This window comes from Corvus moneduloides, chromosome 6, assembly GCF_009650955.1.
Source record: "Corvus moneduloides isolate bCorMon1 chromosome 6, bCorMon1.pri, whole genome shotgun sequence".
NCBI classification, from domain to species: Eukaryota; Metazoa; Chordata; class Aves; order Passeriformes; family Corvidae; genus Corvus; species Corvus moneduloides.
This window is the reverse complement of record NC_045481.1, coordinates 26,038,260-26,173,479: the sequence shown is the minus strand read 5'-3', so window position 1 is coordinate 26,173,479 and position 135,220 is coordinate 26,038,260. Positions and strand designations below refer to the sequence as shown.

Here is a 135,220-nt window from a genome sequence, read left to right as displayed (position 1 = left end):
GCACAGGGCACAAATAAAGGCATGAAGGTAATGTTGCACAGGGCACAAATCAGGCAATTCACAATGTCACCTGCACTTTTGGACATGCATAAAGTTTGTTTACAGTGCTGTGTATCACAGGCATGAAAGGTGTCACCACATTTTAATTAAAAATCCTACACCATTCAGTTATATATGAGCAATCCCTCTGCCATGTAAAGCCCTGTTTATCCTTACAATGTAGAAAATTTTATTTTTGCTTCTAAGACTAATTCCGTGTTTTCTTATTTTCCATTTCATCTAATTTTCAAAACTTTTGAGTCCTGCGTATCTGCTGCTTTCACAGCCAGTATGGCACATATTAGAGTTCAATAGACTAAAACAGGACATTAGTATGCTGGCAGGATGATTTTAAGGAGATTTGTTTTAGAGGATTAGAATAATTGGTGTCAGTCAAGCCTGGGTATTTGTTATATGCTAATGCTTTTTTTTTTTTTTTTTTTTTTTTACAAAAGAATTTACAGATGAACTGCTTCACACGTTTTTAGAGCAGAGTGTTTTAAACATTTTGAGTCTTCTTTTCAGATTTTTCCTGCTGGAAAGCCAGACTAGTTCAGTGCCAAGGGCTGAATTGCAAAGGCCCCAGCAAGAGAAAGGGAAGAAGGGAAGAATATTCTTTATATCAGTGAGAAACTGAAAAATAGTACTTTTAATACCTCACAGCATGATTTGTAGAGCTGATGTCTCATGATCTAGTAAGAAAATAATTGAAGTTCTGCCTACAGAAGGTACTTTTCTGACAATGTTGATATGGTTATACAACCCCCCTGGCCAAGGGGCAGATAGTGTTTGTACAGCGATGACACACCAATGCTAGCACACCTTGCCATGATGTCTTAAGAGGTCATTAACCCCACCTGCCCTTCCCATCCCTCTGCTGCAGGTTTCAACCTCTCCTCTGCAGTGCTGGCAGAAGAGAATGTGAGTTTCTGCCTCATCCTCTTCAAAAGTGCTAAGTCCAGAGCCTTACATCCACCTTCACTAGTTTTACACAGAAATAGCTGAGACATCAGCAGCTGTACTGTTCCTTTGCCTGCTGTGTAGATATCAACTCCTGGCAGAGCAGCCGTGTTTTGGTGTGGTGTCTCCTCTGACTGCAGCCACGAGACTTGACAGAGCTCCTTTGTCAGCACCCTTAATATTATGTCATACTGAAAGCAGGCATGAGGGAAAAGGTAAATGCCATGGCTTGAGCTGATACAACAACTCGTTCAGCACCTTTTCCCCCCACACCTCTCTTTGCACTTGCTTTGGCACACTTTGGACTCCTTGATGGCTGAGCTCCTTTGCTAAGGTGGCAGAAAAGCAATCCTGAGCAAAAAAATAAAGAGTCATTTGGGGAGTTAAATTATCTTAGGTCCAGTGAGATGCGCTGGAAGGATGGGAACCATTGGGACTGACCCCTTTGGGCAGGAATGAACAATTTGATAAACAAGAAGGAACACCAGCTGTCTGGCTGAGGTACTTAACCAGTTCTTTGCCAAAATCTTCACTGGCAGCCAGACTTCCCCCATCTCTCAGTCCCTGAGCCTCTAGCTGGGGGTTGGGGAGCAAAGTCCCTCCCACTATAAGTGAAGAGCAGGTTTGAGCCCCCATGATGACCCTGAATAGGCACAAGTCTATGGGGCTTGATGAGATGCATCCAGGAGTCCTGAGGGAACTGGTGGGGCTTGTTGCGAAACTACTCCCCATATTTGAAAAGTTATGACTGTCAGATGAAGTCCCTGTTGACCGGAAAAAGGGAAATACTACTTCTATTTTTAAAATATGGAGAAAGGAATACTCAGGGTACTACAGACAGGTGAGTTTCACCTCTGTGCCTGGTAAAATCATGGAGTAGATCCTCATGGCAGCAATGTTAAGGCACATGCAAGACAAGGAGGTGATCCAAGACAGCTTCACTAAGGGCAAATCATGCCTGACTAACATGGTGACCTGTGGTTGAATGACTGTAACAGTTGACATGGGAAGACCAACCAATGTAATTTACCCAGGCTTCTGTAAGGCCCGCAAAAGGGTCCCACACAACATCCTTATCTTTAAATTGGAGATATACAGATCTGAAGGGTGGACAATTCAGTGGATAAAGAAATGGATGGATGGATGGATGGATGGATGGATGGATGGATGGATGGATGGATGGAGAGATGTAGTCAATGGCTGTATGTCCAGGTGGAAGCCAGTAATGAGTGATGTCCCTCAGGGCTGTGCCTTGGGACCAGTGTTCTTTCATGTCTTTAATGATGACATAGACAGTGGGATGGAGTGCACCCTCAGCATGTTTGCAGATGACACAAAACAGTGCAGTTGACACAACAGAAGGAAGGAGTACCACCCAGGGAAATCTGGACAAACTTGAGAAGCGGTCCATGAGAACTTCATGAGAATATCAAGTCCAGGTGCAAGGTACTGTACCTAGGTCAGGGCAATCCCAAATGTGAGTACAGACTGTGAGAAGAACTCATTGAGAGCAGCTTTGCGGAGAGGGACTTGGGGTTTTGTTGTGGTTAAAAAGCTGGACATGAGCCAACAGTGTACACTAACAGCCTTTAAGGCCAACCATATCCTGGGCTGCATCAAAAGAGGAGTGGCCAGCAGTTGAGGGAGGTGACTCTGCCCCTCAACTCCACCCTCATGAGACCCCACAAGCAGTGCTGGGTCCAGATCTGGAGTCTTCAGCACAAGATGTACATGGACTTCTTAGAGCAGGCCCAGAGGAGGGGCACGAAGATGATCAGGGGGCTGGAGCACCTCTCTTATGAAGACAGGCTGAGAGAGCTGGGAGAAGGCTCTAGGGAGACCTCACTGTGGCTTTCCAGTACTTAACAAGGGCTTTTAAAAGAGAGGAACTTTTTAAATGGGCAGACAGTGATAGAACAAGGGGGAATGACTGAAACTAAAAGAGAAGAGATTTAGATTGGATGTTAGGAGGAAATTCTTTACTGTGAGGGTGGTGAGGCACTGGAACAGGTTGCTCAGAGAAGTTGTGGATGGCCCATTCCTGGAAGTGTTCAAGGCTAGGTTGGATGGGGCACTGAGCAAGCTGCTTTAGTGGGTGGCATCCTTGCCCAGGACAGGGTGTTTGGAACTTGACAATATTTAAGGTGCCTTTCAACCCACGGCATTCTATCATATATGATAGCTCAGCTGTCATTGCTATCTTCCCTTCCTTTCCAGCCATCCAGCCTGCACGAGATTCCAGAGTTAATGTGTGATAAAACTCCCAGGTAGGCTTTGACTAGTCTAAACATCTGCCAAAGATTGCCTTGTTTGTAGTGGGCTGAGTATCTGATGCACCAGTATCTTCCAAATCCTTGTCTTGGAAAAAAACAACACTATAAGTGTTGTTATGGTTAAGGGAGCTCAGCTAGCTGTCAGCCACAATCAAGTGTTTTATCAAAGTTTTCCTAAAGCAGTCTAGGTGTAAAAATGGCTCTTTGGGAAGTGAGATTTCCAGGTTCCTGATAGGATTAAGTGCTCCTATCTTGTTCCAGCAGCTCCTGAGGAATGCCAAATCTTAAACTTGCAGCTTTTACTGGCCTGTGGTGCATGTCTTGTAGAGCAATGGATGCTTGTGGCATGTTGTTAGCCGCTTGAGGCGCCGTGGGGTGTTCCAAACTGTCCTGAAGGGAGTTAGCAAGTGAGCAGAATGCAAGGAGAGCGAAGTTGTTTAGTAAATGCAATTAATGCACAGTCTGACAATATTGCACTAGACAGTTAATTTTATGGCTATCAAGTATCATACTATCAAGAACTTGGAATTAAGTATGGCTATGAGGGGAAAAAAGGCAACTATTGAGACTTTTATTATGTAAACAAGTAACGTGGTAAGTAAATAGCACAAAGAAGGGAAAACAAATTTTGAGAGTATATTTTTGTAAAACAACATTTCAATTAATTTTAAATTGTTAACATCTTTGTAGGAATCTGAGTGTGCAGATATCCATATGTATATTTCCATGTTTAGAGAGGTTTATCTTACCTTTCTGATTTGGAGTGATCAGTTAAGAACTATATCCAATGCAAGTATTTATGTTTGAAATAAAATAGAAAATTACCATAGATAGCAAGATGATTAACTTAAAAGTTACTTGCTTTTTAAGTAGATGTTCCTCTTCAGAAACCATACTCCTTCCTCCCAAGTGAATCTTAGTGTTTCTGGAATTAAACAGTAAATCCCAGTGACAGAGAAATAAGTCTGCCCCAAACAGTGCATTGTAAAAAAATAGAGAATCTGTCCAGGAAAACAATAATCCACAATCCTTTGATCAGAAGAGTGGAGCCATAGATGTGTTAACTGCATTGCCAAGGATTTCAAGCCAGAGAAATATAACAGTGAGAAACATAAATTTTGACAGACCAGAAATCAAAGTTCTCAATATTAAAGAGATTTCTACTGATAAAACCAGATCTCAAAATCTTTTTTATGTCTTTTCTTTCTCGAAGACATTAACTGATCATTAATGTAGATGAAGGCCAGAAATAAAGTGTTAAAATTATCTTCCCTGCTGGTTTGCAGTTGTTGAGTTTTCACATTTCTAGTTTTCCCACAGCTTCCAAGGAGAACAAGAAATAAGTATGTGATGTAAACAAAAATCAAAACAAGAGGATATTTGAAGATGGAAAATTTTAGGGATCAGGCTTTCCACTTTTCCTGTTCTATTAGTTAATGAATGAGTAGTCATTTATTATCTGGGTTTTATAATTAAAGTCTCCACTGTGCAACTGTCAGTACGGGCAAGTTGAATTTCTAAGAACTCTCTGGCAAGAAAAATTACGGTTGACTTTCAGCAGTTACTGAAATGTCAGTAAGATAGTAGAGCTGTTTGGGTTGGGCTGTTGTTGACTTTTCTCTTTCGATGTTTTGTGTGTGTGTGGTTTGGGGGGTTTTTTTATTTTTTTAAATTGCTGAATCAGAGACAACAAAAAACCTTATAAGGAAAGAAAATCAGAATTCTGATTCTTCTTACCTGTTTCAGATCAATATGAACACAAAAATAGTCTTCAATGTGGGGGAGTGTGATTTTGCTTCATCTTATTTCATCTTCTTGCCTTTTTATTTAGGAAGTCCTTACCTACTAGTGGAAAATTTTGAAGCAGCTTAGTCAGCGTACATTTTAACTCTCATGCCTTATCTCTCAAGAATTATGGTCCTCCACTTTGTCTTTAGATCAAGATGTGATACAAGTTAAACAAACAAACAGAAACCAAGATTTTTTTAAAGTGCCTGAGTGAGAAGTTAAAATGTTTCTAGACTACTTAAGATAATTAAAGCAGTGTGTTTCTACCCTTTTATTCCTATCTTACAAGTATAGGTGCTTTATATTAATATATAGACTTTTTTTGCATCAGAAAGAGAATAAACCCCATAAAATAAAAGGCATAATCATTCTATTAAAAATAGAATTAGTATTTTTACATAAAGATTACAATAAAATATTTTGGATTTGAGTTTCTGTCATACAAAATTAATAAAAATGTAAGCTTTTTCTATATAGTAAGTTTGATGATTAGGAGCAGATGTTCAAGGACTTGGACATCTTACCCTATATATAATTACTAGAGCTGTCTTCCTAATCATAGCATGCAAAATTGATCACTTACCATACCTAATTAAAGCAATTTTTCCTCCTAATACAGAACCATGAAAATACTGTTCCATAAATTCTCTTTTGAATGGCTTGCTAATAAAATTTACCCAAAAGATTTGTTTTCCTCTCTTAAATTAATTTTTCTAATAAAACTCATCTATTTTGTAGGACATTTGCCAGATGTTACTCTGAGCATTAGTGACTAAGTTTTACTTTGTCTGCATAAAATGTAAAATACACATTCATATAAAGTTATAAAATTGATAATTTATACATATAAATAGTTGCAGTGCCTGCCTTATAACAAAACTGCAGTTAGTTTGTCCTGTACACAGTTCTAAATGCCCTCATGGCACGGCATAGGCTTTGATCTATTTAAAATATGAGTTTCTTTTTTTTTGTAAATAAAATTGAACTAAAATCTTGACATTCATGCATTTCTGAGGATCTTGTGGGTGGCTACCTCTTGTTCACACATTTGATTTTCTGATAAGCAATTTTTTCTTATTATAATTTTTTTCTGCCTCAAGCGCTGATAGCAAACTACCCAGCCCCGTAATAGCAACAAAAATCAGTGCTATTGGGTGATTTTCATAAATTAAGAGTTAACAGCAGAAGTCTGCGTAGTTATTGATCACAGTTGCACAGCTTTCAGCTCATGTTAGCCAAATGCTATGCTTTTCCTCTTAAACCTGAAAGTCCTTGTCCTGGTGTTTGAACAGTATGCACAAGGCTTTACCATCTCTGACATGGGGCTCCAGCTCTCTTTGCTGGCCAAATGACATCACTTTCACAAATCACTTGCAACTCAGTGAAAAAACCAATACTTGTAATTAAAACCTGCCTTTTCAAACATACCTTGCTGTTTCCAACTAGACAGTAGTATTTCCCCTCAGCAAAACTTTCTAAAGGCAATGCAGAAAAGAAAATTCAAGCCTTCATGTAGTGCATAAAAAAGACTCTTAAAGGAATTAGAAGTATTGTGGAAAAAATACTGTCCATATCTTTTTTCATAAGAGTTGAAATTATTTTTGTGTCCTATAGGAAAACTTAAAAGGAATTTGTCTTACAAGCACAAGATGGTGACTTAAGTGATAGATTAGGGGGTTTAATGGAGAAAGGCCTTGTGTAATGACTATCTTGCTTAATTCATTATAAAAGCAAAAGGAGTGAAAAATATCATAACTAAAGGAGTTGACCATTTATTTCATTCATATATATCTAAAGCATTGATTTTGTAGACAAGCCAGTGTTCCAACAACTCAAAGCAAGGATCCAGTTACTCCTAATTTATTGTCAGAGTAGATTAATTGACTTTAATTCATGTTTTTCATCATTCCTCCATAGAAGTTGATGTTAATGGTTTTTTCACTGTCTGTTTGACTATGAAATGTTAGCATGTCAGGATGCTAGGAGGTTCAAATAGAACCCTTGGATATTGCGACCATAATCTCTCCTTCGAAGAGGAACATTTTGTCACCAAAATCTTTTTTTCATGAGGGATTTTTTGAGCTGCCTTTCCTGAACAGACATTGCAGTAATTAGACTCAGTTCAAAATGTCATTCTTACTTAATAAACAGATCAATCTCACTTTGCAGTTCCTTCATTGCCTTTCTGGGGATTTCCAAGTCAGAGGGTAAGTAGCTATTTACTGCCAAAAACCTAATGGAGGTCCAATATCAACCTCAAGGAAGTCAAGCCAGGACATCACAGAGCAACACCACCTTTGGGAATGCAGGTGCTCAAGCCAGAGAGGAGCAGATAGTATCTTCAGTGGAGATTTACCTAGATTAAAATAATTTGAGCAGATACAGGTAGTTGCCATATCCAGAGCATGAAGCAGCCAGGCACTAGTTCAAGGCTTTATGTCTATGGTAAATAAGCCTTTACATGATTCATTCTTTAGCAATTTTCTGAGAAAAATATATATTTTTCTGGATGTATGGAAGAAATATAAACAGAGAATACCCATGACTAAACTTGTCTCCCCATTGTGTGGTTGTGAATGGAAACTTCATCTGGGATCTTATCTGCACTGCTGTTCTCTGAATGATCAGATAGTGTGATCTGAAGAAAAAATCCCATCTTTAAAATTGTTCCCTTTTCTCCCTTCCCTAAGGAAGAAAGAGGTTTTATGTTTTGCAAAGAAAGGTTTTTGGCAAATGACTGCACCCATACTTAACTAGGAATTACTGAGGATGCCCTCTAGCTCGGGGGTGAGGAATCACCTGAAGAGATATGTGCTACATTGCATTTTAATTTTAGAGGTTGATTACACTATTTGCTTAGGCTTGATCTAGGCATGAGTCTATCCTGCGGTCCCAGGAGAGTGTTCTTAAGGTCCTGTTATATCCCAGGAGCTACTCTGCCTTTATAAGTAAGAACAAACTGCCTGATGAAAAGTCCATTGAAATCTTGCCTGTGACCTCAGTCAAGTCTTGGGGGAAAAAAAAGATTTTTTCTAGCAGATTTATTGCTTTTATAGAGGCCAGATTATCAATAGGTTATAGTGTATTGATCCTAGAGTGGATTGATTCATGGTCATCTTTTTTCTTGGCATTTTTGTTATAAACTTCTGCCTTTCCCATGAAATACAGAAAAGATAAATCAACATTTTAAAGATAGTCTTTAAAGTAAGCTGCTGTTTCATCAACAAGCTGAGTGTATGTGTATTATTAAATATGTGACCAGGAGTAGATACACCATCTGTGATAAGGATAGGTTGATTTTAGAGAGAAAACTGGATCGTCCCATTAATCTGTCTAGTATCACCAACACATATTTTAGTGCAAATGAACTATGCACTAAGAAGCAAAGAACAGAGATAAGATCTAGGCCTCTGTGTGCATGTATATTTAGATGTATAATAGCTAAACTGTATACTATTTATGCTCTGGGATCCACAGTGATTTTCAAAAGGCCTTAAAGGTCAGGGAAAATAAGTTTGCTTTGCAGGGTCGTGGCCAAGAAAGTGATGCAATCACAATAGAATTGTTCATCTGAGCACAGAAATTATGCTATGAGAATTTACTTCACTCTAGTAGAAATGTGTGTGCATCCTGCCCATATCTACCTGGCACTGACACATCCTACTGACACTTTGGCACACTCTTTTCTGGTCATGCAAACCCCTCCCAGTGGGCCACATCAGAGCAGTGGAAATGGTGACTGACACTGATAAAGCCATCTCAGGTCAGGTCTTCTCACATCCCACAGTCAAGTGTCTGGTAAATGTTTTGCATGCTGCTATCCATAATTCAAAGACAAAGTGATATTAAAAGACTTTTTATATTATGAGATGCTACATTCCCATTTCTATTCCCTGTCAATGAACATGAACTACATGGTCAATAAGGTGCAGAGAGGAAGTCATGGATTGTCTTGGACAGAAAGGCAAAGTACAATAAATTGACTGAAAGCCCAGCACTGGTCAATGTCCAGCCCTAACACAGAGACAGAGCCCAAAATCTCACTCAGATGCCTGAACTTTTATTACTCCACAAGAAACAAAACTCAGCTAAACATTTGGTACTCATACTCTCTGTCAAATTCCTGAAGAATAACTTTGAATTCAAAGTAATGTTTACTGCACTGGAATTTTGAGTAAGCATCTCTGTCCCTACCTTCCCAGCTGATGAAAACAGGTATGAGTGAAAATGTGGGAATCCTATCTTTCTTCCATCTCATTCACATGCTTTCAAATTATCTTCCATTTCCTCTCTGGCGATTTTTTTTTCTGATTCTCCACTATCCAAAACAAATAAACAACCTCCAAAACCTCAAAGATTTTCATGAAAATAGATCATAAGTTTCCTCAAACTCACTAAAATAGTCTTTTATAGTAGTTCAGTAATTTCCAATGAGTGGTCTCCTCTACCCTCACATAACACCTAAAGGCAGCTAATTATTGCCAAAAGCTGAATGTAAGAGCAAAAGGCAGTGCTTGGGGAGGGCAGGATTTTCACCTCAGTGATATAGTACACAATAATTTGTTGATCTTTTTAAAAGCATGTGATTCAATCAATTAATGAAAAATATTTAAATCACATGACGTGTATTATATAGTATTTTTACGACAAAACTAATTTTCTATAATGCCATCATATAGAAAAGTAGAGGAATAAATTATATGATAGATGCATACAAACCACACTTACTATGTTACATGTGGTGTGAAATGTGGTGCACACATTTAAGCAGATAAGGGAGAAAACATCTAAGAGAGCTTACAGAAATTCCCTTACATTATTTCCCAGATAATATACATGGTTTTTAAGTAGAACAGGATTTTTTTTTCTGCTATAAACTCAGCCACAGATAAGTAAACTTGTCTTGTGTGTGCATCAGAAACCCCCCCTGTTTTGCTCAGACACAGACTTAGTAGTGGATTGTGCCATGCATGTTTCAGGTCACACTCTGTCTGTCTTAGCACACGATAGAAGTACTGCAAAGGCAGTATTTATGTAGGGCATGGGAAGTAGTGGCATCATCTACTGGATAATGTTACAGTGCTCTAAGGAGCTTCTCAGCCACTGGGGGTCTGCTCTGATCCCCCAGTGCAGACACAGGGTGATGAACCACACTACTGGAGAGGGAGAGGGGAGGGAGCTACAGAAGCCACTTGGCAGAAGCCTCTAACAACTCACTGAAGGTAGCCACACTCAGCCCTGTAATTTATAGCTATGGAAACCTGTTAGCACTCATGTAAAGGCACTATTTCATCAGACACTTAACATTTTGTCAGCACTGCACACAGGAGGAAACTGAATGTGGCAAGAAAGGAAGATGTTCCTTGTATTATTCCATCAGCTCTTCTCAGATGGCGGTAAAATATATTGGGTTAATATTTTCCCAGCTTGTGTCTTGCCACTTAGGGATTTTCTTGAAAGATATTCCCTCAAGGATTCTGTCTGGAATAGTTTAACATCCTTCACTAAATACTTCTGCTTACCCTTCCCTGTCCCCTTAGATCTGTGTTCCCAGGAGTTTTACAATATGCTGATCTTGCACAGTAAATAAAAAAATACTCAACACCCAAGGCCTTAAATGGAGTGTTTGCTTCAAGACTCTAATAAAGGTTTAAATACATGTTCTTAAGTGGGAAAATAAAACAACTAGGAACAATTATCTGTTCTTTGTTTTTCCAGTTCACCCATGACCTCAAGAAGTAAATTTCTGCAATCTCTTACTACCCCTCTGAAAAATTTCTGGTCAAGAAATTGACCAGAATTGGAACCACAGGAGAGGGGGGAAAAAAGAGTGGTGAGCATATGTTTTGTAATCTTATGTCCAGAGGCCAACAAAACACCAACAGAAGTGGTAAATCCTACAGTATCTAGTGCTTCACAAGGACAGTGGTAAGTAACTGGATTTCTTCTCCAATCTAGTATGGCCATCCAGCTGGAATGGCAAAAAAATACTGAAAGACATGCATCTGGATGCAATCTGGACAAGGAAACACAAGACAGAACTACTGAAATCTACAGTAGGGAATACGCTGGCAACAGCAGGAAATATAAGCCCAGACCTGTAAGAGCCAGACATGCAAGTCACTGCCAACAGCAAATACATACATCACACTCTATCAAGTCACCTCCTCCTACTTCTGTGGAACTCTCGATTGACTTCATCATCTTACAACAATGTCTTGTTAATAAAGTTCAAGTGTTTTGTAAATCAATGCCCTTTTATTGTAGGTGATAACCATAACAATAGATAGGAGATGAACAATAGAGTAGAGATAAGCACCAGGGTGCAGCCTTACAATCACTTTTATATCATGATGACCTACTCCCAAATTAGTGCTGCATTCCCCATCACCACCCAAAATGGCAGTACACCCACATGCCGAAAGTGAACTTCACAAATTTTACGTACCAAAAACTAAACAGGGGAGGTAGTCTCGTGTATTTTCCTTGTTGAACTTAAGCCATATTACAAGCCATATCCACTTGCCTGTTGACTTTTTGCAGAGCAGCTCCACACCCTCTGTGATCACCTGCTACTTGTCTCCCTTAGCAGGAAGAGAGCACTGCATTTCATCAGACTGGAAGAGAGACAAGCAGGGACAGCTATATCTTGATTAGTATCATGAATATCAACTAGGTGATTAGGGGAGGGAAAAGTCCTTACTAATAGCTCTGTCAAATGCTTCCTGAATTGCCTAATGCTCTTTTCCACCCCAGGCTGATGGTACTGAGGCATTCCCAGTAACCTGCTAACTAGCTCCTGGTTATCTCCCTGGCAGGTGGGTGAGGATGTCTGAAAATAGCACCCACAATCAATGGGGAACTTGGAATGAGTGCTTGTGGGAACTCTGGTCTCCCCTTACATTTTCTTGCTGAAAATCTACAGCTCCAAGGACATGATGCACCCGGCGTTTTTCATTTTATTGCGTTTCATTCATATAATAACCAGATTCACCAAATTGTTCATCTGCCTTGAAAACACAGCACTCACAAGTAATTATGCTTTATTCCTCTCAGGCACGTTCTCCACACTTGGCCATAAAAACTTCCAGAGTCCTTCCCATTACAGCAGCATGTATGCTGATCTAACAATAGGAAAGTACTTACCTATTCAGCCTTCATCCATGCAGGTGGTGATTGGCTCAGGAATGAGACAAATAAATTAATAGCTTAAACAAAGCAAAAGCCAGTGTTTGAACCTCACCTCCCCCTATTATGAGGAGAGCTGGTATACTGACAGGGCCTTAAGACCATCCCTGCTCCCAGAGGACTGGCTGCAGGGTGCAGGGTCCCTTTGGCGGCTGTGGGGCCAGGCAGCACTCCTGGGAACTTCAGCAAGGGCTGACCTCCCTTTCCGTGGGAGTTGCTTTGAGCCAAGTCTCTACCATTTGCTTCCCACCTGAGCCTGACCATACCAGGGCTGTCTGATCCTGGTTTGTAAGAGCTTTGGGTTCAGTCTGGACCGGGCGTAGACGAAGACAGACGGTCGGTGACGAGAGATCTCTATAGGCAGATCTTGGAACATGCGGTTTATTGCAAAGGGCGTGGGTATAGGGGTACTGCTTAGAGCTGCAGCTGGCAGCTCTGAGCAGGCCCAAGAGAGCAAGAGAGTAAGCGAGTAAGTAAGGAGAGAGAGAGAGAGAGTAAGAGTAAGAGTAAGACAGAGAGAGTGTAAGAGTGTGCGAAGAGTAAGAGAGGAGTGAGAGTGAAGAAGAAGTAGTAAGAATGTGTAAGAGTGGAATACTGAAGTCCTGGTTACAATACAATAAATCATCTTCTGTACTGAATATTCTAATTGTCACTAACCAATCTAATACAAGATACAAATCCTATAGCATTTACATACAGCCTATAAGAGTTCTTATATTACCATAGAGTGTTACATCTTAACTTCTAAAAACTACTCTTTGGACTCCTTCTGCTGAGCTAGTAGGGTCTGCTCTGACCCTTGGACCTGTTTGCAAGCAGAGGGTATTGTTCAATCAAGAGGGGATTACCTTCAGTCGGCCATACCATTGTTTTCCAGTTGTTCAGTAACTAAGATTTGGTATTTCAAAAGTGGCTTTCATTTCGATGTCGCTTATATTTTTCATATTCCCAAAATCTTTTGTCAGGCAATCATATTTATAAGGCTTTCCTGTTTCATCTTCCCCAACACTGGTTCCCCTCACTAGGCTTAATCCTGGCCCCCATCCACAGGGTGACATCTCAGCCTGGCCACAGCCCTGTCCCCTTTGCTTCCCAGCCTGTCCCAGACCCTGGCTGGGGACAGTGGGATGGCCCTGTCTGGGGTGTCCTGCCCTGCCTGCTCCCAGCTGCTCCCAGGACCCTGATGCCCAGAGTGGCCACACTGCTGACCTCTCTAATGGACACAGCTGCAGCAAGATCAAGGACATTAGTTATTCACATGTGGTGAACTTCCACACTGCCATGTAGAGAGCAGACCTGGGACATAACAGGGCTCAGAGTCAGCCACTCCACCGTTAACACTTTTTGGGTGAGCAAAATCAACCACCTTGTGCCTCAATAGTTGCATTTTTAGCTAACTTATGTGCAAATTCTGAAAGACGCATTAATATCTGGCTTGTACTAATACAGGTGTATCTGATGCCACCACACACCACAGCAGACAGACCATGACTGGAATTGTACAGTCCAGTGTCCTATTCCTATTTAGGTCATTCCTAAAGAAAATGTAAAAGAAAAATGGAAAGGTTCCTAAAGAGAATCATAGGAATGGAAAAAACACCTGCTTTATATGGAGCCCAAGGAGACTGTATTACTTCACAGGGAGACAAGTCTTTACTTTGGTATACAAACATAGAGAACAATCCAATGGCTAGAAGCCAAAGCTTCAATTTCAGATTACCAGTAAGGGGCACAGCAAAGGGAATAACTTACTCAATGCAGAAACAAAATTTTCACCATTTGAAGCGACCATCAGAAACATTCCAACATCCTCTATCTTGACCCAAACTAGGGATTAAACTAGGAAGGACCACTGTGAAAGTTCAATGGTTTCTGCTATGCCTATGGGCAGATGATACTTCCCAAGGGCTACTCCAGTTATAATCTACAGTTATTAAATTTTTTATTTCCCCAGGAGTTTGAAAAGAAGTTTTATAAGTATCTTTTATCTATTTTGGGTAAGATGTTGGAAAGTACTTTGCCCTTGATCCTAGTCTGAGAAAGAAAACAGAAGAGAAAGGCAATGGGAGGTGATCCTTCCCCTCTACTCAGGACTGATGAGGCACCTGGAATACTGGATCCAGTTTTGGACTGCCCGGTATCAGAGAGACATGAACATACTGGAGACAGTCCAGTGAAGGGCCACAAAGATGATGAAGGAACTGGAGCATCTCTCCAGAGGAAATGCTGAGAGAGCTGTGGCTGTTAGGCCTGAAGAAGATAAGGCTTGGGTGCATCTCATCAATGTGCACAAATACCTGGAGGGATGGTGTAAAGAGGACAGAGCCAGACTCCTTTCAGTGGTGCCAAGTGACAGAAGCAGATGCAATGGGCACAAAATGAAACACAGGAGGTCCATCTGAACATAAGGGAACTTTTTATACTGTGATGGTGATTGAGCACTGGCACAGGTTACCCAGAGAGGTTGCAGAGTCTCCATCCTTGGAGATATTCAAACCCTGACTGGACATGGTCTGGGGCAACCAGCACTAGGTGGCCCTGCTTGAGCAGAGGGTTGGGCCACATGACCTTCAGAGGTCCATTTCATCCTCAGCCCTTCTGCTGTTCAGCGTTTCTGAGAACAGACAAGACTGGCTGGGTAGCCATCAGAATTGCTTGCATATTCTTTTGAAAATGACATTCCATTACTATTTTTTACTTGTATCAAAGGTATTTTTTTCTCTATGGTCTGTGGAGCTAGACTTCCCTCTGCATTTTATCAGTACAGACTGAAGCCAGATTACTCCAAAGAACCTCTGATATGTTGTCCTTCTGCTAATCAAAAATTAATCTTTATGGTACAGTGCCATTTATACCTGGGAACATAATGAAAGGAAGCATATGTGAATTGCCCAGTTAGTCTGTGCCAAAACTCTTTCCAGGGTAAACGCACTAGCACCTTTAAATGGATGAAAATATTTCATATAAAACACCATATCCTGCCCCTCTTCTAACACTAAAAGGGTTAAGCCTTCTATTCTGTTAAATTAACAAAAGCACTGTTACTATTTCCTCCTTGCTTGCCAGCATGGTTTCCTCTGCAGTAACATCTGTGACACCACAGAATTTTTTCAAGACCTAATTAGTGATGTTAGAAGAAAATGTTAGTTCACCAGATAGTTTGGGGAATAATTTAATTTACATATATATATATATATATATATATATATATATATGTTTGTCTAGCATCTTGAATCTTCCTCACATCCCCATGAACCTTGTGTGGCAGCAGCCCTGGAATGCAAAAATAATCTAGGGAATTTCTGATCACTAAGTTTAGAGCTAAAGAGCCAATGGTTTCAGTATGCTGCATTGCATAGATGTGAGGTTAAATTCAGAGATCAGACTAAGTTGCTTTTCTGGAAAACCAGTCTAAATAGAGTTAGGGTGTGGAAGTTCCATTTTTACTGCCTGCCACTGGACTGTGAAGGCCACTGGAAAATGCAGACCAGTTTATTTAGGAGAGCAGTAGCTTCGCTAGGAAAGAAAAAGACATTAAGTCAGTTTTTCATTTCTAATTCTCCAATCATTAAAATATTTTCTGTCACCAGAAGGAGAAGTGTTAAAAAAGATCACTGGCTTTAAGGAAAATACATTGATTGAATTCATCAGAAAAACAGAGCTTATGCGTAAATTTAATTCCCACATCTTCAAAGGAGTCAGTTTATACAAACTGTCTTATACAAATTAAAATGTTCAAAGGATCTAGTTCACTGCAGTTCCCTAAAATCAAATGTATCCCACTTCAGTTTTATAAATTATTATATCTAGAATTTTCTTTTCAACCCATGTCAATATCTTTCTTGTTCACCCCTTTTTAATCTCCTGACCTATTTTCAATGGAAAAGAAATTGACTTTTAGTCATATTCCTACATCACTGAAGGGATCTTAAAGGTCTTTTCCAGCCAAACTACTTGTATGATTTCTTGATGCTATGACTGCTGAGTTTGGCCAGAATTCCATGCCTTTAAAATACAAGGGCAGAAATCTGCTGTTAATGGCTGTAGCTATGCTTATAAAGACTGTTAAGTAAAACCAGAGCTGTGCAATCTGCTAGACTTAAAATAAAAATAAATTCATTACTGTCACCGGAAATAGCAGCCCACCACTGGGAGACGGAATTTAAAAAGAATTGATTTTAGTTGTATTTACATAACCAGGGCAAAAGACAAGTAAATTAATAATAAATAAAAAAGATTACTCAAATACATTCTTCTATGACCTGTGCCAGATTCCAATTATGAGAACAGTTTAACAACAAATATTGTGACATGAGCAACCCACATCTTCACCTGCTTTCTTTTACCCAGTCTTTGTAATCACGCAGAATAATCAAGTATGATGATATGAAGGCAATCTGGGAGTTATAGAAAGTGGTTCCCATAACACAGCAGTACCAATTACTCCACACCTTTTTCAGACCAGCCAGTATTTTAGATGGCTTCTCTTGGGTAACCTGAGAAGGTTCACAAACCTATAGAATACTGTTTCCTGATCTTTCATGCAAAGCCTCGTGATGCCTTATACTTACCTAGCAGAACCTTTGAATGTAATTCAGTAGCAGATCATAAGTTTTCCACAAGCAATTTTTAAAGGCCTGTGTTTATGAAGCTGGTGGCATGTTTATAAAATTGTGTAGCATGGATTTAATATTATACATAGAACTGATAAATCAGTGTATATGAGAAAGACAAGTTTTCCTACCAATGCTATTTAATTTGTGCTGAGAACAGTTACAGTTAAGTAAGGAAAAGCAGAAGAAAATAATGTAGCTTTTCCAATGCAATACACCTGACTTATCATTCCTTTCTCTAAGCAGATTTAGATAGACATGGTGCAGAATGTGAACTCCTATTGACAGTAAGCAGAAGTATAAAATGGCAGTGAAACTGGTGACTTAAGCATTTCCAAAGAGATTGCCTCCTGTTTAAGGCAGGATACTTTCAACAATCAAAGAAAAATCTATGCAAGTTCATTTTGTTAAAGATACTGTCATTTTCTACTAGCAAGATGTACTGCATTTTGCTATTTTATGGCCACTGGTGCTATTCCACCGTCCTGTAGAAAAAATCTTCTACAGAATTGTCCATTTCTTTTTGTGGTAAGGACAAAATAAGCTTTCCACATAAATTAAACTAGATTGAGATTGTATATTTAAAAAACCCAAAACATTCCCTTCTGATGCTATCTGAAAACAGCAGCAGGCTGCATCCACTATTACCACTTTTTTTACATTGAAAATATTGTATGTATAGCAAAGGTAGTTGACAATAGTAAATCAGTTATGTTATATACTGAAATGGTAAGTCAGATTTACATAAAGAAACAGAAAACAAACAAAAATTCCATAAACTGCATTTCAATATGACAAGAAAAGATTAGGCTTATGGTGACAAAGACCAAGCAGAATATGAATAATAGAAACTTTTTAGTAAATGTGCACTAGGGCATAATGTGAAAGTTGCTTTGTAATGACAAAATTTCTTTCACCCAACGGTGAATTTGATGCTGAAAGACATTTCTTTGAAGAATATTGTTTTCTTGAAAAAAATGAGATAATCATAATGACTCTTTAATTATTAGCTGAGACTTAAGACAAAATATGTCTGCACCCAGAGTTGCTAGTAGCACCTGGTTGATGTAGGTCTTTGTTCGTTCCACATAGCTCAAGTCACATGAGGATAACATTGACCTTATTCCAAGGAAGAATTATTCATGTCATTTCTTTTATAAGTTATAGAGGTTGTTCACCCAGTCACACCTGACTGAAATAAAAAGGATGAATTTACAAATTCTGTGCCAGACATACTGGGTCAACAAAGTACTTCATTTAATATGTAAAATTAGTTCCAGAGCTATGAAAGGCAGAGGAAGAGACAGATCCAGCATGCTCACTGAACTCTATGATATGAACTCTACTATCATTTAGGACCTCAAGCAGTCAGCTGTCAAATTCTATAGTCTCTTCTCTGTAGACTTTTTATCTCTATCCTTAATACAGTTCATCTAGCCACACTGCTCCATTAGTCATTTGTTTTCTTTCCACTTCCACTATCATCTCTGCACTACCATCTTTCTCACAACAGAACCTCCAAAAATCTGGCATTCTTGAAGATGCCTTTAGAGGATTGCTCTCTGAAAAGTAGATTTATTCCCCACCCCCAGTCACCAATCCTTCTTTTTTCTTTAAAATCCAGGGAAAGAAAACAGAAACTCCGATATGCCAAGGTGACAAAGGGAAGCTATGTTAAGCAGAGAATTAAATTCAAGATATCTACAGTCTTCACAAGAGGGCATCCTTCATGTCTTCCAAGTCCCCTTTCCCTCTTCCTTAAGTTCACCTTTACGGCTAATTGGAATTTTGCCAGGGCAACTACTTGTAAAACAAATGGCTAAAATTACGAGGAGTCCAAACCTTTTTTGTCCTACATGTGAAATGAAAGATATCTCGGCCTAGCAAGTAATGCTCCTTACACTCGGGTCACAGATCTTGGGATAACTCAGGCTACTCCTAAACCCCTACTTGAATCTGGCCCTAAGAGAAGAAATTGTATTAACTTACTTTCATTCTGAGTAGAGACTCCATGCAGTAGGATAAATAATGTTCAACCACTACACCTGGGAGTCTTGTTCAGAGTAGAAAAATATTCCTATACACAGAAGTTTTAATGGATTTTCCATGCAGGTACTAGTCCAGTCAAGCCCTGTTCAGCATTAGAGGTGTGCCTTATATTCATAAGACACCTTATTTTGCAGATATATGTTCTGTGTTGTCCACTTTTGGTAAGATATGCTATGGGGCATAGCACTGGGTGCCAGCTGTCTTAATATTTATTGACGCATAAAAGTCAGCAAATGACAAGAATTCCTTGTTCTGTCATACACCATTACTCGAATGGGCATTATAGCAACCAGCATTTCTACTCACATTTTAGTCCAACGTGACTGCTGTTTTCCACAATGATACAAGAGCAGTAACAGGTAATAACTACTTCATCACAAGCTTATTTTGTGGAACTTGAGAGCCCAAGCAGTGAAGGGATTAGTAGTGCTGCTTTTATAGGTCATTTTGATACTGGTATGGAAAGCAGCTAAACTAACAAGATGGCAGTTTTTCATTTCAGTATCTTTCTATTTCATATCTTTTATGTAAGTGCATCCATTTCTGTGTTTATTCCATCATCTCACTAACACAGCAAATAATTGTGAGACTTTCAAATACAGCTCTGCATCATTGACTCTATTTTATCTTTGGTGTAGTTATGCTAATAAAAACAAGTATATGAGCTATGAATGGTCTTGTCACAGCCATTATCTTTCTCCTGATGGCTTTTTGAGTTCAGCATGAACTATTTACATGTAGCTTTTGGAATCACAGAAACAAGGGCAGGGAAGGACCTCAGGAGATCACCCATTGCTTCTCCCTGCTGCAGGGCAGAGCCAAAGAGCTAAACCATGGCTAAACAGATCCAAGCTCTCCCTAGCTGTTACCATCTGACCCACGTCCAACCAATAGCTGCTGGTGGCTGTTTACCTTAGCTTCAAGATCTGATCTGTTTATAGCTGCTTTAACCTGAATAGATTATGTGATCCATACTGTGCATTGTCTGTACAGCTCTTTTCATTCCGTGCTCTTACAGTCTCCTTTCACAATGCCCTGTGTCCTCTGCAGGTCTGGAAATCTACACATTGCAGTGGAAAGAAGGACATTTCCACTGTCCCTATAACCACCCTATGATCAACAAATAGTTTCATCAGTCTCTGTGTTCTCAGATAAATCCTCTGCTTTCACAAGCCAGAGCAGTTATAAATAGCAAGACATGGTATCATGTCTTTAAAAAATCACAAAACTTCCCAAGAAACTGATTGCCCAACAGAAAATGAAGGAAAAAGGGCAAAACTGACTGTAATGTAACAGGTAAGCAAAGTGAGTGAGACTCAGTTTTCTGCTCGCTTTCATTTGCAAACCGCTCAGTCACAAGTGTCATTTTGAAAATGAAGCTTGCTGAGGCTGCACAGAGCTTTCCTTGAAAATCATTTTGTACAGCGGTAATTCCACTGGGAGAATGTGACTTGGATAATGAAGTGATCTCAGTGCTGGTGGTCTCTTTTCTAGCAATACACTACTTATCCATATGCTGGTTTTGTTCCTGAGGAATGCATCATCTTCATACTGCCAGGTATTGGTAACATTGCTATGGCAAGGCATGCATGTAATTGTAGGAACATGTGTGCAACTCTAAGAATTTATCCACTGCAAAACCAGAGCAGGGGAGCAAAACTCTACTCACTGAGCAGGAATTTTGCCAGCAAGTCTCAGATTTCATCCTTGAGATTGCCCCTCTCTTAGGGTTATGGATGAGGTAGAAAAGTATTACTGTCTTTGCTTCAGAAAGGGGACATCTGACAATGAGTAAACTGCTCTATCACCGTTGCTCAGAGGGTCTCAGAAATAATCCCAGCACACCACCTGAGAAATCTTGTCCTTGTGCTTTTTTCTGATGGGATAGCATTAGCAAGATTTACAGTTTAAAACCTTGTGAAGGTTTTGTAGGGTTTTTTATCCCCCTTTGGGTGGAACTAACCTGCTGCAATGTGCTCACATGATACAACCAACAGTGAACTAAGGGCAATCCCAGGGAGACAAGCCTGATAGTGTGGAACAGATTTAGAATAACCAGAAGGGGCACAGATCTGAAGTGTAATGGCACATTTCAAGGTAAATATACAGGGTCTTTTAGAAATTTTGATCTTCAACCCACTGTGTAGCAAGGAAAAAAACCTACGAGTATGCAATTTGGCTGAGGATATACAGTGTGATGGACCAAGATTACACTTCTTTCCTTGGCTGTACCTGTCTCACAGGTTTCAGATATCTCCAACACCAGGGCTTCTAGCCTTGCTCTGAGCAGGTCTCATCAATAAGGATTTGAAGCTGCCTATGGTATCCAGTGATTCATCTTATATAATGATTCAGTGTTGCAAGCTCAGGGAGCTTAGCCAGGCTGAACAACAGTGGAAAGTTTTCAATTTTTTTTCTTTTCTCAGACAAGATTTTTGAGGCCACCATCTACTTCTCTGCTCACAGATCCCAGTTCAGACCCCACTGACCATCCATTTCACAGATCTCACTGCAGGGTGCTTCAGTTTTGAAAATTTCTCAGTTCCCACAGTTATTCTATTCCTAGCATATGAACAAAATAGTTACAGCATTCTTCTGAGGGACATCCCTCAGAGCACGTGATCTTTTAAAGGAGAGCCCTAAGATCCACAATCAAATTATCAGATATGAACTTACAAGATTGTCCTTCTGAGGAAGTACTATTCAGGAGAGCAGTTTGCTGATTTTAGAACCATAAAGTTTATGTAGGATATTTGTGTTGCAAGGCAAAGCTCCGTATAAGCGGACGTTGGCTAACGAAGGTTCAGTGGAAGCTGTACTACCCATGTCTAACATTTACCTCCCTACTACACTGCAATAATCATGTTATGCAGGGACGGACCTCCTGGAAGTACAGGCAGGCTTTGTGTGATAGATTGCTGATATTCATGCAGAAAAGCAAGACCACCAAACCTTTGCACTTGTCAATATTTGTCCTCTAGCAGTTGGTGGCTAATGGCTTAACACACTGATTCTTGTTGCCACCCTCCCCCCTGTATTCCAGGAAAAATAAGATTCAGTTTCCCAACTCAGGGATTTGAAAAAAATCGAAAATGCAACCCAGGCCCAGCCGCCAAAATAAATATCCTACTTGTAAAGGTAATTATGACAGTGACACAAGTATAAGCCAAAAAGTATACTTACTTTTTTAAATGAAAACTTTTCAATTAAAAAAACCTGGGTTTTGATAGAGAAAAGATTTGTGATTTTTGCTGGAAACATTTCTTTCCAAGTGTAGGTGCAATAAATTTACAAATCAGTATTTTGGCTCAAGACTTACTCAAATCTGATATTTTTTGGAGGATTCTTTTACAGAAAACTACCTGAATACATGGGATTGTAGGTTCATTCCTTTTCTTATTACTTTTATATGTTTTTTCACAGAAATCACTTACGGATATGCCAGAAAGATAATGCCTGTGAGTATAGGAGCCACATTCCTCAGGGTACCACAAAAACATATTCCTAATCCAGGGTGTTAGAACCAGATGATCTCTGCGATCCCTTCCAAGCCAAACCATCCTATGACTCTACTGCTAGGTTTCTGGCTTTTAAGACAGACATCTTAAACCAGAAACAGCAACATTCAGCTAAAAGTCCTCTGCATTATTTACAAAAGATGGTCAGGTAGCAGAGTGAAACAGGTAAATTATATAAAGTGGCAGAAAGCTCTGGGTGAGGCTCCAAGATTATAGGATGCTTCAGTTAAAAAATAAAATACCTGACCACTTGAGCTGCTACAATATATTGCCAAAACAAACTACAATTATTTATTGAGATGATGCTCCTTGACTTTCCTTTCAGGAACACTGCCAGAAAATAAATTAAGTATTCACGGAGTCAACAACACAGAAAAGACACTTAAAGAAAGCTCTGAAGTCAGAAAATGCAACATACTTCATTTAACTAAGCAATATACTTAGATAAAGACCAGTTCTTCTTTAGCTTACTAGGATTGTTTTTTATCATTTAAAATTTAATGGGTTTATTTAGAATGAAAATGATTAACCAGTGGAGTGAATTATGCCACCAACAAGAAAAGGCACACAAAATAATAATTTTATTTCCATTTATGAGAAATATTTTTCCTCTCCAAATTTTCTCATTCTTATCAGCACTACTTGGTCAGTTTAGCCTTTAGTGATTTTGTGACATGATTTATTATACACAGAGGACAATAAAGTCAATCCTTACCTTCTAGTTGTCTGGGGATTTTTCACTAAACATGTACCTAAGAGTCTGGTTTATGGATGCAATAAATATGGATAGGAGGCTGTGGTCTGGGGTTCATCAGCCATCATCAATGTGGAAACACACACTGTCAAAAGCCGGGCAGCTTGAGGTGTGCGTTCTGGATGCTAACAACTGCTGCCTTGCACAGGAAATGTGTGGGAATGCTCTGACTTGCCTTGGGCCACTTTCTGGGAGATGGGCACCAGTGGAAAGTCAGTCTCTTGTTCTTTGCTGCCAGGATCCATCAGCTTCAGGAATGGTGGAATGGTGGTGGTGACAACCACGGAGAGCCAAGCGCAGTGGGTCACCTAAAGAAAGGCACACAGGACGTCAGGATGTAAGACCTGAGAGCTCATGGCATGCCTGCTTCTGACTGCCATCTGCGTGCCACTGTATGCTTGAAGTAAAAGAGGCACTGGAACAGAAAGATAGTATACCCACTTGCTGTAAGTCTAACTCCTGTAATGTTAAAATTCTTCCTGGGTAAAATCACTTAACTGATACATCTGATAGGGCAACCTGTTCCGTAATGCCTAAAGCCTGACTAAGGCAAACAATATGAAGACAAACTAGATTAAAATGTACTGTGTCTACAGTTCATATGTTTGTTAAGTAGATTAGCTCGTACCTACAGAAATAGTGACATAATTCTTTCCCCTTACCTTTTTCCTGAGAAGATCTCTGCCTTTGGAACAACTGATGTAACCCTGTTCATGTTTTTCACTGTCTGGCAGCAAATGAAACTCCCAAAATTGTCTCATTAAACCTGACTAACATTTGGGTCTAAAGCACTCCAAATGAAGACTGAGTCAATTTCTCTGTAAAAGACCTATCAACAATGCAAGAAAACATGAATAGAGAAGTTTTGAAGAACCCTAACTTGCATTCTGTTGCCAAGGGATACACTTCCTTGGTATACATACTCCCATGCTCTCAGCAAGTCTGACTCACAAGAAGTCTGGTTTTCAGTAAATAATGAAAGCCCTACACTAATGAAAACAATATAAGGGTCAAAAATGAAGTAAAATAAAATAGCATGCAAATTAAATATTACTTTACACTCCAGACAGTATGTAGGGTGCTCTACCATAAGAGTGCTCTCTATAGGCTGCATAATGTACCTGGAAAATTTATGTTGAGACAGGCTGGATTTTGTTCCATTTGCAAAATGATGTTTTTACTGCTCTGCTCCCCTTCTATTGAGCCCAAACAGCTCCTTGCTATTTGTGTCCCTTTTTCTTTTCCTTTTTTTTTTCTCTGCAGCAAATGCCACTGCCAAATATCTTTCTCCCACGATATCTCCCTATCCCTCTCACTTTTCATAACCTCTACTTGTCACACGGAATGGTTTTAGAGACACAGGGGTTAAGGCCAGAACTTACCCAAGTTTTGTTCCCATGAATTTCAGAGAAAGCTACTGGTAGTCATAACTTCTAAAATTAGGAATTATTTCTGAAAATTTTCACTAATCTTCTTTACCCCAAAGGTCACTGTGTGAGGCAAATCCCAAGTCCTAATGCTGGTCTTGGCATTTGTTGGGTGAATTACAGAGGAAAGCCATAACCTCCTTGTTCCTCCATAATTGCAAGACCCTCTCCCTCATTCTGTTATGCTTCCAGCAGCATGACCACTGGAATGACTGGCTCTGGATTTCCTACGGTATTTCTCTGAAACTACTCACATGAGTGAAGATAAGGATGAGCTTAGAGATTGACCTTAACCAACTAATTCAAAATATCTTCAATTATGGAAGCTACATGCTCCAAAATGCACAAAATACCTGCATTTTAAAACCAACATAGAATGTATAACTATTTTATCACCTATACTATTATCTGTTTAACTCTGTAGATTAGTAATCAAAATATACAACTTGAAAATCTAAGACAATTATAAAAGAGAAGAAATCTATTGCAATAAATGTGGAGAAAATACAGAGTAGGAATTTTACATTTTGTTCACCTGAAAACTAGGTTAAGGGAAATTTTTTCCTATTTTCAAAAGGTCATATGCACAGCTATTAATCCTGTGACTCACAAGTCACTAAAAGGTCAGTGGTTTTTTCATGTACACACGCTAACTATTATAATATAACAAAGTTAAAAGAAAATCCCCATTGGGGCAGGATAATAAAAACCGGAAAAGAAATGTGAGTAATGGGGGAAGAAAAAAAATTTAAAGGAGCTAACTTTAAAATGCAACATTGTTTTTGATTTTTACAACACAGGTGTTACAAGAGGGAAAAAAAAAAAAACATTTAAAAGTATCTGAGATAATTTTTTATGCATACACAGGAACTTTCTTACAAATCCCTTATCCCAAGCTTTTTCCCCTTTTTCTGTCATTGCACTTACTACTAAACTTCCCACTAAAATAAATAGTTTGTATGAAATCCTGTGTACTAAATCCTGCAGTTCTTGTTCAAGCAAAAATTCCTGCTGACTTAAGTGGAAATTGCATTTGAGCAAGGCTTTGATCAAACATTTTATATTCTAGACTGCTGTAAGTGGAGCAGCGGGAAACTATATCAAGCAGGTGAAATTTTGCATTTAACAGCCGTCCTTCTGTAATCTGCTCCTCCTAATGCACTTCACATCTGGAGGGATACCATGCTAACCAGCATTTTGTTAAAACATCTCTGAAGTCAGGAGTCTTCATATGTCTCCTTCTTTGCTTCTGTATACAGTTGAATAGAGAGGGATGTGGGTTTAGAGAACATTTTACATTATGTGTTGTTAATTTAGCCATGTTTGTTATCAAGTTTACAAATGCTAAACACTGGAGTCTTTAATATAAAAAGACTTTAATGTAAAAAGAGTGCCCGTAGCTCTATGAAAATGATGTGTGTGAGGTTTCTGTTTATTGAATTCCAACCAAAACTACAGCAACATACCAGCGTTGTTGGACTGGATCCTGCTTTGGCTGGAACAGAATACACTGAAGTGCTCTTCTTTTTAAAGGTCTCAGGTCTAATATTGTCTTACATTTCATACCTAGACAAAGTAAATTGGTACCTTCCATGCTAAAACAAGAAAAGCAGTATTATAAGAAACAGAAATAAGTCCTAATGACTTAACATGAAAAAAAAATTGACCCCTGGATTAAATGCTGTTGACTGAGGTTAACCAATACTTTGCTTTTGGCTTAAGTGGGGTCAACAGTTGACCTAGAAGCATTTGCTCCAGTTTCAAAAAGCAAATTGATGGTTTCTTGTCTGTAGATGAAGCTTGTAGAGTTCTGTTGCATTAGTGAGTAGACACCAGAGACAGTCAGGAGTAACCTGTTCCCTATTTTGAGGTAAATGATTCCCACACTCAAAAGGTGTGACTACAATAGCACATAAAGGCAGGGAAAACTTAAGAAATTCACATCTCCTTGGTGAGATATGCTACTAAGTTTAAAAACTCTGCTTTGTGCCAAAGAGATATGTTGAACTATATGCATACCACTAAGAAAAAGCTAAGACATATACAAGATTTCGTCCTTTCTGAGTGACTCCCATGTATGTGAAGGTCTATCTTTAGATCTTAGATGTTGCATAAATCAAATGGAGGATCATTAATCACTGATACTGTCTTTTTCAAGAAGCATCATGAGCAGCTCCTTCCATCCTGAAACAGAGAGTCTGAGTAAGCAACCATTGTACTGTTTAGTTCTAGAGTAAGGGAGGCTCCTGAAGCTTTCCATCCTACACACACTGAACCTCAGCGGCTGACTTTATACCTTGAAGATTTTGCTCACAATGCACTGGGATGAAAGGCTCCATATAATTGCACAATGACATCTTATTACCATGACACGCAGCTGGGAAAAGATTCACACGGAGAAAGCATTCACCTGGACTCCTGATACAACCAGTAAAGAGCCCAATGGTATCCAGTTTCTAAATACTCAAAATAAGGTTATTTACTACCATTCAGAGAGCACTGTAGCTCTGTTGTCACAGTAACAAGTAGCAGCAATACCGTTACTGAACCAAATCACATTTGCAGTCTCCCAGCATTGTTTTCAACAGAATATATCTGAATGCTTTTTATTTGTTAGCAAAAAGTAGGATGCTAGCCTAAATGAGAAGGGATGCAGGATTATGCTCTTATTTCATCTGTTATTTCAAATGAAAACAACATAGCAAGAAAATCATGAATGCATTTTAAAAAATATAATACACAGCATATTCTCTAATGTTCTGCTGCAACTCAAGGCAATTCAACCTTAATAAAACTTCAGAACTCCAGTCATTCATTTGCAAATGTTAAAGTTTTGGATTGTTCCTTTTTGGGTTTTGGGGGTTTTTTTTAAGAAATCTATGACCATTGATATAATTAAGAACTATTCAGCAGGTTGCCATAGGAAACCTATTTTTTCAGCTAACCCAATACCTCTACAGATATTTGAGTTACTTAATGCTTCACTGGAAGTAGAAGATGACTCTTATATTTAAGAATCAGCATGACTGGCCTTTTTAATATAGACAAAATATTTGTCCTCGTTAAAAACAAAAACAACTTTAAAGTGTCTTCTATCCTAGTTTTGCAGGGAAAAAAAAGTTAACATCCTCTTATATTATCAGGTACTTGAAGGGGAAAAAAATGTAATAAAAATACTAGAGGAAGAATCCAAATCTGTATGAAGTGAGAGCTCGATCAGTTTCTTCTCTTTGCTTGTCTCATTTCATTTTAATTGCTTCTTAGAAACACTCACCTTGCGTGGTGATCTGTTTACCCATTGTTTTTCCTATCCCATATTGTTCCCACCCCCCCCCCACCCCACCCCACCCCACCCCACCCCACCCCACCCCACCCCACCGCTTTCCCCTGCCCCTCGCCCTGGCCACTCCCTCGAGTTCTCCCTATTGGTTCCTGTACCCCAACTCCGCCCATGTACAGCCCCTGAGCCCACGACAAAACCCCCTTGCACTGGGATCTCTCTGCCTCTGGGGGTCATCAGGACAAGATGTAAGATTAAAGATCCTCTAAAACCCTCGGGGAGGGACCCTTCTCGCCTCCTTCGCCTCACTGTGCTGTAGAGCTGATAGCTGACCAGAGCAAGAATGCAGAGCCATCCAAAAAGGACTGCGGGAGGACAGAATGGCTGCCCTGCCCTAAGCAGCTCCGCTGAGCTCTCAGGGAAAGCTGCAGCTTGCTGAACTAAACCTAGCAGTACAACAATCTTGGAGGAGGAATGTTCACTGTCTGTGACTGGTTTTCATGCCGAGTCATTACACCATCTAATTTGGAGATCTTAAAAACAACCATGTTCACTTTGTAGTCTGGTCTACAGGAAACAATGGAACTGAGTTTGAACATATGTTTTCCCAAACAGGTATGGAAAGTGGCTCAAGGATGCAGAAAAACCTCTGAAATGCTTTCCACGCAGTTTCAGAATGAGCTTCAGGAACTTTCTATACTTTAGAGAAATGTATCTTTTTTACAAACATTCCTTCTAATATGTTGATAAAATACTGTGCATGTGCTCATTAAACACTGTTTAGATAAGACTTGCTCCAGTCAACCACACTGATTTAATGTAAATGTTGTTGAATGTCACTGAGAGAGCACCAGCTAAGCCCTATCCCTGCTGTTCCTATCCATGAAATCTCCCCAAGACCTGGCTATCCAAAGTGAAAACTCTCTCTCAAGGTAACAGAAATCTCTAGAGCCACCTCAGGTAGACAGGGATTTAACAATCCAAAAAGAAAGCAATAAGAGCTAGTGTGGCCATAGCTACTGGTGACCGGCACAGCCTAAATCCCACTGCAGTTCCCACATCGGAACTGAAGTTCCCTCTTGGCTGGAGCTAAGTATGAATGCACTTTCCAGGCTATTCACACCTAGATTAATTATTCTTAGTGGTCAAATCTGAAAGGAGAAAATACCACACTGATCGTCCCCCATGTGAACTGCCTGCTTGTTTTAATCAACTGTATTTCAGTCAGGTCCTTTGAATGTTAATTAATCACAATAACCCAGAACACGTTACAGAACATATTTAAGATTAATTGTCATGTTTGGGGCCATGTGGATCTGATTACTTTTATTATTATTACCCTGCCTAAATACCCATCTTTATAGGGTATTTAACCTCTTTGATTTCTACATACTCCAGCACTGGACTTCATCAAGAATATAATTCCCCTTTTCATCCTCGCAATCCCAGCTCACCTATTTGGTGTTGAAAACACCCCAAATCAGTTGGTAGGGAAGAATATGCACCACTGTACAGCCATCTCAGCAATACTGAAGCTGCATCCACTGCTGCAGTAACAACAGCTGCTCCTATTGCAAACAAGTTTGGCATGATTTGGGCAAAGAAGATTCAACAAATTTTCCATTTGGCATGGATATAAAGGAGAGAAAAGTTTTGCACAGTATGATTTCACATCACTTAAAATTAGCCTTAGATTTCAGTCGTGCCTATAATTTCAAGGCCAGTCTTAGTTAATGCTCTCAAATAGCATTCTTGAAGAGGTGCCTTGGAAAGATAATCACGTTCAGTACTTGCTAAGTAGTTCAGTCCAACTATGCAAGAGTTAAAAAAGTCCTAATCATACAGAAAAAAAAAAAAATCCGAAGTCCATTGTTAGTAGGGAGAGGCAAGCACAAACAGCAGTTAGCAAATGCTAAATAGGACATGCAAAAAGACTTCCATTACATAAATAGAGATAATTATAGGGTTACAGAAAATTCCCACAGAGTAAATTTGAGAAGTCATATGGCTAACAAGGACAACTATGAGAGAAGATCTTTTCTGGTGCAACAACAGAAAGGTGGGTAAGAACAGAAAGGAGATGTCAACTGACTTTTAAGAACAGCACAATAAACATGCAGCAGTATTGCAAGGATGAGATGGAGCTAAACAAATTGTAGTCTGCGTTTAAAAACAGGATGTCATTAGAACCAGTAAAAGCAATATTTCTATCCTTGTTTTCTAAGGCGCCATGACAGTAACGGTGAGGACTGACTTTTAGACATTTCAGTATTAACCCCAACACACCTACCAGGCTTATCAGGTAGTACTTACTCTTGCTTCTGTTCACTCCTTTCTTCTGTTTCTTTTTTTATTATAAGGCTTTTTAACTCTCCACCATTAACTGTTGATCTTGCAATAAGACAGAGAAGAGTTCAAAGTCAAGTGGCAGAATGCAAACAGACAGGGCAAAGGCACAACTGCAAAGACAGATGAAGATGCTACAAAGTTGATTTAAAAAGAAGAAAAAGAGCAAAAAAAAGAGAATAAGAAAGAATTTATTGCTTTGGAGCTCCTGCATAAGTGGGAAAGGAAATGCTGTATATTGATATGTATTTTGATAGGTTTAATCTCTGTATAGCTATGTAATGTTGTAACTCTTAATACAGCAATACAGAAAAGGGAAGTATGGGATGTAATTGCTCAGGCAGAGTTACGAGGTATGCAGGCATACGTGAGCTCTTGCACACAGACCAGAACAAACACAAACACTTATTGTTGATTTGATAAGGAAATACAGCATATTTTGTGGTGTGCACCAGCCAGCTGCCAACTCACTGCTAAATTGAATGTGCCTACAGTCTGGACTGAGTGGTCTTGCTGCCCCACATAGCGTCTGAACTGCTCATTACTGGCTTTCCCAGAGAATAGAGGAGATCATTGGGAGTAGTCAACAGTAAATGATCTTGCTATTAAGCATTCCTAGTTCACCCCTAATGAGAACATCTAGGTGCCCAGGATATGATTAAGGGTCACATACCAATAAGCTGCTCGAGCCTCCGCCTTCTCTCCCTTGACTTTAGGAACCCTCACTTGATTATTAGTGGCACTTTCTAATTCATGCGAAGAACTCACAGTTTTGGAAGAAGGCCAGAAGTACCGATCATAACACTTGCATGGGCAACTTCTTCAAGCTCTCTTTTGCCACTCCTTCACTATGGAATCTTTTTCTAAAAAGGACTTTAGGAAAATAGGATCACTAGGGCAGCTGGTATAAAGCAGCAGTGCTTATTTTTAGCAGACCTACAGACTTGTACCAGCTGTTTAATGCCAATATTAAGCATGGAATATTGCTATTTGTCTACTCTTCTTGGAAAATATGGGCATATCCACAGATCAGCAGGTAATGGCAACGTCCCAGAAGCAGCCAATCTTGTACCTGGAGGCCTGTGTTGTGAAGGATCCTAGGCCAATTCAGGGGTGGTCTGATAGCTCCAGTTGTGTTTGTCCTCTGAAAATAGTGGTTTGTTCTCACAGAGAGCGTTGGACTGAAACTCAGACCTGTGCATCTGCCCTTGCTGAGAGAAAGTAGGAGGGAAAATCCCAAAGGGAACTTTTGCAAGCAAAGCCTCTGCATTTCCCAGTGCTGTGCAAACATGCGCCTTCTTCAGCTTCTGGCATCACACCATTTCAATTTCCTGCTGCACTCAGGCAAGAATATTTCTGTCTAACACATTTCAAAGAGGAACATCATTAGCATTAGTGCTTAAGGTCTTTGAAACTGCAAAGAAAAGGCAGGTGTGTCAATATGGAAGGCATTATGAGAGGGCAGCAAGGTTAAAATATTTCTATTTAAAGTTGACCTGCTTTAATGAGGAGATTAGATCACACGACAGACACAGATTTTGTGAGATTTTATAAATTCTGTCTTCAAACCAGTTTGTCTCAATTCTCAACTGTTCAGGTTTATTAGAATAAAAAGGAAGGAAAATGTATTAAACAGCAGAATGATCCTATAAATATGTTTGTCATCCTCTTCTAGTAAGTAAGAGAATATTTTAATTTATTAGCTAAGTACAACTCTTTGTACCTCAGCAGAATAAATGGTTTAGGATAATTTAAAAGCATTTCTCCATGGACCAGGATATAGCTAGCAACCTAGACTCCAAAAGTAATTTGTAAAAACCTTCCATGCTGTCTCTCAAAAATTGTGCCAACCCTTTTCACAGACGGAATACAAAAGACTGTGAGGTGTCTGGCAGCTAAGAGTAAAACATATGTACATTGAGCATGTTTTACCTCAATAAGTTAACACAAGACAGGAGGAACAGAAAACCCCTAAAGGGACAAATTGAATTAATGAAAAAGTCTAAAGCCCCCAGAAAACCAATGTCCTTTGGCCACTAGACCAAAATGTATCCCCTTCTGCAGCAAGCCCCTTGGACAATTACCTGCTTTTGTCCTTTGTGAATCACCTTGACTTTTTTTTCAAGTTTTCATAATCATATTAAACAAACTGTGTAAGTTGTGCGAGTCTTTTATTGTTTTGGCTAATTTCTGGACAGAGTCCAGAAACTTATCTCTCTGCCTCTGAAGTATGAGTCTCATCACATAGCACAGTAAAAATAAATCGTGATTTGCATTTCTCAATAGCCTTCAAATAACTACGTGGAGTAAAGCCAAACCCAGCCTCTTCATTGAAACAAACAGTTTGCTTTCTCACATACCAAGATTGTTTCTCGTTCATGTAAAGAATAATTTCTGCCTCCATGTGGAAACTACCAGCCACATTTCTCCCTGGTAGCTCACGTAGTGAGTGCTTTGAGTCAGCACGTCCAACCACAACAGCAAACTTTGATAGGATTTACTTGTACCATTGAAACATTCTGGCACGTATTCAGGTCATGACTCAGGGTGCTTATCTGTGAAGCGAAACTCCCTCTGGGATGTGAAGCACCATCATCTCAACCACTTCTTTTCCTCCAAAAAAACAAACAAACATTCAGCACACTTCTCAGTCTAGGTCCTTCCTTCTTTCTCATCCCTCACCCAACCCTAGCCAGCGGCAAGCTCAGGAAAATGTGAAGAACACAGGCACAATTGTTCTCAGTTTCTACCCTATGCTCATTATATTGGCAAAGTTCAAAACCATTTGCTTCTGCCACTGTACTTTTAAACATTTGTAGTTCTAGAATATCATCAAAATCCCAGCACCATTCTTTGAAATAGGTTCCTGCCTTCTATTTGTCACACTTTCATTCAACAAATGTATCACCATGTTCTCATGTTTATCTGGAAGATTATTAGACATTCAGTCCTTAAAAATAACATGTGTCTTCAAAAGGGAAAGTTTTCCCCACACCCTGACTTTATGTTTTGACTGTATGCTCGATTTTTTTATATGTAGAGGAGTCCTTCCAAAAGTTGTGTGAAGTAGACAGAAAGAAAACAGGTGCTAGAGACACTTAAAAAAAGCTGCCCATGGTGGTTAAGTTACAGAATTTAACATGAAAGAGGAATAAAGAATGGATGAATTTGTGTCTGAAGAATGACATATGTCCTTTACTTTTGTTTTTCTTTTCTGACAAACAACCCAGGTTAAGGACACCCTTACTCATTCTTAAGGTAAGTAGACATAAGAGAGGTCATGTGCACACAAATGTTAAATTAAAAACCAATTCTAATATAGTTAAAACAACATCCCAACATAGCTACTCCCATGCAGGCAGCAGAACAAAACAAAAGTGGAGCAGGACATGTAAAATCACAGTCACTTTTAGTGGCTTAGTAGTTTTGATGAAAACCTCAATGGTTCAGCTGAAATAGTTACTCTGGTATGAAGACATGAAGTCCATAGCTGCAGTTCAAGATTTGGGAGAAGTAGGAATCCTGAACCATTGTAGTTCCATGACTGTATAATCTTCAACAACCTCTCCCACCCATGTTCTTTCCTTTGCAAAAGCCTACACACCAAATGCAATTCCAGAGGAATTCCAGATTTTGCAGGCAGGCTGTATTTGCTAAAACACAGAATAAACACTTCTTGTAAAGAATTAGCCTTACTACTCCACACACTGACTTGGCTATTTTCTCTAACACTGCTGTCCAAAGAGAAGAAAGAAATGAAAGAAGCTGTCAGGAAGAAAGCCTGGGCACATAGCAGGGACAGGCAGGGGCAGAGACAGAGATGAAGAGAAATGTAGTGTGGGTAAGGAAGTAGAGAAGTTTGAACTTCAGAGGAAGCCAAGAACAACCCTTGAGAGAGGAGTAAGAAAGGAAGTTTCTATACGTGCTTAGAATTGCACCTGCTAATCTACACAATGCAAACCTACAGGAAGTGACTCAGTGGTCAGAGCCCAACACACAAAGGGAAGCATCCTATATTCCAGGAAAAGGTATTTGGCTTATGCATGGACATAATGTTTTTGTTCAGGTCTTGAACCACAACTGCTTTTGGTTCTGTTTCTCATATGCAGCAGTTGCCCTTTCTAACTCACTGTTTTTAACTCAAGCCCATCAAAGAGGAAGAGCAATTTTTGAGGAAGATTTCAGTACTTTATCCACATTATATGAAGGATGGACTAGAGTCATAGTGCTCTGACCACCTAACCTACCCCAGTTTCTCTGTGCATCTTCATCCATAATGTGGCAGTACATAAAAATTAACAAAAACTCACTTATTTGATGTTCCAGGCCAGGCCCTCACACTGAAAATATTTTGTGTCATATCTTTTTTTATCCTGATCCAACAAGATCACAATATAGTGCTGTCATACCAGATATACAAATCCTGAGGACAAAGAAAAGGTAGGGCATCATGGCTACTGAATCCTGCTAACTCACAGAGCAAACCAAAGGGATTTTAGTGTCTAATTCCCTTTGCTTCCCCTACCTACAGTGGCTTTAAAGGAGAAGAGACAGAATGAACGAGCTAAAGTAGCTCCTGGTTAACAAAATTACTGCAGAGCTGTATAGGCTGCCATCATCTTTTGCAGACAAGGATGCCCATAGATGGAATTTTCCTCCAGCCAACAGCTACCCTATTACCTTAGAACCCCTGAATGCACCACCTGGGAAGTCCTTTTCCGGGACTCTGGAAGGACCAATGTCCTATGGGCCCACAGCATGCGAGGAGCAGCAGTTAGGAGAAGGCCACCTTCATGCTACCCTGCAGACCTGCTCCATGTCCCACTTGGCAGAACCATAGCATGCAATCCTCAAGGTTTGTAGTAAAAGGCAGAAAAGGTTTCCTGCTCCTTTTTGACTCACATAGCACAACTTTAAAATCTTTAAAGTCAAAACATACCAATCACATCTTATCCAATCACATTTTCTCTCTGGAAAGAGTAAATGCAGCCTCTGTGAAGCCCAGCATACTGTGCATAGACAATGAGAGGTTCCAGTAAAGGCTCACTGAACTGTATTTAACGGGTGCTCAGCCTGGGGATGATAACTACTCACTGTACTTGTGAGACGTGCAAAATGTCAGGGGAATATAGAGAAGTGTTGTGCTCAGGAAGTGTATGATGTGACTAATAAGAGTATGACAAGGGGTGTGGTTATCATGAGATATTTACCTCCCTTCAGTGCCTTCATGAGACGTGAGAAAATAAGTATCTCCCTCCTCTCCCTGTCTCTCAGGAACATGTTTATTCACTTAGAACTAAACTTCCAAAATTTATCATACTGCTCTTATTACTGGGCAGTTTCTCAGGAAGGAAGTTGATTCCAAGATTCTATATTCCTGTTCCAGCTGAGTAATGCTGGATACAGAATTCAGTTTACTTCACAGCAAATAGTTTATGAAAAAGCTAAGTTCTTGACCAAAACAATGTATTTCAAGCAAGTGTAAAATTTCTTTGGCATTTGAATAGGAGATCCACACATAGGATGGGCTACTCCCATCTCTGATTCTCTCGGGAGACCACACAGCTCCCTGTGTCTGTCTTGGTGTGAAACCTCAAGGCAGGTAGGAAGGAGTGAGTGGCCAAGACGCCAATTGGCATCTGCCTGTATTTTTTTTTTTTTCCTAGATGCAAAGGTAAGAGAAAAAGAACATGCTGCTCTGAAGAAAACAGAGATGTAAGAAAGAATGGGGGAATCAGGGAGAAGAGCACTGGAGGGCTGTTAGAGCAAGGGCATGAAACGTAAGTGTTGGAATTTTAATCAAAAGATGGAATAGTAGTAAATGAGAGAGAAAGGTAGAAAGAGAGTAGAATGAAATGGACTTTCAGGATGAAAGAAAGGGAGGCCAGAGCCTGGAAAAGGACATGCTACTGTGAGGGGATTGACATGTAACTTCAGTTTAAAAAAAGGAAAATCAGTCAAAGGAAATGTTAATGGAAATTAACAAACTGGGCCTCACAAGAAAAAGAAGGGCAAGAGGAAAGAAGCAGAAAAAAAGATAATAAACATTAGGAAGAAAAAAAGAATGAGAAGTAGATAAAATATTTTACCCATTACTTTTTTTTTTGGTCATGTTTGTCTCCCAGAATATCTCATGGTGAAATAAATGGAATTTTATTTCCCAAGGAAAACAGCCATTTAAAATAGAAAGAGTGTTGTGTACATAACCCAAATTTTACCCTTCAACTCCAACCTCCAATCCATGTGTGACCCTTCATTTCCACTAAATATTCACCATGCAGACTCTGGTCTAGATCGATTTACACCTGTAGGCATCTCAGGCCACAAAATACAGCTCAATTCCTCACAACAATAAAGCCAGCAAATAAACTCATTCATTCATTCATGTGTTCATTCATTCATTCATTCACAGATTTTCCTGTAGATTTTGCATAATGATTCTGCAGAACTGAATATCAGGTTGGTTTGGGGTTTTTTCCCTTTTTTACTCATTGCAACATCAGGAGACACAATGTGTGACAAAACCAGGAAGTAACAGACAACTCTATCTGCATCTCTCTCCCCCTCACACCTCATGACAGAACAATTCTCATCACTATCAATAGCACCCATATCCATCCAAACCCAGATGCATCTATATAACATATCCAACAGTTGCTAAATACCAAGACACAACAGCCAAAGAGTTGGACTTCAGGACCTCAAGCTCATGAACATGAGAACCAGCTGCAAGATTAAAACATATAAATTGTGCTGAGGCAAATAGCCATGACTTCAGAACTCTGACAATTGTTGCCTTTTTGGGTTAGACTGTACTTGTGGGGGAGAGTGTGGGAAGTTCCAGAACAATGGAAGACCCTGGCAGGCAGGCAGGCAGCTTCACAGTTACACAGAGCCTATCCCTGCTTTCTTCCTGCAAAAGCAGATGAGGCTTTGGGGATGTCTCTGCTAGTTGTAGCAAGAACATCCCTTAAAACATGGTATGTATTTTGAGCAGTCCTGAGGTCTAATTAAGGTAAAAGGGTTAATTTAGTATCAGAATTATTGTGCTAAAATCTGTAACAGCAAGACTGCTTACAGTCAGTAGCATTCCAGCACTTTCTTCCATAGAGTATCAGCAAACCACTCCAGGAAAGTTTGAATAACTGCAGATTGAGGCTACTCCCATATGAATAATTTCTTGAAATAAAGACTGGTCTTTCTTCACTGGAGCAGAAACCAGATAGAAACAATCCTAGAACTATATCCATCACAGGAGATTAACTACTAGTGTGAGGCATCATGAGATTTCTGAATGTTCCTCAGTCTGGGACCAGACCCAAGCCATGGAAGCGAGTAGAGGCTGATACAAGGAAATCAGATGATCAAAAAGCCATGAGAAAACACATGCTAAATATTTAAGAGACATTCACATTTATGCTGAAAGCACAAAGAATTTAACTTGCAACAGCAAAGTAAAAAACAAAAGACGCACCTTTTAAAAAACAATCGAATGAGAAATCATTCTGGTTTTTCTTTTATTAAATACTTGCATACAACAAGACATTTTCATTAAATTGTTTCTTGAAAACTGTACCTAAAGCACTCAGAAATAAATAATGAAAACACTGGTTATTAAGGAGAATTAATGCAATAGCAGAACCAAATGGTTTAGTGATAGAAACCCTTATAACAGAACTACCCTGCACAACACTAATTGATTCCATATTCAGCTACCCAAATAAAATATGATAATATTGCATTATCTGAAACTTTCACTGGCTCAATAGACTCCTTAGACAGGGCCTAGTTACCTGGTTAGATTGTAACCCTTCAATAAGGAATGGCAAGACAGAGCTATGTATGTGTGTAGAGACCCATCGATTCAGAAATTTTTTATGGGATGGGACCTGAGTGCAAATTTAATGACTGTGGTGTGTGCTCAGCTTGAAATACAGTTTTTTTAAACTCTTCTTTAACCAAGCAGTTCACTTACCAGGAAATGAAATGGTCTGGTAATGAGGAGACATAACACATAAGTGACACACAAGCTTCCTATCATATTTACTCATTACATGTGTAATGACAAGGAGCTCTACAAGCTGCACAAAAGGTGGGGTTTGGATTCCTGTGATGCAGACGCTCCTGACTCAAGTTCATCGTGTCTAATATTTGCCTTCAGATTTTGCCCTGAGTACTCATCAAATCCTCCATATCAGTGAATTCTTTGGTGTAGAATACTGTTAAACTGATACTACAGTCTTTTCTCCTGAAGGGGTATCAGTAAGACTCACTTGGACTCTAATAATCTTAAAAGTTCTACACTTCTCCATTCAAAGTGGCTAGCCAGTTCAAAATCTACTGAGTATTCTCATGTTAGAAAACTAGGCTAATTCTACTAAAAAAAAAAAAAAAAAAGTCAAACAAAGTTGTTAATTCCTGAAGGGATTGCTGTCTGTAGATTCTAAGACACAATTAGAGATAGCTATTTCCTTGCACATTATATGTTGTAGTGCTGGGGCCCTGGTAATCCATATTATCTACATTCCCATCTAAATAATCCAGTCCTCTTGAGAGGATTGGAAATGTTTTGTAAAGAGGACCTAATCTTCAACAGGATCGGGATGACTTCTACTGGCCATCATGAGACAAGGCATAATGTATTTTTCTTTAAATTGCCAAAAAACATTAGGCATGGATCGAAATGAAAGTTATGTATCTTTTCCACAGCTTAGAGTTGATAGAGAAGTGAAACAGAATGGAGAGAGAGAGCAAGAGAGCATGTGATCTGTGGTTTCAGATAGACACTGAGGGTGCACTCAGCTGCGCTGAAGCTGCCAGGAATTTCTGACCCTATGTATCTCCAGTTCCTGGAAAGTCCCACCAACAAACATCAAGAACACATTCCCTCTGATAAGATTCTGTAATTTAGCAAATATTTCTCTGTGTGTCCAACAGTTTCTGCTGTTTGTTTAATGATGTTATAGAATACTTGGCTCTGCACCTGAACTGGGGCAAGGTGAGCAGGCTCATTGCCCAAGTACAAATGTGCTCTCATTGCATCACATACCCCACAGTTTCTCTGAGTTGAGATCCTGCTTAAGCTGCTGCCAAAGCACATGGAGGGGCTGTCAGCAGTGCAGGGGGCAAAGGCTGAAGATATCTTTCACAATATCACCGGTTTGTTCATTGAGACTAATGCAGGGAAAAGGCTGTTACTCAGGGTACCTTTTGTAAGAGCTTCACTTGTTAAAGTGTTCATTAGGACAGTACTCTGAACTTCAGTACCGTGGTGGGAAGCTCTGGAAGAAATCCACCATAATGAGGACTGAAAAAAATACTCAGAACTGAATACTTTTTTTTCTTCAACAGAAAAAGCTTTTGACTAAGTGAACAAACTGTAGATAGATCTTTTGATGTCAAAAGGTCTTGAGAAATAGATTGACTCTGTAGAACCTCTTTCTCACATATAGTACAGCAATATAGTATGGTATACTATAGTACACATATAGTACTGCCTGCACACCCAGTTGCAAGGCACAGCAGTAGACTATTATCAGGGTGAGGAGGTATTTACACAATTTGAGACACTGTAATCTCTACAGTGAGTGAAAGAGTTCACTAACAGGGATAACAAACTATAAATTTATTAATTCAACATTTTTTTAGGAATGTTCTTCCATGCACGCCTTTTTCTTAGCTAGGTAAAGATGCAAGAAGCAGAAGCCTGAGGTAAGGTCATATATATATATGAACAGGCTAAATGTCCACCATGAAGTCACAGCCATGATTCTCATTTAAGTTATGCAGTTCCATGCATACCTTAAAGCTTTGGCTAAGTTGGTGTTAAAATATTACATTTCTTCAGGCTAAATTGTGCAGAGAAAACCAGCTTCAATCAATACTTACATTACTTTGATTGGGTCAATAAAACAAAGGGTTGATTGATCCACCTTCCCTTTACTCATGTAACAGTGAATGAAATTAAGAACATCCCTTAAAATAAGTGATATCTGGTGACTCTATTCACCTCAAGCCTTGGTATCTCTCATTTCTGGACTAAAATCACTGAATCATTTAGGTTGGAAAAGACCTCCAAGCTTTGACTTTGACCTTGTCAACTAAACCATAGCAGTAAGTGCCACATCCAGTTGTTTCTTGAACTGGCTGGTGACTCCACCACCTCCTTAGACAGCCCATTCCAATGTCTGACCACCCTTTCAGTGAAGAAATTCTTCCTGATGTCCAACCTGAACCTCCCCTGGCACAGCTTGAGGCCATTTCCTCTTGTCCTGTCACTTCCTGGGAGAAGAGACTGACCCCCACCTGTTTACAGCCTCCTTTCAGGTGATTGTAGAGAGTGATAAGGTCACCCCCTGAGCCTCCTTTTCTCCAAGCTGAACACTCCCAGCTCCCTCAGCCTCTCTTTACAGCACATGTGCTCCAGAGCCTTCGCCAGCTTTGTTGCTCTTCTCTGGACTCACTCTAACAACTCGAAGAATAAATTAATCCAATCTGAAGAGGCCAGATGGAAGGTATTCCCCCATAATTGTATCTCTGCTTCTCCTTCAAGGACTTTTCTCTGTGTTATTGGGGTCATTCCTTTCAGGCTGGATCTCTTTGACAAAATCTCTGATGTAATAATGCACAGTCAGTCAAGAGAACATCATAACATTACCATGAAGAGCATATGATCTTTATGAAAGAACACACCAAAACTCTCCTTTTTCACTGTTCAAAATGATCACCATTTCATCTTTAAAATTCTCACCCATTTCCTTAGTTTAGATAAACTGTAATTCACTTGATTACAAAATATCAAGACTGAAAGGTAAATTTCACTGGTCCACTATGCTTTCCTAGTACAGTAATAATTACAAATTATTTTAAAACTCATTTTCTGCAACACCTATTATGCAAGCACCCTATAAACGTAGGGAAGATTAACATTCAAAATGACATTGTCATAAAAAAGAAATCCCAAATGATGCAAAACTAATCCAAATTTGCTACAAATTTAGGAGCGTAGACCAAATTTGCCCAAACCCTTGAGATCCAGCTTTCCTTTTAATCCTAAAACTTATGTATGACCTCACATTATAGTAGAAGTAACAAAGTGAGGGAGGGATGGATGCACATTTTGGACTCAGAAATCACCTAACAGTTTGGGTACTTCTACAAATTTTCCACTTATTTGTCATCCCCAGTTCCCTCAGCAGAGAGCATTTGAGGTCAGTCATGACCCATGATTGAATAAACACCATTCCTGTCAGCTATTTTGCCCAGGTTAATGTTTGGCATCAGAATGAGTCTCATTCTAAGTTGTTTATCACAATGACTGCGATAACATTACTTTGGCAGTACCTATGGGTTATCATTTGCTGTTCCAATGCACACAAATAGCCTGCATACAGTTTGTTGAAGGGAAGGTATGTGGGTTCAGTTTTAAAATTCAAGAGCTTTGCTTTAGCAAAAAGTAATAAAAAGTTCAGTGTAATGAGCACAAGTAGGTCTATCTGCTTATCTGATTGTGCACAAACAAATTTCTCTTTCAAATACTCTCCAGCATACACTGTAATCAAACCAGTCCACAAAAATTAATGTTGTCCTTGATTATTTTTGTCCTTCCTGCTACCAGATACGTGCCTTTCACAGGGACCTGAGAGTGATATGGCCACTGATTTCAGTGGGGCCCAGATTTCAATCTTCATCTTCTCTAGTCCAAAGAAAAGAGCTGCCAGTGTCTTCAGGGACCCAGGTACTCTCAGAGAAATTCAAAACACTTAAAGATACCGTGGCAACACACAGGGTTGTCAAAGTAGCAAAGGTCCTTCCATATTGATTAGTTCCATGTTTAATATATACATACTCTTGCAGTGTTTGCAAATAACCTTTTTTGTATGAATACAGCACTGGCTTAGTCAAAGCCAGATCAAAGAGGCACGCATGATTCACATCCACTAAATAAACACTGATGCCTGATGGCAGTAATTCAGCTATTTATATTCATTGCTTGATTTAACCAGTGGCATTCCTTTAATATGATAATAAGCAGAGACTGTTTGCTATGAAAAAACAACAAGAGACTTGAGTGCTAAACTTGCTCTTAACACCAAATGAAAGTGATATTAGTGGGCAAGTTGAGATTTGCTAATTAACTTCCCCTACAGACAAAATCAGAAGTTTAATTTTAGATTATGCTCTGGAATTTTGTAAGAACAAATAAACAGACAACTTCAGTGGGAGTTAAGCACTTGAATACATTGGAGGGTCTGTAACCAGGTCCCACCCGTGACCTCTGTGTTTCACAGGAATCACAGTCCTGCAAATCTGTCACTTCATCTCCTTTGTAACACTTGGTATTAGAAAAATGAGGGCAGAGGACTATTTTAAATAGCATTATCACCAGTTACTACAGCTCTCACACTTAAAAAAAATAACACTAAACTGGTCTGAAAACCAGCAAATAGATCTCAGGAGCAACACTTAGGTGATGACAGACAATCCCCTCTACTGAAATGGAACCAGAGTTGGCCTTGTGCTACAGACACTCGCGGATGACCTGCACTCAGCCAAAGGGCCTTCCAGATCCTGCTGTTCCACAGCCTCTGCAGGTTACTGCCATTTTGCAGGCAGTCCTGTGCCCTGTGTTCATCATCCATATTACTTGAGCAAAAGAAGGAAGAATGTATGAGTATGAAAACCTTTTAGAATGCTGGGAAAGGATACTTTGTTGGAAGGACCGTCACCCATCCTGCAGGAGTATGAATGCTTACCCGGTTTGTAGTAATAGCTATCTGATTTGCAGTGGTCAGTGGTGCCTGCAAGCAACATGAAAGTGGTGGTGAAATCATTAAAACCACATGCACAATGAGATGATATCAGAGGAATCACAGAACCTTTGAATTTGAGCATGAGATTGATAAATAAAGCAGATTCTATTTGAAAACCAAGAACGGAAAATGTCCCAGAATGCAAAATTGGAGGGATGTTGCAACCAGAATGGTACGCAAGTATTTTGAGAAAGTCTAGGACTCTATGGATCTCTCTCTTATTCTTTGGGAACTAACCCAATGTAAACAAAGTGGACAGACCCTTTAAAGCTACTAATGTCATCACAGGAAAAAAGGGCATAAATGTAATTAAAAAAAAAAAAAAAGGCAAAACCATTCCACATAGACAAGGATTCAGAGTTTTTTGAAGAACATAGTTTATCCTTGTTTTCTTTCATTATTCAACTTTAGTAGGAAGAACACTTTCTCCCCTATGAATACCTGAAGATTTGTAAATACCGTTTCCATTTGGGTTGTAGAGCAATGTGGTAGATTTGTTTTCATTCAGTTCTTCTGGCAAACTTTTTTTTCAGATTGGAACATGTTACAGCAGAAGCACGTTAGATTTGAAATCTGGGACTTCTTCCTCTACTTTCATGTATATTTACCTTTGTCCATAATTTACTATTACTTGAGCTATTGGTAAAACTTGCCTGATTTGGATGAAGGTTGATTTTGGATGGCCCCGTGTGCCATAAAATAGCAGCAGCATTCTATTTCCTGCATTGCAGACAAGGCTGCTTCAGTTTTAGAGTTGTACTTTGACTTATTTGCTGATATGCTTGATAAACATGATGGCTTACAGTCTTGGAGAGAGATAATTACATGTGCCAGAATAACACAGGAACAACAGGGCTGCTAGTACTTCAAAGACAGCTTGTACTTCCTTATTAAAGAGCTGCAAGAGAAGTTAATTTGTTATTTCTCCAATAATTAATAAAGAAAGTAGCTATTACTGTAACCAGCAATTTTGAAAGAGATTTCAAATCCTTATGTATCCAACATACTGATGAAAACCAATATTAATTGCAACTTGAAGGATACACTGATCTCTTAGGAGATTTTTGCTTGATAATCGAGAGGGCTCAAACTAAAATGCTCCTTACAACTCATATCCTCAGCAACATGTAATGACTCAGACCTGCTTCTTCAGAGGTCGATTTCACACTGTCCCACAGTCCCAAAGACACAGATGTATTGGTGCACTTGCTGACCAGAAAATGTTGCCCTGACTCATAACTGTATTATCTCTTGAAATGATACCTTGAAACTGCATCTGTTTCTACAGCTGCCAGCTGGTTAACACTAGGGAGATCCCCCACTGTCTCAGTCAGCTGCGTTCCCCATCCATTAGGAAACCATTGCTAGTTTCAGGTAACTACTTTCATCCATTTAGAATCAATCACAGATTCTTTACAAAGCCAATGTTGAGCTGGACTGCAAATTAATTTTAGGCTACTTAACATTTAAAGAATTTTGGCGGTAGGTCATGTAAATTAATTTCATGTAGTCATTCCCCCAATCTGTGGAGATTGCATACTGGTTTTTCTCTATAAATGTCTGAATATTGTTCTCATGGCCTTTATGAAATCATTCAAATTGAAAATTATCTGTAAGCAGTAAATTCCCTTCAGCGTAACTTTGAAAATACATTGTATTCTCCAGGAGCCTGGTTTTACGTCCTTTGTAGCATTTGTGTGCTGTTTTCCAATTTCTATCTAGTTCTACTTTAAGATGGATGATTGTTTTACTGCAGATAGTATTCCCACCCTTTCCAACAAACCTCTGTAAAAGTGATCCTAATTTTGTTAATGTAGACTCAAGATTCCCCCCAATATGAGGAGACTAAGGCTGAACGTTGGCTGCATTGTTTGCTTTGATGGGAATACAGAATTTCTTAGAAGTGATTGGAAATGCAAAGCTTTCCATGAATGACAACTGCTTGGGAGTCTGCACCAGGTTCTCTCCGTCTATGAAAAAGTGTTGCATCACAAGTGTTGCTGGTGCAGTCTGATTCCTGTTCTCACCAAAGAAACCTGGAGACCAACTGCCTTAAACTGTTATGACAAAATAAAAAGCAGAAACCTGATTTTCCTAGCAACACTCAGCATACTACGCTTGAGTCAGAGAGGAGTAACACCTACAGACGCTTGAACATTCAGAGCTAAACAAAAGTGAACATTGCAAACCTACTTCTTCTTGAAGAAATGTTACACACGGAACTGAACAAAAAAAAGCAATCCATTACAGGCTGCAGCTGTTTGGCATGCTTGGGGAAAACGCTGCCCGTCTACAGGATGGCAGTTCTAGACTAGTCTCATGGATATTATTCAGTTTTTATTGCTTAACTATGTAAAGTCACAGATACGACTGTTCACAATTTACAGCTTAGGAAATTCAGGATGAAGGAAGGTGAGGCAATTAGCCCAAGGTAGTTGTGCTGACTGGGCTGAATGACAAGAGTTGTGAAGAGACCTTCATTATCCCTATTCTTATTCTAGTCACTAATCAGCACAGCCTCCAGTCCTAAAGAAAGAAGGTATTTTGGGGGGAGCAGCCTAGCCCTCCATCATACAGATGTATGGAGGGATGAGAACACAGAACGTGGGTGAGCACCTTATTTCTCTTGTGGCACTCTTCCATCTACCAAAAATGTCCTACAACCCCTGTTTCCTGTCAAGGCAAGTCTTGCTATAGACAGCTCTGGAGAAAGTCCTAAGGCTACTTGCTGAGGACCCTCCCTACGTCTCCAGTTTTGGTTCTCAATACAAATAGTCTTTCACTCTCCCACAGGCCTGCCTGGGGAAGAGTCTGTCTGGAACAGAGCCAAACCATGGAAATCATGAGGAAAATTTAGACTGCATCTCTGACTGCTTTACTTAAGAGTGACCTCATTTGTCTGTACCAAGTGTTTTTATCTCTTTACAGAGAACAGCTATCAGATTATGGAGCCGCAAAAAAAATATATCCTTAAAAATGTATTCTAAGGAAATCAACACTTTTCTTAATAATTCCCCACATGCACAAGTTTTAGCAGTTTATTTGTACTGCACAACATACTCAACAGTAAACAGGCAAGTAATAAGTTCTAATAATGGCTCCTGCAATAAATTTGTCTTCTGCAATTTTGTAGCACAGTGTGAAGGCAAGAAAAAGTCTATGACACATGAATACTGAGGACTCACTGCACACCGGCACTGGACTGAGAACTCTGTTTTTTAACTTGGCTGCAGCTGTTTCTCTGCTGCATTTTACCTCCCTCCAAGATAAAACACAGAAGGGAAATGGTAAGAATTCTTTCAGATGTCACAGGCAAAGACCCAACACTGAAATGCCTTGTGTGTGTGCACCCTCTGAATGGATAATCATCAACACTATGCTGCTTTCTAGATCAAAACAGTTTTCTACCTGTAGGCCAGAAATGGGGATCACTTGGATTCTGCTGGCATCCAAATACAGCAGCCAGATGAATGCCCACCTGAAGAGACCGTCCCAGGACAGGGTGGCACTCTCTTCTCAAGGTACTATTTCCATAACACCAAGTTCCTATAACCACAAATTTTCTTCCTGTAAGATACAAGATTTCTTTAGTCTGCCAGACTCAAAACCAAAGAAAAGCGTTGGGAAGCTTTGAAAACTGAGGGCATATGTTATCTATCAAACACGGGCTGTTTGGGATGGGTGCACATTCACAACAGCTACAAACAGCTGCTTCCTAGACAGGATGCTTTGCTTCAACAGTTTTTTCTCAGCATGAGCTTGAGCCAAAACCTCAGTGTTCTGCTTTTCAGTAAATTCACACAAGAATGGGATTGTGGTTTAGACATTCCTACCAGTTTCAGAGGCACATAGTAAAACTGACCAAGCAGGCAATTCTGTAGACCAGGGGACTGGCACCTCCCAGCTCTCAGTTCTAGAGTTATGTGGTGAGCTGGGGTCATCACCTTCTCAGATTCCTAGCGTGCCATGACAGACATCCAGCTCTTTCACAATTCCCTTTGATTCACACAAAGCACAGCGAACCAGAAGGCTCTAAACCAAATGCTTCCTGCTTAATTCTTTATTAGGAAAAACTTTTGGCCTACTTATCCAGTCTCCTTTAAGAGCTCTGCACCTTCCACTCCAACCCCCCCCCCGTGGGATGCACAGTGTTGGGCGTAGAAATAGCAAGGTGCCTATGGCAGCCCATTGTCCTTAGCCAGATGATAGTTCATGCTATTGCTTTTCTTCAGCTTATTGCCAATGCAGGGAGGGGAAGGAGGTGACAAAAGGCCTGTTATTGCTCTGTGCAGCCTGTGAGCCAGAAGTGAACCTCGTTGTGTTCCTCTGATGTCACCATGGCTGGATCGTGCCCCAGGCACTCCAGGTAGAAGCTGCAGTGGGGACAATGAGGGCCTAGCTTTCCTGAGCTGGTCAATGAAACAGAGAAACCTGCAAAGTTATTAAGAGTGGGACCTAGAGGAGCCATGCCAGACTACTTTTTATTTTCTGATTTCCTTTTTCAATTAAATTTGACATTTTTGAGAGCAAGCTTGCTTACAGGCTATTAATCTGTGTCTGGGGGCCAAGGCAGGAAAACACTTCAGTGAGAACTGAACACTGAAAAGCTTTGTCTGCAGTACAGCATGCTAAGATAATTCTAGTGAGTTTTGAGAAACAGACAGTGGCAGTTCATGCCTGCCTGACACAAACATGTTCATACAGTGCTTTCAGAAGAGGAAAGAGTGAAATTTTAATGCCTATTTTCTTCCTGTCATTTACATTCAAGAGGCATATCATCTAGGGAAAAGCAGGCACTAATTGATATTTGCCACCAGCTGAGCAAAATGGTCATAATCAACCTACAGTGAAAGGCTTGCAACACTTGCAACAGACTGAGAACATCTAACTGGACCTTTGGAAGGAGCTGAATTTTGAATTTTAAGCATATGAAGATCAGATGACAGATTCACAGGATAAGAATGAGAAGTGCCATGATTTTTATCCGAAGCCTGATTATCTACAACAGCTAGAAGAGATTTGCATTTGAGAACCAGTTCATACCTGCTTATTTGAGATATAATGCTAAAAAATGAAAGAAAGGAAAAAAATTATAATGAAGTAAAACTACCACTTAGTTGTACGGCATACTTTTGAAGCTATCGATTTGATATCTATTTCTTAGGGCCCTTATTCACATGTTACTCAGGAAAACAGTATTGTGTTTCAGCAATGGAATAAAGCAAAACATTGAGCTGCAATTTCTGGAAAGATCCAGTATCGGATTTGAGCATTATGTCTTGGATATATCCCTTAAAACAAGTTAAACTAAAGGAAACTAAAACCACATGTGGTGGAAGTTAAACAGGCACCTGTAGTCTGAAAATGAACAAGTGTTAAATGAATGCTTCCTCTGGAAGTTTTGGGAGCTGTTTTTTCTATCGCATCTCTCACATGCAAGAAGAAACCCTGGAAAATATTGCCAGTCAAATAGAAAATGGAAAGTGTTCAGGGGCAGATGGAGGGAATCTTTGCACAAAATTTTCACTGCATGCTAAGGTTTTGACCAGACTCAGGCAGTAATCAAATACAAATTGCTATTAAAACAACTCATCATTGTGGGAACTGTAGAGCAAAATGAAGGCAAAAAAGTGACTTCACTGGTAAAGATTATAATCCCCCTTCCATGCCAGTCCCTTAATAATAGTTGCTGCATCTTTGGACAACAGTGTCTTACTCCTTAGTTTAATCTGTAATTGCTCATTCTTGCTGGAAGTCATTCATGTGTGGTGAGGAAGGACTGAAGGACTCCTTTTAGCCAGTTTGTAGAAGGCTTCTGTTCATTTCCTGCTCAGTGAATCATGATTGTATACATTAAGGTAATTATGGATGGTTTGTTTAACAAAACAAGAAATAGACAGGTTTTAAGCATTTAACCACTGCAAGCCATATGCAGAGAGGAACAATTTTAAACCTACAGGCAATCTTTTCAGACTGTTCTGAAAGATTTCAGACAATTCTAAGATTTCAGATTTTTCTAACTTTTTTATTTTGTATAGTTTTGTGAGTTTTCTACCCAGACTCAGGAAGCTGAAGGAGAAAGAAAAGTGATGTAGGGTTGTATAGGTGTAGCAATTTGAAGATTCAGAATGCTATAATAGTCAGAAAATATACATACACTCTGAATTACTCTGGTGTTTGTAATTTTAAGTAATATTTTGCTCAAATATTATATTTAGGAGCATGTAGGGAGACTGGGTAAAGCCTCAAAGAGGAATCAAAATCTGCAGTGACTGCTCATCAGCTATAGATTAGATCATTTTCAGGATGTGAAGAGAACACTGTGTCTGCGCTCTTCAAAGCAGAGTGAACTGACTTAGATGACCACAATCCTCCCGTGAATTGCTTCCATGGATGTTTATCTGGGCTGATACAAACATTGCCTCCATCTCACTACTCTCCCTTGCACAGCACCCAGTGCCAGGCTCCCCACCCCAACCTGCTGCCATATAAAGTAGGCATCAGGAGTTGTGATCAGGACAGGCCTGGAAGAAGGAAAAAGGCAGGAAGGAAGACAAAAGGAGGGGAGAAGCAAAGCAAACCTGAGTTGAAAAGGACCAGCACTATTCTGCGGTGACATGGGAAGGAGGGAGGCCCTGGACTGAAGGCAGGAAGAGGTTTTTGGCAGTACAGGCAGCATTTGCAGCACCAAGTATTTCATGGATTGGATTTCATGGAGACATGGCACTGAGTCACTGAAAAAAATAATTACAATAAATGTGCTTAGATGGAGGGCTTTTCCATTAAAAGCTATAGGAATCAACAAAGGCCTCTGATTGCTTGCTTTTTTCTTTAATTGAAAAGTTTCTCACTTTGCTGTAATTCCCAACAGGTTTTCATTGTGTTCATAGGACAATTAGAGGCTCCCTCCTCTGGCTATGTTTAATACCTGTATTTATAGGTATTAATATGGGAATTTTCCCATCAAAATCTTTTCAGGAGAGGGACAAAAGAAAAAAGACTGCTTTATAGTATTAAGTGGGGACTTGAAATTCTGCAGAAATTGTATTTTTATGTGACATTATTAATATTTTTTTCTTTCTGTGTCAAATCAATGAGTACATTTTCAGCACCTAATTGAATGTCACAGTTTTAACTCAAAGCCAAGCAAGATAAAGTGTATCAAGAAGAGGAAGCAAAGGAATTCTAATTCTCTTCACTTTTTTCTTGAAAGATCAAAAACTACAATAAGATAGGCCTGAATTTCATGAAATTTGGGATCCTTATAAGCTAGGAAAATAATTTTGTTTGAACTATATGGCTCTTATGTTCAGTTTTAGAATAACATATTTCTAAGTCCCTTACAACATTAAATACAGGCTTCTGTAATGGGAGCTTCTGTCTGACTGATACTTCCATGACATCGTGTCCAAATCCTGATTACATTTCATTTAAATTGTTAATAGCTTTTACCACAGATCAGAGTCTTTTCATGTGAGTTTCTGAACCTAGATGAGTCTTAGTGCTATATCACTCTGAGGTCAGGAAACTACACCAAATTCTGATGGCTAAACTACACAAATTACATTTATAGGGCTGAATTGACCCAATTTTATTTCAAATATACAGTACCTGTCTGAATGCTATATTCAGATAAGCATGCCTAGGATGGTCACACAAGCAGGATCAATGTCCCTCACAGCCCTGAGGGCACTAATGAGCCTGACTGTCCCTGCCCAGCTCCTGGGGCTCCCCACACCCCATCCATGGCTCAGAACCCCGTATCAGCCCCTTGGGGCTGCCAGAATCTGCTGATCTCCAGCTCCTCTCAGCCTTGCCAGGCCAGGGCCCTACCAAGCCCAGCTCACATCCCAGTCAGGCCTCTGCCCATCCCCAGGGATGTACCCAGTGTCCAGGGCTGGGCAGTGGGACAGATCCTGGCTGCCTGTCCCTGCTCTGTCACCCCGTCGTGGTGAGCCCCGCTACTGCTGGCCCCACAGCACCTTGGCACGTTTATATCATTTTGGGAAAACTCAGCTCAAAAAACTGACATTCATTTCACCAGCTATTTGACTGATTGTTATTGATGTAAATTAAAATCTGCCCTTTTGCAGAAAGCTTTTGTGGTAATTTATGCACCTCTCCAACATGTGTGTCTGTATATCTGTCTCAAAACTGCATTTAAACACATTACTCAAGATTTCTTCCCTCAATCATTCCTGAGGTCTTTGGGTAAGGATTTCTTCCTTCTCCTCCTGTGTCTTCACAGGTCCCTCTGGACTGTGCCAAGGGCTGACATGTTCTAACCCCAGCTGGCAGCTGAGCACTATAAAGCCGCTCCCCCACTGGGATGGGGGGAAGAGAATTGGAAGGGTTAAAGTGAAAAATCTCATGCATTGTGATTAAGAACAGTTTAATAATTGAAATAAAATTTTAAAAAGTAATAACTCAAAATTGTCACAAAAAAGAAAATAACAAAGAGAGAAATAAAACCCAAGACAGACAAGTAATGCAAATGAAAACAACTGCTCACCACCAACCAATGTGCACCCAGTCCCTGAGCAGTGGCCTCCAGACAACCTTCCCCCCACAGTTCTATTGCCAAGCATGAGGCCATATGGTATGGAATATCCCTGAGGCCAGTTGAGGTCAGCTGTCCCGGCTGCATCACCTCCCAACCTTTTGTGCACCCCACTCTTCTCACTGCTGGGTGGTGTGAGAAGCAGAAAAGGCCTTGACTTTGTGTAAGCACTGTTGAGCAATAACAAAAACATCCCTGAACTACCAACATTAGTTCGAGCACAAATCCAAAGCACAGCCCCACACCGGTACCGTGAAGAAAATTAACTCAACCTCAACCAAAACCAGCATATGTTCTTAGGTAATAGACATAAAACAAGGAACCGTAGCCTCAACATTAACTCAGGGTCAATTCTGAGGCTTGGATAGGGGTGCAAATAACTGGAACTGAGCAGAAAATTTTCTTATCCTGGGAAAACTTTGCCATTTCATAGCCTTCAAAGTCCCAAACTGGAGCAAGATGGATTGAGACCAAGTAAAAGCTTTTGTTCCCAAACTGTTCAAGTAGCCTTACGACTGTCATGCCTTTCTTCCTCCTGTTCTCTCCATCTCAGACAATGACTAATGTGTCAATCTTGCTTTAGCTGTGATTTAAGAAAAAAATCATGCTCTTAATTTTTCTCCTTTGCTTAGTTGGTTTTGCATTAAAAATAAGGATACAGTTACCTGGAAAATCATTTGAATATATAGTGAACCAGAATAAATATAGCAAAAATCTACCAACAAAGTTGACTAATTTTTTCTTCCTTATTGTTTAAAGATTTGTGATTTGTGCCACAATTGATACTAGGCAAAGAAACACACATGCCCCCCCCCCCTCCCCCCCCCCCCAAAAAAAAAAATCCTGTTTATTACATTTTCTTCCTCTCTATCCCTTTACCAAAATGCTGGAGAACACTCTGAAAATATCTATGAGCTGTGCAAAGAATTCTCCAAAAGTTCAGGGAAGGGAAGAGAAACACTCAACATATTACCACTTCCAACACAACATCCAAGAAGATAAAACTCAGCAATCTGATGTGGTATCTTTTTGACCAGAAACAAACAAGTGCTGTTTTGATGCCATGTTCTTTCTTTTGACAGGCATTTTAAGAGGTAAAATCTGAAAATTACTGATGACAAAACCTTATGGGAATAATTTTGCTAGCAATTTTATTGGAAGTCAAACAGAATTAGACCATGCAGAGACATTCCAAAAGGCAGCAATGAAATGCTCAAGAATATTAATAAAAGTAAAGTAGAGATGGGAACTGAAATTGTGGTGGAATAGGATAGATATTAAAGACAACTACAGTTTAGACCAAAACCCAAGTGCTTTTATGTCAGTTAACTCAAGTATATTGGAAATGCTGAGTGGGGATGTACAGGAAGAATGGCTAAACAGAACAAAAATAAGAACCACAAGTACTGTGTTAGAGCAGGAGGAGGCTGAAGGCCTCCATACATTCCAACTTGCAAAAGTCTGGGTTACTTTCAAGCCTCAAAAAGAAATAGCTTCTGAAGTTGCAAGTCTGCTCCATAGAATTCATTGTCAAATCTTCCAAGAGGTCATATAGCCAGAGAACAGCAAAGAGGAAGAAACATAACAGAGGATCATTAGTCTGACCACAACTGGACACAATTTTTTACAACAAACTTTGATGGAAAGAATAATTAAAGACATGGAAGGAAGTGGAAAGAAATGCTGCACAGGTTTACTAAAAGTAGAACAAGCAAGACTAAACATGAAAGTAAATAATTATTAAGACTGAGGAGAGGCAGCTGATTCAATCTACTGGGACATTGGTAAAAATACTTAATGATGTGGCATGAGAGAGGATTCATTAAGTCAGAAACTAAAGATTAATATAATATTAGATTATAAATTAGGAGAAGAACTAGCTAAACAGGAGATTACAGCAAAATTAGAAGCCTAGAGATGAAGGGTAATTAATAGGTAATGTCTCATTACTTTTTCTTAGAATAAGTTTGATTCATATTTTTTTTAATGAATATGGTGCAAAAATGTGTTTGCAGCAATAAAAGTTGCTGTTGTGTCAGAACATAAGGGTTCCAACACAGCGAAAGATCGCTGAAAAAAACCTGAAGGACATTAAAAGCTGGTGTGAGACATATGGGATGAAAAAGTCCTTTGTACCAAGCACAAGGTTAAACATGTGGGTCAAGCATTCTTGCTATAAATATATCTATTGGTAACAACCAAAGATGGGGAAAACCTGAGATGGATGGAGGCTCCTGAACTATGATGAAATACCGATATAATTCAGATGTGAAAGAGTCAGACTGTAGAGGAGGATTCTATTAGGCAAGATTTTTGGGGAGATGCAAAAAACTATTAAAATTACTTACGAAGCACTAGGGAGATCTAGCTGATCCATTCTGTGTCTGAAGAACATGAACTCCAGGTAGAGTGGGTGCTATATATTAGTTTCACCATCCCCTTATCATTCAAAGAAAATCAAGCTGTAGCTGTACTGCAGGACCTTAAAGCATGCTTCATGTCTTTAGCTTGTAAGCTCTTCCCCTTTATGTCCCAGTTCCACATGAGGACAAGGCCATATTAGGCCTTGCTTCCTTCTTCCTCCTTTATGCCCCAGTTTCCATGGGAAGGCAACTTAGATGAGAGATAGAAGGAAGCCATGACATACTGCAACTGGCTCCCCAGTTTGAACAGAGAACAGAAATACACAGCAGATATCCTATGGAGTAGCATACATTTTACCTAAGAGAGATGATTTTTTATTGCCTAACAGCTTGATGACCGAGAGGTACACTATAAAACACAGTCAGGCAGCAGGGGTAAAAGAGAAAAAAAACAAAGGAAAAGAAGCCATGAAAAAAAGAAAATATTAGCACAAAAACAAGCTGAATAAACTAGCAATAAATTTCAAAAGAACACTTAAGAGGTCAGCTGGGATAGAGGATCATCCTTCTAGCCTTAAAAGCAGGAAGGCCCCAGCATAGCCTTTCAGCAGGAATACAAAACTACAAAGAAAAGCTAGATTCAAACAGAACTCAATGAGCTCTTGGAAGAGTTTACGTGACCTGGTTGACTGGCTATAGCATTTCCAGTGATTCAGAACTTCCCCTCCACAGCAACATTCCTAATTATATGGCTAGTATGGGTCTAATTTCATCACACTGTATATTCTTTTTAAACAGAGCTCAACTTCCAGAAGTAGGAAAACCACGGGCAGGATGTTTTCTACAGTTCTTGCTCTGCAGTGTTGTAGAAGAAATCCTTGTAGTGTGAATTAATTCCTTCTATCTCTTATGCACAGAAACTAGTTCCCATGAAATAATGGAGACCATTCTCTTGATCCTAAAGAAATGTACAGCTTCTGCAGAGCGGGAAACTATAGAGGGAAGATGGAAACACTGAAAGGCAGTTGGAAACGAGTCAAGGAGTTTCTCATTTCAAATTGCCACCTTTGACTCTGTTTTAGTAATTTTTTTAATTTTGTTCCCGTTCCTCCTTTTACAACATCTCCAAAGCAATCAAAGAAAACAATACAATTATAACAGTGCTCAGGGGTCCTTTTAGAGACTATATTGAATTTTGTCAGCTGCAGATTTTGTAGTAAGAGAGAGAAAGCCTAGAAAGGTAAAATATGGAGTAGGACTGAAGATTTCTGACCCTGCTGCCAGAAAGCAGCAGACTTTTAATAATTCAATGAAGGCTACAATTTCATGTGTGGATCATGTTCCACTTTCTTTGAAGAGAATCCCCATAGAGTGTCAGGGGCTTTTTCCACTGTGAGAGATAAGAAAGGCAGACAGTACAACCAAACTTCAAAATAACTGGTTTACTATTCACCTTTGAAGAAGCTGTAAGTTTCTGTAAGCTGTAGCCTTACCAACTTCCCAGGAAACTCCATACTATGTAAGAGGCTGTTACAGAAATTTGTAATCATTCTCAAATATATCGGATGGGGAAGATAATGACAAAATAACAGGTACGTTGTTATAACTTAGCCTACCCTACGTCTCAGCATTATCAATTACATGCTCCTTTAGAGAAAGAATAAATTGAGAGTAGTGTTAGAACTGTCCATTTGTAAATTAAAATTTATGAAACATGTAGTGAAGGAGACCATAATAGCCTGCAACAGTATGTCAAATGTTTTCTAAGAGAACTGAAACTTGGTTTACTGCTACTTAGCTTTAAATGATTCTGCCCTGTGTTAGCTGGACAGCTGTGTGGATGTCAGGAACTCTTCTGAAATTACCAAGGGAGGGAGGAAGAACAGTACTTTTCAGCTTTATACAACAGGCAAGCACGATGTAGTTTCTCAGGGTATGATTTCTGTATGATAAGATGCTCCAGTTTTCATTCCCATGCAAATAGTCAAGGTAAACTTCCATAGAGATTGCCCATGGCCAGATAAAACAAGGAAAACCCTGAGTTTTTCTGCAGGAAAATTGAAGTCTAAGATGCTTATTTATTGCAGGAAAATAGATTGCAATAGATCAGACACAATAATAAAGAGGTTAACAAGAACTAACATAACACCATCTACTGCATTAGTATTAGAATTCCTCACTGGAGATACTCTTTTTTATTACTTTTGTTTACAGATTTAATACTCATAATTGTTCAACTGAAGAGTGAACTGAACATTTTCCTTGATAAAGAAATATTACCTATTTGCATGGCTTGAAAAGTTACTTGTGAATTCTAAAAGTCACAAGTGTGCAGGCTCATGTAGTTTATAGTGCTGCACAGATAAATTTAGAAGGATTTTCAATGGCTGGACAGTTGCAAATTTCATTATAAGGATTCAAGTACAGACATTATCCATTCAGGCTGTCCTTGTCTGTGACTAAAGAAAGATCTTGTCTTGTGCTAGAAAGAGAACCATATTTCCCTTAGCACAAAATCTTGATGTTAGATGACTACCTTATTTATTGACTCTATTTACTGCATTGATGGATTGTATACTAACACAATAAACAGTGTCTTGAGGGAATGAAAAGTATTTCTGCTTTCATTAGGGTTCTAACTTTCTTTTTCTGGAAACATTTTCCTTCTAGGGTCCTCAAGGTGAAAGCATACACCATTTGGTGCCTTGCCATAATATAGTAAATATTTCCTTTTTCTAATCATATTGATCTTGTGATCTGTCACTGCTGGAATTTATATTCCTGGGAAACTTTGAAAAGTTATAATTTTCCTTTCCAGGAAAACAGATATCCTTGTGAGCTCTACCTGATTCAGAGCTAGTTTAAAATGAATAGAGAGTTTTCTTGGTATCAGATTCCATATCCCGAATGAAAAAGGTGAAATTAATAAAATGTCAGGGATAATTGATATTATATTCCAGAAATGTTATTAAACTGTCAAGCTTCTGATGAATTCACATAAACAGCCTTAAAGCCAGTCTGAACATTCCTTGTTTAAGTTAGTTGCCAGCTTTATATCTTGTTTGCGAGCAGAAGTTGTTACTGGGAGAAGACAAGACACCAGTCATGGAAGGACAGACTCTTGACTCAGGTGAGAGAAAAAAGCCTAGGGCAGAACAGCTTTAGCAGGAAAATCATGGCTGAAAAGGTTAGTGTTACAAGAAGAGAATTAACTAGCTATGAAGTCAAATAGAGCTGTGCTCCAGCATGTACCCAGCAAGTCTCAGGACCCCAGGGTCATCTGTTCAGTCTTCCCACAGGCACTTTTCCCATCTGTTTTCCCATGCCATTCTTACACCCCTCCCTGTCAGCCTTTGTGCAGAAGGAGATGAACACGGATCAGATTTTAACCTCTCATTCACTGGGGAGTAGGTCTTACTGTGTCCTGCCCAGGGTTTGGAAGAAAGTTAACAAGGTGTTGAAAACATGAGGCCGTTTAAGTAAACATCAAATACTGGATGATCAAAATTCATACATTTTCAATGAAGACTGGAGTACAGTGAGCCAGCTTAGCAACCAGGGGCTTTAATGCCTTTCAGGCCTGGTAGTCAGTCATTAGTATCTGTAATAATGGGTCATCAGTGTCAATATGAATTTCCTGTACAGGAGCCTCCAAGATTGCTGCAAGGCATTTCATTCATAGAACAAAGAAACCAAACAATAGTGGGAGCTCATTACTTCAGAGGTTTTCTAAACTCTTTGGATTGTGTAAAATAAATATTCAAAAGAAATCATAGATGCAGTTTGATCTGCACTAAAGTTGCAGAGAAGTCCATCAAGGATCCCTCAGAGGCACAAGGAAGAACAGTATTACCTTTACATCCAGACTCATAGAAAACATACTTGTTCCTGTTTCAGAGCCTAACCTTATTTTTTCTGAAGTCTGGAACAGTTGGTGGCAGACAAATCCCTATTATTGCCTGTAGGCATCCCTCAAAATATATCAATTATCCTATCCAGTTGCATTTCAGATGAATTATTCTCTTGTTACCAAGGCAACCAAATATGTCTAACAAGAAATAACCATATTTTTTGTTCATGCATACCTGGGTTGCCAGAGCAACCTTAGAAAATGGATCACCCGAACAACGTGTGTGCAGTCTCAAGGGAACACGGTTCTTATCAGCTGTGGGATGTCCGCCTGTGGAGCCAAGAGCATCACCTCCCATCCCAGTCTGCCATTGGTGCAGCATTGCAAAGACCCAAGGGCTTTGGAGACCGCTACACTTCTCACACAACACGAGAGGAAGTAGAAGGCAACACTCGTGGGAAAAGCAGAGCACCCTCAAATGTCTGCAGTTAGAAAACAAAGCTTTAAAGTCTGTACTAAGAAATCTCTGTGTTTAACTGTATTTCAGCCACAATTCCTGCAAGGAGTAAAACATGGTTTATGGTTTATCCTGGTTTATACTTGCAGACCAGTTATGTCCATTACCAGCTCAACTTCATACATTGCTCACAGGCCATCAGTAGTAATTTTCTTTGGATAGTCAAGACTTCAAAGTTAAGTGGAAATACCAATCCATAAGCAGACTTAACACCAAAATACTTTCAATGCTCTTGGTATCAACTTGTGTGTAGACTAGCCCTATGTGATAAGAGAAAGAAATGAAGAAAATTATTTTAAAAGCTTCTTGAAATAATCTTTTATTCCTGAAGTCAGGAAAAAAATAACATTAAAATAGTGACCTGAATGGTGACCTGAAGTGAGTATAGTTATTATGAACATCACTTGCCTATCTGAACATTAATACTTCCTCTGTTGGATTTTTATGTTTATTCAGGAAGAAATTCAATAAATAATAAAACCCTTCCTGTGGCAGTACACTACAACACAGTGTGAAACATAAGCTCTCTAAACATATTAATGAAGGAATACTATTCAGAATTCCAAGTTACGACACAATTGAATAGTTTTACATGCACACACACAGAGAAAGAGTACAATATATAATGTCTGGTCTTTCTACACTGTAAAGAAGTTTCCATTTTCCAAAACAGCCACAGCTTAGAAACAAGATCAGCAGGGAATAAAGGTAAGAAGCAGATTGCTTTCTGCTTGATATAGGCAGAAAGGTAGTGGTCTAAACCCTCACTTAGGAGGGAGTTTAGAAAGTTGTGCCAAAGAGTAGCATGATTGCTATTCCTTTTCACCTCCAGTTTCAGATATGCTGTTGAGCTGTGTCACGTGCCAAAGTACATCCCAACCATACAGCCACTGAGTATCTCTCACATACAGGCAGGAAAAAAAATTGTATTAAAATACGTATCCTAATTACACAGAAATCTAGGATGTGTTATTAAAGTATGTTGTGGAGTATGTAGTCCAGACTGCAATGCAGTCCAGCTATGGGAGCATTAGGAACAGGTACTCTGACAGCCTACTGCATAAGTCACACGTGGGATGGGAGGCAAGGACGGACGGGGAACCCTGTCCTATTCCCGTCCCCACGTGCTTTTAGCCAAGCTGCAGTGTGGAAGCTGATATAACTATGCTGTAAACCAGTGGGCCACCACACCTACTGAATAAAGAGAGGCCCTTACTGTTTATAATCCAAGAACAGTAAATAGACAAGTAGGGGTTAGAGGGTAGAAATGGGAGAGTCCAGAAAAAGGTTAAGATCTGGGTTTAAGATGGGCCAACAGCCTAATACAAATTACTAGAAGAATAAAAGGGATGATCAGTTTCTCCCCTACAGCAAAGTGCTAATTTACATTATATTATAGGTATCAGTCAGGAGAGTCTATCTGACTTGCAACCCAGGAAAAGCATAACAGTAACTTTATATGCCTTGCACAACCCTGAAGGTTAAAACACTGTCTCTTTTCAGACCTGGGTAAAGATAAAGGACAAAGAAACACATTAACAAAGCATTAGGAGCAATGCAATACAGTGTCATGGGAAAGCAGCAAGCATTTCGGGTACTTCACATGCTGTTAAATAAAAAAATTTCCCTCTCTTTTGCAGTAATTTTCAAGGTTTTCTCTTTTTCCCCCCCTCTCTTCCTTGGAAAAAAAAAAAACCAACCACAGCTGACAGCCTTTTGCAGAAACAGAAAGTATTTTGGATGTCTTTTTCACCCAGAGAAAAAACACAGAGGAATATATCTGCTTAGGAGACTGACTTGTAAAGTTGCTAAGCCAACTTCATGTCTCAGCAGCTCATTCCGACAAAATGGTCTCATCGCAGGCCAGTGACTTCATGACTTAACCATAAAGCACTAGAAAAAGTCAAAGTATTCATCTCTCCAGCCTTATTAAAACAAATATACTCCTGAAGAACATGCTGCATTTAACAAAATAGCACAGTGCTTTGCAATTATCCTGATAAGGTCTACCTGGTCCTATAACAAATCACAGGAAGAGTTTTCAAGAGCATCGGCTGAAGCCAGCATCAATAAAGTAAATAGCTAGAAGAGTGTTGTATTTTGTTGTCACTGTGAATTTAGCTAGGCACTAGAAGGTTTCTTAAAAAGATGCCCACCTGCTGGAGTGAAACAATTCTGAAAGGTGACCCCTCGATATGTACATTTTCCACATCACATTTCCAATGTTTACTAGGAATTGATTTGTTTGTAACTGTTAAAGCCCCTCCACTAAAGACAGAAATTGATCTTTGCTGCAGTCACCTCTAGAAACCTACCATCTGCTACAGGCTGTCACTTTGAGCAGTGTTTGTTATTCTTCTGAAGGAAAGTGTTAAAGATGCTCTTTGACGTGGAAACACATCTATGGTACAACTGGGACAGCAAATTGACTTTGATCCTTTTGCTGTGGTAGCAACAGCTGTGGCAGTCACATGAACACCAGGTATAAATCACACCCCTGTTCACAACCAGGAGCTTCTCAAGAGGACGCTTAGTCCATACTCTTTTCTCTCCTCCAGAATAATCAATCCATTTCTCCATGGGAGTCTAAAAGTGTAAAACCTCCAGTGACAGGGACTGCACAGAATCCATTCCAGTAGTTGACTATACATAGCTTGAAAAGCAGCTTTACTGTTTAGTATGAGACCCCCTTGCTGTGTTTTAATCAAACTGCGGCAGCAGGTAGGGATACATGCAGGTCCTTCCCCTCTGCACTCGTACCATGTTGGATCTATCTTAAGGCTGTTACTCATTTCTTTAGATTAGATAGACTCAGTTCTTCCAAGATTTCCACATAAATCATGGTTACTAAACCTCTGAAAGTTCTTGCTGTCCTTCTTTAGTCATTGTTGACCATGCCCCACAAGCATCATTTGTTCAACACACACAGGGACAGACCCTGCTTGCGAGATCTTTTGGTATCATCTTCTGTTCATGAATGCTTTCTCCTTATCTACTTCCCCATCTAGAATTTTCAGAGTTTAAAAATTAGTCAACTGAGCTTGGAGGCCACAGGGAAATCTGATCATGCTTTTTTAATGTTAGCTGATGTACTCCACAGTTAAATAAGAATCATTTCAATTAACGAGATTCTCATTTACTGTATTAAGCATAAGAGTTTTGGTCTACAACAGGTGTCTTGGCAGGGAGTTGTACATTACGGTAGCAGGAAGTGCCACTATTTCATTTGCAGTTAGGCAACAACAAAAAAAATTCCCACAATAACCTTCTGTACACATCCTATACTACTCAAGAATCTTAAGACTTTAAGCCCATACACATAGATTTATGTCTATGTGTGCAAGGAATTGTTTTTAAGATAATAATGAGGCTACTTAGGAGGATACAATGCTTCTTTTTAGATTTCTCTCTTCTCAAAAGTGTAGCTTTTCTGTAACCGCAAATTGCACAGAAATCAGCACATCTGTAAGATAGAGAAGTTATTTCCCCACATGTAAATATTAAACTATACATAAAGCTGCTGGGAAAGATCTAATGCAGTTGTTTAATGTGTGAGGAGCAGGAGCCGGCAGTGCAGGGGGAACTGCGCATTTGCTTCCTAAAGCACACACTAGACAAGTGAGCACAGCATGTTTCATTAGAAACAATGAAATCTCCTTTTCAGCTAGCTGGCATTTTGGCAAGGCTCCTGATAGATCAGAAACCCAGAGCACAATTTGTTTGCCATGTTGTAGCCTACTTTTGTTTAATCGGACAGCCACTGTTGAATGTGACCCTGCTGTCAACAACAATCCTCCAGACCCGCATTCACACGTCAGAGCAAGTGTGTTGTGTGTGTGTATGTGTGTACGTGAGCTCTTGCTCATGCTGTGATTAAAAATGTAAGCACCTACTATTTTCAGTCTGAAAGGCAGCCAAAACCTTTTTGTTCAAATTGGCACAGGGAAGTCTTCTTGTGCCCATTCCATCGTATTAGCAGCACTCCATAAAATGGCAAAGGAGGATGGATAATTTTGAAACTGTTTGTGACTGGAATGTGATGGTTTGACTTGCAACATTGAAGTAAAGGCAAAATATGCCTTCGTGCAGGATACATTTGGAGCATAATTGCAAGCTCTTTGCAGGAAACTGGTCTCCTTAGCACTAAAAATTCTCTCAATGCTTTTAATTAAGGGCCTGACTCAGCTCCTCCAAAATAAACTGAATCAGACCCTACCAAACCTGCCTCTCAGTAAGGTCCAAAGGTTTCACCACTGCTCTGATAGGAGCATAAATGAGTCTGCCATTGGGCATTTGGACATTCAGTTTCCATCCCTCAAAAATATTCTCAGTTTTAGGCTGAAAATTAACACATGCAAACAGAAAAAAAGGAGGTGTGGAAATACTACCTCAGTGATCAATTCAAATACTTCTTTGTTCCCTTCATCTTTCAGATGACAAGTCTGCATTCTGTGATCCTCCCTGTTAACTGAGCTGACAGCACCTTCCACTTGGAAACTCTCACACCACAGTAAAGCAAGAGCTGCAGACACGAGAGGAGGCACTGACTCACAGAGGACAAAACAGAAGTTCAAAAAACACCATAAGATAACATAGCAATATTTCTAGGTTCTTGGAGAAAACAAATGGGGGAGGGGGAGGTTAACCAGATCCTTGGGAAACAATTCTTTTGTTTAAAAGAACATTTGACCATCTTTACTCAGTTCATATATATGTCAAGAAATTTCAGCTGCAGACCATCCATCCATCCATCCAATAATTTCTCCATAGAGGTAACATAATAATGCCTCCACCCCCCTCCCACCTCCCCATTTGCCCTTAGAAAACCCAGCAAGACTGTCTGAATGCAGAACGTAATATCAAAACTAGTTCATGAAATGTTGACATTCTTAATAAACATGCATACATTCAAATATGCTCTCTGCAAAATACTCATACTTAAGAAACTGACCTAAATATCACAAAAATAAAATAGCATCTTCACAGCAGAAACACATTATGCATAACTAGAAACTGAAAAGACGGTTGAAGACAGTTTATTCCTAGATGTTGCTCTGTTTCTTCTACTCCACTAATACATTAGAAAACGCATTAAAGCAATATAAAGTATCAAAAGAAACCTCAAGTAATACCATGTTTGATAGAGCATGTCTTTGTTGCCAGAGATTTCTTAGATCACAGTTCATACATTTTGTAAATGTCTGTGCCTCACCTGCAGGAATTTGTACCCTTTGAGTTTCAGTTTCGGCATGCTCAACCGCTTCCCTGAGCTGCTAAGAAAATAAGTGCTGAGATTTGTGGTTATGCTCTGTGAGTGTGTGGGGTGGGTGACTGGGAGAAAAATGGGGAAGGAGCCAAAAAGCAAAACTTTTTGGAAAGGAAAGGACCCATAAATGTAGTAAAGCATTGCAGTTTCCTCTTAATTACAGTAAAAAATATGACTGCAATCAAAATGCCCAGAGAGGTGAAGATATCCAATCTTACTAATTACATAGGCCTGCAACAGGTTGCAGAAACCTCCGCAGGTTTCATTGGCCCAAGTAAGCCCAGCATCCCAAGGATATTGCCCAATGCAGATGAACACTCCAAATTTACAATTTAAAATATTAAATGCAAAATGATCCAGAAAAAAGCTATGGGTTTCCAGCCGGTTACCACCAGGTTCCAGTAATTCTACTGATTTTTTTTTTCACATATGCAAAATATAATCCTTTTTAATTTAGTCATGTTCTGTCTGGAGTAATAGATACTATTTTCTGCCTCTATAAATTGCCCTTGAACTTCAACTGAGTAGCACATTCTGCTTCCCCTCCTGAGGAGGACTGTTTAGAATTGCTGTGTCCTGTTAAGCAGCTGGCCCATTTCCCCTCATAGCAAGCAAATTGTTCTCTTTCCAATACTTTTTATTTTTAGAAACAAGAGGTTTTGGATTTTAAAAAAAAATAAATCTTGCATGTCACATCACCCTTGCTTTCAAGGTTTACTTTTTTTTAATCCTTGTGGTAAATCTGACTCACTTACCTTGCCACTATCTCTACCTCTCCCTTTCACACTAGGCTTATCTTAAAAACAGCTCTAACCTAGTAAGGAGGAAGATTAGAAAATAGTCAAAGGTGTGTCTGTCAACTGTCTATTAAAAGCCAGGTGTGTTTGGATGGTACTTGTTAAAACTCAACATATGAGTCCAATCAATTTTTATCCAGGACTAAATCACAGAATGGTGTTTTAAACCGGAAGGTTACACAAGGCCCTAGTACTTAACTTTATAGGAGATCAGACTCAACACACAATTTGCATAGATCTTGAGGTCTGTGTACTACTCCTAAGGAATTTGTCCAACAGATAAGAAAAAAAAAATATTTTTCTTTTGACCTGAAATGTGCACTGCTACTTGAGACCAGCAAGGCAACCACAAGCTGGAAGAGACCACCAACGGGACTGTGACTGTAGCTCATGATGGCGGAATTACTGCTGTGTGACAAGATCTACAAAAGTGGCTCTGCACCAGTACCAACACCTCCCTAAAGGTTACACTTCTGCGGTGTGCTGTCAGACAGTTTTTTCAGTCCTCCTTCCATTAACTTTGGAGTAAAAACAGCCTTGAAGGGAAAAAGACAGAAATTAAAAGGCAAAGCATTAGCATGAGAAAAATGAAGTACAGTTGCTCCCAGCTATTTCAGCTGATTGGAAGCAAGGAATCACTAATAAGAGGTGCAGTTTAAAGCAGGCTGTGCATATGTTAAGCAGGAGTTCTGATGTGCATTTTGCATCCTGTATTATATATTTGAGTCCAGGAAGAGAGGCAGAGCTGGGCAATCTTAGCACTCCGTGGAGTATGTGTTAAAAGGGTCCCAAAAGTAATTAGATAAATTGAACGAAATCTGACTTGACAAGTAGGGGTCATCCTATTCTATGAAGGCTCAAGATGGAGACCAAGGGGGCAAATAACAAGTGATTGAAGGGCACAGCTAATTAAAGTGCATGCTATATTAATATTTATGTTAAAGTTTCCTGTAGCTCTGGCCTTGACCTGGCAGCTGGGTATACAATGTGTGCCCTTAATTTTAATAATTTTCAACATTATTTCTCATATGGTTATGAAAGTACTTTAGACAGGTTGTTATGCCTTTCTCTTCCATGCTCAGACTAAAATGGCTGAGAAGTGTAAAAATTGCTGAAACAAAGTTAGGTAACGAGTTCAAAAACAAGTCCCTCTGATTTAGTCAGCAGAAGAAAATAAAGGTAGGAAACACTGCTATTATGAATGCTTTCTGTTTGAAGCTGTCAAAAACACTCTTCCATCTTTAAGATACCTTATCTTCATTTTATGGGTAGGGAAACTGAGGAACAGCTGTGAAGGCTCACTGTGAGATGCACTCACTAAGAATTCGAGAATCACTGCAGGCTGGGATTCCTACACATCAGTACTCCAGAGGTGCAGAGCACTCCAGCTGAAAGCAAGTGGAGCTGGAGATGCTTTGCATTTATGTACAGAGAATTATTTTGTTACTTCATCAAGTAAGCATGTGAAAGAGGGACAGTGGGGAGAAGCTGCTGTGTATCAAGCCACAAACCCAAAAACCACACAACACCCCCGCCTCCCTTTTTCTTGCTGGAATAAAAAATTAAATAAATTGGGGGGTTGAATTCAATCTTTCTTTCAATTAAAAATGGAGAATACTAGATCCACTTGAAATAGTGCAATAGAAACTGATAGCTGCACTCAAAGAAAGAGAAAAGGTCAGTGAAGAAGCCATGAAGCCACCTCTCCTTCCACGAACCACCCCACACTCTTGGATTGACAGGGGTGGACATGACCCCTCCCCTGATCACTGCTCCCTGTCCTCTTGCTCCTCTGAGCCCTCCTCTTTGCAGATGCCTGACTTTGTGCACCAGTCCCAGCACCCACACGCAGAGGAAACTTGTCACCCTCTAGTTGAACACACAGACATATTCAAGTGGCCACGTAGTGGAGTGGACCAGAGGGTGTGCAGTCCAGAAGGCCAGGGCTGCCCCTTACTGAAGCCACAACGCTGCCACCCAAGACATCTGACAGCTTTTCTTGCCAGAAAGCAGCGCCTGTCATGTGGGAGAGCCCCACCACAGTGCATCCTCCTCCCATCACTCCCAAGGACAAACAGAGGTTAGGTGCCCTGGCCAGGAATGGAGCCAGAGGCTTCCCTTTCTGCCCAAAGGCTGAAACCACTGAACAGCTGCAAGTGAAAATTCATTTCTCTCATCTCACAGAAAAAAAATTAATTAAACTGAAATTACAATTTGGCAATTTCATCCTCAATCTATAATGACCAAAGACATTATCTTTCAGAGAATAAACTTACACACATGCACACAAAATAAGTCAGCTAATTTAAGTCACTTCAATCTTTTCTTTGTGAAATGGAAAAGAAAGAGAATGTCAAACTGCTGCTGTTAGCAACACTGTAGACATCTCTGGCTGGACAATTAAGCACCAAAATATTCACAGCTAGCAGGAACATTGACTTAAACAATTTGCCTATGTTAAGACAGATTTAGGAATTGTTCTGGTCTTCTTTGCCTTGCCCTGATTTATTTCTAATGTTGAGGTTTTGCAGCACAAAGGGGTGGGGGAGGATGACACTTCCCGGCCTCACATGAGGAGCATGGCACAATACAGGTTCCATTCAAAATTATATATATGGAGGGATAAGTAATGGTTTTCCAAGGTCAATTATTTCGGTGCCAAATTTCAATAACCCTTTTAATTACATTATTGTACTTCTATTTTACATAACAAGAGTGTATCTGGTACTTTATGTACAGTCTGCAGAAGTAGATGCAAACACTGGCTGTCTGGCACCTTGCCTCTGTGTCTGAGAGAGTTCTAAAGCTTGAGTAGCCATGCCAGCACATTTGTACCTGCTGCAATTCAGTTGGTACAGCAGCAGTTGTAGCAATTTAGCCAGTAGAACACCCATTTTACTGTCTGTTTTATTACCAAGACAGATAAAATTTGTACAAGTAGTGCTCAGGGAACCAGCATATAGCAGTACGTCTGAATTAAAAACAAAAGTATTATCTAGCTGAACTCATTAGCATTTACAGGAGTGGCTGAACAGATTTGTTTCCCCCATACGTTGTGTAGCTCCCTGCACAGCAGCCATTTGTTCTGAGCCTCTATCAGCAACTTACCAGAAGAAAACATAAAACAGCAGCACTGACTGGATGAACAGCTCATGGCAAATAGTACTAACACCCCTATAGAACACACAAGAATAATGTAAGATTTATATACTGTATACCTTCCAAACAGTTAGCTAAGCAGATTTGATGCTTCATGAAAGACATCGCTTCCCAGGTTTTGTAAAGAGAACACAGGAAAATGACTTCTCAGTCTGAGACCCAAAATGGGACTTTAGCATCCCTAACTCCCACCTCAGGTGCCTCTCATCTCCTACATATCTCAGTTTTAAACTTACCTTTTTTTTGAGCACCTCAAACATATTTCCTCCAGGATCACAGACAAGGCAACTGTGTCCACTCCTTACTTAGGGTGCTGTTCTCATTCTGGAAACCACACACAGGGCTCCAGCAGGCAGTGCCATAGCATAAGGATATCTTCACTTACAAATATATGCTGCATCTAGAAGCAGCATTTACAGTGCAAACTTTAGAAATCTTCCCCAGATTTGCTCAGGTGACAACTCATCATGATCAGCATTCCAGCAAAAAGGGGGCTCATTTCTAGATGCCTCAAAATCTAGAGCCAAGGAAGGAAGCCAAACAAGTCTAGTTAAGCATAAGCTATGGAGGCATTCAGGTGAGTCCAGAAACAGGTAAGAAGGATTTGAGTGCTGATTAATACGTTACATAACTAGATATTGAATAATATTGTGTGTAAATATTACCACGTCTTCATGTGCCTCCCAGCTGCAATGCAGACCAAAGTTCTGGCTTTCCAGACCACTTGGGCTGGTTTTCCTCAGGTTAGAATTCAAAGCCGTTGTACATAATACATAGGGAAGGAAGGGTTTCTGCTTCTCAGTACAATTTAAAACCCACTGCTTCTTGTTAAACAACATACAATATAGTGAGTAGTATTTGGAATAGTATGGGCAACTTTTAAACAGGAAGTTTTTTCAAAAGGTATTTCTCATACTGACTCTTTTTGGTATTGCTATATCCTCACGGTTTGTTTTTTTTTTTTTTTTTTTTTTTTTTTTTTTTGTTTTTTTTCTGTCCTAAGCCAGAAAAACACTGCCATTACAATCTCATTAATGAGACATATCTTTTTAGCTATATTCTAATATGTGAACTGCGTAATTGTGCTGTCTTGCACATGAGAAAAATGGGATCTCAGCAATTTCATGCAATTTGCACACTTTTCCAGTAAAAGTCCTTCAATATGGAAGTCCTGGAGAACACTGGCAGTTCCCAGCGACTGCAGAGATAGACCCAAAGCCTGTACCTACACACAGCCATGCCAGCAAGCATTCAAGCAAGCAATTCAGCAAGCATATCTCAGTTCTGCATGAATAGCAAAGTCAGATTCAGTTTTCAAAACTTCTTCCACATCCAAGCATGGCTCCAGCCCATTCACAGTCCTGTCTTCCAGTATGTTTCTTTTTAAATAAATAAATAATCAATAAATAATCCAGGACTGACCCCTACATCTCACAGGCAATAAAATGACACCCCAGTTCTGACTTGGCTCCTCCCTCTGCCTGTGTGTGGAGGCACTCACACAGCTCCGTTCTCACCATCTCCTCTTTCCTGCTCTCCAGCTCTCTGGACCAATGAAACCATGTAACAATATTAAAAGCAGGGCATTACACATGTAAAATCAAGTATAGTAGTTTGATTTTAGATAAGAACTAATGAGTTATGACAAAGATTACCCTCAAGTGAGAGCCCTGTGCACAAAGTACTTTTAGGGGAAAAAAAGCAGAACTGCAAAATAAACAGCCACTCCCTTTGCTCTAATGGACTAGAATGCTTTGCTTAAAAAGAAATCTTTTCCCCCAGTCTTTAATTTAATTCCCTTCTCATATATTAAAATATCTCGACTTGGCTGTCTGAGGAGCTTCAGATGCTTGTCTTCTAGCTCCTCCTAAATGCCTGCTTTTGCCTTGAGCTCCTGCAGACAAGCACACATGGAATATGTATGTTGGATCCCTGCAGGAGCTCAGCACCCTTTCAAGACTTTGCAGAATATGCAAAATACACGCTGCTACAGATGTCAGCATCAAGCCACTGGCCTAACACCACCACTTAAGAACACTATCTTCCCCTCCTGAAAATTCCAAAAAGAATTGCAGGGGATGTTAAAGCAAGCAGTTAGTTCCTTGATTAAAAAATCTTTTTGGAAGTGCTGAGCCAAAATTAAGAGAGGTCTCTAACTTTTCCCACTGAAAGATTTCCTTGTCTTGTTTTTATTTCTCTTAGGCATTCTAAAATGACAAGCTGAAAACCTAAAGGCCAGTACAGATGCTTTCATTTGTAATATAAATTATTTAAGCATCTACATATATCTAAAAGAACAAAGCCATCACCACAAGCTTTGCACCTGGTGAGTATTAATAATGCTTTCCACAGACTGCTTTTTAGAAAACAATTTCTTGGTTATATAAAGAAGAGTAAAGATTTAAATCTATTGTGGAAGGGAACAAATAGGATTCTTTAACCTTTAAAGAATCCAATAATCTGCTCAAGTACTTGAAGCTAAATAGTCCTGGCTATCAAACAACCCAATTAAAACCAACCTGGAAGAAAGTCAATGGGTTGTATGCCAAGGAAAAAAAAACAAACACATAACTAAGGAATGGACATCTTGTGGAAACTGGGAACAGAATGTGCAAAGGTCGATCATTTTAAGGTATTAAGTGCTAGGCTTTAGAAACTGCCCTTATAAGAACACGGCACAGCGTTGAAGATTCGGAGACCTGCATATCACAGTGTGAAGGTGGGGCTGGAACAGAGGGGAAGGTATCTGCTTCTAAACACAAACAAGTCAGACTTGTTTGACAGACAAGTACTTGAATGTCAGATTTATTTGACGTTTCCTAGTTTCTTCACACAAGTGAAAAATTGCACTTCCACATCTTCTGCCCTTATTGTCTTTCCTGGTCCACTGCAAAGGCCAGTTGTTTGAAAGACAACAGGGAGAGTAACTATGGGATGTGACTGGAGCTACAAACTTCCTGATGGATGTTTCTGCATCTCTGCTGGTCATCTAATTGTAGGAGAGAAAAGGAAATCAGGTTTTTCAGTGTATTAGGTTCTGAAACTTAGGAGTATTTTTCAAAAGTTCTGCCTCCGCACTGTGATGTTTCTTGACTGCTAAAACACTATAAATAAATAAATACACCTGAGTTTTGACTGGCTGACAGCAAACAACCAGCCCATGCAAGAACTGCTTGAAATCTTAAGACATAAAGTGTTGTAATGGAGCTGAAGATCATATGAGGATTTGGCCCTATTTTTGTCCCCTGCTAAATACAAAAAAAATCATGTCAAATCCTTACCAAGTTACTAATTAGCTCACTTAGGTATCAGTCTCTTAACAAGCAATGTTCCTCTTTAGACATTCATTTCTTTAAAACTGGCTACTTAATTCACTGAAAAAACTAATAAGGTATTGGATTATATCATCAGCACCAGATGTAGTCCAATTCATAAAATCTCTTGGAACAAATCAAATCCTCTTTTTATTGCCCATCTGATTCATGCTGATCTCAAGGGTTCGTGTTTCCATTCATGTTTTCATTCTGAATTTAACATAACAGCACTGTGCTCACTGTTACCTAAATTAACAGGACATTTAGGATCTCCAGTGAAATCCCAAATTATGCAGTGCTGCAGCAGGTAAAATTTTTAACAACTGAACACTGAACATTCATGATGCAGCTACAAGAGCAATCCCCTGGAAGGAGGGATTTGAACTTCCCCCTTCACATGGCTGTGGCCTCCCAGCTGAAGCCACGTTCAGGTTTTGAAGCCAGACTGATCAAAGAGAACTCCTCTCCCCCCTCTCCATGCAGAACTTGCCCTCTGCACTGCTGACGTGCCTTTAGTAGCATCTCACAGTGATTTACAGCCATGCTGTAGGAGGAAAGAGTCAGTCAAACCTGTGCTGCAGCTCAGCAAAACTGCTTGAAGCTCAATAACCTGGTGCATTCATGCCAAAAAGAGAACAAAATCTCTTTGCAGGCAAAACCACGATGCTTAGACAGAAACACAAATATAAACATGCTCTGAAGATCCTCCCCCAACCAGAGTGAAGCATTCACTGTGGAAGTGTTATTGCCTGTATGTAAGTAGATATATTTTCACTTTTCTGTGCCACACAGGGAACATCTCTCAATGTTACTTTTTAAATAGCTAGCTTGCAATGAACCTCTGGCTGTCATTCAGAAAGCGAAAGGCCTTTTGGAAGTTCACAGAAAACACCAGCAAAACTTGCTTCAAAGTCTGTTTGAGCAAAAGTCATCTTTTGGGTAAAGATTTTACGGTTTTCCCCTCTCTAACTTTCCCCTGCAGGTTCTGGTCCAGGCTCAGACCTCTCAACGCTCCTCAATGCCAGACTCTCACAGTCAACCCCAATGCCCTGCAGAGAGCAGCCCAACACTTTCACCTCAGTGTGTTTCTTCACACGTGTCCCTGGCATGAGCAGAGGAACAGCATGACAATAGCTGGTAGGGAGATGCATAAAGGAATAAAGCCTAGCCACCAACTGGGCAGGAAAAAGCAATTCCTGGCCTTCCCCCCAAAAGCTGAATCCCTTGTACAGAACACAGAGCTTCTGACAGAGCTTCAGGTGTCCTCTTTGCACAAACAGCTCTGCTGCCTATGAACAGGCCACGTGCACCCTCAAGCACACACCACACAGAGATACTGGCTCAGCTGCCAGAAACATTACAGCTGCATTAATGTGGAGCTGGATCCAGCTCATTAGCCCTGGCTGACAACTGGAACTATCAGTACTGTGGCCAAGCACTGCTCTATCGGGGCATAGCCATCCTGCTCTTGTCCCAGCTAGTGCTGGTCTAGCTCTGTGCTGTAGCTGCAGACCCTTGGTAAGGTGATAAAGAAGAATAAATAAAAGGCACAATAAGCTGCCCTGCATCCATTTACCACCCTTAGTAGAAAACAGTCTGTACCTAATCTGAAAAATACTGGGGGTTTCAGACATGTGAAGAAGTAGTTTTCAAAATGTTTAAAAGTCCTTATTTTTAATTCAAGGAAAAATTCAGAAATGCTGAGATTCCCTCTCATAATTTTTTTAAATAGAATTCAAATTTAAAGATTGTTTTGGAAATGGAAATTCTCATTGAAAATGTTACCCTAGGGAAGCCCTCCTGTTGGTTGCACTCAAGGACTACCAGCTGACATTTCTTCCTGGCATGCTAAAGCAGCACTCTAGCTGCTTCCATTACCTACAGCAGCTCAAGAAGACAGAGCCGATTGCTCCACAGAGCTGCACAGCAACAGTCTTGAGGCAAAGGTCACAAGCTGCAACAAGAGAAATACCAGTGGGGTATAAGGGTGGAAAGAACATCAATAGAAGCAGTAACACATTGGAAAAGGCTGCCTGGCGAGGCTGTGGGATCTCCCTCTGCATAGATGTTCGTGCTTGATCAGTGCAGGCTGAGCAATCTGAGCTACTCATGATGTTAGCCGTGCTTTGAGCAGTGTGTCAGACTTAAATGACCTCTGCAAGTTCCCTCCAGCTTACTTGGTGGCTAAAATACAGCCCATTATAACAATTTCAATGCTGTCAGCTGTACTTTATTCCTCAAATTATTCTGGTCAGTTTTTCCTTTATATTAACTAAAACACCTTATTGCTTCTATACAGCAAGTGTCTCCTGGTGGCTGAAATGAAGAAAGAGGATGTTTTCTCCAAATGGATTATGTAAACTATAAAACTGAAATGGCATGAACAATTGCTAGTACCTCACAGAATTTCAAACAGAAGTTTTCCAAAAACATTTAAATCAATTTCCAACTTCCCGGGAAATTTCTGAAATATTGCTTTTACTTAACATGACAAATTCCAAAATGCCAATGTTTTCCAAATTTAAACACCTCTAATTTTAATTCCCATCATGTAACTAAAATCTATGACAAAACATGTAAAGGACTGGTAAGTGCAATATACATGTAAGGATTCAACAGGTTCAGAAAATGTCTTTCAAATTATTAGGATGTTTTCGTTATGACTATTGGTGTACAATCATATATTGCTCTACAGCAGTTCAGGTAAATAAAAAGCCCTTGATCTTATAGGCTTATTTTTATGGAAGAATAATTTTAAAGACAGTCCTTATTATTATTAAAAGTAGAAATGGAAAAGACATCCTCAGTGTGGCTGGAACCTGTATCATTAGGGAAGGAAAGGAACTTCAGCCTGGTCTTTGCTTGATTGTTTTCAGAGAGTACTCGGCCTCTAGAAGAGTCTATGAGCTCTAGAGGCTGTTTGTAAGAGTGATCACAGTTGAATACGGGTAGTTATAAACCAGTACCTTTTTGGGGGAGCAGAGGAAATAACAGAAAACATAGTAGGTCATTCAGAAAATGTCCTGAAATTGCCTTTTTTTTTTTTTTTAATCAAAGCCACATTCTTGAATCTTAATACAAGGGAAGCATCTGTTGTATAATTAAATGTTTCAGAAATATCTGGACTTTCATCTCCAGAATCAAAGGTAACAAGCTTTTTCACTACAAATCTATTAATTATATTAAGGCTCATTAAAGACTTGGGAAACAAAAAAAAAAAGGCTGTATGCTCAAAATTCCCAAGATAATTATTCTCTAGACCTTTACTGACACTTGTTGCTAGAATCAATCTGCAACTTCCCAGTGAAAGGGGGTTTCACTGCAAAGTGCTGAATCACTGCAACAGCAACAAAAGCCATTCTGAAACGTGGCAGAACCTAAAAGGCTGCAGCCCACCACCTGCCAGGCTGCTCCAGCACCCAGCACAGAGACACCTCCTTCCTCCATCTGACACTTGCTTCAGCTGGCTCTGGCCACACCAGGGGTTTAGGAAGCCCAAGAGCTTCAAGTGAGTCCAACTCTGACAATACTCCCTCCTAATCATGCTTTCTGTCCACGTATTTGGCTACCTAGGATTAAAAAGCAATGCAAAAAATGTAGTAAAATGTTGCCACTCTCTTATTCCAAGTATTGATGTACTTGATGAGCTGGCAACAGGGGGGCTACTGTTTGCCATCACCACACTTTGCAGAGGGGGCTAAAATATGACTAAAATATGGAACTCCCACGGGAGGGAAGATCAGCATGTGACTGAAAAAACTCTGCCTTACCACTCGGGTTTCTTGTCCAACAACTAGGGAACAGATATTTCTTCAATGTACCACTGAAATTAGATGCACTTTTTCTATAATGCCTGTGTCAGTACCATGCTAAATACTGCAGAACTATCACAAACAGTCAACAGTGCTTTTTGTTCAAGGAAATCAGAAACTGGGAGAAGCATACTGATGTCTAGAAGCAGAGGGCAATAATTCTGACACAGCTAATCTGTGTCAGAAGATGATCTGTGTGAGAAGACAAGATAAGCGTGCTTTTCCTTACTTGGCTATGACAGCACCGGAAATGAGTTCAGAAGAATACCCTGGGCTGTACCACAGCTGCTGGGGGGCAGAAAACAAATGCATGACTTTTTAAGTCCAATTCTGCACGGATTTAGATCAAGAAGCCCCGCTGAATCCAGCAGACCACATCACTCCCCAGTGGAAGTGGAAGACCATGGATTTTCCACTGATTGCATCAATAGGTGTAAATTTTGCCTATTCCTGCAAAAGTCTCCATACATTTTGAAGCTCCTGTAGTGCTGACCTCCTGAGCCAGTTCCACAGAGTGCAATTCAGTAGACTATAATGCCAAGGACAGAAGTCAGAAGTTGGGAGAAAAGCAGGGAGAAAAATTACTGAGCATGCTTTAAAATAGACTGCAGTTATATTTAGATATTGCAAAGATCTCTTATATTTTTGTTTGAAATTTAACTGTAGCAGTAATCAAATCTGCTACAGCATAGTTTCTTCATTTCCCTTTCCTTGACCCTTTAGGACTTTCTTTGGGCCATTGGGAGCCACTTTCCTGGAGCTGCCTTGCAAGCACCTGCTTTGCTGCAGTTCAGCCAACAACCTCACCCTTGAAAAATAAAGGAGCAGAAGGGAAGAGCTGTCAAAGATAAAACTACACTTAATTGTAACTATTGTTTGCAGCTGCTCCTGCAAAGCTAAATAGCACTACTGTTCTGAGGGTGGATACAAAATATAATGTAAAATGCATCTCTTTTTATAGCTGGTTCAAAATTCCCACTGATACTGAGATTCAAATGAAAGAAAGGAGAGAAACTTACTATACATACTCGTTAGTACAAGAGCTGGCAAAATGCCATCATATATTTTAAAAGGAGAAGTCAGAAACACTTAAAAAAGCACGGAGTCAACGTAACACCTCAGAAAACAAGGAGGTGACTGTTTGTGAGAGAATGCCAAGTTAGCACACTTGTCCTGAAAAACTCCCCCTGCCCTGCTAAAAACAGCTTCATTCCAGGGTGAACGTGCCATCTTCTCATACAAGAACACAAAGAAAGAGCACAGCAAAGCAAAATAAGAATGCACATTACTTCTAGTCCATGAGAACAAATGTTAAAAGGCAAGAGTTGTGCCAAAAGTCCCTCTTACTGTCACGTAAAGACTTAATGAACAAAGACTGTTTGTCTCCATTAAACTTTTTTTCCTATACCTCGTACTTGGCATGTCAAAAGTTGTTTGGCAGGAAAAAAAAACCAAAGCAAAATCATTCAAACCTTTGGGTTTTTTCTGCTTCCTTTTCATCTTTAGGATGTTGAAAACTCAGGTACTATCTTTGCATACAGCACTATTCATCTTTAATTTAATAAATGATCTCTTCAATGTATTAATGGTTAGCAGCGCATATAAATTAGCATTTATAAAAATCAATTACATTGTCTCATAAGACAGAGGAGAAACCAAGACCTTCATCACTGGATCATTTGTATTTATCTGTTAATTATAAACCTTAATTGTCTCTTCTTATCAGATTCATTTGCATAAATTGCATAAGTTTAACGTTTAACAGGTTTTAATACCAGAATACAATTATTCTTTAAACATTCTTTGTTGAAATATTCATTATTAATTATAGCATTAAAATTAGAAGTTCTGATAATTGACCTTGTCTTCTCCTTGGCTCATCATCATCTGTCCATTGAGGTCATTTATCTCATGATTATGCATGCTTTGTGGCTCCTTATTACTGAGGTACTCAGTTTTAATTGTACTTTATAGCCTGTCAGATTTCTCTGAATTTTGACTTAAAGCAGACTATTATGCAGAGTTCCTCAAAAGTGGACTTTTTATAGTATATTCACCTTCTTAGCATACCTACACGTAATGACATAGTGGGTGGAAGGACTTTTTCTATATCTGGACTATTAGGTACAACTATTTCTGTCCTGGTGAGGAAAGGCTTCTTTTCATCAGACGACTTATGAAGTAAGAGAGACATTTAAGCTCCCAGCTAGCCTTGGAAAAAAAAAGAATTAGCCAGGTATTACATTTGGCAGGGTCATCTTGTTCTTCATAACTGACCAGAAATCTCTAGCTGCCCTTTCCACTTTAAATATTGTCAGGGCTTGAGCCCAGGAAATAATGAAGTAAGAGAAAAGATGACCAAGACCAAATGTTGACAGATGTATTCACCTGAATTTGACTGACTTGAATGCAAAGATGTTTTGAAAAATCATGCAGTGGGTTTTCTCCTCTGTCAGATTATCCACTAAGTTTCACATACAGGGATTTACTGTACTAGATTTTTTTCCAGTAAAAAGTATTCATGCTATTCACTTAAGTAAATATTTTAGATATCATCAGTAATATGTCCAAGGAGAGAGACTAATATTTAAAAAATATTAAACAATGCTTTTTTATATTGCCCACAGTTGCTATTATTAAAATGCTAGAGGTGCCTCAGATCAATAGCTTATAGCGTATTCTTAAGTGAGTCTAGTAAGGAAACACTGAGTCCAGTCTACTCGAAATTTTCAGTATTTCCTTTGACTTACCTGTGCTCCTTAGTTCAAAGATTCAAAGCTACTGCACTCTTGTCTGAAAAGCATCACCAACATATTTCCAGCCAGTTGGTGGCATCAGGGTTTCCCAATTTCAGTTTTCAAATTCAAGTGAAACCTGAGAGTTACTCTGTGCAAACCATCTTTTTTTTCTTCTGCTGAGATTTCCTATGCAAAAGTGTATCCATGAATCAATGGAAAACAAAAAATCAATAATGGATGTTAGCGTTATTACAAGTGATTTGGTGTATCTTCATCACAACTTACCTGTCCAAGAGGACACAGGTTATGACTTCTACTGATGGGGAGGCTAAGGAGAACTGGTCAGGTTATTATTAGGTCATGCAAAGTAGAAGTAATAGGAAATTGTCGATGCTTCCCCACAGAGTCTTACAGGTGACTAACTGAAGGAATGCACTGATCAATTGTTAGTCAAGTCCATCATCTTTGTAATAACTTGAGGCTGCTACTTGATCCCTAAAAGGAGACCAATATGTGGTACTAATTTGGAGAGCATTACCATTTTTTTTCCTGCTTGAAGGTCAGCTACAATTATCTATTTCATCTCAAAGCCAAGTTCCTAGAAAATGCTTCACTTGATCAACACCTTGATGTCTGATTAACTAGGTGGACATCTTCTATGCAACTACATTAACCACCTTGATTTGCATTTAAAGGAAGGATGGTGGTATCTTGAACATGTTATTCTTCTTCTTGGGAGAAGAGCCTGGAGCAAGAAGTAGACCCCTCTGTTGCCTAAGACATTTTGCAGAAATTCTGCAGGAGAGAGTGCTCAGTGTATGGCAACCAGAAATACCGCAGGGAAGCAGTGCCTTGCATGTGTGCTGGACCCTCTCCAGCCAGGGACTGCAGCTGGGCTCTTGCCACACTTGAGATTTCCTGTTCCTCCACATCTCCTGGCCCAGCTCTCCCCAGGAGCATGATAGCAGCATTTCCTGATGCCAGAGAAGTGGGAACAAACAATATACAGATACCCGCACCTTAAGCATCTGCTGCATCACAGAACAAGAGCTAAAACCCTTAACAATAGTTCCTCCCACATTAATAACTATAAAGTACATCCTTTATTGTGCAGTGGGAACATAAGGATGTCACAGAAATCCGCAGACTGTCAGAGGTTATTTCAAAGGCAGTTTTCTGTTACTCTCACCCTCTATTTAGTTTTCTTCTGAGGAAACCGATCTAACCACAAGATGATTGTATTCCAGGCAGATCCATTACCACTGCCCAGGACTGCCAAGCATGTGGCAATTCACCATTGTAACATCCACATACTATGGAATTACGGTCAGCCTAGTGGCTGCTGATCTACAGCAGATCTAATCCTACCTCAAATCACATGCTGCAAGATGACAGCCACTCTCTTCAGCTGCAGGCAGCATAAGCAGTTTCAGGTAATCAAGTGTGATATTTCTAGGCTTTTCTATACAAAGTTCACCTAGCAGAAAATCTTTATATGGAGTTTTTTGTTGGGGGTTTTTTGTGATTCTGCATAGTGGCTGGCCAGGAATAAGGCAGTTAGTGGTAACAAAATGAAGGTGGGCTGACAGGATAACCCAAGTGCTATATTCTGTTCATGTTCCCTGTGATTTCATGAGCCCTCTGTCAAAGATGTCACGTATAATGGTTTTTTTTCAGACTACAGATTTTTCCTTCTATCTACAAAGAAACTCATTCAGCTGCTGGGTTCAATGCCTGTAATTTCATTTTAAAAAATGAAGGGGAGAATCCGACACTGGAATGTTTGGCTCTTTTTGTGTTCAGATCAGTCAAATCTAGGTCGCCCAGACTGTCTCCCCTGGGTATGGAATGAGGGTCCAGCCTCTTCCCCTCTGCCAAATACCTCCCTTTAAGTCTGCTGTCCAAGTCCCTCTGCAGCCATTGTGCAGTGCGTGCCAAGGAGTTGCAAATGTACCTCACTTCTACTGAGCTATTTATCTCTCTCTGTATAGTCCCACTTCTTGTGAGTCATATAAGGAGCAGATGAGGGATCTGGGGTTGTTTAGCCAGGAGAAAAGGAGGCTCAGGGGTGACCTTATCACTCTCCACAAGTACCTGAAAGGATGGTGTAGCCAGGTGGGGCTTGGGCTCTTCTCCCAGGCAACCAGTGACAGGACAAGAGGAAATGGCCTCCTGCTGTGACAGGAGAGCTTCAGGTTGGACATTAGGAAGAACTTCTTTACTGAAGGGCTGGACAGACATTGGAATGGGCTGCCCAGGGAAGTGGAGTCACCATCCCTGCAAGGGTTCAAGAAATGACTGGACATAGCACTTAGTGCCATGGTTTAGTTGGTGTGGTGGCGTTTGGTCAAAGGTTGGTCTCCGAGATCTTGGAAGTCTTTTCCAACCTCAGTGATCTGTCTTTTCTGACTCTACCTCCAGGGTCAGCTGAAACTGAAAGAATCCTTCCAGTCAAATTGCAAACATTTTTTGCTTCCCTTTTCCACTTCGAGGGACCCCTTTCTGCATACCCCTTTAGGCCAGCCTGCCAGAGCTGTTGCCAAGATATTAAAACTACATCATCATTGTAACTTTACACCCACTTGTCAATGCTGCCGGAAACACCAGCTACCAAAATCATTTCCTTTCATCATTGCATCAATTATGTCATCCCCAACCTCATTACTCTGTCCTTCTGCTAGTTTTCTTTCTTAATGGTCTTCAGTTGTGAACATGTCATTCCTACTTGGAGCAGTCAGGAAGATAGAAGGCTACTTTATGCATAGAGCTATCACAGAAGAAAACATGGCCACAATCACATAGCTTTTTTCCTCCCAAAACCTGTACAATGTCATTAATCAGAAATGTAACGTCTTTGAAGCAAGAACTGCACCACACCGTGTATAGTTGTCAGGTCAACCCATGTGGGATATTTCCAAGAACAATCACTGACACCATGATGATCATGCTGACAATGAAGGATAATTCCTCCTGATTTCTTAAGGTTACCATTCACAAATAATCCATCAAAGAGTACACCAATATTAGATCTGCTGCAAAGAAGTCTGGTGTTTTTCTCAGCTGCCACTTTGCAGGAAAAAACCTCTCGCCATGACAATTAAAACTTTGGAGAGGCCTGTTTCAAGAGGTAGAGCAGGTTAAGTCTCCAAACAAACTAGACCCAGGTGACTTTGGCTCTAGACTGTGGAAAACTGAGGTTTACTCCATTGCCAAATCTGAAACACTAGTTCTCAAATTTCCTTGCAGACAAGCAGATGGCATTCATCCCAGTACAACACAGGATGAACAGCATATCTTACTATCCTCAATACTAAGAAGCTTTCCCTCTTTGCCTCTAGAACATACTGACAAATATTAAATCCTTTTTTGTGACTATGTAGAGTCTCATTCATTACATTTATGCAGGAAAAATCCTGCGCTGACCTCTAAGAAAACTGAGGCCAGGTTTGTTTTCTTAGTATTACATCTATATGACAGAATACTCTGATCCCTTTCTTTTCCTAGAATACAAGCAGGTTTCATGTTTCCCCTGTGTATAATGAAAGTAGTTACCCTTTGGCCGACTCAGATTGTTGTTTCTGAAAATTGTTTTTCTCTCTGGTTTTATTGGGCAATGTAATTATTTGAATTGCAAGAGAACTGTCTGAACAAAATCAGGGATATCAAGCCCATCAACTCACAGACTTCCTAGACAGGGGCAAATAACAAATCTTGCTATCTTTTTCTTTGCATAACAAGACAATAAAAGTGCAGTTATCTAAAGAACCAGTTTGCAATTTTGAGACGTGCAATTTAAAACCCAGTAACCCAGTTATGAGGAACTTCAATATTTATTGTGCAGATTAAGTGCACATTTAAAAACTTGTGAATGCATGCAACTCATGCAAGCTGCAGAACATACTTTGCTTTAACACAAGGTCTCTGGCACTTCAGAAGGATGTGAAAGCAGTTTTCTTCAGAAGCAAAGAAAACAGCACTCCTTGGTGACTTTACAATCCTTGCAGCTGACAGGACTATCAGATTCTTGCTACATCACAAGGTAAGTTTACATTCACCTCCTATAATAGGCTTACCCCTCATTGAGACCCCTAACAAAGAAAACTGTCATCAAGAGAATTATGGACAAAAATGCTTACCAATGAGCAATGGCAGCACTGTCCCCTGCAGCATGTAAAACAGACAACCAGTCTGCATCCTGGTCTAGAAAAGCAGGCAAAGGAAAAAAAAAAAAAAAAAAAAAACAGGTAGAGGAAGATCCAGAAAAGCCATTAGGTCTTGTTTAAAAGCAGATAATAAATACATCAACGAAACTGGGGCAATGAAGTCACACCCTGCAGCAGGAACAGATATGATACTTGTTTTGCAACAAGGGTCACTGTAAGATATTTATGGGGCACTGATTATTTTGAGCTTCTCTGGTTCCCCCTCAGCTGCCCCTATGCAGAGCTCCTCTACTTAGCAGGAGGCAAAAAAGTCACCTTGTTCCTACTCTTAGCAGTTCCATGTCTAACTAAAGCTTTGATCATTGTGCTCCAGAATACATCACACCTGTGCTGGTTCTTTATACTCACAGCCTGAGTTGAGAACTTGCATAAAACTTCTGAATAGAAAAGGCTAAGAGCTAAATGATGCTGCCCACAGTTTCTGTTCTTAAGTCACTAAGAAATAATTGGTCTAACGTTTCCAGGAATCCCACTCCAGACTCCAGAGAAAGATGAATCTTGTGCATTGTCTTTTTTAATTTAGGAAACAGCTCTTGATTGAGTTAGCTCTGCTTTTTGGTTAAAGTAAAAAAGCAAGTGGAGCAGAGCTTCTCAACAATACTGAACTTTACAATGCATGCAATAATCTAAGAGTGTGCTCAGCACGCATGAAGTAACAAGCATTTCATATTAATGCTGTATCTGAAGTGCACAAATAAAAGATAATTGAGTCAAAAATTTAAAATAAACCCCACACTTCTCCATAGTGCAGAGTTCAAATAGAAGTATTAAAAAGGGGTTGGAAGTTGATTGACATAGCCCTGTCTTTGCAAGTATTGGGTAATAAGCCACATGAAAGTTAGAATCATGCCAGTGGCTTCGAGGAGGTTACACTGGTTCTAAGCACCCCACAACATTCATGTTTTGACACCCTGTAATAAATATTTGGACTTTGTTGTCCTTCTTAACGCATGAACACTTAGGTCCAGATTAAGAGTATTAAAGTTCCTAATACTTCTGAAATTTTATTGATTTCAGTGGACCCTCAGACACAAGGGTGGAAATCACATGTGCAAATGAGCCTTAGCCAGTTACTACTACATGGCACCTAAAATCCCATTTACAACCAAATGGAATATAAGAAAATGTTACATAAAATGCAGGATGAGAAGAATAGAAAAGGCAATAAGTTGTGTAGCTTTCATTTAGACTTTTTGTTTGCTTTTAACTAAAAAAATCTAGGGTCCCAGAATGAAGATTACTTTTCCCAAGGATGTCGATATGAGGAAAAGACATTAAATTACATGATGGGACTCTGAAGTCAAGATAGAAATTAGGTTTTCCACAGGCAACCTTTTAAGCAACTATCAGCAACATGGTCCTAGCACCAAGGGTCAGTAATTTTGGATTTAACACACAAGAAAACAAGAGACCATGAAAGAATATTTGCACATCCCATTTCAGTGTGAGACAACTGAAGACACTGAAATCTCTATCAAAATTAGTGACACTCTAGAAGCGGAATTTTCCATTAGCTGCAGGAAAAACCTTTCAGCCGTATTGAATGGCAATAGCTATTATACATGCTTGGATGAGGCAGCTTCATTTCTCCTTTATCAAGCTGGTTTTGTCTTTACTAACAGCCCTCTATCCAAGTGCTCAGAAAGCTACTTTTAAATACTCTTATATTTTCAGAGGCTCATGCTAAGTTTGCCATTTTCATCCAAGACAGTAATTTCAAACTGATGAACCTTTAGCTATGAGGATCTAAAGGTCATTTAGGGAGTGCTGCTTTCCACGTAGCTGATTCTCAACATATACTCAACTTCTATGCAGCTGATTTACTTCTGCACATAACCAATCCATTCCTTCCTGTCAGAAAACATTTTTATTTTACTCCAATCATTCTCACACCTCACTGACTGCTTGGGCTAAAAATTTTTTTTTTAGATGTATTCAGTCTTTCCTTTCTCTGCTGTTACTACTTCAAGTGGAAGAAGATTCCAGTATCTGGGTACTTTAGCACATTCCTAGGGATTCCTCCAGATCACCGCCATCTAGTAGAAACACCAAGGAGGGTGTTGATACAAGTACCACAAGCCACCTGAATTTATCACCACTCTTTCTGAATTCACTAGAGATGTTTTAACTCTTCCTGCTAGTCTTGAGAATCACGAAGAATTTACTGCCTTAGTGCCATGTTGTAGCTTCAAAGATCTGGAGAGCAAATTAGTTGTTTCAGAAACATTTGTTCCGCTGTTTTCTGAAGCCTAAATGATCTAAGTTCTGTATTTTCACTACTCACATCATTGAAATATAATTCTAACTCTGTAAAAGTGTCTATTAGTCAAATCCCAGGAAAAAAAAAACCCAAACAGAACAAAAAAGAAGTCCCTTAAGTCTCAATTTCTAAACCTCTTATCAGCTTCAAACCATAACTTGTGTTTGGTCTTCATTTTGCAGACTAGAGTTTGTCAAGCACAGTGTTGCTTATGTCATTTCCATGTTCTCATCAGTCATTAACATGTTAAACAATGAAAATATGAGTTTATTATGGGTGTGTTTTGGAAATGAAATGAGTTCTTGTGCTCTCAAAGGAAGGCGTTCTTGGGCTCTCACTCAGCTGGCTGGGCCTTGGAGCCTCTGCTCATGCATACATGGCAATCACCTTACTTGGGTTTAGAGACTTATTCTGATCCTGCAATCCTGCAAATTCTGCTGCTTCTAGTGACATCCAGCAATAGGAGCTGTCAGTGAAGCTGGGAATGCTCCCAGTCACAGAGCAGGAGGTGTAAATGCTCTTCTACCCCAACTCACTAAATACCTTAGGACTTGAGGAAATGAGGGTAAAAGAAAGAGAATCAGATTATTTATTGCATTCCTGACTGAAGTACATCCTCAAGTTCCAGCAGCCAGAAGACTCTATCCATTCTTCTGTGTTCCTTATGGGCACAGGCACCGCTTCCAGAGGCAAGATCTTCCCCTCTCTAAATATTAAATTATAAAGCAACTTGAACCCCAAATCTCAGACTTGCCAGGAAAGTATCCATACCAAATGTTGATGCAAGAGCCTTCCATGTGCCTAACTTGCTGTTTTTAACACACAGGACAGCCTATGCCAATTAAAACTAAATGAAGTCTCTGAGTTTCCTACTAGCTGCGTTTCAGGCCCAAGCAGCTTGACACCCCTCACAGAGTACCAAACCCTTCCATACACACAGAGCACAATTTTGGTATGTTGACTGAATGCAGCACAGTGCTTTTTGCTTTCTCTCTCCAGCTTAAAAATAAATCCCAGAGAAAATCTGGCAAATTTGGTGGACTTCATTTCTACCACTCTTTACATTGAAATCTGCACAGAGTGATAAAATATTTCTCTTCCCAGTGCTGTATGGGGACTTGGGCTAAGGAGCAATTTCTGTTAAGCGCATTTATCCCATTCTTTCCTCTTTTGCTCAGTGGAATTCTTGATAATATGTAACTATTTGGAGGTCATATCAATTATTACAATCTAAGATGCCATTTCTGGACTGAAAGTGAGAGCACCTTCAGTTTATCAAGATTTAATAGAGGTTGTTAAGGGTGTCTGACATTTTTTGACCTTTGCTCTTCTCCTTCAGAGTTTGAATAGGTCTGATTTAATTAGGAAGAAACAGTTTAAGAATGAATGCAAATGTAAAGGCTCAGAAGGAAGGATACACGTATAAGAAAAATCACCAATTCAGTATCTTCAAACTGCAGCCAAACAAATCATGGTTCACACTGATGAGGACAGAGACAACAGGAGAAATTTTACTGGTTGGAAATTAGGAAGAGATCACAACAGCACCACATTATGGTTCAGGAAAATCTAAACGTGAACTCAGCTCATGATTTTTTTTTAGCTGGAAACATAGACAGCCTTTCGAAGTGTCCACACAGAAGCACGAGAATTTTTTCTGCTGGCCACCTCATCCCCCTACACTGGCGGTTGTTTTCCCTCTGAAGGAACGAACCTTTCTCTAAGTGAGCAGGACAAAGAACAGATAAATTCAAATAACCAGAAACTCCCAGACTAGCAAAAAGCCTTGGGGTACCACATGTAATCTTTCTCCAGTTTGGTTAGGAACCTGGAAAACGGGCACTGACATCAAGTTAAAAAGCATTTTCTGAAGCTGATAATTTGTGTAAGTGAGCTAAGAGCCAGCTGGGGGTGAGGGGTTCAGAAAACATGTCCTTTTCTCATTGGGTTCATTGTTCCTTACTGGAGTGTTAAGAGGGTAGTTTAGTCCCAAACATGACATTTAGCTACTGCTTCAAACTGGTACACTCTGTCATGACCCTGGCTTTTATTCTTGTCACCTGGCCTTCTTCCACATATTATTACTACTTCCATTGTCTCATCTCCTAAAAATAAAGAGAAACTGACATAAAAATATTCCTGCTCTGTGCCTAATGGAAACATACAGCACACAGAGTGTCCCCAAAGCTCCAAAATGTCAAAGCTTTGAGAGGAAAATTATATTATATCCCAGATCTAGGTTATTCCAACTAATGTAAACAAAACATTACAACTTCTAAAGTTAACTGACCAGCAGCCCACATCCCACTATCAAATGGCTTATTTATCTGCATTACTTACAATACATCCTTTATCAGAACAGTCATTATAAAACAAGGTCATTCATTATCTTGGGAAAGAAAAATACATCAGAGTACAGTTTTATAATTATTTTCAAAAGCTTTATGGAAATCATAACATCATTTAGGCTGTAGAATTGAATCTCCTGAACTAATGACACTCCTGTCTCCAGAGCTGATATGTAGGTCTGCTGATTTACAACATCAATCTGATCTTGTGCAGGTGGGAACAGATGCACATATATGCACATATCTACAGGTAAAGATGGAGTTAATGTAATAGATGGTGGCAGGAATATTTTTTTTTAAAGTAGTTTATATATTAGGGCATTATCTTAAAAGGAAAACCAAAGTATATTTAGACAATGGATAGGGAAATTTTACAAAGATAAAGGTAAAAAATATTTCTCTGTAAATTAAGATAGGTGAGAGGCAGGGGAGGGAAGAATAGGAAGCCAGTTACCACAAAACCTCAGCAGATAACAGTGTGGAACTGAAGGATGAAATCTTAGGTAAAGGTAATTAAAATATTTTCTATGGTACATTAGATTTGGACTTCATTATAGTTGGTGTTTTGGAGTCTATATTGATACAAGCTAAAACATACTAGAGATATCCAAAGCAATCAGAATTATCTTTATAACTAAGAAAACAGGTAGTCTAGCTCACATCCACATTCTGAGGCTATTGCTCTTTTCCACCCTCAACCACACTGGGGTGAGCAGAGAATAACCCGAGAAGAGAAGCCAAGCAAACTGCATACCTGGGAAATGAAGGACTTCTATGATGAAATTAAAATCTATATTAGAAAATGTGAATTACAGTCAAATGAAAAGGTGGGCTTTCTGAAATGAGTAAGGCACATGACATGGATAATGCACCACAGTGCTAGACACTACATAAAATATTTATCATGGGTTCTTCCACACAGATACCCAGGACAAAAGTCGAGCAGAAAACTTTCAATGAGAGTTGTAATGAAAAGTTTACTGCATAACTGAAGAAAATAAGACTGAAAGATAAATAGAGGAGCTTGGCAATAAATCATAATTTGAAAACCAAATGATAGACTTTTGGCCAATAACAAAAAAATGGGGAGTTTATCTTGAACAAGTGGTATGGAATGAGTGCAGTTAAAGTAAAAGAAAGATTCAGGTGCCTTTTGCATGGCTTTGTGCCAAGAGCCAAAAATTCCTGCTGTTCTTTTTATGATACGATATACAGACTTCATTTATTGCAATTCAGCCCACATTTTTTGACAGGAAGTAAAATACTCAGATATTTGCATTGCTGTCTGCCAGGAACAAAAGTGAGTTTTAGGCAAACTTTTCCTTACCTCTTCTGAGGAAACATCAAAGTGTTGCTGCCAGCAAATTACAGCTCAGGGAACTGGGACTGTGCTTGGTGCACACAGAAGAAAGTGCACTAAAGCTACTGAAACCAAATATTTGGTTTCTTCCAACAGTCATAGGAAGCTGAGACCCTTCAAAGGAAGTGTTGGTCTCAGATGCATCTTCAGCACTGTTTGAAAATTCAGAATTTCTCAAGACCAACAGTTGCCAAGAACGCAGTTTGATATGCTAAAGAATTTTTTTATCATCCATGACCAACTTCTGAAAACCCATGGCTGAAACCAAGTTTCTCCCAGGTTTTTTTTTCATGCTTTGTCTGAATATTTTCACTGTTTTCCTATTGTAGTAATGAATACAATGCTAATACTTTCCATTTCTCAAAATCCTGCATCAGAGACATGCAGTAAATATAGACCTTAATTCATAGTTCTCCTGATGGGTCTCAAGAGCAACAGTTTTCACTTCAGGGGAATTTGATGATCCAGCAGGAAAACCTAACAGAAATTTTGGCTTTATAGCTTCCATAGCTCTAAGGCGTCTTGCAATAGTTTATTTCTGTTCACCACAAGCTCAGTTATTAGCCAAACCCTCTGGCTATTGACCAAATTATCTTGTGCTCCTGGGAAACATGGACGTTCACCTCCATTTAATCTTTAGGTGGAAATTAATGAACTAATTTCAGCAATTGAGCACCTACACCACTGCTTATTCCTTCTGAAGAGGCCAATATAGCAATAATGAAACTAAAACTGAAATTTTTGATGCCACGACACAAAGGAGGAAAGCACAGCTGCTATATGGCAAGTTCTTGGATTCTGAAAGCATCCTGAGAGCTGAAATCGCACAGGATATGGGTGAAAGACCAAAGCAGCAAGCTTCAAAAAGAAAAGTAAACTGCAACTTCAGGCCTTAATCTGATACCTTTCAGCCATGCAGATAATATTCACTACAAATAACTACTTCATTATGTTGGCTGTATTTTATTTCAGACCAAAAAATGCCCCTCAAATATACCACAACAATTCATACTCCAAAGGAGCCATAGAAGTGGAAGTCAGTATTTGAAAAATAGCATTTCACAACTTAACCAGAGAGTTATCTAGGATGCCCAGTCTGCAAGCCAGTTATTTTGACAAACATGGAAAGGTTTTCTGACCCCTTGAGACAGGCAGTATCTCCTATTTTACTCTTTGGCCTTTTGATTTACATATGGAACGAACAAAATACTAAGTGTTACGACCTCCAGGCACAACATTGGAGGGAAAAAGCTACCAAAAACACATTCTGCATCCTGATAGATCTCACAGCTTGGCTTTTAGGTCACCACAGGATTTAGCACTTTGGCACATTTATACATATGAATTGTGCCCAGGATAGACAGCAAGCAACTGACAGTCAAAGGTGATACCATACATACCATACGTAGCTGGGTTCATTGTGTGTTTTTACAGAGGTTTGACATAAACCACCTTAAAGATGTCACTGCTTTTCCTAACATGTCTTAACTTAATCTATATGAACATTTGATGCTAGTGTTCTCCTTACCAAAAGCTATTCCATTTACCTGGAGTCACACCTCATCCAATTTCTTTCTCACCCTTCCTGAGAAACAAGATTTCCTCCCTCAGGCTTCACATATAGCAACCATAGGCCAACTTTGCCACATCCACCAGCACAGCATCAAAGGAGGTGTCTGTTGAAATATTTATAAACTTGACTTCCATGCCACAACACAAACACGATCTTTAAGAAACTTCCTCCTTATACATGAGTTAGATAAGCACCTATTTGAAGAAAAACACCACTAAGCTGTTCTGTGAGGTAGAAGAAGCAAAGTAAATTATTCAGGCCCAATTCAGTCACTCTCAAGCTGTTACAAAGGCCAGGACAAGAACATAGGTGTGACAATAGCAGTCAGGAAATTCCCTATCTCGATGGAAACTTCAACAGGCTGATGACTGATCCATCTGGAGGGCTGATCTAAACAAGACCTCTAAAACAAGGGCATTCCTACAGAGGAAGCAAAGAAGTTGGTACTGACACTGTTCACACTCTATAGAAAATGCACCAGTTCCCAGCAGTGCCACACTGGGACTTTTCAGTAACCCTTAGGTAAATATCTATGTATTCAACTACTGCAGGATAGTTTTGCACTTCAGTGCAGGCAGGAATTAAAGGAGTCTCTGTCAGGACACACTGCCATTGTCAGGAGATAGACCAGTATGAAAGGTCTGCTCAGGAGACCCTTACAGGCATTCAGCTGGAGGAATTTCAAATCCAGATTTAGTGAAGAGTGTGTAACAACTAGCATCTTACACAGAGAACCTGTGTTCATCTTGGCAGTGTCCTGCCACCCCTCATGTCTGTCAACACTGCAGCTACATCCATCCTTATCTGACACTGAGTTCCAGAAGACCACGTACACTGACAGAGTTTGGCTTCACGTTAGCTCAAGGCCTTTATCACACCCTTTTGCCACAAACCCTCTGCTCAGATTATGAGGATGTGGGACCTGCAAGAAGCCAGGGATGAGCTCAAGAAGCAGCCTTAGTACAGCAGAGCAACACTCCTGTCACCTTCTGTTGCCACAACACACAGAATCCTTTGCTGCATTGTGCCAGTTTCAGAACCAGTTTAATCAAGTAAAAATGGGACTACCAGCATGAGTAATTCCTTTTTCCAGATACTTTTCCCTGTGCTGATTACATCTAGCACAATGAGTACATTCACTTTTCTAGGAGCAAAACAATCTGGGCTAGAACAATTTTAACCCACTGGAATAACAGAAAACCGTGAGACAAAAACCTAGACCATCTGAAACCTACACAGTTAGACTAAAAAAACTGCCTGAAGGCATATACTAGCTTTCACACCCTTATGCTTCTTCTGCCTCTCCCCTTTTGGCAAACTCACAGGCACAGATACTCACCATTTAACAATTATTCTTACTCCATTTTCTTTGCTGCTAAATAAACATTACTTAAGAAAAGACAATTTATGAGCCATTACACAATTAGAAATCCACCCTGGAAAAAAAATGGCTTTATTAAAATAGCTAAAATTCCCTAGTGAGATCAGAGCTTCCTACATGGGATGGGAATCCATTTTAAATGCAGTACTTTGATGAGAGAAATCAGAATGGCACCCACTAAGATACATGTAAAGAAAAATCCAAGTAAGTATTATCCATTCTCTTGGTCAAACTAAACTGAGCTCTAGCAAAGCTTTCAGAAGTGCCTCGTGCAAATTTCAGCGTGTTTTAAGACAGAGTTATAAATTTAGCATAGGTATCAAAGAAAAAGGTACCCACCGATGTCATAGTAAACAGAAACCCCTATTTTTAGCAGTAAGTATAGAACAGAATTACGGAATCATCCAGGTTGGAAAAGACCTCTAAAATCATCAAGTCCAACTATTCCAGTAGTGTTAAAGTCCCACAGCTGGGTAAGAGAAACCACCCCCAAAGGTAATCTTATTACTGACGGCAAAATGGATATCCAGATATTTGTATTAGGCACAGAAGCAGTGATGTTCTCATAATATTTATCTAACAAACATAAAATTTAATAATAGCATGGCCACGTATCATCTTATTAATGTGTATAAAAATATGCCACAGCACCTACAGGCTGAAGCCAATATGCCTCAAGAAAGCCATGGAAGTGGTAAAGGATCTAGTGGGATGAGATGACAGCCTGAGAGAAGGAAAAAATACTACAGATGCTTACACAATACCTAAAGTCTCCATATGGAAGCTATTTATCTTTCATCATTCTGTCCAGCTGTTAGAAAGACTTTTGCACATCTAGTTAGAAAGGAGTCTGGAAAATATCTGAGGTATAGTGTTGTAGTGCTAGGTTTAGTTCAGCAAGCTGCAGCTTTCCCTGAGAGCTCAGCGGAGCTGCTTAGGGCAGTGTGACCATTATCGCCCTCCCGTAGTCCATTTCGGACGGCTCCGCAGTTTTGCTCCAGCAGCTGTCAGCGCTACAACCAGTGATGGCAAAGGAGGCGAGAAGGGTCCCTCCATGACGGTTTCAGAGAATGTCTAATCTTACATCTCGTCCCAGCGATCCCCAGAGGCAGAGAGACCTCGTAATCCCGGCACAGGGGAGGTTTCTCAGGGGCTCAGGGGTGGTACATGGGCGGAGCTGGGGTACAGGAACCAGTAGGGAGAGCCCGAGGGAGTGGCCAGGGCTAGGGGCAAGGGAAAACCAGGGGGGAACAATGTGGGATAGGAAAAACAGTGGGTAAACAGATCACCACAGTATAGAGCTGCTCCTTGATTTTATGAGAGTAAGTGTGCAGAAGCGAGGAGAAAGGTGCTGGTGGTAGGAAGGAAGAGTTTAAAAACCAAAACCAAACAAACCACCAACAAGGAAATGACTACTCAAATAGCTTCAGATGAAAAATTTGGGGGAGTGATGTCACTGGAGCTTTGTCCTACAAAGTCTCTCAATACAGGTCTTAAAGATGCCTTCTCATTTGGAGCTGCTGTTATTTTAGACCTTTCACAGCAGGGACTCAAGACAGAAAACAACAAGTTAAGGAAAGACAGACTCCATATGCTTAAGGAAGGTGATCAGAAGTAAAAAATCACTTTAAGAGGCAGTAAAATTCTCAGCTCAGGAGAATAATTTGTTTGGGGAGACCATTCCTAAAGTCTCCACTTGAATCCTCTGAGTCCTCTTCTAGAATGATTTGCAGATGTTTTCCCCACTCACAAAAGCATTATTTTAGATGCATTTTATTGAGGCAACACAGACAGCATGGGTAGGTTTACCATGACAATTTTACAGGAATGACTACATTTGAAGCCAAGTTTCAATGTTTCTGCACTTTAAAAGTTGGTACAGTTGCCTAAATAACAAAAGCAAAATACCCCTCCAGGGAGAAGGAAAAAAAAATGACTACTTATTATCTAGAGAATTGTTTACACTAGAGTATTTGTGCTACAAAGGTTGATTAAGTGATGTGAATAAAAGTGGTAAAGGGAATTAATTTTCGGCCATGGACTGCATTAGAGCTTAGGGCAGTCCCTCTCCTTCGCCAAGTGAGAATGCAGATTGGAGGGGATATGGTGCAGAAGCCATGCAAACAACTACTTTTGATCTATGCAGTCACTCAATGTGATTTATTTGCTCAGAAACACAGTAGGTGCAAGACTTCAGGTCCCTTAAGCACAGGTGATACACACACACACACACACACAGAGACCTTTAGAAGTTTCATTTCTCAGTCCTCAAAATTTCTCCGAGGTGCTCTGCCAGAGTGAGAATGCCACCAGGTTTCTAGAATAGAACTACTAGTACAGAGCAAGGGGGAATCTTTTCTTCATTAAGAAGATTTCTGACAATACAAATCCCTCTCACATAATTTAAGAATCCCAAAAATAATTCAAAATAACTTTTCACATAGTAATCCTGAAGTAGATTGCTTCAATGCTTCTGCCACAGCTCTGCTTTGGGCACTCTTCTGTGCAATCCTGAACGCTTTTGTTTTCTGCTGCATAATACACCTGAAACTTAATGGAGTGGAAGGCATAAATGTAATTAACACTTTTAAAAGTTAACAGAAGTGTTTTAAGGGGCAAGAATCTAGTTAAATGCATTTCACATCGGCAGACAATTCTAAATATTTATCTCCTTAAAATTACATCACATTCATATGACTTGTGTTAGTAGTATACACAGGAAATATAATTTTAAATAAATACTGTAAGGCTCATGTAGGAAATTTTATAGATACACATCACAACAGAGAAGGAGGAATACCTTACTGGAAGAAGTTAGGAAAGCCTGTTCTCCACACTCCAGTCTAGCTGATTTTTAAGGGGAAAAAAAACAAACAAAAGCCCAGATGTTAACATGTAGCTGCTTTACTGAAAGATCCAACTCCTACAGGGACTGGCCACATTGTGTAACAGAATCTCTCCAAGCTGAACTCAGGCAACCCCTGAGGAGAAGGCATGTCAGTCCCTTTTTTCAGTTAATCCTTGGCTTTTTTCCAAAGACCGCTCCAGAAAGGATAATTAATGCTAATTACAGGGTTTGGGGTTTTTTAAATGAAGTACACAAACCTCTGTCTCTATAAAACGGGCCCCTATTAGATACTGAAATAAAGAAATTAAAGACTTCAAAGATTTTTTTTTTTACTAATTCTCTGAGCCATTCAGTGCATCTTGCATCAAAAATAAGTTGTATTAATACTAAATTGCTTTTAAAACAGCAGTGGTCTCTTGCTTGTGAGCCAGTCTACAGCTTTGAACTTCTATCAGGGTTCTTAAAGATGGGCAGGAGAAAAAATTGCAAGAGAAATACATTTTTCTAAAAAAAAAATAATAAAAAATGCATTTGTGGAGTTCCTGTTGAATTGCTCTAAACCAGGGATTAAAACAACATAAAACATATGAATGTTCTCTCTTTAAATAAAAAGTCAAAGTCTCGAAGTAGAATCAATTGATAACTTTTGTTTGTACAAGATGCACAAATATAGCAATGTATTTACTTATTCTAATGCTGTACCCCACCTTAATTTTTTCTTTTTATTTATACAACAGTCATAAACATTTCCTCTCATTCTCCCTTTCTTCCTTTCTGACAGATGACTCGTGTATTAAGCTTTCCTTTGCACTGTGCAAAAGGAAAAATGTTCTGGCATCAATGATGGTATCCTGGGGTTGCCCAAGGTGAGGATTTGGTACATCCTGGCCATATTTTCAAGAGTTCCTTTAGGTAGCAACAGTGGATAAATGAGTATGGCGGTTCCTGCTACTACATTTTATTTGCACCGTTGTAGCTGCTGGATACCTGTCAGGTGGAAGCATCCTATTGTGACACACACTTAAGGGCACATGAGTAAAAGTTGTTCCTTCCTCAAAATGTCTACATCCAGGCAAGACTGTAATGGGAGAAAGAGTTGGATGTAAGGAAGCCAGAATCCCCAACAGAGCTGTCTTCAGTCAAAGGGATGAGAGAAGTACAACGTGCAATACTGTAAAGAGTTGGAAAAGTCAGGGGGAAAAGGTCAACTCAAACAATTTCTGCCACTTTATATAATTTTTCAAGTCCACTACAGAAGAGAATGCAAGAGTTCTGCTCTGAATTATTAGCAATCCTTTTGTTTCAATTTCTTGTCCTGAAAATGCAGTCCACAGGAAGGTCAAAGCAGCAGGGTGGTGGATTTTCCCCTCCCAATAGTCCAATCTCCTCTTCAACTAAACGGATTTGGGTAACAAAACAACTTGAACATAAAGCTCAGATCACTTCTTGCATACATTGTGCATGAGGAAAACCAGCAACTGATGTCAGTGGAAGCAAACTGAAGCAGTGCCAGGTTAAGTTGCACCAAAAGCCCATGTACCATATTGCAGAGAGGGTTTTTGCCAAACCTTCCTCAAATCTTGTCCAATCTCTTCCAATGCCAAACCCAGCATCTGAGTCATAGAGAACCATCAGAAATAAATCAAACTAGTCCTCGGGCTATCCACAGCAGAAGTAGGTCAGGTTCTGATGTGCATTTGAAACATGGAGACTTAGACATCCTTTCAAAACAGCAGCTCTTCTCTCATAAAATGATCAGGAAAAAGAGAGACAACATATTTATTTTCACTTTTTCCTTCTACTTCATCCATTGCAGAAGACACCTGAGCAAACAATTCTGTCTTTTTTTAATGAAATTCACCCAAAAAATGTAAATATGCATTTTTGATGACCTACACCTGAGCACTCATTTAAAAGTTCATATTATATTTCTTTTTTCATATAATGTTCATATAAAATGCATTATGCATTTTCCTGACTCACTTCCAAATACTCTGAGAACAAAGAGGAATCTTTCACATCACTCAAACAGCCAGAAATGTACTACATGACGCTGCTTCAGAGGTTAAGAAAAGCCTTTTAGCTTCAGCTGAATGCTATTCATTTCTGAAGGCAGAATTACTACTCTTGGTAATCTTTGTTACTTTATCTTTGAGGAAACCTTGTAATGAGATTATAATGCAATATTACTAATTTCATAGATTGCATGGTACTCAGGGTCAAAAGCAAACAATTCATTCAATTCTTAATGTAGACTTTATCTTTCTCCTTCTCATAAGCTCTTGAACATCCCTAAGTTATCTACATTTACTCCCAGTTCCCCATCACAGCTGTTTGCACTTACACCAAGTGAAGCTGATGCGCATGGAAAATTTGACCACTGTGTATGGCAAACACGTTTATTTTGGCACCTTTACATGACATGAGGGACAAAGGCAAATACTGAAAAATTACTGCTTCTCCCCACCACATCTCTGTGTGCTTCCACAGCCTCTTGACTATCTGCTGTGCTTCCCTGTGAGCAAGATCAGCTCCTCTTTCTAATCCTGGCAACTACCTTGTCTTCTTCAGCTTGAGTAAGCTTAGACCTCCTTGAGCTGCTTTCCTGACAGAGTTCACATAAATTGCAGAGACAGCAAGGGTAAGATTTATACCTTTCCTCCTAAGGAAATTATTTGCTTTTCACATTTGTACTCATAGCTCAAGAGGCCAACCTAATCCTGCTTTCCATCTTGGTTCTCCAAATGAATGCAAAAATAAGATAATCTACTACTGCTATTTTAGCATAGAGTATTTTTCTGCATGACGCTTACCACCACTTGCATTCATAAAGTTTCTTCTCTGTTCCCCACACTGCACACCTGACCCCTGATCAGATCATTTCCTCAACATTATGAAACCTTTTTATTATGTACAAATTAATCTTTACTCCTGTCCAAAGGTTTACTAATATTGTATTTTAAAATGTTGGTTCTTCTCTGCTCTTTATTATAATCCACTTTAGGAAGTGACTCCATGAACTTAGATAACTTTGTTACTTGCCAAGATGATTAATGAGGTGATCTTAAGTATCAATAGAGCAACACCAGCATTTTGAAAAACTATTTATATTACACAGCGAAAAAGCGATTTGTAACTTCCAGATAAAACAACTCCAGAATGGAGATGTTTCCTTCAGTTAAGTCTTTATTTATCTTAACCATGACAAAAGCAGACCCTGTTACTCTAGGTTGCATGCACTCCAACATGGAGTGGTTTATATTCACTGGTTTCAGCACATAAACACAGAATGTTATCCTGTGAAATGAAGATGTGGCTCTGTGGAACTAACTTCTGTATTTATAAATTAAGCTTGTAAATGAAGAAACATTCCTGGAAGAGATCAAGACACTGGAGTGTTCCTTTCCTAAACATGGTTCGGTATTGTACAAATCAAAGCTGGAATGTTAATGGGTTGCATATAAAGCTTAAGACAAGCTGATTACAATGAAGTCTGCTTTCAACAGCTACCATCCTAACATTGACAACACATTGTACTCCACCACCAGGTTTCTTCCTCCAGCAGTTTGTATTTCTACTAAACACATAAGGAAATTTCTTCATTTAAAGAGGGAATTAAGCTGTAGCTTCACCTGTCCAAAACACTAAAAGAATAAAGCTGGCAGAAATAAAAAGCTAGGGTAAGAAAGAGGGGTTTATAGCTTCACCTGTCTGTTTTGCAGCTTCTGTTCTTCTGTCCTTCCAGGGCAAGCTATGGTCAGAAATAGAAAATTACATGCCACAAAGAATGTCTTATCAGAAATCCAAGCTATGCTGAAAGTAGCAAGTGTCAAAACCACAGCAAAAGCCTTTCTTGTGAGATGTCTCAGCTTAAACACCTTGAGCAGTTCAGATAAGGTTTACCAAAGCCTCTGGATATGATTTTCCAAGCTTCTCTAACTGTCCATTCTCAACCATGTGGATTACACTAGCTTGTTCAGCAGTCATTTTCCATCCTTTCTGCTGGGAGTTGACAGTTATATGAACATTCAGCTTTCCCAAAAGCAATCCTCAGCTTGCCAGGAGTAGCCAAGCCTCCTAAGTATGGCACCCAGGCCAGCCTCACCTTCCTACTTGACCAAGGAGGTTGGGGAGGGCAGTGCCAGGAGGCCTGAACAGCCCTGGATGTGAGCAAAAGCAAGCCAGCAAGAGCACTAGGGAGCAGACAGACGGACAGTAACAGGCAGGATTCCTGTTAGCCCAGACACTGCTGAGCTGCTGGCACAGCTACCCCAATGCTCCCCCATTCTTGTGGCACTGCCAACACCTATGTATGACAGGGGCCAACCCAGACCTTCTATCACATCACAAAAAAGACTTGATGGTAGAGACTATTTAAGATGCACCAGGATACAAATATTGCAAATTGATGAGCTCTTCAGCATTCATTGCCTCTTCTTCATTAATAGCTACAGTACTTGCATGCCTTCTCTTACCCCCTCCTGCAGCAAAGTCCCAGCAATCACAGAAAAGAAATACAATCTATACACACTGGTCATTAGTATCCAGACCACATTTTGGATAAAAAAAATTCCTTCCTAAAACATGCACATCTATTTCACTAATATCAACAGCAACTTTCAAATTTGAAGTGTTAAGAAAGACTGTACAAGTTCACCAGAGGAACAGATGAGAGGTGCAATGAATAGAATTTTAGTGATGTTCTTTGTCCTAATTACAGTGAATAATACTTTGGCAGAAAGACCAGAGTCCTGATTTTTCCAGGAACTTCCAACAATCAACAGACTATTACCTCACTTATTTACACCAGAGACCTGATCTTCCAGTCACATGAAGCACGTAGCATGGGCTTTAAACACATGAACAGCCTAATTGACTTGTTTGGCACAACTGCGGTGCTGAGGAATGAACCTGAGACTGAAGCACAGGTTCTCCTGCTAAAGGCTTTCTCACTGCTCTGCATACTGAAATCACTCCAGCCTCCATTTCTTTTCCCCTCTAAAACATCTGTGATATAATCCCTGATGTCCTGCCACCCACCACATTGGCACAATTTGATTTGAACATTCAGTTTACTGATGGCTTACTTGCACAAGAGCTCAGTGGAGTTAAAAGGCACAAGTGAGTACCCCAGTCACTGAGGAATGGCTGGAGAAGATTGAAAGGTTTGGCTTTGTTTGCAGCAGTTACAAAGGTGGTAGCTACATGAAAGCAGACTCATGAAGTTCAACCCCCTGCCTTCGCCTGCACTGAGAACATACATCCAAATGCAAGACTTTAAAAAGGGTAGGAAATTTTTTAATTCCAGGTCTCCAAAAATAAATTTCCTTTGATTCATGGGTTGTCTAGGGCAGTGAAAGCTAACAAGGAATAAACCTAGAATTGGAAATCAATTAATCCTATTTAATTTTATGGTTGTTGACACAACTTGTTACATGTGTTTCCTACCAGAATAAATGAAATCATAGTCATCTGATTTCCAAATTACCATATCTATTGTTTCAGAAATACAGGGTGTAAATAATTGCAGTGCAATCGCCTATGTCTGGACCTCTCTCATCCGGAACCGTTATCAGGATTAGCATAAATTACGGTGCCATCTAATAATGAAATCACTGAACACTGATTGTGCCAGCTATTTAAACCTGTAATTATTGCTCATTAGAAACATGTTTCACATTATTTGCCCCTTGCAGGCCCAAAGTTGTTGTCTAAAGGCTTCTGCAAAGAATTCTACAGAGAAGACTGTGGAGAAATTTGAAACAATGGGCACGAATTTCAGCTGCAAATACTGTCTGTTGGAAGAAACACGTTGTGGGCACCATTCATCCAGCCTGAAAGACATTTGGATCTGTTACTGCAAAGGAAAGTTGCAACAGGTAAGAAAGGAACACTCTGGTATCATTCAGATAGGTATGAAGAATATGTTGTTTTCTGCTTAAGTGGACTGCTCATAGTGTTTGTTATCATAGTACACAATTAGCATAACACAGACTCTAAATGCAATAAGCTCCTGACCTAGCCAGAGGGAAGGCCTTTTGGCAGCTCTTGTCATGGCTAGGTAAGGATAGACAGCTACCTGGGACACCACACCAAAGGCAGTTAAGGACAGATGCCAGAACTAAAGCAAAAATTACTACAATCTTTGCATGCTCCTCTGTAAAGGGTTTGCCGAAGACAGTTGATTAAGACCCGTCAGTTGCCCTTCTGGATCAAGCTGTTTAGAAGATGAAATGGCTAAGAGGCTCAGATGAGTGCTCTTCAGTCCTAATACATATTTTTTATCCATTTTCCTTGACAGAGTGAAACCAATTTATTTTTTGCCATCTTCTTCCCACTGCACATGCAAAAACTTTTACAGAAGATAAAATAATAGCTGTTACCACTTTCAGAAGCAAAATGGTACAAAAGCAAGAGAGGACAGACAAGTATATATCATTTTGAAAGACACACCTTAGTGCAAAGATCTCAGCTGACAGTGAGCCTATTCACCTTCACTGATGACTTCTTCCTCCAACAGCTGATTCAAGCCACAGTTTAGAGTTCCATTCCTGTGGTGAGTGGGTTCCATAGACACACAAACAACTCAGCTGCCAAGGTACACATCCCCTGCAGACTGCAGACCCTCATAGCAACTGCAAGCACACCTATGAAGGCTTGAGCACTCTTAAAAGTTTAGCATGTATTAGTGCTTCACAGAATTGTAGGAACCCATCTCCACTTCAGCCAGGATGCAGAAGGCTCAGAGTCTGCCCATTCTCTGAACAGAAGGCCCTTATTTTACTTACCATGGGCTCTGCAACAGGGAGAGTCTCCAGCCTTCTAATAATTGAGTGATTCTGCCCAGCTTCCAGCCACTTGCACCAACATATTGCCATGATGCAAGGTCAACAAACCTAATGATTGGATGGGGCATTTAACTAATGGGTTCTGTATCTTTAAATTTCCTACCATCACCTGGCAGGCCTTACCAGAGGCTGTAACTTGATATATGCAGAATATAGGAGAAACTGTATCCTTACATGGTGAGAGTGCAGCTCTTTGTTTTCACATTCAACAACTGGCAGCTTCTGAAAAAGAAGAAAATGTTTTGTTGAATGTGTGAGACATAACATGTTCAAAAAGTAAGCCACAACTGTTCTGTTGACGTGTTTGCAAATAAAATGAAATATTCCGGGCAAAGCCAATCTAAGCTTTTTGTACCAATGTGATGCTACCTGCAGGTATTTGCCCTCAGATAAAGCTTTGCATTAACTGAATATTGCCTTACTTACACCTGTAGTCTGTGATGTTACTACTGCAAATATTTGAAATTCAATGTCTGATGGAAATAATAAGCTGACTTGGGTAAAAAAAAAAATTTTAGGCAGTTCTTTTGTACCACTATTAGCTCTAGTTGTCTGCATCAGTACTCACTATGGTGAATATCCTTAGAGAACTGTTAGTTAACACTCCCCCTTTCAAAAAAAAAGAGCCATTCTTGGCTGTTCCGATCTGTATCTGTGAATGATGTAGAGCCCAAGAGTATTTTCTTTTTTATTACCAAATAGTCTTCTCCAATAATTTGCTGGGCACTAAGCCAGATTCCATTTGTTGGTCCTTCTCTACAACTTTTTGGCTTTGTCAGATCTTGCAGGTTTATTATTTATGTTTCTGGAGAGAAAAATCTCTAGGAGATTGTTTATTAAAAAGAAAATAAGCAGTTTGATAATTTGTCAGTCAGTAGCCTTCAACCTAGACTGTGTGGACAGCACTGGTTTCTATTGCACAGGATGATGGATACACCAAATGGAGGAAAAAAACCCCATCTTACACAGAATTGTTAAACTTCATTAAAACTGTTGAAATCTTTAAATGACTTGCAGTTTATAAAATAAATTGGTATTCTTTAACACCAAACAGGATAAACTGCAATTCTATTCAAATTATTGTTCTGCTTTTTCATTTTGACAGTAGAAACCAGGAATTTTCTTTCCATTTGACTGTAATATTACATTTGGTGCATTTATTCTGTTTTCTTCAAATAGAAGTGGTGATGTGTGGTGACAAGAAGACAGACCTCATATTACCATATATTTATACTCTGGAGAAGGAATGATGGTACATTAATAGGTTTATTAAAGAAGGCTGCTGTCCTTTAGGCACTTAAAAGGACAAGGCATCAACCAGTTTCACAATTATCAACCCACTACCTATTTGTTTACCCAATTTAACATACCGAGAAGTAATCAAAGAGGAGAGATTGGGGAAAGAGGAGAGTTTAAAATAGCAGCAGTTAGCAAATACATCATTGGAGAGCTGAGAGATTTGTACACCTTGGACAAGATACCACAGCTCTGAAGTGATTTCACCATCTTAATATGGATTAATTGGTTTGGTCATATTTCATTGCAAGGTTGTGTTAAAGCTTTGATTAAGAATTATCTTAGCATAGCTCTGACCAAGGGAGAAAAAAGGAGCACTGCTACTGCTGTTGGTACAAGAGCAAACCAACAGTCAGTCATTCAGAGGAACTGTGTTAATGATACAAAACATATGGTTTGTACTATTTTGTGTATTTCATACCTGCTTTCATCTCCTTACCATCTCATACAAGATAATAGCTAAAGAAAACTCTAAAGAAAAATTAGGTAAAAATTTCCCAATTCCCTACTCATACGATTACATATAAAAGTAAGGTTACTGGGAAACACTATTATAAATATGAAGGGAAAACCAGTAAGTCATAAAATACCTGAGATACTAGATCTTAAATGAATCACTTCTCAATGGCCTGAAATAGCAGAAAGAGCCTCAGAGGAGGTAGAATATGGAGTCAAATGCCTCTGGGTAGTCAGTAGTATACACTGAACACAGTTTGGCATAGGTCAGATAAAAATGCTATTATCACATTTAATAAGTGTGAGTATATAGGGTTTGTTGAGAGATGTATAAATATTTTCCCATTACAACGTGTGTGTGTTCACATGCAGGTATGTTTAAATATGATATAATGTACTGGTAGAAAGAAAATTGGGAGTTGAAATCTTAGTGTGGTTATGTCTCCCTAAAAGCCTGCCTAATAGCTCCAGGTCAGCGAGCCCTCAGCAACAGATGGCCTAGCTCCAAGCTGTAAGCAAAGCAGTATGGTTCTAAACTGAAAAAAAAACCACTAAAAAATTGCACCCTGAGAACTGGCTTTATAAATAAAGGAGATGATAGCCTGGTTGCTGAGAAGTCATTTCTCTCCACACAAGAGGGTAAGATCTTTCTGGTATTTCTACATGTAAATTCTGAGTCTTAACCTCTCTGGGAGAGATAAATGTGATACCAGACTCTGGAGCATTACATATTCTCTCTGTCTCTGTCCCTTTCTGTCTGTATATATTAATTTTATAGATCTTTTTATTGTCTCAACTATACTGGTTGCGTGAGAAGCAGAACAATAGGCCAAGTACTTCCATTTCACACATGCCACCTCCATAATTCAACAAAGAATAGTAAAGAAGATCTATAAACTTGTTATAAATCAGTGCCCTAAACTAAATTAACCATTGAAATAGATTACCATAAAAATAATGTCATAAAAATATTCTTCACCTTTCTAGCCTGTGTATGTGTGTGTGTGCTTGTGTGTGCCCACACTCGGGCCACTATCCCAGCACCAAGGCCAGTGGTCATACTAACCGTGTGGCAGGATGCCTTCCACAGCCTTGGAGGAGATACCAGGCAGGCCTGTGAGGATGAGCTTTAATATCTCTGTGTCTGGGAAAGTAACTCATAAACAGATCTCCTAAAATCTAATTACTCTACATAACTCACCTTTAGTAGTAGTGAGTCAGCCCCGCTTTCTTATTAGCAGTGAAGCACTAGTCTTTTTGGCTATATTTCTGTATAACCAAAGGAGCACTTTTGGAAAAAAGATAAAACCCAATTAAGTTGCAGGCTAAAGGATATGGCAATTTACACAATACACAGCCTCTTCCAAGACTGGGTCCTGCTGTCCCTACACACCCACTCCCCCAGTATTTGACCTTTATGTACATCAAGCTGCATGAGAAAGGCATGTGTAAATACATGAAGAGCATACAGAGATGACTGGATGAAGTTCATTACTGGACTGATAAGGCAGTAGTTCAAGAGCTGGTAGGAGTTTTTCTGTCCAGCTGACAATCACTCTTTAAAAAGACACAAGAACAGCAAAGCCCAAGGTGGTTCTCCTGCAGTTGGCGCTTTCCTTACCCACCTCCAGCAGTGTTTTCTCCCGAGCTCACTTGTTGCTATCATTTAGTTCAGTCATAACATGGGAGCACACCTGTATGACTCAGTTATTGTCCAGCAATCAAAACGGCTTTTTAAAATCTGGAAGTGCCACACTTCCAGACACAGCAACAACCACCCCTGAGAACCAGCGGCACCAAGGTAAGAGGAACTTAGCCCCTACACTGGCCTCCCTCTACAGCCGGCCATTCCTGATAGATTTTCTCAATCTGTACTTTGATAAGGCGATTCTCTCAACAAAAGTGAACTGTGAAATCTTCCAGTAAGGCAATTCAGCTGCTTGAAATGGTAGAATTGGGCAGCAGGCACCTGGCACAACCAGGGGTCTCATCAGCACTGAGAAGCATTGCCTTCAGTAAAAAATGGGAATGGAGCACAAAGAACAACTATGTCCAGCCAATAAAATGGGTTAAAACCCTAGAAAACTGCTCTCTTTCCTGCTAGTGAGATGGAGAGGAGAACGTGGAGAGCAACAACCACCTCATGAATAAGAAAGAGAAAGCCTGGGGGAAATATGTAAAGTCTGAACTGAAGGAGAGGGAGTTGTGATACATGAGAGAACCGAAAACAGCTGTTTGGGAGGTATCAGTCATTGTCTCAGCCCCGTTGAAAGGGCTGGTCACCACTCCAGGAAGAGCCTATGAGGTATTTCCTAACTGGGGATTTTAGAACTGGACAGGAAACATGGATCACACTGAGGAAATGGAATTATTTGTCTCTTCTCACTGGGTTCACAGGTATATAGCTTGGGTTTTCCACAACCAAATGCTGGTGCACTGTGTGTACAAGTCTTATTTTGTTTTGATATAGGACATAGTGTTGCTGTAAAGAGTCAAGCAGATCACTGTCAACTAAAGTTTCCTTCATTTGAAATTAGCTCTATCTTTATCTCAAATGAGCAAAGAACAGTCTGTCATTACTGGGGCTAGGGCTGAGAGAGTAGGTGCTGAACTAGGATGGAAGTAAATTAAAGCAGCCGTACAGAGGTGTAACATGAATTTTCTAACATAACTGGCACTGAAGTTAATTCAAACTGTGCAGCAATTCCCTTTTTCATACACTGTGGGAAACAACGGGGTTCAAAGCATCAATGGCCCTGAAGAGGAAGGGCTGTACTTTTTGTTTTTAAATGCCTCAGTCTGGTAGATAAGATAAATTCATCCTTCAAGATAGAACAGTCTTCATGCCATTCCAAATAATCATTGCTAGAAACACACTGAACTGCTAGGCCAGTTAATAACGACATCACATTTTATTTATATGGCTCCCATCTGCTAAAGCCTTCTAGGCAGCTCACAATGGGTTTGATTTTTGGCCAGAATTTAGCATAGCTTCTGTTTATATGGATGCAAATAACAGCAGTTGGATGGCTGTGTGCATAAACAGGTCTGACTACTAATCTTTGTGGCCACGATGCATGGTTTTACTCTTTCATGCAACAACAAAATGTCCATCTGAAAAATCCCTCTGACAAAGAATACAAAGTGGGAAAAAGAACTTGTTTTTTTCTGAGTTTAAATGGTTTCAAAGAATCCAGCACTGGCCTTGGCAGCCCCCACCACCATGAAAGGGGCATCACCACTATGCCCACTGCTCAGTGAGGACCCCAGACTTCACATTCCCTGGGATGGGGCACAGCCCTACAAAGAAGAACTAGATGTTAATTTCCTCCTCCCATCACCTCCTCTCTCACTCATCAAAATACCTTCCCCACTGTCAGCCAGCCCTAACTCCCTTTCTCACCCAACTCTGCAGGCATCTCTCTGCCAGTATCCTTTCCCTCTTCCTTGCCTTCTTTCCGAGCTTTGTTTTGGCTCTTTTCATGCTCCTCACAGTCTGTTTTCCAACTCAGGGTACTGACTTCTCCAATGGCCCCTTCCTACACCACCCACTGCTGCCACTGCCATGTGCACTGATGTCCACGCCTGAGCAGCCCTTGCTTGGCGCTGCCTTCCACATGTCCTTCACCAACACGTTTCACCAGTGGATGACTGGCCTCTCTCTTAGGTGTCTGCGTAGGACAGATTTCCTCTTTTTGCCTTTCATGCTGGAAAAAGATGGAAATCTGAATACCCTGTCAAGTTCAGTGCTTATTGCTTGGAGTGCTTCTATCAACTTGATGGCAGTGAGCACAGTGCCTGGCAGTGCTCACTGAGCTGGGCCTTTGGATAATGGGGATATTTATAGTATATGCATTGCTTATGTACCGATAGCTGCCAAAGTAGTAAACAAACAAATGCTCTCCATAAAACAATGAGAAAGTAGGATCATAATCTTTGATCGATGAATGAGGATGACAGGTTTAAAAAGGCTTCCTCACTCTTTTATGCAGATTGTTTTCCAACTGCCTGAATCTCAGCCAGCATGAGGAGGCTGAAAGTCTGGAAATGGATTGGGAAGAACAATTCCACACTCTGCAATCTGCCCACCCTTGGAGAAGGATGTGAGTGTGTGTCTAGCACTGACCCTACAGGGCAAGAGATGCAAGAAGACAGACTCTCCAGGTGCCAAGAGTGACAGCCCAGAGATACACCACAAGATGTGCACCAAGCAATCTTTACCTGCAGGAGCTCAGCAGGGACATCCCAGATTGGTGGAGACTTCAATGGGTGTAAGAATGATCTTCTACAGAAGCCGTTCTGAAGAGCGTTTCATTGAGATTTCCAACCTGAATCTGCTCTGGGAGGACGAGTCTAGGCATGGTTCATCCAACAAGTCCCCCAACAGGATGTATTAGAAAGACATGTTAAAACTAAGATCCATATATTGCTCTGGGTTTAAGTTTTAAATCAGTATCAGATCTGCCTGCAAACTCTAAATTTGCATTTGCATTTCCCTCCATACACCCACATCAAAATGAAGATATGCTCAGTGCAACCTCATTTATGTTTAAAATCTGATATAAACTAACCAATCTGTGCGTCTCAGCATGGCTCCATACACTGTCCTGGAAGTCCAGAGAGATTTAAAATCAGTGATCTTGATCAAGGCATATAACAAAATAAATTCCATGAATAACCGATTAAATTCCATTTAGATGTTTGTTTAGGTGCTACTTCCTCAGTAAATTGCAATATGTATGGTTTAAAAAGCAGCTTAACTGAAAATGTGGGACAGTTGTACCACACTTCATGGTGGTTTTGAACTCCTAGATGTGAATGGCCTGATTTCCAGATTGCCATGCAGTGATAACTACAAGTTACATCTGTGGGTGTTCCCATCTTTGAAAAATAGGCCATTAGAGACATTCGCCTTGAAATTATATTACAAACATTAAAATATAATATTTGTGTGGATCCACTAAAATAGTATTATGAAAGATCTGTATTACCTGAATAAGAAGCATTATTTGTTGATTGAAATACTGAATAAAATTAATGTTGATGACTCAACTAATAACTTCGTATTTAAACAACAAGTTTCAAGCAAAGCTTCCTCAGGCATTATGGAGATGGGAAGCATAACATGCCATTGCAATTTTAGGTAGGCAGAATGCAATTATCCAAATTGGATTCTGGCCAGAACAATGGGCACTACCCCCTCCTATTCTTGTTTTTAGAAAAGCTCCCTGACAAAAGCAGCAACAGCTGTTACAAGAGAGGAATCCATCAGTTGCTCACACCGCCCACACACTTGATTTAAACATCCTCAATTCTTACCACAGACAAACAGCAAAGAAACTGGCCAATCACCTACACATGGAAAGTTGCATGCTAATATTCTCCTTCCTCTTGGACTTTATGCAGGAAAAATTCAAATTTTTTACTTGAACTGCTTTAATTTTTCTTGGAAGATGGGTGTCCAGAGCTGCTTTGAGTGGGCTGAACCTGCTGGAAGGCCCTGTTGGCCAAGACATACTGAGAGATGCAGGGGAAAAAATGGGTGTCTCCTCAACCATCCCATACCCCTGCCACTCTCCTGTAGGCATAACATTTTTAACACATGTGCTGCTACATCTTCCCTATTGCTCTCTGCAGTCTAAGTTACATGGGTCTTTCCTGAGGAATGGACTTTGCAGATACAGATGGTAATTAGGTTTATGCCCACTGAGATGAGCATGAAGACCACAGCTCAGAGGAATTCTCCCTGTACCAAGATGGGACTGCAGAGCAGTGATCCCTTCTGGCATCTATTCCACAATATTACTATCCCAAAATAAATATTCTCAAAAGACAAGTGTTCTCCCTACAGTTTCTCCTTGAATTACAAGGCATTACATAGTCTCTCTGGCATTCAAGTATCATCACAATCACAGAACAACCTCTAATGGCCATTTAGGATTCACAAAAGTCCTGTTTCAGTGGAGCACTCAAGCCTGGCTCCAGATGATCAAAAACTGCAGGTCAGGAAAGCACTAACCTCCTGGAAAAATGGCAGAACTGAGGTACATGTCTAAATCCCCCCTGGACAGAGACGAGGTCATTCACACTTAAAAGTGCTTTACTTTTTTGGGGTTCAAGATTCCCAGAAGAATTGCACTGGACCAGTATTGAACCCTGCCAAAAAAACAACCAACCAACATTATCTCTGTCCCTTTCCTCCTGAAATGCTTCCAGAGCTGTTAGCAGACCAAGGCTATTCTAGAACTAAAAAGGGAAATTTATTCAACAAGCACTATAGCAGGTGGCAGCTGCTAAACAATCTGCCACCAATCAGCAGTTTATGAAAGAGAGTAAAGAATCCAATAATAACTCACAGTTGGGGAGGGAGACACCAAGCCTGCAGTTACTGAGGGAAGCTCATAACTACACAGAGTCAACTCTTCAGCAAAATTATTTCTTCTAAAATCTGCTTAATTGCTGAAGTTGGCACTCCTCAGCTCCTGCAGTTAGGACACCCACAGCTGACCCACCACGAAGTAAGCTGTAGGTTAGAGCCGGGAGGCTTCTTAGGAGGGCCAAGTTGGTAAAAATTGAGCCTAGTGGAAAACCCAAATAATTTTATCTCTGTTCTTTTACCCATTTCCTTCTCCTGGAGAAAGTCTTTCCTTATGCAAGAGCCCTGGATTTTTAGGGCATTCAGCCCTTTCCAAGATGTAAGTATGCAGATCAGTCAATGGCACGATTTTCTCCAAAATCTTCATTGTGCCAGTCATGGTGAGGTGGAGCTCAGGCTGTACAAAGTATGAGGAAGATGGTGAAGGTAGTATGCCAGGGCACCTGAGTCCATCTGCAGGTTCCTGTACCTCTTCATCTCCAGTGAGCTGAGTTTGCTGTGGTCACTTAGAACTCAAAATCCTGCAGGTATGAAATTAAGCAAAATTGATCTGAGCTCAGCTTCTGAGGACTAAGACAACTCCATCCAGCCTCATAGTAAATCTGGTTTTTTCAGTTATATTACAGCACCATCTACAGGCCTTTTCTGATGGAAACCTTGCCTCAGACAGGTTGTTTCACTATCTGTGTATAAATATTTTGTGGCTTCAGAAGCATGTCTAGTGCAGTGACAGACTGCACGGTCCAGCTTAGTGTAGATGGGTCAAAATGCCATTAGACTGGGCTGACAAAATAGTTGGGTAACAGATGACAGACAGGTTTGCTTCTTCACAAGAAGTAGCTAATTAGTGAGTGGCCTTGGATTTCAATTGCTTGGCTCTAAAGCACCATGTAGGGTTAATCAATTCACTTTTATTTTAAATATTCAACTAAAATTGCATTTAGTTATACAGTTCTGTTTAGAACAGTTGAACCAGAACTGCAAGAGAGAAAAGTAAAAATGCAGAAATCAGATTTCAGCTAAAAATTGAACAATAGATTTTTACTGCTGTAGTATAGGATTAAAATGCTACTGTCCATGTAGGAGCACATATGTGAAAGTAGTAAGAAAAGTTGATCCACCAGGATCCTTATTCTTATCTTAGCTGTTTGACACAGGTAGAACTCTCTGCAAGACATAACCTGGCTCATCTCTGGAGACTATTATTTGCTAAATTACATGACAGAACAAAAGAAACTTAATTGCTGCTGTGCATTTATAAGATCCTGGGATAAGCACTGGTTCCATGTGAAGAGGGGTGTGGTAAAGCAAACCTCCACGACAGCAATTATTTGTAGTAAAATAGCATCTCTTCATGCAAAATTTATCTGCTGTAAAAAAGTGCTTCTGCCTTCATCTGAAGCATCAAACCACAAACACAATGTAGATTGGTCATTTCTGGCACCAAATGCAGTCCCTCAAAATCCAGAAGTGAGATACAAACAAAATGGGAAGCTAAATGGGAATCAAAAACTCCAAAGCCGGGGGGGGGGGGAGGGGGTGTGTGGAATAAAGGCTGGGAAAATTTTACCTTCCTCCTAATGTTTTTTGGCTCTTGGGAGGGGAAATGGTATTTCAAGCTGTTCTCTGCAGTTAGGAGAGAAATGGACTTTTCTTTTTTGATAGGAAACTTGAGATTCAAACAATCACATGTAGAGAAAACCTGAAGCTTTAGGACAGAATATTAACTATCACAAGGCTTGTGATAACATCACAAGTGCTGGCAGCACTTTGTGAATCAGCACACAAAGTCTACTGGAAATTTCCAGTCTTTGAACCTCTGCCATGAAAATAATTTAGCTCTAATATCTGTGTCATGTAGGGACCACATGCATAAATGCCTTTTAAATGGCATTCTCCCTCTTATTCCTAAATGGAGAAAAGGTAAGTGGACGGGGGATATGCACATGTCACAGTTACCACCTGTGCAAGGATTTTGTTGTCTTAAATGCGGTTGTCTTGAATACTACACATCTTATGGAATTAAAAGTAATAAAGTTGCTGTCTTATTGATGTGTAACAGCACAGAGTGCACACCAACCACTTCGGATTAATTGCACATATAAAAACAGATTTCTTTTTTAGAAGTCTGCATGCAGAGAAGAATCATTAATTTCCCTTGAAGTGATTCCCAAACAGGATATGGAGCCTCTAACAGCCCTTTGGGTTGTGCCAATTGTTTTGTGCAGGTGTTTAATCCAAGTGCTCAACCGCACGTAGGGAACAGTCATTCTGCAAGCACCGGGTGGAGTGGGAGCTGCATGGTGGTGTCACATAACTGCAAGGGGTTGATTCCTCAAAATCAGCAGAAACCTTGGGAAGCTGCTAATTCTTGTAAACAAGAGCCTGGGCTTTATGGAGCAAAATGGAGCATAAAACACTGAAGTACATGAGAACCAAATCCCTTCTGCGAAAGCCTCTTTTATTATTGTAGTGAAGCACTAAAACCTGCCATAAACAAGCTGATTGCTCATTTCAGCCTCTCTCTCTGCAGTCAGGAAAAGCAGCAGCAACCACAGACTGAGTTGAATGGCTAGAATAGGAAACATCTCTTGAAGGTCAATGCTCCTTGTATTTTTAGGTTTCGTTAGAACTTCCTCATTCACACGGACTTGAAAAAAATATATACATATATAGGATAAAAGCTGAACTGCAGTTGTTGTATGTACAATACATCCCACCCTTTTCCCTCTCTTTGTAGCACTGCAGTTTGATACCAGGCTGCAGAAAGATTGCATGGCTCTGAGGTGAAGGAAGGGGAGAGGTCCCAAGGCATCACAAACAATTTTTGAACCTACCACATCTGATTGTGAGGAGTCTGATGAAAAGAGAAGCTCCCTTAAAAGGCAGTATGGCATCTAGTGAAACAGATTGCTTGCCCACCTCTGACTTGCAGGAAAGCAGCCCTGCTGCAGGAACCAGGTTGAGTCATTGGCAGTGTCTTGGGAGGATGTAGAGAAAGAAGGGGAGGAGAAAGACGAGCAGGATGCGGGAAGGCTGCACCCCACAGCCTTGCACAATCAAAATATGTTTCTAAAGGGACAGTGACTGCAAAGCTTTGTGCAAGACTATCTGTGCAGTCTGAGTCACAGTCTCAAACCTCTTTGTACTTTTTGTCCTATTCTCTTTCTCAGAGGACACCTGCCACAGCTCTTCCTTCTCTAAGTGACTCAACCAGGTCCTCAAAGTGATTCCCATACAACAGATCTGAAATTAATTCCAGGCAGTTTCAGTTTAGTAGCTTCTAGAGATGTGGAATCAGGACCTCAAGGAAAAAAAAAAAAAAGAAAACTATGAAATGGGTATAAAGGTTAGAGAGGATGCTGTGATCAAAACCCAGAAAGCCCAGGAGTTCAGCCCTTAAAAGTGGAACGTAGTCCCATGATAATCTGCACTCCAGCCTGCCTTGATCCAGAATTAGCAGTAGCTTTCACTCAACCCTATTCAAAAATCAAGTTGCTTTAAGTATTGTCAAATATTGTCAAATACCCAAACTTACTGAAGCAGTTGACGCGCAGAAACGAAGCCATGGCAGCTGTGACACTCACAATGCCCAGCGTGCCTGGGACATGCGGCCACAGAGAACGCAAAATGCAATGAGTGCTCCCCAGCCTGTCTTCAAAACATCCCAGCAGCCAGCACCTGCTGCTTGGGGGGCCAGCAGCTGGCCCTGCCCCACATGAGCATCACACTCTTTCCAGCACATGAACTGGAAAACAACTTCTTCCACCAAATGGAATGGATGGTTGGTGCTATGGGCAGGCTGGAAGGGAGCACATGAGCTCAGGCTGGGTTTCACCAATGAAATGTACCTGGCATAAAGAAAGTGCATTCACTAATGAATTATTCCAAGGTAATTAACAGTCTGAGGGAGACATTTGCAACAGTTTAATGCTTACTGTCAAGGGAAGCTAGTACCAAGCTCAGCACTGCCTCACCACTCACAAAAGGAAACAAAGCAAAAATAGAAGGGAGTGAAACATCAATGAAAAAAATATGGCATCTGTGAGCTGTTAATTACAAAGGTGCACATGTTAGAGTTACAAGGATGCTAATAGAGTTTCATTAGTAGACAAGCGATCTGGTTTTGGTAGCTTTATAAAAGAGCCAGCACCCAGTGGGCCCAACACTGGGCTGGTGCAAACAGCATTTCACTAAAGCCCATGCAGATCTGACTTTGGCACTCGACACTGTTTGCATCTCCCAGCTCCCTGGTAAAACTGCCTGCAAGGTGCACGGGGAGCCATGGGGTTCTGTAGCTTTTCACACACTAGGTGGTTGTATGCCTGGTCTTTGACATACATTTGCATCTTTCAAGCTGTAAAAAGTGTTTGTTTTTCAGCCTGAATACTGGCTTGAAGTGTAACACTCAGCCCACTAAGATGCTGGGCAGTTGAAGCCCTAAACACAGGCAGAGCGCCAGCTAGCACACACTGCCTCTGCAGGGAAGACACCCACAGGAGATTAGTAGCTTACCCACATATAACAGGGATAAATAAATGGCAAATAATCTGATATCAATCTTACAGTGTGCTTTTTTTTCTTTTTACTATGCTCGAGGCAACATAACTCAAATGCTTCTGTGCAGTCATTATGCAGAGAGCCAACATGAGCTCCCACTTATTAAAGTATATTTAGCACCCTTACTCTGAAGCTCTCAGATCAATGGAGTCCACAGTCTTAATCTCACGTTGCTCTTGCTAACAATGTGGTTACTGTAGTGTTGGCCCCGATTCTCAAAGGAAAGAGGATATTAGAGCAGAAACCTCTGGTAATGAAATCTTGTGTAATGAAAGACTGTTTACAGTGAAATGTTCACATGTTGCCAGCAAATCAGAGCCTTACAAGGTGATTTCTGAAAGCCTTTATAATTATACAAGTGCCACAACGTGCAGTTGGGTAGCAGGCAGGTTATTTAACATTTATTGTTACCACATAACACACTATAACTCTGCAAGCAAAAAGGGTGTGAGGGATAGCATACTTCACAAAATACACACAACACAATTAAGAATCACAGGCTTGGAACATTTATAAGTGCTTTCAGTATATGTTACTCCTTATTAAAAATGAACTGTATGCAGCTCAAGAGAAAGTCTTTTACCTGTAGATAGCAAGAAACCACACTGAAGAAATCCTTCCAGTGGATGGTAAAAGAGTGCAGCAGCCATATAATGAAGGAGCATGTGAAAAAAATTAAGCATAGTAGGGAGAAAGCCTGTGTCCTATGGAAGTGCTGTCCTGTGGAACAAGGTGTTTCAGCCTACCTCATAACTGGTGACAGGTGAATCAAAGCAATCTTCTTCTCACCAGTGGTATGAAAAGACTGGAATCCTCACAGTGCTCTAGGTGTGAACAAAGGCTGTGCATCTGCAAATCCTGTGTATGTGATGATACTTCAACACAGAAAGGTTATCCGTGTTGTGAAGGGTTGCAGGATTAGGCCCTCAAGGTAAGAATTGAAGCAAAGGGGAGCAGAGTGATTTACATACCCAGGTGCTTCCCCTTGTATCAAGAAACAGTTAAGACATTTGCTTTTCTCTTGTCCTCTGAGTCAAAGCTAACTGTAAGTAAAACCAGCTTCACCTCTTGCAGATCTAATGCCCATCCTGACATTCAGCAGGACTTCAGCAACCCTCATTCTGCTACCAAAATAGTAGAACTTTCTGTTTCATAAAACTTTATATTTCAAACATCCTTTCAGAATGTTCTCAGCAATATCAGCAGCTTTCAGGAAGATGTACCCATGTAATCATCAACCAGTTGATCATCTACCTTTTACAGTATCCCACACTAGTTACTCTCTCCACAACCAAAAGGTCCACAAAAAGACCCTGGTGTTTGGCTCCTTGTTATCAATTGAATTTCAGAGGTGGTGTAGGGTTTAATAGATCAGGTACTAAGAAAGCCAGGAAGCCATATGTCTCCTCTGCATGAACAAGCACACTAGAAATATGTCTGTCTGCTTGGCCAGCTCTGCCAAGATCATCTTCCATCAAGATCACTCTTTCAGGATAGCACAGGTGCAGCCTGTGAATCAGTATATTCATCAGCAGAGCCTGAAAACTCTATTACAAATTGGAGCTCATTTGATCTAGACATGTGTTGATGCATTAGAGACAGGTCCTAACATGGGATATTCAGTGTCTGAACAATAAGGCAGACAAAGACTGGGAGGGAAAGAGACAGCACAACTCTCCCATGATCATAAAATAAAGGAAGAACCAGGAAAAGAAGTGCTGTAGCCTACCCCATCTGCTGTGCTGCTCAAGGACCTTTTACTTTCTGTTCATTACTTGTTAATTATTTCTGAATGCTGGAGAAGGCAAAAAAAAGCTAAAGACAAGCCCCCATAGAGTTAGAAAAACATCCCTGCTGTAAGGCAGACTCAAACTGGTTGAGTTTGAAGCCAAAAGCATTCCCAGGAGAGGGAGCAGAGCTTGCTGCTACAAGAAAAGGGCCAGTTGGTTTCTGAAGCCCATGGACATATAAACAGAGATAAAGCTTGAGACAGAAACTTGGAGAAAATTGCACAGTGGAAGCTGCACACTCATGAGCAAGCTGTGTCTTTCAGAGGATGGGAACGTGCACTAGCAGGCTGCCACGTGCAAGCATGTGATGACTGGGACACAAATGTGCCACAGTAAACCTGGCTCCTTCGGCACAGGGTTGCCCCAGTCCCACACTCTGCTGCAGCTCCACAGGTTTTAAACACGAGGTGGCTGGGTCACTCCAACCCTGTGTCCCTGTAAGATAACCTGCAGATGAAAAACCATCTCGGTGCCACTAAAATCCCACTTTTCTGTACTGAGGAGCAAATGTCCAGTGGACTGGGTGTGCACTTTGGGGGACAGCATTCCAAATTATTTGAACGCTGAAGTGTGGGCATGTACATATTACCAAAGGTACTCTGGCTCAACGCAGATGCTGTAGATACTTATGCAATTTGCACAATAAACTCACCTCAGACACCAACGTCCAGAAAGTATCTTCCATTTTGAGGTTTGATGTCTCATCAAGTCAAAAGTCAATAAAAATTAAAATATGACAGCTGTACAGAATTGTATAGCAACAACATGAAAATTGTGATTTACAGAAATTTTTTTTCTTTTTTTTAGACAAAATATGAGGGGCAATCTCTTGTCTGTAAAGACATATCCTTCAGTAAAGCTATCATAAAGAATTTAAAACCCTGATAATGATAAGGGCAAGGTTTAATTTTTCAGTACTTGCAGTACCTATGCCAATGCAAATATTCTCTATGGCTTTGCTCAACATTTAATCTTTCCCTTTTTTTCCCCCTTAAAAAAATTCTCAGGTAAATTTCTAACATATCCAGAGATCTTTTAAGATAAAGTTGTTTTTTGAAAAGCTTTTGTATGAGCTAATTACCAAGTATAAGAGAAATGAGCAACAGTTTTCTTTGTCAGAGTTAACAGTAATGTTGGGTCAAGCAGCAGAGCCCAACTTTAGAGCTGTTTGCAGCATTTATTACAACAGTGATTAAATAAGCAATCTGGAGCTGCCTGCTTTTACTTCTTGCCTCAGCTCTGCCCTTTCCATGGTGAATTCTGCTATGACTGATGGGAACCGATAGCCACTCCTCATCCGCGTGCCCCATGACCTGCTGAGCACAGCAGCAGAGGGAAGTGGGCAGGCAGACATGAACACCACTGACAGCAGTAGGTCCTCAGGACAGGAGTGATCTGATGGGGCTGGGGCAGGCAGCTGCTGGATCCCCAACTACCACCTCTGCTCCTGAGGATGGGTAGTGAGGAACTTCTGCACTCAGAAGCAGCATTAATCTCACTGCACTTGACAACCAGCAGTTGACCTACCCCTCTAAAAGAGTGTCCTAATCTTTTTTTGAGACCATTTAAAACCTTGTTTTCTAGTCAGGTTAAAAAAATAAGTGCACAATTCAATTAGGAGCTGTACAAAACAAGAAGTTTCTTTTATTTCCTGGCTGAAAGGTTGACAGGTTACTCAAATGAAGCTACAGCACTGCTGAGCACTTTCATGTCCCATTGGCTTCAAACAACTCCATGAACTCCAAAAACCAAGTCCAATATAAACACATAACTTAAATTACATGAACATTTCCTTTCTCATTCATCTTTCTCTACTCTACAGAAAGGTTGACTTTCCTAATGATGTTTTAGACATATTGGGAAAGTGTATAACCCATTACATAGCCATAAATATAACTATGGAATTACACTAGTTTTCTGATTGTCTAAAGAATTAATAGGGATATGAATGCCCCAGCTTGCAAAATCAATTTGCATATTCAACTTAGATGTTTATGCTTCAAAACATTTTAATTTCCAGTTCAAATCATTATCATCAGTTCTGCTCTGATCTTGCCACACATGTAACTCAAGTAACAAAAATCGGAGAAAAAGCTATAAAGGAAGTCAGTGAAAGTTCTGTGATGACAAGGTCAAAATACTGTTCAAATTTGAAAGAGAGGCAGTGGTGTTTATGCCAATACAGAGTCTGTATTACTCATTGCTTTTCCCCAGCTGGGTAGCTTTGCCAAGCATCATATTCTGCTGGGTTTCAGCTATACTTGTGTGGATGTTGCTCCACAGATAAAAGACAACCATAAGAGAAGGAGTCATATACATATGCAATGTGCTCCTACACCATTGATTTGGTTGCAGAGCTATAACAGTTGCTATGCCATCACTAATCCTCTCTTTCCTGATCAGCTTTTATATGTTATGGCTGAGACTGTACTTACTTCTTTTTAGTGACTTGGTAATGCAGATAATACTTCACACAGGTCTCTTATTCACACCGACGCTGGCAAAGTACAGGCGTGCTTTAGAAATGCCACCACAGCTTCACAGAGCACAGATGACAGACACACAAATTCACGGACCCTGTAAGGCATGGGCAATGAAAGCGGTGATGGAGAGCTTCCACTGGTAAAACATGGTCCAAATAAAATTCAGAAAGGTTTAACATACTCACTGCAGATGACTAGGATCCTGAATAATTGCTCCAGGGAGTGTGTGCAGTGTACAGCCATTTCACTGTAGTAAATCAGGTGATTTGGTTTGAATGTCTCCCTATCACCACTCCAGCATTGATCATGCTGCCAGACCCCAGGTAAAGTGTCTACCAACAGCCTCAAGAAGCCAGAGAGGGATTGGTTACGTCCTGGCCACGAGTGGGGTGGAAAGTTTCTCTCTCCACAGCAATGCCTTCGTGTGAAAGAGAATGTGAAGAGTTGTAAGCAGGTTGTTTGCAGGCAACACACATTTAATCTGTCTGCCTCTAAGCATGCACTGTCCAGAACTGCAATTAATTTGCAGATCAATCTGTCACATCCAGACTCCCTCTAGTTCCCTCCGCAATGCTTTCTAACAGGTCTTTGTTATGAACATGATTGTGGATGGAGATACAAACAAAGAAATAAAATGGGTAGGAATAAGATCTGAAGTCCACCAGCAATTTGATTCAGTTTGTAACCATGAACATTAATGTCTGTAGTAATATCCCTGGTTTTAAACAGCTTCTGCTATGGAAAACTGGAAAACCACAATAATTGGAATCAACCTGATGAATTTAGTACTAGGACACAACATTATGGAGGGGGATTCATGTAAGTTCTGTTGGTTTCCACAGATCAGCTCTAGTGTATGGCAACTCTAATGTCAGGTAAAAGACGTTGATGTGTCTTTAGTATAATGTTATTCAATCATACTACTTCTAATTTATTTGTAAATTTTGAGCAGAAAATAGAAGTCTGGAATTTGTTTCAGCAGACATCTGATAAACGTCTCATAAATCTATAATTCCCTCCATTTTGTCCTACCCATTACCTTTTGCACGGCAGTTCTGTTTGAGGGTTCTTTTCTTGGTTGGTTTTGAGGGTTTTTTGAGAAGGGGATACAATGAATTTTTTTTAAGGTAGAGTTGCACCTGCTGCATATTCAGTATACCTGTACAGGAAGGCTAATCTAAATCCTCCTTACTTGTCATTTTCCTAGGTTACAGTCATGTTTCTTGCAAAATGAGATGTGTTTTCGGTTCACAGGATCCAGATACAATTCACAGAATTTCCAAAGGTTGATTCTCAGCATTGATCTGACAGCATTTCCTTTAACAATGACCTTCCACTTGCCAGCAGTGTGGAGAGGACAAACTAGCACAAAGCACTTTTGAACCTACCCTGAGCACACTAAACAGAAAATTACTTTTTTAATGATCATCCTTCTACTTTCTCTGATAACTTCTTTACTCACTCTTATTCTACTATTTTTGTGTGGTTATCACATGGGTCTCATACCTTCAGAAATGGGTCTCTTTTCTCAACTCTAGACACTTATTTGATCTAATGCAAAATTTGCTTTCTTTCCCTTTCCTTCACATTTTTTGCCTCTCAATGAGCTCCACAAAATAACTTTTCTAGTCTTGCCATATAAGGCTTATTTCCTCTGAAGGCACATTGGTAACTTTTATCAAAGCACACTTCCCCATGTATTTTGTGACCTCCGCTCTCAAAATCTCTAGGAACTTGACTGCAACTGAAGTTCAATTTACTAGCCCTTTATTTCCTATTACCATACTGCTTCTTTCATAGACTAAGGTAATGTTAGTTTCCTTTGTGTCCATTTACACCCCTCTACCTCCCTATAGAGCTATTAAATATTCATTAATAATGCATTTAGTATTCTCCTACAGTGATGAAACTCAGCATGCTCCTATCTCTCCCGCTTGCCAAAGACCAGCCAGCAAGCAACTCATCTGAGACCACAGATGCTAAAATTTATAGATGTGGCCTCTTTTTTGTCATTTCCCAAAATAGCACAGGCTTTCTCAGGATTGCATTTGAATTAAATAATAGCTTTTTAGAAACATACAATCTAGGTTTTAAGAATTACTACTGCTGAGAAACCCACTGCAACCTATATGAATTTGATTTGAATTTGGCTAACTTCAATTTTGTTTTGTAAACTACAAACAAGTCAACCCTAAACTTTCTTTTAATGGAGTTAATCAGATGCTTGCATATGTGGTTCATTGATGAACCTATTTATGTTGTTACAACCTTTTTGGGTGGTAGACCTCGGCAGGGGACAGACCCTCCATCACGTGGGGTCTGGTAGAGGGACAGTGCCACCAGCCTGGTCCTACCTTGCCTTCTGCAGCGGGAGCACTGGTCTGTGCCACAGTGTTGCTTTAGGACCTTATGTTACACAGACTATTCATCGCTGTTCCTGAAGCTTTGCCCACAATCTGAGCCAACAGAAAGTGAAAAAAAAATCCATCAGCTGAGCATCCAAATCTTCTTTCTCAGATTTTCTTTTAACTTTCTGCTCCAGGTTTCCATAAGTCAGTAAAATCTTCATTCTTAGCAGCAAGAAGCTACCTTTTCCATGAAAGGTAGTTTCAGCAGCCAACCTTATGACAAAGGAGTGAGTAGCTCATTAGCTGTGAGGAAAACTCAGGTGTCTTGCAAATGTCCCTAGCCAGGAGATGTGAAGGCATGAAAATGTTCGGGACCACACATAACAATTCACACACGTAATTGTGTAAGCTACACCTTGTAGATAAAAGTGGTTTTTTTAGAAGGGAGGGGGCTGGGGGTTAGAGGTGTAGGTATTCTTCAAACAGCAGTGAGGATGGTATAAACACTGAGTAAGATGAAACCTTTTCTACAACGTTTATTCGCAAAAGGCAGACTGAAGTGTTTCTGCTCCCCACAGCAGAGTGCAGGAACCCCTCTGGCTAGCCACATGTTTAGAGGCAATGCCACTATAAGGGGGAAAAAAACCCAGAGATAATTTGCAAAGTTCTGGCCTTCCAATATCCTTTCCAAGAGTGTAACGGAAGTGCAAAGCAGACCTCAGCACCTAACCTGCCCTCTCCCACTCTATAAGGCGTAAGGAAATGAATCACACTTGCAGGAAAGCAACACAGCTGATGCGGCCGTTAATAAAACACTTTTTCTGGGGTTTTATTCTATTCTGGTGTTATGCTCCTTCAGCTCAGCTCTCAGCATCTTCCAACAGGATCAGCAGCCATCTGTGATGCTGTAGCTGCTGGGGATGCCACCCGTGTGGCAGAGGCTGCACACTGGGACGAGGAGTCCACAGCCACTCCCATTTCTTGGCCACAAACTCTTTTCCTGGGTCAGGCTCTTGAATAAATTTGCTGTTACTGCCTTGATGAGCAAACACAAAGTATTCCAGACCCTGTAGCACCACCCTGAGAAATTTCTCCCTTTTCCTGTAATCAGATTTTTCCACAGGCAGACAAGCCTGGGAAGGTCTTCTGGCAAATCCCTCCCCAGAGCATTTCTTTGGAGCCAGCCTTATGACAAGAGAGCGAGTAGCTCATTAGCTGCGAGGAAAACTCAGGTGGCCTTGCAAATTCCCCTTGCCAGGAGATGTGAAGGCAGGGGCTCCAGGGCCTGCCAGCAGCTCCATGTGCCTTTGCATGGGCCAGCAGTGCCTGGGGGGCTGGGAGGAGGCTCGTGTGGGCTTCCTCGACTGGCAGGATATGGCAAAACAACAGTGGTTTAACAGAGCTTAAGCCATGAATCATTTCTAAACACAAGAACTGGTCTGCCAGTCCTAAGTCTGTCCTGAAACTCTGTGGGTTTCCCAAACAAAGGGAAAAAAGGTGAAATAAAGCAAATCTCTCATGGGCTAAGCCACCGACTATGTCCAACCCCTCCCCACTTGTACTGACCCTAGCAAGTCTAGGTGATATTCTTTGTATCCAAAAGAGCATAAAGCAATATCAAATTAACCATTAGTTTCGATTTATGACAAATCCTTTACTGAACTTAAATATTTTATGCAAAGAGAGATGTTTGCATGTAGACTTTTGGTGCATGTACCTTTTTGGGTATTTCATTAGAGGCTGTTTTTGCTAAGTGGCATGCCTAGTAGGAAGCCTGGCTCTTACCCATCTTTCTCCTAAAACACAACCAAAGTAACAGGCCTCATGCAATCAGCTGCAATGGGTCTGATCCTTAAAAACAACATTTGAGGAAGCAGGTGTCTTCCAGCGAGCCCCGCGCTCCGCAGATGGGCCGGGCAATTAAGTGCCGCGGGAAGAGCTGCCTGGCGCGGCAGAAGCCATACCAACAGCTTGGTAATGGCGCTGTTCTCGTGAGAAAAGCAGGGTCATTATTAAATGGATGGAAACTGTTGTTTGTAAAAGGCGTTTATACAAACATAAACCCTTCTTTACTGCCATATTAAATTTATCACAATGCAAAGAACTGTCAGTAAGAGGGTGCTCCGTCTTCCCCATCCACCACAAGCCCATTTAAAGCAGATAACTTCATCACCGGTGTGTTAATCCAAAACAGTATGTTCAAAAATGGATCAAAATACTAATCCTCCTCAAATCCTTTGCATTCCTGGCAGAATCCCTTTCATTCCTGTTCAAGGTAAAGTTAGTTACTGATTGCATGACATACTGGGAGCAATGCCTATATAGGGTACTTAACACCTTTCCTTATAAAAGAGAGCGACAGAAAGAGAGAGAGAAATCATTCTTCCTGAATAAATTTGTATGCAGCTATTACTCGCAGTAGACCTATGACATTTGATTTGAAGAATAATGCCTTTACTTTCTTTCATAAAATTTCACTTGTGCTTTGCTTGGCCAACAGCTGAGAAGCAAAACCTCTCTTCTCTGGCTTACATTTTCTGAGGAATAGCAGCTCCACAAGCAAATGCATAAGCAACAAGCAAGCAGCACAATTTTTTGCTGGAAATCCAAGAAATTGCTGCAGCACTTGGAAAAGCAGAAGGGAGACAAAGAGGCTGACTGTTACCCAGCTACATGGTCTGTGTAGCTTACACCCCACCAACACCCAGAGACAGCAGAAGCACTCCCAGAAATATGAAAAAACAGGAAAAAAAGGCTGCCATAATCTTTCCTCACTCTGCTGAACATCACCAAGATCCAACAAGTAACTTTTACAGTCCTATCCATCACTGGGATAACAGGATCTCCTGCTATCATTAGTTTTCAGTTCAAGTGGTAGTAGTCTCTGCTGAAATGCTTAAGGAGATGGATGAAAATCCTATAGGTGACAGGGAAAAGGCAATTCGTAGCATCATACAGGACTCAGTTTAACTGTTTTTCTTTAAGTAAGTCCTGGTTTAAAAACAATGCTTTGCTTTTTAAAGCGATGCTTTGGTTTTTAAAAAATCTTTTCAGATTCAAGCACTGTGAAATATCATTTCTTCCCGAAATGCATCCCCATATGGCACACGTAAGGGACACAGTCATGGACTAGAATTTCTCCACAGAAACCTGTCTCAGTCAATGTACAGATTGAAAAATTAAAATCAGAGCAGCAACCAAAGCCTTCTTCAACAAAGGCCGGCTGGGTTCTGAATGTAAAATTAGTAATTATGCATAATTAAGAAAAAAAAAAATCAAAACACCCAGCAGTTTTCTACAAAGGAAGTCAATTTCAGTTAGTTATTCTTAAAAATATTTTCCCCAAAAAGAAATGAACAGGGGGATACAGACTGACCTTGAAGTGTTACACCATTATCTTCTGTGATATCCAGCAGAAAAAAACCCCCACAAATTATTTTATAGGCACCTGGCTCATTATGTCTTACAAATTAAATCCTCATTTATCTATATGCACCTAACAGTACCTATTCATCGCCTTCACTTAAAAACACATTGCCCTTCTTTCTAGCCTTGTTAATTTCCACATGCTAATTAAATTTAAACTCATAAATGTATCTGTTTAGCATGCATGACTAGATCATCCCTCAATATCCATTATCCACTGTACATTCCAACATGTTTACCTACTGCTTTTGTTTTGGTTTGTTTTGTTTGGATCCATTTCCATCAGTTTAAAGGAGGGAGCTTATGAATTTAAGTTTCCTATTTTGATGCTGAGTGGCTGGATTCTCAGGCTTAGTGCTTTTGTAAACACCTTTGTCTCAACTGACTGTGAGGCAGAGGTATTTTCAGATTATACCATCAGAATATGGAAGAGCAGAATGGGAGAAAAAAATCCTTCTGCAAAGCAGCATATGGAGCATTTCAGCAAAGGTAGAAATTCTTTTTTTCCCCCAGTCCTTCCCACCGCAAAGTCTGGCTAAATACGTTTTCTGGATTCCCTGCTCCACTTGGTTCAAGCAGCAGAGCCCAAACTCATCAGGAAGGGACTGGGACTGTCATGATGGAAAACAGCACCTGAGTTCCAGCCTGACTCCTCTGGCAGGTTTGCAGGATCCAGTCAGGGGGATGACCTGGCAGCCCAGCTGAGCACCACCCTGGTGACCTGACAGGCAGGTAGGTGACCTTCAACTTCTGTACTTGACCCAGCACAGAGCCTTGAAGACAAGTCTCAAATGGAGAAAACCTGAAAGGTCTCTAGAGCCCTGTCCCTGCTCTTGTCCCACACGCTGCCACTGCATCTGCCCAGACTTGCAGCCCTGGCCAGCAGCACCCTGGCCTTCTCTGGCTGTCCCTGCAACTGGTTCCCAGACCTCCCCAGCCACCATCTGGCTCTTAGGGGAAGGACAACAAAACACTATTCAAAAAAGCTATTTCTTCTTTGTTTCTGAGCATGTACTAACACCCTGATCTCAGAGCCTGGTCCACTCCACACTCTCCATTTTTGTGTGTTTTGAACTTTTTTGGAATCAACTAATGTCATCAACTTTGGTCTGCAACTTAGTGACTGGGATTTGTTGTCATGGAGGATACTTGTTTATAAAAAATCCTAAGATTTCAACAAACGTTTCTATTTCAAAATAGGAATAAAAATCTGATTTTTAGCAGTGGAGAGCATTATGGGAAAAAATCTGCAAGTTTTGTTTCTCTTCTCTCTCCCTTACTAATATTTCCTTACTGAAATCTGATTTTTTTATACTGAATTACATCAGCCAGGGAGGAGTTCAACCCAGTTTGACATTTCACAGTGCAGGCTGCATATCAACAGTGTTCCCTGCCCTTCACTGAAATTAAGCCTCAGATCTGTCTTAAGACTCCTAAAAATCTCATTCCAGGCTGCTCCTTCTCCCCTACCATGCTCTGTGCCCCAGCATGACCACAAAAACCATGACTTCCAGCATAGCTCTTTCAGTCAGAAAGTCAAACTTCCACTAGCAGTGGTCATTGCAGCACTTTTTAGGACACAGATGAATGTTGATTCAATCCAAAAGCTACACAATTTGATTGACATCAAGTACATGTTGAATTACACCAGTTCAATGCGAAACAGAACCTACCCTCCATTTTCTCTACAAAAAACATGACTGTGCAAAGCCTACTTTTTTCTGCTAAGAAAATGTAGTGAAACACTCCCAGTGCAGAACTGGTACATGTGAAACTGTGATGCTTACTTGGGCAGAACTCAAAAACTTAGGTTTAGCACGCCCCTAATGCATGTCCCCAAAACTACCAAAATATATCACTGCTCACACCAACTTAATGGAAAAGATTCTTGAAAAGAATTCGGGAATATTTCAAGAAGGATGGCTTGACTGATGCATTTAGCTTTGAAGATTACAGGAATGGCCTAGCAGGAAGAAAAGAGCAAATACAGTTCTTGTCAGATGGGCTGGTTTTTCTGCTGGTAAAGTGAGGAGACTCCCACTGTAAGAAATACCTGAGACTCCGTTTGCTGCAAAAGCAGAGGCAGACAATGAAGGCTTCTGGTTCACTTACACGCCACCAATTCAGTGATTTGCTTCGGCACAGGATCTGCAGTGATATTTCATTCACTCTAACACAGACAATCATTATCTGCATGTGGGTGCTGAGAGGACAAGGCGCGAGTGTGGAAATCAAGGTCAAGGAAGCACGGAGAACTCCCTAGTTTATCCCAGGGAACAGTTATTCCATTCTGCAATAATGCAGGTTAACAAATAATGTAATAAAGATTGGCGTGCTGCCAGGATGACTGAATTGATTCCTACACGGCACAGCACAAATCTTTTGATCTCCCCATAAAGAATGGGAAATTATAGCCACAGTGTGTACCTTGCAGGAAAAGCAAATAAAAATGAAATGAACATTTCTAGCAGTTTTGACCTTGCTTTGGGGAATACTGCTTTAAATTTGATTGCCCTGCCCACTTATTATTTCACAAGAAGACACAAGCAAGTCACAAAGACAGTTTTTAGTATTCCCTTTGGTGAGGTAAAAAACTGGATTGTCTTCTCCCACCCACTTTTTTTTTTTCCTTCATTCTTATACTCAACAGAAAAGATCTTATCCAGGCTTTGATTTGATTTTCAAGATTTCTGGTGGGAAATTCTTACAGCAGATATTTTGCTTCCATTGGGGTTTATGGTGCTATTCTGTCTAATTATTTCTGGCATTTTGCCCATCAAATTGTGAGTTTCTTCAAAGGAACGAAATGACAGGAGGCCTCCTTTAGAGCAATCATGGATCGGGTTTGAATTTTGTTGTCTTGGAAACAAGCTAGTTCTTGTCATTGAATATATTCATAAAATAATGGTTGAAACATCACTGATAATAATGGGCTCTTTCCTTGTCAAAATTCATGTTCTGGGGACTTTGTTGCAAGAGGCTCTGTCAAAGAGTTTTTGCAGATGTTGAAGCTAATTTCAACACTTCCATTTAAAATCTCTGGCTCAGGATTCCCGTCTCTCCACACCTGCGGCCAGCTCTGCTCATGGGAGGGGTCAGCAGGGGTTGGGAAATCCCCAGCATTCCTCCACAGCCCAAGGAGCATCACCTAAATGCATCCCTCCAACCAAGACACCAAGGCATGAACTCTCCTGGCCCCATTTGTCAGCAACAGATCCAAATCATCTGCGATGAGCACCCAGTATGAATAACTTAGTCTGCATTGTGCCAATTAGGTAGAAAAAAGTGGTTTTTCCCCTTGCTTGCTGATATAAGTCCCAAGGTTCAGGGTATTTACACTCTCTGCCAGGGGTCTTACCAGCTTTTTAGCAGGTTCGTCACTTTTCAAACAGATGTATATTGACTGATGAGTAAAACCCGGAGACAGAGGCGCTGTTCTTCAGGAAGACTATTCAAACCAGGAACCCACTGTCTCTCTTTGAGCTTCTGTATCAGTTAATCTGCCTTTGCTTTCAGTTTTTCATATTTCCCTTGGTTTTAAAACCAAGGGAAGAAGAGCCCTTGCATCAAGATGCTGATGATTTCTGAGCAGTGTGAATTAAGCTGAAAACTGTGCAGGACTTGACAAACTCCTATGTCTCCCTGAGATGACTTCTGTGTGTGTCTGTGTGGATGTGCATGTGCATGGGTGTATGTGCATAAGTGTGGCACACAAATATGGAGGAAGAGGGGGTGAAGCTTTAAAAGCCACCAGTGGGGACAGATCATAAAAAACTTCTATTCTGCCAACTTGTCCGTGAAGCATTTGGCTGGATATAGTAAACCTGTGGGACGCTTGAGGAAATTAAAACTCTAAATTATTACGAGTGAGACTAGCCATAATAGATCTGCTGTGAGAATCTTACTAGCAGTTTTATGATTTTTTTCTGTCCTTCTCAAATCACTACATAATGACACTCAATACTCAAATGTCTAACAAGGCCATTTAATGTAGCCTGCAGAAGAGGATTCTCCTGTGAAATTTTACTACAGCCTCTTTAGCACAAAGCTTTCTCAGATTATTAGTAATTTGCATTAGGTCTATTTAATTTTGAGGAGTGCCAGTTCAGTGACCACATGCATATTAGAGCTTAGCAAGTGCATGTGTCTAAAAAGTTACCAAAAGGTCATAGGAATTCTACAAGGCATTTGGGATTTTCAAATTTTCTCTTCATTGCTGCAAGAGAAACCAGCATGAACCTTTTCATGAGGCCAGAGCCTCTCATCTGAGACATGATGAGTTGCAATGCTGTGCAATGCTCATGTCCCTGCAGCAGAATCCTTTTCTGTATATATACTATACAACAGTCTTTTAGCCAAACTTTCCCATTTCACTGTGGAAGAATAGCCTGATGATGGAGGAAATTCCTCCCAAGAACTCTGAGGGAAAAGCACAGCTTTCCTTGCAAGAACTGGTAAGAGCCCACTCTTTCCAAGCAAGAAACACATGGACTGCTGGTTTGACACATACACTGTCATGGAGTTAGGGGTCATTACAGAAACTCTGTAGCACTTGAAGACAGGGCTAACAGAACAATCAAATAACAAAGGATAGCAGCAAATAAAAGCAATATAAAGAAAGGTCAGTTTTATTTCACAAAGACATTCCTACTTTCTCCTTTTAAAACATCCAGCTTCACGCTTTAAGTTGCTCCCAAAGCCTACGAGAAGTGTAACACCCAAAGGAACAGGCATGATAAACCTTTCTTGAGAACCCAGTTGCTTGGTAGCTGTGTTTCAGCAGAAAGGCCACATCCTGCACCCAGCTTTAAGGTCATGCCTCAGTGGATGTAACAATTGGTCTCAGAGCCATGTAGTCTCGTGACACAAATGCCAGATGATAACTGCTTCTTCACCTTGGTGAGATGGAAAAAAGCCCTGGGAGTGTCTGCTGTCCTGTGCACCAAGGGCACATAAGCTGTACATAGCCTCACCACTTTGTGAGGAATTTTTATGCCTTGACTATTTTACACACATGCAATATTTCAGACTCCTATCACAGCCACCTGAACACCAGAAAAAATATGATTATACTGGCTCAAGAAAGCAGGAACTTGCCAACAAAATTAGCTCATCCTTGTGAGTCAGACACTCCAATCAAGATTACAGAGTCTGCTACAGTAGGTCTGAGAGAAACACAACTTTACAAGGACAGAGCATTTCAGGCTGTCCCACATCAAGATTCAAAAGGAATTGGTATTATGAGTTGTACTATTGCATTAGTCTGAATGCACACTGAAGCCTGGGAAGGTGAGGAGCAGACGGAAAGGAGAAAACTCTGCAATCTGTTCTTCGTAAGTCAATGATTATGAATCAGTTATCTAATGAAGCAGTAATAGGAATGATGACTAAGTAAAGTAGCTAATAAAGCTAATTTATGTGAAGTTGAAATTTTTAGTACTGTGCATTAAAATAAGCATGATGTCTCAGCATAGTAGGGACAATATTAGTGCTGTTTATACCAAGCACTTGCATTGCTTCAAGATGGTAATACAACCAGATATGCTGAGCTTCTGCACGTCTGATTAAAAGCTTGGTTCTTCAGCACAGACCAGCCTACTGGCCTTTCCATGCCATCCACATTCAGAAGTCCTGGGTGCCAGCGTATCTTCTCAGCCCCACCAGGAAATAGAAGAAACAAATGAAGGGCCTGAGAAGGCAGTTGTTTTTCCTATTACCAGTGTCTCCATTTACCACTTACTTTGCTTTTTTCTTTTTGCCGTTTTTTTGTTTTTTTTTTTTTTAACTTGAAACCAAACACGAGCATCTTACTAACCTTGACTGGAATGAACCTGACACTCTGCAACACATATAGTGGGCAATAAACTATGGCACATGTAGCATCCCAATACTGCATTTCCATTTTAACTGCTCAGCTATGAGAGTATTTCACTCATACTGTAACTCAAATGATTACAGATTACTTTAATGCAATTTGCTCTTTTTTTGCTTTCATGGACTTTGGAAAATTAATAGACATTAACAAGCTTGCCAGGAAGTTTGAAGGCAGAAACAAATGAAAGTCTTGGGAGTCCAAAACACAAGCTACTTAGCTACTCAAACTATACCCTTCTGAGAGAGGAAATGTGTAGCGTGATATATTTGTTTGCTGTCACCGGCAGGAAGGCCTGCCAGGATATCATCACTGTTCTGGCACATCGTCAAGTTCTCTCCCCACACACAAAGTCAAACCAAAGCCAGAGGCACAAGGACACTCCAAGGCTCTCACTACCTTTGGCTGAGAACACTTTTCCTAGAGAAAAGATAGCTGAGATGATTCAAAAACTAATATTTGAGATAAGACTTCACAGTTCAAGTTCCCAAGCAAAGAATCTGAATCTACCCATCAAGCCATCAGTTCATCCCAGCACCAGAGGTGAAGGGCTCAGCAGTGGGTGCACAGAGAGATTGCATTACTGGCACCCCAAAGGGGCACAGCAGCTGGCAGCTCCCAGCACCAAGACACAGAGGAGCATGTCCAAGAGCCCTGGCCAGACAAAATAGCCCATTTCATCACTAAAGCACACTTTGCTTCATCTGCCCCAGAGGGACCAGTGCTTACCATACAGAGTTCCCATGATGCTGAGCACACCAAGGTGCTCGTGCACAGCTGCCTGCAACCCGATGTCCTCGCCACCCTGAAATGACAGCAGGAACTTTAAAAGTTGATTTTTTGTACTGGTATCAAAAGACAGATGATACTTTATTAAGATGCAATTTGTGGGCAAGAAAGATCAACCAAAGGCAGTAGCCAAAGGGGCAATATTTCTGAACACAGGCGTTTTATTGCTTATCATTTCTCCTAACCATTCTCTCTCCCTCTCTGAGCCTCCGCCCATGAAATTGAAAGATTTCTAGTAGAAATGCCTTTGTTGTATCAGCTTTGGAAATATGGATTACACTATTCTGTGAAAAACATTTATTACTCTGAACTGTGACTTGGACATTGTTGCATTTCTAGGGTTATAGATTTTCTTTCAGCTAAACTAAGGCTGTAAGTCACAGTGACAGTTGTAATGTGTGTAATACCACAGTACCAGATTCTATTACATACATATTTTTGCTAGAGGTTTATGATGTTAAAAATATTTCTTTTTTTTCCCGATACCTTTCCCTACCTGTTGTGTAAATATATTGGAACCTATAACAGTGAAGTCAATTTCCAGATGAAATGTGCATGAGAACTAGTAGTTTTTCCTTTTTCAAAAACAACACCCAAGGATGGGGGGAAGGGTATACTGCATAAAACCTAATTATATTCAAGTACAATATTGAATTGTAATAAAAGATGAATGAGAGAAAGTGTGTGTCATTGTGAGGAATGAGGAAGGTTACAGAAAACTGAGACTAGGGAAGGATTTATCATGTGTGATGCTTTAGGCATTGTGTTGAAAGATCTGCAGACTTATTTGCAAGAGTGTTTTACGGGAAAAATAGAGCAGTCTACATAGGAAAGGATTACTATAGATTTTTATCTTTTATATGAGACAAAGATACAAAGATAAAACACTGTTTCTGTTAAAAAAAAAATCTATGGAAGAAGTCCCAGTTGCAATACAGAGGGGGAAACCTTTCAAACTGAGCTCTGAGGCCATCAACTGCATAAATTCAGGGAACAGACAGTTGTTAAAATACAGCTGATCCATAATTTTTAATGTAAGCACAAAAGTGTGCTGGGTTTAAAAAAAAAACACAACTGCAACAACTAGAAAGCTTTCCAGTTTTGCTTGCAAAATCTCAGTGCACATATACATGCAAACAAACCTTTTGCCTGGTTGTTAGAATTCAGTTCTAGTACAGTCATAACACAGCTGTGGAAGCTGGAAAAATAATGGCATTCGGGTTGTATTAGTATGCAAATGGGCATGCCAACACTTCCATTTCACTTCCAGAATTCATCCAGTCTGCACATGTCATGTTTCAAACCAAATAGGGCTGGAAACCAGGAGGGTCAAGTACACCTGACATTCCTCTTCAGCCATTCCTCCTTAACCTAGCACCCAGCTGGGGCAGTGCAAGGCTGCTCCACCGCCTCTCCCAGCAGAGGTGGGAATAAGATGCTCTAGCACCATTCCTAGCAAGCATGAACCTCCTGTTGACATTATGTTTAACAGCTACAGAAAGGCTCTGGTTGGGCTGGCCTGTGCACCAGACCCACAGAGTGCATTGGGAGACTAAACTCCCTACCGAGAAGCATGCTTTGCTCTTCCATTGTGCTTCCAACCACAAAGGCCTCTAAAACAGGCATATCTAAATTAAGCTTCAGGAGGTGTTTACCCAGCTCACAAGGGTATTCTGCTCTCTATTTTACAAAAGGAAAAACTGGGTGACTGAGAGGTTAAGTAACTTGCCCACGGTCATTGTGCTGAATCAATTTCAAAACCAGGATTAGACAGAAATTCATTCTGAGCATCTGATCACAGCAACACAGACAGCGTCAACTATTTTTTTCCCAAAAGAAGCTACTTATATGCTAAGCTATTTAGGGTTGAAAGGCAGAAGTAAAGAGCTTATTTGAGAAATGAAGGGATTTGTTTTTAAGGAGTTTAAATTCGAGGAAGAAAGAAACAGGAAGTCACTGTACAACATCCCCTTCAGAGGTGGAGCCTCCCCTTGGGTACCCACCAGCTAGCTAATGTAGTCCTTAACCCCGAGGGCTGCACAGATTGTCCACGTGTCGAAGTCCAAACTATAGCACCCTAAAAACAGCCACTGTAGTAGGAAGGACAGGTTCCACCCCTCAGGGCTCTGCATCCCCACACATCCCAGTGAAGGGAAGAATGGGGCCATGACATCCAGCCTCCACCTCCAGCTCCCACACAGCAGCTTCCCCAATGGCACTGGGCAGGTTGGAGCAATGCCAGCAGCCTCCCAGCCCATGACAGCTAAGAGCCAGGATGGAGAATCTCCCCTCACCCTCTCTCCCCACCCCATCACAGCTGTTCGAATGGCATGGGGGCACTGACATTTCAGTCCCCTTCTGGAAACTCCACTGCATTCTGATTTTTCTGTGTGGAATTAAAAATAACATTAGGAAAGAAGGCTTACCAACCACAGAAACTCAATTAATGGGGCTGTCAAAGCTCTGGCAGACTTCAGTGCCACCAGGATTTCAGATGCAATCCCCATGACAACTTTAGCCTGACCCTTCTGTACATATGAGCTATGATAATGTCTACACAGCTTTAAAAATACTTCCTTGTTTTAACCACAGGCAAGCGCATCCGGGCCCTTTCCCACAATGGATCACATTAAAGGGGATGTAGCACACCCTTCTGAGCTGCTACACAGCCTTTTATCTCATCTGCAGTCTCAGAGAATCCAAAGCTTCAGCTGGGATTGAATGAGTTGCATGAGCTATTAGGGGAAGAGAAGATAAGGGTCACTAGAACAACAAATGCCCACTATGTTCTGCTGCTAGTAAATTCATGTCTATTAATTGCAATAAAGTATCGGGTTATACGAGCAAAGTGACACACAAGAAGTTCTCAGAAAAATAGGTAATGACCGGAAAAACAATCAGGCTACAGGTTTTGTTTGCCACTCCCCCGGAGACTATGTAAATTGAAGCATTTTTTCTTATGCACAGAGTGGCACCATGTAAAGAACAGAATTTGCAAAACTGCTGAGAGTCATATGGAGTATGAACACGCACTACAATTACAGAACCAACTTTTAACTGCCAGCAACAGGAGTGACTCCAACAGCAACACCAGCAAATGCAGTGATGCCTTGAGGCCTGGCTGGGACCAGCATCCCATCATCCCCATTCATGTATGCCCACAGAAGGACATTCTTAATCTAAACAGCATCTCATCCAAAGATACATTCAGAGATCTACCCTCTTCTGCTGGAGTGCTTTGAGAAATACCAGTGTTAACAAACACCTAACAGACAGGAGCTGGCTTGCTTTATGTATTCTGGAAAACATGTGGGAACTTTTTGAAAACTTTAGTCCCTAAAGTGAAACTTCCCATATGTTTAATTTGTTCTTAGGCAGACTTTACTCTGTGTTTTGCAAAACTCTTTTGGAATTACAGAAAAGCAAAGTACCTTACCATTTTTCTGTGCAAGTAGTGTTTTAGATATCGGCCTATGTGCAGTTCAAAAAGGGGCTGTGAGATTACAGGCTGAGCTCCACAGGTTAACTAACAGGTTTAATAGCTCAGCTGTAATGTTACATTAACATTGATTTTTGTACTTAACAGCCTACTGAAGTCTAGAGCACTGGCACAAATTCATTCAATTTTCCTTTTGTCACAGAAAATCTCCCAGTTTCACCCCCTTCTGCTGGCTTTGCCTATGTGGCCATCACCACCACTCTGCTTGTTCCAAAAGAGAAATCCATGCACATCATGGTTCAGCTGTGCTGCTACCAGCATTGGCCAGGCTGGTGCAATGGAGGTGTCTCCCTGGTGATGGCAGCACAAATGCTGTCTGAGAGTGTAATTTAGAGTGGTGTTACATCCTTTGTGCAGCTCCTGACCACAGCACACAGGAACAGACCAAATAACTTGTTCAAGGTCACACTAAGAAGCAGTGACGTGGCCAGGATTGACCCTAATGCAGAGCTTCAGGTGGTCCCCCCAAAGGCCTAGACCACCTTCATGCTGCCCTTTGAGGTGCCCACACAGGCCAAGCTCTGCCTTCACCCATTTATTTGGGGAACAAATGGCAGAGAGGATGTTTTCCAAACCAGACATCTTGAAAAGAGCTTTCTTCTGGATCCTAAGAGCCAGCCCCAGGAGTCAATCCAGATCAATAAGTCTAACAAGCTTTTGGAAGCCTTTTCTTCCAACAAAAGGCTTTCGGCAAGGGAGGAGACAAGACACACACAAAAACAACACAGAAGTCATACGTGCTCAACAGAAAAGAGCAGAAAGAAATTGCACAGCACTAGGCAAGAGAGACCAACTGTGAGGAGATCAGAGTGTGCCATGGTGCTCCCCAGCAGTCATGCGTAACTGGACTGGTTAAATTCACTTTCCGTAACAGGGTGTTATTTGTGAAAGCTTTCAGCGGGGAGTGATCTGCAGACACCTTATTATAAACTTCTGCAGAGGTGAAGTCAGTGTTGAAAAGCACTTCTCGTTCTGTCTTCTTCCTGCCTGCCTTGTTCCTCACATATCATTTTCTTTTATCAAAATGGATGGCAGTATCAAAATTGAAAGGAAGTAGAAGCTGTGAAAATAACAGACCCAGGAAAAGAATTTTTAATTTTGCCTCAATTTCTTTGATGATGAAACCAGTGTTGAATATTAAACAAGTCCTGAGAGTTGAACATCAAGAATAGCTGGAAGTTTTGCTTCTGTCAGAAATGTGAACAGAATTCCTCTATGGCCTACTTCAGCTTGTTATTCACATACAGATAAAACTCTCCTCAGCTTCCCTGGACAGATCCTGCTGTGCTGTGTCCATGCCCCCATCCTTGGACTTCCCTGTGGCATCAGTTTTTCGCTGTTTTAACCAGAAAGGGTAGGGGGTTTTCCTCCATTTAAAACCAGGGTAGATTTTTATTCCAATACTTAAAAATAATTTTGAGAAATTTATTCAGTAAATGAAAAAAACCTTTAAAAATACTATGATAATGATTATTCTATCATTCTGTTTGGCTTATAAGAACTTAAATTACACTTTAAGGCCTAAGGGCAAAGGAAAACAAATAACATTTTTCTTTTTGACAAAACCCAAAACCATAGTGGAAGACGTTTTCCAAACTAGATTACAGTAATGGTCTCTTCTAGCCCTAAAAACCTCTGAGTCTCCCTTGATGTGATTAATAATAAAATTGTATCTAGGGCAAACAAAACAAAAAGCTCCACTTTGCCAGCCCTGTGCAGGGATGGTAGCAATTTATGAAACCTGAAGCGGAAACACTACCAGAGGCAAAGTGACTGCTTCCCAGGAGTGTGGCAGGATCCTGCTGGACAGGCAAGCTGCTTCTCCCAGCATGGAGCAGGAGCAGCAAGGGGAGACACGGACGTCACTTGGTCCTGGGATGGGTACGGAGCCACTCACTGATGGTGGGTGAGGAGAGGACTTAGTTGGACAAGACGTCCCACATGCTTCCCAACACAAGGGGTTTGAAATTACAGAACCTGTCTTATTTTTTGCTTTTCTTTTTTCTTTTTAAGTTGGAAGGTTTACAGTAACATCAATGTCTCATTACTGAATCTAACTCT

The 135,220-nt window shown here is 40.2% G+C and overlaps 1 long non-coding RNA gene across 2 annotated transcripts; it reads right to left on the bottom strand.

Annotated features, from left to right (window-relative positions):
• Nucleotides 1–21,717: 21,717 nt before the first annotated feature.
• LOC116446044 lies at nucleotides 21,718–129,680 on the bottom strand. 2 transcript variants are annotated; one of them, XR_004241007.1, is made up of 4 exons: nucleotides 129,601–129,680; nucleotides 117,178–117,319; nucleotides 100,439–100,486; nucleotides 21,718–23,490 (listed from the first exon to the last, which is right to left on the bottom strand). It is a non-coding gene; the product is annotated as an uncharacterized LOC116446044 (long non-coding RNA). The 2 variants fall into 2 exon arrangements; XR_004241006.1 differs by lacking the exon at nucleotides 129,601–129,680 and adding an exon at nucleotides 117,411–117,802.
• Between the last annotated feature and the right edge of the window lie 5,540 nt (nucleotides 129,681–135,220).